General features: G+C 38.4%; 2 protein-coding genes across 2 annotated transcripts; both read left to right on the forward strand.

Annotated features, from left to right (window-relative positions):
* The first annotated feature begins 6880 nt into the window (after positions 1–6880).
* On the forward strand, positions 6881–118809 carry RAD54B (RAD54 homolog B). Its single transcript, XM_068983889.1, has 15 exons — positions 6881–6952; positions 22361–22511; positions 29923–30091; positions 71631–71825; positions 76161–76442; positions 80448–80610; positions 83308–83533; positions 83775–83982; positions 93193–93332; positions 95778–96068; positions 102694–102869; positions 109118–109379; positions 110861–110927; positions 111115–111312; positions 118571–118809. Exons 2-15 carry the CDS (start codon positions 22377–22379, stop codon positions 118786–118788), a joined length of 2730 nt encoding a protein of 909 aa, XP_068839990.1. The 5' UTR covers positions 6881–6952; positions 22361–22376; the 3' UTR covers positions 118789–118809.
* On the forward strand, positions 51279–56025 carry FSBP (fibrinogen silencer binding protein). Its single transcript, XM_068983890.1, has 2 exons — positions 51279–51652; positions 55500–56025. Exons 1-2 carry the CDS (start codon positions 51279–51281, stop codon positions 56023–56025), a joined length of 900 nt encoding a protein of 299 aa, XP_068839991.1.
* Positions 118810–144179: the final 25370 nt, after the last annotated feature.

Consider the following 144179-nt stretch of genomic DNA (forward strand, 5'->3'; position numbering starts at 1 on the left):
ATCAGGCCTGGGTGTTCTTTGGAAGGACTGATGTTAAAGCTGAAACTCCAATACTTTGGCCACTTAATGCAAAGAACTGACTCATTTGAAAAGTCCCTGATGCTGGGAAAGATTGAGGACAGGAGGAGAAGGGGACGACAGAGGATGAGATGGTTGGATGGCATCACTGACTCAATGGACACGAGGTTGCATAAACTCCGGGAGTTCGTGATGGACAGGGAGGCCTGGTGTGCTGCAGTCCATGGGGTCACAAACAGTCAGACATGACTGAGTGACTGAACTGAACTGAACTGAAATATGCAGCTGCCTGCTACTGCTGCCTAGGTATCCTCAAAAGAGTCAAAGAGGCAGACACTTCTGAGAGACTGAACTGAACTGAACTGAGGTATCCTCAAAGTGTTATTCTGTAATGACCCTATTCTGGCTAGTGTATTTGTCATATATTCTTGGTTTTTTTGTTTGTTTGTTTTTATTTATTTTTTGCCATGCCATGTGCAGGACCTTCATTCCTTGACCAAAGATTGAACCTGGGCTACAGCAGTGAAAGCTCCAAGTCCTAACCACTGGACAGCCAGGGAATTCCCTAAGGGTTTCAAATGGAATAGCATTTGGCAGTATTAATTTTGAAGAAGATAATGCTGAATTGCAAGGTTTTAATTTTAAAGCAAAGGGCGAGACTATAATAGCCACATGAAAATTCTTAAGACTTTTTCAAGTTAATAAATCTTAACAAATGATTTGTGTTGACAAACTATATTATTCCTCAGAGTGAAGGTCTCTTTGTTTGCTACAGAGAGGCTTTGGGAGTATTTTGGTAAATGTTTGAGGTAGAGCAGGCCCTAAGGGGCTCTTAAGTCTGTAGCTGCTTTAAGTTTAGGGATGAAGCTCTTTTTTCTGGTAGCCCTGGAATAGTACAGTTGCTATTTACTCTGACTAAACATTTCACCTGGCTCTGCTAGACTAATTTAGGGTCCTCTGGAATCATTGTTTACTTTAAATAAGAAATCAGAAGGAATTCACTTGTAAGCCAAAGTCATCTATAGCAAATATTATCCCCAAACTGCTCCATAAGTATGTGGAATTTTAAAAAGCTGCTTCTCTCCCAAACTCATTTTAATGAAAATACATAAAAAATTGGAAATGTAAAAGGGTAGGCACTAGTCCTGCCTTTCTTGTTCATTAACTTGCTATGTGATATGACCAAATCAAATCATCAGTGGGGCCTCTGTTTTCTCCTATACTCAAGTATAAAATGGGATTCATGTGATAAACCATAATGGAAAAGAATATGAAAAAGAATGTATATTTGTCATATAGGTGAGCCACTTTTATGTACAGCAGTAATTAACAGAACAGTATTGTAATTCAACCATACTTCAGTAAAAAAACACAAAAGTAAAGTACGATTCAGAATATGTATACTGGAGAGGATGAATCAGAAGAGGTGTTATTATAGATATTTATTGTACAACTGAAGTACAAAGTAGCAGTCCAAAATTGATGAAATGTAGTGACTAAGAGACAAGTAGAATAAATACAGCTGAAAACGGAAGGGTATGCCATGAAAAGGAGGTATTCAAATTCTTTCCCCCGCACCTCCATTCCCCCTTGTAGAAACGTTCAGCTGTGATGCTGGTGTTGGCTCGTCAATTAGCCAATATTATGAAAACTCAATAACTAAAGTTATTTAAAAATTAGAAGTTATTTTTTACTTTTACTTTCAGTAGTTCTAAGTTAACTGAACCTGAGGATACAGTATAATGTCCTTATAAAAAGTATTTAATTGTGGTAACATTTTAATATTTAATTAATGATTGAAGAAGGAAAGGAACTAAAATTTACCATTTTTATGCCCCAAGGATATCTGTATCCATAGAATTGCCTGGATGAAGATTTTTTATTTATTTTTATTTTTGGGGGGCCACACCTCACAGCTTGTGGTATCTTAGTTCCTTCACCAGGGATTGAACCCTGGTCATGGCAGTGAAAACACTGAGTCCTAGCCACTGGATTGCTAGGGAATTTTCCAGGATGACTTTTTTCAAAAACTGTCCACATTCAGAGTTATGGCCTCATTGTTTACTTGTTCTTTAAATTTTTTGTTCTTGGGGTCATGGGTTTAGATAGCACCATTACATGCTGATTCCTCTAAATTTCCAACCTAGACCTCTCCTATGTTGCCCCAGATTTGCACCTTGACATCTCCACCAGTGTCTAGTAAGCACTTCGAATCTGGACTACCCAAACTGAACTCATATTCCCTTAATGGTAACTCCTCCTCTACTAATTTCATTTTCTCAATAAATGGTGACTCCATCTTCTGTTTGTCAAGCCTAAAACTGTAGTCATTTTTATTTACTCCTTTTCTCATACCCTGTACCTCTGATTTGGCCTCTACCTTCACAACATATCTTGACTGTAACTGTTACCACCTCTGCTGCAGCCACCCAGGGCTAAGCCACCATTGTTTCTTGTCTCAATTATGTAAATAGTCTCCTTCTGTTTTTCTTGAAGTCACTCAGTCGTGTCTGACTCTTTGCAATCCCGTGGACTGTAGCCCACCAGGCTCCTCTGTCCATGGGATTCTCCAGGCAAGAATACTGGAGTGGGTTGCCATTTCTTTCTCCAGGGGATCTTCACGACCCAGGGATCGAACCCAGGTCTCCTGCATTGCAGGCAGAGGTTTTAACCTCTGAGCCACCAGGGAACCCTAAATAGTCTCCCAACTCAGCTCAAAATGCTTCCATTTCAGAATAAATGCCAGAGTGCTTATAGTGATCCACAAGTTTCTACGTGATTTCTCCTGACCTTGTTATCTCTTTGACTTCATGTACTACTCTCTGAACTCTGAACTCTGCTTCAGCCACCAAATCCTCAGTGCTCCTACTGCCCCTAAGTACATGATTACCAAGGGACCTTTGTTGAGGGAGGCTTTCCCTGGTTTCAACACCCTCCATCTCTGCTTTACTCTTCATACCACTTTTCATTATCTAACAGTATATATTAAATAATTTACTTACTTTTATATTATTAAAAATAATTTACTTATTTATCTATGCTCTTTATTGATTGTCCATTAGAAAGCAAAGTTCCATAAAGACAGGGATTTTTGTCTGTTTTACCCACTGCTATATCCCCTAGTGGGCTTCCCTTGTGGCTCAGATGGTAAAAAATCTGCCTGCAATGTAGGAGACCTGGGTTCAATCCCTGGGTCGTGAAGATCCCCTGGAGAAGGGAATGGCAACCCATTCGTGTATTCTTGCCTGGAGAATTCCTTGGACAGAAGAGCCCAGTGAGCTACAGTGCATGGGGTCACAAAGAGTTGGGCATGACTGAGTGACTAACACACATATCCCCCAGGACCTATAGTGACTGGCACAAAGTCAACCCCATTGGTGGACTTTGTGACTGAAATGCAGATAATTATAAATCATTTATGTAATAAATTATGTTAGTACTGAGAAATAGTTGTATTCTTTCTGACTAAAATGACAGGTATCTTTTTAGGCCATTTTAGTCTAATATAATAAAATAATAAGTGAAGCAAAATATTTTGTGATGATGATTTTTATTAGAAAGAATAAAAAGTAAGGTTGACTGCTTCCCCCTCACAGACAATACCTATAAAACATAAATAAGTTGAAATTTACTGTTTCAAATAAAAGTATTTTATTTGCTATGTTCTAACTAGGACTGTATTTGTTTTGGATTATACTCATCACTCATAGCTTTGCTTTTTGTCCTTATCTTTACCGTAGAAAATGAGACCAAGCTTTTAAACCATGAACACAGAAATTTATGCCATTATATAAGTAATAACATCTTTATTAAAAACACTGATTTTACCAAAATAAGGTCTAAAAATTGTAACAATATATTATATATTAAAAAAAGATAGCTACTCTACTACAGTTTGGTAAAATTTAATACTCTAATTCTTCATGTGTTTTTAGTTAATGGCTTTTGAAAATCAGGCTAAATGATAAAAACTATTCTATTTACACATCTTTAAGTGTTTTGTTCAAATTGGAATATTTTTCTACATACTACAGATGGTGTCCTAGTTTGGAGATAGTTTTACATTAAAGGGGCCAAGACCTATGTATTTCTAACTATTCACTGTATTAAAAAGTGTGTGTGCATGCTAAGGTGCTTCAGTCATGTGTCTTTAGGACTGCAACCCTATGGACTTGTAGCCTACCAGGCTCCTCTGTCCTTGGGATTCTCTGGGCAAGAATATTCGAGTGGGTTGCCATTCCCTTCTCCAGGGCATCTTCCCAACCCAGGGATGGAACCTGAGTTCCTTTAGTCTCCTGCATTGGCAGGTGAGTTCTTTACCACTAGCACCACCTGGGAAGCCCTTGACCACTTTTAAAACATCAATTCACTGATGTTTCCACTGTGTGCTTAGTCGCTCTGTTGTGTCTGATTCTTTGTGATTCCATGGACTACAGCCTGCCAGGCTCCTCTGTCCATGGGGCTTCTCCAGGCAAAATACTGGAGTGGGTTGTCATTTCCTCCTCCAGGGTATCTTTCCAACCCAGAGATCGAACTCAGGCCTCCCACATTGCAGGCAGATTCTTTACCTCCTGGGCCACCACTGGGTACCTAAAAAGAAGGGCTTCCCAGGTGTTGCAGTAGTAAAGAATCTGCCTGCAGGAGACTCAGGAGACCCAGTTAGATCCCTTTGTAGGGAAGACCCCAAGGAGTAGGAAATGCAATCCTACCTGGTGTGTTTGCCAGGAAAATTTCATGGACAGAGGAGCCTGGCAGGCTATAGTCCAGAGGGCTGGACAGGACTGGGCAACTGAGCACTCACACATCTAAAAGGAACCTATTAACAAAGTTGTTGAAAGTCAGTTCAGTTCAGTTGCTGAGTCATGTCTGACTCTTTGCGACCCCATGAACCACAGCATGCCAGGCCTCCCTGTCCATCAACCAACTCCCAGAGTTAACCCAAACCCATGTCCATCGAGTTAGTGATGCCATCCAACCATCTCATCCTCTGTCATCCCCTTCTCCTCCTACAATCAATCTTTCTCAGCATCAGAGTCTTTTCCAATGAGTCAACTCTTCACATCAGGTGGCCAAAGTATTGGAGTTTCAGCTTCAACATCAGTCTTTCCAGTGAACACCCAGGACTGATCTCCTTTAGGATGGACTGGTTGGATCTCCTTGCAGTCCAAGGGACTCTCAAGAGTCTTCTCCAACACCACAGTTCAAAAGCATCAATTCTTCAGTGCTTATCTTTCTTTATAGTCCAACTCTCACATCCATACATGACTACTGGAAAAACCATAGCCTTGACTAGATGGACCTTTGTTGGCAAAGTAATGTCTCTGCTTTTCAATATGCTATCTAGGTTGGTCATAATTTTCCTTCCAAGGAGTAAGTGTCTTTTAATTTCATGGCTGCAGTCACCATCTGCAGGATTTTGGAGCCCAAAAAAATAAAGTCAGTTTCCTCATCTGTTTCCTCATCTATTTCCCATGAAGTGATGGGACCAGATGCCATGATCTTAGTTTTCTGAATGTTGAGCTTTAAGCCAACTTTTCACTCTCCTCTTTCACTTTCATCAAGAATCTTTTTAGTCCCTCTTCACTTTCTGCCATAAGAGTGGTGTCATCTGTATATCTGAGGTTATTGATATTTCTCCAGGCAATCTTGATTCCAGCTTGTGCTTCTTCCAGCCCAGCGTTTCTCATGATGTACCCTGCATATAAGTTAAATAAGCAGGGTGACAATATACAGCCTTGACGTACTCCTTGTCCTATTTGGAACCAGTCTATTGTTCCATGTCCAGTCATAACTGTTGCTTCCTGACCTGCATACAGATTTATCAAGAGGCATGTCAGGTGGTCTAGTATTCCCATCTCTTTCAGAATTGTCCACAGTTGATTGTGATCCACACAGTCAAAGGCTTTGGTATAGTCAATAAAGCAGAAATAGATGTTTTTCTTGAACTCTCTTGCTTTTTTTGATGATCCAATGGATGTTGGCAATTTTGTCCCTGGTTCTTCTGTCTTTTCTAAAACCAGGTTGAACATCTGGAAGTCTACAGTTCAGTATTGCTGAAGCCTGGCTTGGAGAATTTTGGGCATTACTTATTAGCATGTGTGATGAGTGCAATTTTGCAGTAGTTTGAGCATTCTTTGGCATTGCCTTTCTTTGGGATTGGAATGAAAAGTGACATTTTCCAGTCCTGTGGCCACTGCTGAGTTTTCCAAATTTGCTGACATATTGAGTGCAGCCCTTCCACAGCATAATCTTTTAGGATTTGAAATAGCTGAACTGGGATTTCTTCACCTCCACTAGCTTTGTTCCTAGTGATTCTTCCCAAAGCCCACTTGACTTCATATTCCAGGATGCCTGGCTCTAGGTGAGTGATCACAGCATTGTGATTATCTTGGTCGTGAAGATCTTTTTTGTACCTCATTTCTAAAATAAGGGTAACAAGAGCTAAACAGTAAAGAAAAAAATAAATTATGTTTGTATACTATTTTTTGCAGCAAATACTGCTATTCAGACGACCATCAAACTGCACAAACATGTCCATGGAGACGTTCTCTTGATTTAAGAAATATGCCTTATGTGTCCTAGGATGTGGTCTCTAGCCTCAGCATCTACACCATATCTGAGTGTTGGCAGCAAACTTGCGAATTGAACCGCAATCCCGAGGCCAAGTTGGAAGTGAGCGCTCGAGGAGACACACAAAGGCGCTTGCGCAGTTATGCGAACACGTCGTCCAATTAGAGACGAGGCCGTCACCTCGTCCAATCAGAGGCGAGGCCGACCCGGAACTGCGGAGGAAGCTACTGCGCACGCGCCAGGGACTCGTCCGTGATTGGCTGCGCCGAGGCGGGCGCCTTCAGATGCTCTGGCGTTGGGGGTGTCGCTGTCTACTTCGCGTAGTCCTGGTACCCGGGCCGTCGCTCTCTTCGGATTCTCCCTGGTGCGTCCCTGAAGGGGAGAGGCTTGTGAGGCTGTGACAGGCCGTAGGCTTGTGTGGGACAGAAACGCGAGAGGCTCCAGAGCGAGCCTCCGAAGGAGGCGGGAGGGCAGGAAGGCAGCGGCGTAGCCGCGGCCGCTTCCTGGGGGTCTGGGAGTGCCGATGGGGTCTCAAGTCTGAGGGGCGCTTGGCTGCCGGCTTTGGGGCGCTGGTGCCGGAGGGCGGGCCGTGGGGGCGCGTCTGTGATGGGGAGGCCGCCAGGAGAGGCGACTCCGCGCTTTGGTGCCTTCGCTCCCGCCCACCTCCTGTGGCGCTTGGGTGTCTTCAGAATTCAGCTATACTCTCTTGCGCGGTATTAATTAGAATTAACTAAGTAATGGAAGATTTTTTTTTTGTTTACCGGGGCCACAAAAATAAAAGGGGCGACTTGAGTCACGAAGGGAAATAACGGTAACGCGTCTGCCTGCAATGGGGGAGACCCATGTTCGATCCCTGGGTTAGGAAGATCCTCTGGAGAAGGAAATGGCAACCCACTCCAGTATTCTTGCCTGGAGAATCCCACGGACAGAGGAGCCTGGTGGGCTACAGTCCATGGGGTCGCAAAGAAAGAGTCGGACACGACTGAGCAAGTTCACCTTCTTTCTTCTAATGGAGTTGGAAGGCGGAAAGCAGAAACAGCAGGGGAGGTGTGTTGTTGGTTCTTGCCTGTTTTATTTGCATTCTTGCATCCTGGAGGTTTGATGATTCTCCTCCCACGCCCGCCTCAAAGCCGAACAGAATCCCTAGATTCTGGTCAAAATCTCCTTTGTCCAAGTTCATCTTTTGCTAGACCCTCTCTCGGGACCTTCCTTAGCTCTAGTCTCATAGAAGGTTGTGTGCGAGGCGTCTAATAGTAATTATCATAGATAGTAACATTACAGATAACATTGCGTGTTTACTGTGTCAGACTTTATTCTAAGTACTTTAGGTATTTGATTTAACCCCCCCAACCGTCTTATGAATAATTATTATGTTGTCCTTGTATAGTTACTAAGTCCTGTCCAACACCATGGTCTGAAGCCTGTCAGGCTCTGTCCATGAGATTTTCCCCGGGGAAGAATAGTGGAGTGGGTTGACATTTCCTTCTCCAAGAGCTTTTTCCGGACCCAGGGATCGAACTCACATCTCCTGCATTGCAGGCGGATTCTTTACCACTGAGCCACCAGGGAAGCCCAAGGAAGTTATGTAAACCATTGAAGATCACATGATAGAAATGGTCCATACTTATATTTAGGCATTTGCCTCAAAAACTGTATTCTTAATTGTTGCACAGTGCAGTGGGTTAAATTGCCTGGTAATATAGGCCTTCTGATGTGTCATTAGCCTGGATTTGCCACTTTACTTGGGAGAACAGAAATAAGCAGGTGTTAGAATATAAAAGATGTTAGAGCATCACAGCAGAGCTGCCAAATGGGTGTTATTTTTAGGGCCTGGGAAAGGGCTCCGATAGCACTAATTTAAGAAGTAATAAGGATTCAGAAACGTTTAGGGGGAAGTATACCAAAGTCTTCGACTGTGTAGATCACAATAAACTGGAAAATTCTGGAAGAGATGGGAATACCAGACCACCTGACTTGCCTCTTGAGAAACCTATATGCAGGTCAGGAAGCAACAGTTAGTACTGGACATGGAACAACAGACTGGTTCCAAATAGGACAAGGAGTATGTCAAGGCTGCATATTGTCACCCTGCTTATTTAACTTCTATGCAGAGTACATCATGAGAAATGCTGGGCTGGAAGAAGTACAAGCTGGAATCAAGATTGCCTGGAGAAATATCAATAACCTCAGATATACAGATGACACCACCTTTATGGCAGAAAGTGAAGAGGGACTAAAAAGCCTCTTGTTGAAAGTGAAAGAGGAGAGTGAAAAAGTTGGCTTAAAGCTCAACATTCAGAAAACTAAGATCATGGCATCCAGTCCCATCACTTCATGGCAAAGAGATGTGGAAACAGTGTCAGACCTTATTTTTCTGGGCTCCAAAATCACTGCAGATGGTGATTGCAGCCATGAAATGAAAAGATGCTCACTCCTTGGAAGGAAAGTTATGACCAACCTAGATAGCATGTTCAAAAGCAGAGATGTTACTTTGCCAACAAAAATCTATCTAGTCAAGGCTATGGTTTTCTAATGATCATTTATGGATGTGAGAGTTGGACTGTAAAGAGAGCTGAGCGCCGAAGAATTGATCCTTTCCAACTGTGGTGTTGGAGAAGACTCTTGAGAGTCCCTTGGACTGCAAGGAGATCCAACCAGTCCATCCTAAAGGAGATCAGTCCTGGGTGTTCATTAGAAGGACTAATATTGAAGCTGAAACTCCAGTACTTTGGCCACCTGATGCGAAGAGTTGACTCATTGGAAAAGACCCTGATGCTGAACACATTGATGGTAGGAGGAAGAGAGCATGACAGAGGATGAAATGGCTGGATGGCATCACTGACTCAATGGACATGAGTTTGGGTAAACTCTGGGAGTTGGTGATGGACAGGGAGGCCTGGCGTGCTGTGATTCATGGGGTCGGAAAGAGTCAGACACGACTGAGCGACTGAACTGACTGAACTGATACTGGTGTCTAGCACTTCCTCAGTGGCATGGTGGTAAAGAATCCTCCTTTCAAGCAGGAGACTGAAAGCTGTGGATTCAGTCCTTGGATCAGGAAGCTCCTGTGAAGTACGAATGGCACCCCCTCCATATTTGTGCCTGGAAAAGTCCATGGACAGAGGAGCCCAGGTGGCTACAGTCCATGGGGTCGCAAAGAGTAGGACACGATTGAGCACACACACATCATGATATCTGCAGTTTGCTCTGAAATGCATCATCAGCAAGTTAGATGGATTGGTGGATGCCTAAGCGCATATATAAATGGCAGAGCTAGAAATCAAGCCATGGCAGGCTGGCTTCAGAGTGTTTTCTTAATCCCCACTTTGCTGGTTTTCCCATACCTGCATACTCAAATTCATTAATATTTTCTTTAGTATGGGATGAGAAGGGTTGAAAAATTAGACATGATAGGATTTAGGTGTTGAAAAGTTTAAGGTTTAAGATAGTGATTCTTAAATGTGAGATTTAGGAGCACCAGTGGCAATGCTTTTGGCTGAGATATTTGGACAGCCTTTAGCAATTGTCAACTGAGTCTTAATAAAGCCACTAGTGTGTTTGACTAAACTGGGGCATTGAGGGTGATCAGCGCAGTGAAAGGGGTGTAGAACTGGCCTGCCTTGTTGAAGTGCCTAGCGAGTAAAATGGGTTTCTCAAATATTTTGAAGTTTGAGGGGAGTTCTCTGGGTTGGGACAGTCTTTTCCAAATAGGCTCTAGCTGCAGAAGAGGTGGTAGATTGTTTGTAAGGGGGAAGGCTTCAGTCCAGCGTGAAAATTTACAGACCATGACAAAAACATGTTTTTATCCATAAGATGAAGGAAGTTGTGTGAAGTCCATTTGCCACACCTCAAATGGTCCACTAGTCAGTTTAGAATATCTGGAAGAAGTACTCTCAGGTTCCCTGGGTTGTATTTTATACAAGCGGGACAGGTAAGGTAGGCACTTTTTTGTGGCCTTGTTAATATTTCCTCATAAACATTGATTCATGAATGCTATCATTTTGTCAGTAGACCAAGTGGTATTATGTACAGTGCTTGCAGTAGCAGTTCAGTCGCTCAGTCGTGTCCCACTCTGTGACCCCATGGACTGCAGCATGCCAGGCCTCCCTGTCCATCACCAACTCCCAGAGTTTACTCAAACTCATGTCCACTGAGTCAGTGATGCCGTCCAGCCATCTCATCCTCTGTCATCCCCTTCTCCTCCCACCTTCAATCTTTCCGAGCATCAGGGTCTTTTCAAATGAGTCAGTTCTTCGCATCAGGTGGCCAAAGTATTGGAGTTTCAACTTCAGCATCAGTCCTTCCAATGAATATTCAGGACTGATTTTCTTTAGGATGGACTGGTTGGATCTCCTTGCAGTCCAAGGGACTCTCAAGAGTCTTCTCCAACACCACAGTTGAAAAGCATTGATTCAGAAGAATCGATGCTTTTGAACTGTGGTATATAGTGCTTAGGAGAGAGAATTTTAGAGTCTTTAGTAGACTGGGTAGTTATTTGGTCCAAACCAGAGCTTTCTTGATATTAAAATATCAAGCCATCAATTATTGAATTTCCAATCTTGTTTTTCATTTTCTGAAGCCACTTGTTGGGCTTTTCTAGCCAGTTTTCTAAGTTACCATTTAGAAGAATATCCACTGGGACCATGAAAGAGCTTTGGCTGCTGTTGATTCCTTTAAGGGCAGTATTTCTTGTGGAAATGTCAGCAGGGTGATTTCCCTTAGCTTTCAGAGAGTCAAGTTTAGCAGAATCTTAATAAAGGCTAACGTGGCAGGTAAAAGTAATGCATCCAATCACTCCTGAACATAGGGACCTTTTAAAATTTCATTTCTGCTGAAGTAAGGAAGCCACATTGCTTCTACAACATTCCAAAATCTTGAGCTGCTCTGAAAGCATATCTACTATCAGTGTAAATTTTGACAGTTTTGCCCTTGGCTAAAGTACAAGCCCATGTAAGAGTATATGATTCAGTTTGTTGAGTTGAAGTAGTAAAGGTGCTACCTCAACACCATCAAAAGGAGTTCCAATATTGTCACTCTCCCAGACATCAGTGGACCATAAGATGTCAGTGTTACCCAAAGGAATTTTCTGCAGATAATTCACAAGGAATCAGATGATCCCTCAGCGTTAAGCAGTCGTGAGGGACTTGGTTGATAGAGGGGAGAAGAGTAGCGGGAGGGTCAGCTTATTACACTGTAGAAGTGTTATGTAAGGAGTGTTTAACAAAAGGACTTCAAGGCAGCTGACTTGGAAATGTTGAATTTAGGAGGATTTCTGTGTCATGAGTGTTAAAATGAGGATCCCACAACTATTTTCTTGGTGGTCTTAACCAAAATGGCAGTGGCAGTAATGGTTGTAATACCCTACGGGTTGTTGGTGGTCCCCGTGTTTTTGGATGAGTATGCAAGGGCGTTTCCTTCCTTTTCATACACAAAAAGGAAATCTGATAATTAGAATGCCCAAGGGCAGGTGGGTTCATGAAACTTATTTAAGTCCTCAAAGACTATGTTTTCCGGTTCTTCCCATAAAATTGGTTCCTGTTGTTCTTTAGTAAAACATATGGAGGATTAGCCATAAGAGAAATTTAGAATGTTATCAAAATGATAACTGACTAGCCTAAGGAAGCCTCATAGTTGACAGTTGTTTTGGGTTTGGGCTTCCCTGGTGGCTCAGCTGGTAAAGAATCCACCGGCAATGAGGGAGACCTGGGTTAGATCCCTGGGTTGGGAAGACCCCCTGGAGAAGGGAATGGCTACCCACACCAGTATTCTGGCCTGGAGAAATCCATGGCATCACAAAGAGTTGGACACGACTGAGTGACTTTCACTTTCACTTTTGGTTTGGGGAAACTTAGTACACAGGGGCTTCCCTGGTGGCTCAGAGGTTAAAGCGTCTGCCTGCAATGCAGGAGACCTGGGTTCGATCCCTGGGTCGGGAAGATTCCCCTGGAGAAGGAAATGGCAACCCATTCCAGTACTCTTGCCTGGAGAATCCCATGGACGGAGGAGCCTGGTGGGCTACAGTCCACGGGGTCGCAAAGAGTCGGACACGACTGAGCGACTTCACTTTCACTTTAGTACACTATGAAGACTATCTGGATCTATACACAGCCCTTGTTCTGATACCAGATGCCCTAAATAGTGAACCTTGGTTTGGGCAAACTACAATTTTTCCTTGGTGGTTTTATGTCTTATAAGGCTAAAACCTTTAGCAAGTGGATACTATCTTCCAAGGAGGCAGCTTGAGAGGGAGAGCAAAATAGCAAGTCATTCACATATTACAACAGAGTAGAACCTGTGGGGAACTTTTTATCATACAGATCAGCCTCTAGGGTTTATGAGAAATAAGGAGGACTCTCAGTAAAACCTTGAGTTTTTACTGTCCAGGTGAGTTTTTTCTTCTCTAGGGCAAAAAGGCATTTTGTAGCTTCAATCAACTGGAATGCTAAAGAATACACTGATAAATCAGTTGCAGTAAATAATTTACTTCCAGTGAGAATGGATTTTAGTAGAGGGTTAGGAACAACAGCCAAGGTGTCAAGAGATAGCAGTGTTGTTTATTGCTTGGAGGTCCTAGGGCAATTCTACCTTTGGCCCGTCGGTTTTCTCACCAGTAAAATGGGAATGTTATAGGAGTATAACTAATAATAGAGACTGTAAAGTCTTGAGCCTTGTAATCTGTTATGGGTTTTATGCCTTGAAGGGCTTCTTTACTTGCAGAGTATTAATTAATTTGGGGGCAGGATTTGAAGGATCTATTAGAATCTTGATGGGAGTGCGTGTGTGCCTGCAAGCTTGCTAAGTTGCTTCAGTCATGTCTGACTCTTTGCGACTCTGTGGACTGCAGCCTGCCAGGCTCCTCTGTCCTGGGGATTCTCCAGGCAAGAATGCTAGAATGGGTTGGCATGCTCTCCTCCAGAGTATATTCCCGACCAGGGATCGAATTGGCAGGCAGGTTCTTTACCACTAGTGCCACTTGTAAATATCTCCCTTGATGGGAGATGCACTGTGAATTTTGCCAACTTCAGGTATAGATTTTCCCGATAAGAAGGGTGGTAGCTGATTCAGTAGGGACAGATGATCTATGTTTTCTGAATCAGCTCTAGTAACATGAGAGATGAGGCAAATACAGGTTGTCGAAGATAATTCCATTCACCTGGTTGGTTGCTTTACTGCTATGAAAACTCTAGAATTACCCTTTGGGAGAAAGAATTTCTGGCATAAGACTTTTCTGAAGAAGGATCAACCTAATAAGTGGGTTTGGGCAGAGAAACTAAGGGGAAAAGTGTGTGTATCTCTCAAGTGGCCTAAACAAAAGGGTATAGATTCAGAGACAGGAATCTGTTGAAGTTCATTAGAGTTCCCCACTATTTGAACTGTTGTAATACTCTGAGGCAGAGGCTCCTTTTTGTAGTGGTTTTGAACACTGAGAGTAAGGCTCTGATGTCCTTTAAGACTGGAAGAGACTCATCCTCAATCTGGCAAATGTTTCTGCAAACTTTTAAGAGGAAGAATTGGAAAGAACCCCTGTAGTTTCTTAGAATCCCTTTATTGACAATTGGGAGAATGTTGGTTAGAGGGCTAATGGCACCTGAAAGTGCTTAAATTTGTAACAGTCTCTTTCCAGTGTCCTGACTGTTTGAAATCGTAGCAAAACTAGGAGGGCTTTGGTTTCATTTAGGGTCTGGACTTGAATTTATTTCCTGGACTTCAATATTAAGAATTTTGGCAGGCTTTCTTTGAGGTGACTCATCTAGAGTGTGAAAGAGCTGGTTTGCTAGATTAGCTAAATCTGGAATAGGCATAGTTTTCCATCCTATCCTGGTCCATTTTATTAGAAGGAAAGGTCCTGGTTCAGCCCATTAATGAACTTAGAGTTAAAAGCTACCTAGGTGGAATCAACATCTGAAGGAAAAAAAGAGTTTTTTTTTAAAAAAAACAGTTTAAAGTTGGAATAGTTATGAACAGATTAATCAGATTTTTTTTTTGTGCAAGTCTGAGTTTTGTTCAAATTAACAGTCTTTGCAGAAGTCTGTGAAAATGCCTGATGAAGTCACCTGGAGATTGCTTGAGCCTGACCATATAACCTGGTGGACTGGTCTCGGGTTGTAACTCTAGAGACCTTTCAGTATTTTCCCAATTAGCATGTGTGCTTTTTTTTTTTTCCTGCCATGCTTGCATGGCTTGTGGAGTTTTAGTTTCCTGACCAGGGACTGAACCCCAGCCCTGACGGTGAGTGCATCCATTCCTAACCAGCACACTAGCAGGGAATTCCTCCAAGTCAGCAGTTTTCATACTGTGGGCCTGACTTCGCTGACACACATATGAACCAGCTGATACAAGTTGGAGAAACCAGGTTGATAAGTTAGAATGATTATACTAAACTCCAATACAAACCTGTGAGGATCTTTGTTTACTTTTGGAAAATCTTTGGCTATTGCTTGCAGTTTAGCTTTAGTTTAGGGTTTATAAGAAAGCAAGAGTTTATCCTCTGGGTCCTCAGAAAGCTTAATTTTAAAAGGCGGGTTCTGATATGTTCAGAGGAAAAGAGGATAGGAGACTTTTAGTGAAAAAGGGAAATTCCACTGGAGAGTTATTATGGGGGAACTGAGGGTGAAGAGGAGGTGTAGGTGGTGTGGAAGGGAAGAGAGATGGTGCAGAGGGCGGTCCTCAGCATGAGGGCTGAGGAAGAGGGGTAGAGGATTTTGAAGCTTTTTTACCTTTCTTTGTTTGCATCAGCTAAGATGTTATTTTGCAAAGAGACAATTTTAGACTCCTGAGAACATTTGGAAACCTCAGAATAGCAATCAAAATACTCATTTCCTTCAGTTTTGGGAATTTTAGAACTATGGTTGTCCAGTTTGGTTTTAAGAAAAGTTAAGTTTGGGAATTTCACAAGTTCCTCCTAATGGCCATTGATGTTCTAAATTGCTTTTGGGTAGGTTGGTCCATTTAGCTGGAAATGTGCATGCAGAAGGACTGTAGTTTTTAAACATAAAATCGGCCGGAGTCCCTGTAGTGGTAGAGTGCACGCTCAAAATAATTTAGGTAACTGGGATCCCATTTCTCAGAGTTTTTCCTCTGGAGTGAAAGAATAAGTTTCAAAAGCCTAAAAAGCTCAAATACCTTGTAGGTCTAATACCAGCCAGTTCTAAGGGAACAGCCCAGTCATACAAGAGCCAAGCTAAAAGCTGCTCAGCAAAACTCAAGTGAAACAGCCTAAATCTGTGGGAGCGAGCCCAAAGCTTTAATAGTGAAGTTCCACTAGAACAGCCTGTTTCAAAGGGAATCTGGCCAAAGGCTGAACTGGCACATTTCCGGTAAAACAGCCCCTGTTCTGAAAGGACTCAGGCTGGAGGCTAGTGCAGTTACAGTTGAAACAGCCTGTTTTTAGTGTCAGGCCAAAGTGCCAAATGAGTACTCACAGACAGAACTAGGCCTTAAACAGAAAGAATGAGTTCCTGAAACAGATCCTAAATAAAACCTGGAGAGCTTCAAAACCCAAAGAGGATGTAAGCTCAGATCCAGGAGAAAGACTCTCTTGAGCCCCAGGGTTTAAGAAGAAAAGCCTTGGGCACCAATGGACTTGGTGTGGGTCCTGCACCTGTTTGCTGACCAGTCTTGGAGTCATCATGGGTCTTCTCTGGATCCCGGTCTGGGCCACCAAACTGTTGACTTTAAGCAAATAGACTGCCAATTATTTCTCCGGGTAAAATGGGTTTACTTGGGATCAGCAAACAATTGCAGTTTGCGGTTTGCAATCGTGGTGAGCCATGTGCAAAACCTGCACATCCAGGAGAGGAGAACACTTTATGGGTAGGGGGAGGAACTGAGAAGGCTATTGTAGGACTTCCCTGGTAGTATAGTGGATATGAATTCGCCTGCCAGTCCAGGAAACATGGGTTTGATCCCTGGTCCAGGAAGATCGCACATGCTGGGATGCAGCTAAGCCCCTGTAGCAGGACTTCTGGAGCCCACACACTCTAGAGCCTGTGCTCCCCGTCAGTGGAAGCTGTGCCAGTGAGAAGTTCATGCACCACAGCAAAGAGTAGCCCCCGCTCGCTGCAACTAGAGAAAGCCTGTGCATAGCAGGGAGGCCCAGCCAAACCAAGAGTAAATATAAAAGGGCTACGGTAAACAAAGAGTCCATTGGAGTCCATTGGAGGACAGTTTGAAGTCTAGCGACTTTTCTTTCATTTTTTGGGGAGGGGGGCGGCCGACGCCATGTGGCATGTGGGGTTGTAGTTCCCTGACTAGAGTCCACCCTGACGCCTCCCCTCCACACCCCTCCACAGTGGATGCGCGGATTCTTAACCAGTGGATCACCAGGGAAGTCCCAGTAGTGACTTTTCATTGGCTGAGTTTTGACAGTTTTATTGGCTGAGTTTTTGCCAGGCAAGAAGAGGGTTCTTCTTGTAACTGTTGGTTGTTGCTATCATCATGTACTGGGAGAGCTTCTCCTTCTGGCCTCTGGTCTGGATGTTAGTTGAGATTTCTGTTAATTTTTATACCACTGCTGATCCCTCAAACTACATCCAGACTGGTTATTTATCAGATACTCATGTATTTCCTCTTTTTTACGTTGCTGAAAGTGGGAAATGTCTAACCAGCAGTGATGGCATGTCCCAGCTTAATTGGCTGTAGTTCTTTTTTCCTTTGTAGAAAATTGGAAATACACAGTAAAGAAGTCAGAAGAAAATAAAAATTACTGGTACTTCTGACATCTAGATATAATGTTCATGTTGTGCATGTGTTTTCCTAGTCTTTTTAAACTCTCTATAGATGTGTAATTTTCAGTTAATAATTCAATGTGTACACTTAGATGACTTTTAACAAACTTGTAACCACACTGCGATATGATGGAGCTTACCTTGATCACACCCGAAAGTTTCCCATGCCCCTTTGAATTCTAGTCTTTAGCACAAACTCACATACTATTTTTTTGTCTTTTTCTTTTATAACATTGCAATGTTGCTGAACATGTTTGGTAGCCATTTGTGAAATTAAAATTTACTGTTTTCAGAGCAGTTTCAGGTTTAGCAAAGTGGAGGGAGATGTTTTAGGTGTACAGCATTAGGTTTAGGTGGAGATTTCCCATGACCACTGCCTTCCCTTGTTATTAGCATCCCTCACCAGAATGCTACATTTGTTACTGTTGACACACGTAAGCACCCAGAGTCCGTAGTTTACATTAGGATTTATTCCTGGCCTTCTATATTTTGTGCATTTGGACAAACATGTAATGACATGTATCCATCATTAGGGCATTATAAACTACACTTTCTCTGCCTTAAAAAATTTTGTGGTCTGCCTTTTCATCTGGGCCCCTCCCCTAACCCTTGGCAGTGATCTTTTTACTCCATACTTTTGCCTCTGTAGTTTTCTAGGATGTCACATAGTTGGAATCATATAGTATGTAGCCTTTTCAGATTGGCTTCTTTCGTTTAGTAATACGCATTTACGGTTCCTCCATGTCTTTTCATGGCTTGGCAGCTCTTTTTCTTTTCTTTCTTTCTCTTTTTTCGTTAAGTGTTGAGTAACATTCCGTGGTCTGAATGCACCACAGTTTGTTTATTCATTCACCTGAGTGCTTGGTTGCTTTCAAGTTTTGGCAATAATGAGTAAAGGTGTGGTAAAACATTTTTATGCAGGTTTTTTTCAACTCTTTGTTGAAAGGAGTTTATCCTATGATAAAAATATGTTCAATTTTGTAAGAAAGTACCCAAATGTCTTCCAAAGTGGCTGTACCATTTTGCATCCCCACCAGGAATGAATGAAGATTCCTATTGCCCCACGTCCTCACCGGCATTTGGTATCATCTGTTTTGGATTGTCTTCATTTTTGATGACATATGACGTGGAGCATCTTTCCATGTGCTTATTTGCTATTTTATATCTTTTGTGATATATCTTTTAAGATCTTTGGCTCACTTTTTAACTGGATTGTTTTATTGTTGAGTTTTAAGATTTCTTTGTATATTTTGGATAATAGCCCTTTATCAGATGCACCTTTCGCTGGTATTTTCTCCTAGTGTGGCTTGTCTTTTCATTACTTTGACATTGTCTTTGCAAAGCACAAGTTTTAAATTTTAATGAAGTCTAGCTTATCAGTTATCTCTGTCATGGGGTTTTTCCTTGGTGTTGTAGCTAAAAAGTCATCACCATACCCAAGGTCATCTAGATTTTCTTCTGTATTATCTTCTAGGAGTATTTTCGCTTTGTGTTTTACATGTAAGCCTATGATTCATTTTAAGTTAATTATTCTGAAGAGTGTAAAGTCTTGTTTCTAGGTTCATTTTCTTTGCATGTGTGCGTGCATGCTAATTCACTTTAGTTGTGTCTGACTCTTTGCGACCCTATGGACTGTAGCCTGCCAGGCTCTTCTGTCCGTGGGATTCTCCAGGCAAGAATACTGGAGTGGATTGCCATGTCCTCCTCCAGAGGGTCTTCCCGATCCAGGGATTGAACCTGCGTCTCTTATGTTTCCTGCATTGGCAGGCAGGTTCTCTGCCACTAGCACCACCTTGTTGTTATTGAGTCGCTCAGTCGTGTCTGACTCTTTGCGATCCCATGGACTGCAGCACGCCAGGCCTCCCTGTCATTCACTATCTCCTGGAGTTTGTTTAAACTCATGTCCACTGAGTTGGTGATGTCATCCAACCGTCTCATCCTCTGTGTCTGACTCTTTGTGATCCGATGGACTGCAGCATGCCAGGCCTCCCTGTCATTCACCATCTCCCGGAGTTTGTTCAAACTCATGTCCACTGAGTCGGTGATGCCATCCAACCATCTCATCCTCTGTTGTCCCCTTCTCTTCCTGCCTTCAGTCTTTCCCAGCATCAGGGTCTTTTCCAGTGAGTCAGCTCTTCTCATCAGGTGGCCAGAGTATTGGAGCTTTAGCATCATTCCTTCCAATAAATATTTGGGGTTGATTTCCTTCAATATTAACTGGTTTGATCTTGCTGTCCATGGGACTCTCAGGAATATTCTCCAGCATCACAGTTCAAAAACATCAATTCAGGCAACATCAACATTTGCTGATTCATAGAGAAAGCAAGGGAATTCCAGAAAAACATCTACCTCTGTTTCATTGACTTCGCTAAAGCCTTTGACTGTGTGGATCATAAACTATGGAAAACTTTTAAACAGTTGGGAATACCAGACCATCTTACTTGTCGCCTGAGAAACCTGTATGCAGATCAAGAAGCAACAATTAGAACCTTATATAGAACAGTTGACTGGTTCAAAATTGAAAAAGTGGTATGACAAAGCTGTTTGTTGTCACACTGTTCATTTAACTTACACGCAGAGCACATCTTGTAAAATGCCGGGCTGGATGAGTTACAAGCTGGAATCAAGATTGCCAGGAGAAAATATCAACAGCCTCAGATATGCAAGTAATACCACTTTAATGACAAAGTGAAGAACTTAAGGGCCTCTTGATGAGGGTGAAAGAGGAGAGTGAAAAAGCTTAAAACTCAGTATTAAAAAAGACTTAAGATTGTGGCATCTGGTCCCATCAGTTCATGGCAAATAGAAGGGAAAAAGGGGGAATCAATGACAGATTTCCTCTTCTTGTACTCTAAAATAACTGCGGATGGTGATTGCAGCCATGAAATTAGAAGACGATTGCTTCTTGGCAGGAAAACTATGACAAATTTAGATAGTGTATTAAAAAGTAAAGGCAACACTTTACTGACGAAAGTCTGTATAGTCAAGGTCTTTCCAGTAGTTGTGTATGGATGTGAGAGCTGGACCATGAAGAAGGCAGAGTGCCGAAGAATTGATGCTTTTGAACTGTTATGGTGGAGAAGACTCTTGAGAGTCCCTCAGACAAGTAGATCAGATAGATTAATCTTGGAAATCAACCCTGAATATTCATTGGAAGGACTGATGCTGAAGCTTCAATACTTCCCACCTGATGGAAAGAGCCGATTCATTGAAAAAGACCCTGATGCTGGGAAAGATAGAAGGCAGAAGAGGAGGGGAACAGAGGATGAGATGGTTGGATGGCATCACCGACACAATGGACATGGGTTTGGGTGGACTCCGGGAGTTGGTGATGGACAGGGAGGCCTGGCGTGCTGCAGTTCATGGGGTTGCAAAGAGTCGGACACGACTGAGCGACTGAACTGAACTGAGCTTGTGGTGGCTTCTCTTGTTACAGAGCATTCACTGTGGGGCATGCAGGCTTCAGTAGTTGCAGCTTGTGGGCTCTAGAGCGTGGGCTCAGTAATAGTGGCACTCAGGCTTTTAGTTGCTTTCAGTGACATGTGGAATCTTCCCAGACCAGAGATTGAACCCGTGTTCCTTGCACTGGCATGTGATTCTTAACCACTGGACCACCAGGGACGTTCAATATCTCTTCATTTATTTAGTTCTTTGATTTTGCTCAGCAGAGTTTTTATAGTTTTTCCTTATATAGATCTTGTACATGCTTTGTTAGATTACCCTTAAATATTTCATTTTTGTGGGGTGCTAATGTAAATGGTATTGTGTTTTTAAATTCAAATTCTACTTATTGGTGATATGTTGGAAAATAATTGATTTTTGAGTTTTAATCTTGTATTTTTGCAACTTTGCTAAAATTGCTGTTTTTAGCCATTTTTCATTTGCTGTATAAAAGTTTCTCATATCATTAAGCATTCTTTTAAAATGTGATCCCCACCCCCCACACCCCCCCATTCATCGGCTCACAGTTAAGAGCCCTAAAGGATAAATTGAAGTTCATCAAGCAAAGAAAAATGGGTAAAGGCTGTATCGGAGACCCAACACTGTGTAGGGAGTTTGTTCAAAGACCTAGAGGAAAAGAGAGCATGGCTTGTTTGGAAAATTGCAGCACTACATTTTAGTCATGTAGGAAGAGAGTGTATTCTATTTTATCCAGTACCCTGTTGTAGATATTTAAATTTCCCTTCTTCTACTATAAGTAATATTGGCATGAAAACTGTATACATAATTCTTTGAGTATATATTTGCTAATTCTTAGGGTAAATTTCCAAAAGTGTAATTTCTGGGTTATGCAAATTATTTTGGTAGCCATGTACATCCTTGTTGATGCCTTATCTTGTGTACAGTTTTGTGAGATTGCTTTAAATTAGAGTGCTTTCTGCTGTCCATTGCAGAAGCATGATGTATACTTGTAATGTTCTTGTCTTGATGGAAATAACATCAAGCAAAAGTTTGGAAACGTGGTTCTTGTTTCTTGATTTATTTATTTAAAATACCTCACTGCTTTAAAAGGAAATAGGATAGTAAAAATTGAACTCTTAAATGTATTCTTTCAATTGCCAGGATTTTATTCACTCATTCAAAAGTATTTGTTAGTGATTATCATGTATCTGGCTTTGTGGTTGATGCTGCTTACAGAATGGTTAAGAAAACAATGATTGCTACTCGCATACAGTTTATGGATTGGTGGAATAGGAAAAAAGCAACATGCTTTGTATATGTATGTGAATAATTATGTTTTCTTTGATTTTGAAACTACTATCTAAATTATGTTTAAGGCTTTATTGTTGTTATCTAATCTATCATTTTATCAAAATTGGTACAATATATGTTCAAGTTTGTACCATATATTTTGAACCTTAATACATTTCAAAAGCCTTTTGTGATGGAAAATAAAATGTTACCAACTGTTGAATTTGTTTTCTAAGGCTTTTTACAGGCTTATTCCCTTATATTTTTAAAGATGTCATGATTATAGTGATGATATATATTTGAAGGTAATTCTAATCAGACTTCTGATGAATTGACTTTTGGGTATTTTTCAGGTTAATACTACTAAATATGAGACGATCAGCAGCACCAAGTCAGTTGCAAGGGAATCCCTTCAAAAAACCAAAGTTTATATCACCAGCAAGAAGTCATCCAAGTCCTAATGAAGAGGTTGCAAAACTGAATTCAGATATAAAGTTATTTGAGGTAAAAAAAAAAAAAAATAACAGTAACGGAAGCCTAATGTAGAGAAGCATGTATTTTAAAAAATTGCCATTTAAACAGTTAACAGTGTTCACTGCCTATAGGAATTTTCAGTATCTCTGATAAATTCTTCTAAAAACCTTAGACATAATGGCTAACTATATATATTTGAAGGAATGGTATAAAGTAAACTTGGGTTAGGTCTATAAATAAACTTTTGGTAACAGTGAAAAATACCTCCACAAGGGAAGGGGTGGAGATTCTTGTTCAAGAAAAAAAGTTATTCTGGATCAGTATTCTTTTTAAAGGTACCACATAAGTAAATGAAAACTTTGGATAAGGTAATTAAAGAGAAGGAAGTGAAAGTATGCTCAGTCGTGTCTGACTCTTTGCGACCCCATGGACTGTAGCCTACCAGGCTCCTCTGTCCATGGGATTTTCCAGGCAACAGTACTGGAGTGGTTTGCCATTTCCTTCTCCAGGGAACCTTCCCGACCCAGGGATCGAACCCAGGTCTCCTATATTGTAGACAGATGCTTTACCGCCTGAGCCACCAGGGAAGTCAATTAAAGAGAAAACATACATAAATAATGTTTTATATCACTGTTATGGAACCTTCCTTTCCTTTTTACTTATAAAAAGTAAGTGCTCAAAACAGTGTTAATATATATTCTTTGCTACTAAGATGAAGGATTATTTAAGTCTGGTGTAACAGAAGGTTTATAGAGATTATGCAGAGCATATGTAGAATGGACAGTCCACGCTTTGGCTACTCTACAGTTCTCTGATTTATGTTCTGGAGATTGAAGTCTACTAATATTTTTTTCTTTTTTTATTATGGCAAAATATATATATAGCATAAAATTTGCCATTTTACCATTTTTAAGTGTGCAGGTAAGTGGCATTAAGTACATTTTCTTTGTTGTTCAATAATCACCGTTTTCTGTGTTTGAAACTTTTCATTACACAGAAACGTTGTAACCATTAGCAGTAATTCCCTGTTTTCCCTTCCCTGGTCATCACTACTCTTTCTGTCTCCATGAATTTGATTACTCTAGGTACCTCATATTTCGGAGAAGGCAATGCCAACCCACTCCAGTACTCTTGCCTGGAGAATCCCATGGATGGAGGAGCCTGGTAGACTGTAGTCCATGGGGTCACTAAGAGTCGGATACGACTGAGCGTCTTCCCTTTCACTTTTCATTTTCATGCATTGGAGAAGGAAATGGCAACCCACTCCAGTGTTCTTGCCTGGAGAATCCCAGGGACGGGGGAGCCTGGTGGGCTGCCGTCTATGGGGTTGCAGAGTCGGACACGACCGAAGCGACTTAGCAGCAGCAGCAGCAGCAGGTACCTAATATTTAAGTGGAATCATAAATATTTGTCCTATTGTGTCTGGCTTATTTCACTTACTATTGTGTCTGGCTTATTTCACTTAGCCTATATTTTCTAGGATCATCCATGTTGTAGCAGGTGTGAACATCAATGCTTTATGTGATTAAGTAATATTCAGTTGTTTCAGTTCAGCTCAGTTGCTCAGTCGTGTCTGACTCTTTGCGACCCCAGGGACTGCAGCATGCCAGGCCTCCCTGTCCATCACTAACTCCTGGAGTTTACTCAAACTCATGTCCATTGAGTCGGTGATGCCATCCAACCATCTCATCCTCTGTCGTCCCCTTCTTCTCCTACCTTCAATCTTTCCGAGCAGCAGGGTCTTTTCAAATGAGTTGGCTCTTTGCATCAGGTGGCCAAAGTATTGGAGTTTCAGCTTCAACATCAGTCCTTCCAATAAAACCCAGGACTGGTTTCCTTTAGGATGTACTGGTTGGATCTCCTTGCAGTCCAAGGGACTCTCAAGAGTCTCCTCCAACACCACAGTTCAAAAGCATCAATTCCTTGGTGCTCAGCTTTCTTTATAGTCCAACTCTCACATCGATACATGACTACTGGAAAAATCGTAGCCTTGACTAGATGGACCTCTGTTGGCAAAGTAATGTATCTATTTTTTAATATGCTATCTAGGTTGGTCATGGCTTTTCTTCCAAGGAGCAAATGTCTTTTAATTTCATGGCTGCAGTCACCATCTGCAGTGATTTTGTAGCCCCCAAAAATAAAGTCAGCCACTGTTTCCACTGTTTCCCCATCTGTTTCCCATGAAGTGATGGGACCAGATGCCCATCACTTAGTTTTCTGAATGTTGATTCAATTGTATGTATATACATATATATATATGTATATATGTACATACATATGTGTCTATACACACACATATATACATACATGTATGTGTATACATACACCATATTTTGTTCATTCATTCATTGATAGATCCTTGGTTTGTTTCTACTTTTTTTCTGTTGTGAATAATGCTGATATGAACATTGGCATACACGGTTCTGTTTAGATACCTGCTTTTAGTTCTCTTGTATATATATACCCAACAGTGCAGTTGCTAGATGATACAGTAATTCTGTGTTTAGTTTTTAAGGTACTACCAAATTGCTTTCCGTAGGTACCGAACCATTTTACATTCCCACCATTGATGTGTGAGGGTTCCAATTTCTCCACATCCTTAGCAACACTGGTTATTTTGTTTTTGTTGCTGTTTTTTTTATTATGGTCATCCTTGTTGTTGTGAAGTGGTATTCCACTGTGGTCTTGATTTGCATTTTCCTAATGACTAGTACTTCTGAGCATTTTTTCATGTGCTTATTGACCATATGCTTATCTTCTATGGAGAAATGTCTTTTCACATTCTTAGAGGCTTTTAACTGTTTTGTCGTTGAAAATATCTACTTATTCTTGACTCTGTTTTTTGGTCTGCATCTGTTTGTTTTATCCAACACTCGTTTAGAATTCTGGCCACAGTGTAAGGAGAAAATTAATGTAAGCATATTTTTTCATTTTTTGGTTTCTTTTTGTAAAAGCAACTTTGTTTAAATTAAATGGACATACCTGTAATCTACCTACTACAATTCAGTTGTATTTCATATGGTCAGAATTGTGCAATGATCACCAAAATCAATTTCAGACCATTTTAATCATTCCAGAAAGAGAGAGACTTCACATACATCAACCCATCCAAATCCCTCAGCCCTTTGTAATCACTAATATATTTTCTGTTTTATGTATTTATCTATTATGAACATTTCATATAAATAGAGTTATACAACATGTGGCCTTTTATGACTCACTGTTTTCAGTTTCATAGTGTTTTTCAAGGCTCGTCCATATTGTGGCATGTATCAGTAATTTATTTCTTTTTATTGCTGAATGTATTAGTTTCCTATGGCTGCTGTAACAGATTACCAGAAATTTAGTGACTTAAAACAATGCAAATGTGTTATCTTATAGTTTTGTAAGTCAGAAGCTCAACGTGGGTCACATTGGGCTAAGATCAAGGTGTTGGCAGGGTCGCATTTATTTCTGGAGATTTTAAGAGTGTTTCCTTTGCCTTTTCTAGTTTCTACAGGCCAACTGCAATCCTGGTGGCCCCCTTCTTAATTCTTTGAAAATTGGTAGTGGCAGTTTGATTCCTTTTATTGACATCTTTTTGGTTCTCTGAAACTGGAACTCATTTGGTTAGATTGGGTTGCCCTGGATAACTCAGGACAGTCTCTCTATTTCAAGGTCCTTAACCTTAATTGCATCTACAAAGTCTCTTTCACCACAGAAGGTAAGATTTCCGCAGGTTCTGGGAATTAGGGTACAGACACCTTTGGGAGGCATTATTCTGCTTACCACACTGAGTAATATTTCATTGCATTAATATACCATATTTTTTTATTCCATCTGTCAGTTGATGGATGTTTGAATTGTTTCTGTTTTTAAAATTTAGGTATTATGAATAATGCTGATGAATATTCATGTGTAAATTGTTGTATAGACATATGTTTTCATTTCTCTTGGGTGCATTCTTAGGATGGAATTGCTGGGTCATATAATAATTCTGTGGTTAACCTTTTAATGCCATGGTGGCTGTACTGTTTCATTCCCGTTATTAATGTGTGAGGTTTCAGTCCTCCCCATGTTTATTGACACTTAACATTATCTATTTAATTATACCCATACTATGGATGAAGTGGTATCTGACTTGGGATTTTGATTTACTTTTCCTTGGTGGCTAATGTTGAGTGTTTTTGTATGTGCTTATTGGCCATTTGTATATCTTTTTAGGAGAATTGTTTATTCAGATCCTATTTTTTTCAGTTGGATTATTTGCTTTTTGTTACAGAGTTGTAAGAGTCTGTATAGGTTCTAAACATAGGTGCCTTATCAGATATATGATTTGCAAATATTTTCACCTTGTTATTAATTACCTTTCACTTTCTTGATGGTTTCGTCTGTAGCACGAATGTTTTAATTTTGATGAAGTCCGGTTTATCTGGGTTTTTCCTTTTTGGTGTTGGTAGTACTTGTGATTTTAGTGTTGTATCTGAGAAGGTCATGAAGATTTACTGTGTTTTCTTCTAAGAGTTTTATAGTTTTAATTCTTCCATTTTAGTCTATGACCCATTTTGAAATGGTTTTTATGTATGGTGTGAGGTAGGAATCCAATTGTATCATTTTACATGTGGATATCTAATTGGGTTCCAGGACCATTTTTTGAAAAGACTGTTTTTTCCTCCATTGAATCATTTTGACACCCTTGTCTTTAGGTTTATTTTCTGGTGGAGGTTCTAAGGACTAATTTGAAACCAAAACCACTGGTTTATTCTTTTCCTCTTATAATTATTATCAAGAAACTAAATAGTTTTCTTTAAATACTAATGAAGTAGGCATTTTTGAAACCGTACAGCTATGTTAAGTAAGGCAGCATGCAAAACCTAAAAATATTAGGCTTAGCAGTCAACTTTACTGTCTCCTTTGTCTATTCCATCCTTAAATTTTTTTCTTAGATTGAATTAATCCATACCAAGAATGTATTGGTTTGGTGACTTCAGGGGTCTTTTATTTGAGTGGTTTGATAAAAATATGGAACAAATCGAGCATCAAAATAAATATACTAATGGATAATAACCCACTGAATAATATAGGAGTCTGAAGCCGTAGTAATATAACTAAATAAGTAGTAAACTCTTTCTCAGAGTGAAATGTAAAATCACAAAAATAAAGGTAATGGTGGTGTCAGAAAATATTAATGGGTTCCAAAATCCATCAGATTAATGGGTGAATGTTTCATCAGGATATAGGATACTTGAATAGACTCAAGCATCTCCTTACAACATACTTTAAAGACAAGTAGAAAAATATTAACTTGGCGAGAATACCTGGTAGACACCACTTTAATCAAATGGCTGCCTCCATTAATGGACAGATTGATATTTTGTGCCCTTAGTATGGTGAAGTATGATATTCCTTCCAAAATATGTAATCTGAAGCTCATCATTAGGAAACATCAGACAGTCCAAATAGGGGAACATTCTATAAAATAGTTGGCCTGTATTCTTTGAAAGTGTCAGAGATCACAAAAGATGAATAAAGGTGAGGAACTGTTCTAGATTGAAACTAAAGAAACTGTTGACTAAATGTATTGTGTGATCTGGGATTGGATTCTTGCTCAGGGAAAAAAACTGTCAAAAGACATTGTTGGGGTAAGTGACCCCATTTGAATGTGGGCTGTGGATTAGATAATAATATTTTACTACCATTGTTAAATTTTTGATTTTGGTAGTTACTGTGATTATGTAAGAGAGTGTCTTTGCTCTTTGCAACACACTTTGTCATTTTTAGAGGTAAAGGAACACAGTGTCTCCAGCTTACTTTCAAATGTACACACACACACACACACACACAGGTGATACACATACAAGCACAGGAGAGATAGAGGGAAAGTAAATGGAGCAGAATGTAAACAAATGGTGAATTTGGGTAAAGAGTACATGGGACTTCCTTGTATTTCTGGAATGTTTCTATAAGCTTAAAATTATATCAAAATAAAATGTTGCAAAAAATAAAATTTGTGACTCATTAATTTATTTCCATGACTTACTTACCAGATAGGTTTTTGAATGTCTCTGAAATTTGTTAAAATGAATATTTATAGAGCTATGACAGCTGTGTCTGTTAATGTGAGCTGTTATTTAAAAAAAACTTCAAACATACTATTGTAGACAAAAAAATGATCTTCCAAAAACGTCCGTATCCTAATCCGTGGAAACCCGTGAATGTATTAACCTTACATGGCAAAAAGGACTCTTGACTAAGTGATTAATGTTTGAGGACCTTGAGATGGGAGGGAGGGTGGTCATTCTGGCTTATCAAGGTGGGCCCAATATAATCACAAAGGTCTTTAAAAGTAGAAGAGGGAGACAGATGAGAGTTAGAGAAAGAGATGTGATTAAGGAAGCAGGGCAGAGAGATGCAGAGGCACTGACTGTGAAGGGTAGCAATGCTGGTAGCTTTTAAAAGTTTGGAAAGCCAAGGAAATGTGTTCTGTCTTAGACCCTCTTGAAAGAAATGCAAATGACCTTGATGTCAGCCTGGTAAGAGCCAAGTCAGAGTTCAAACTTAGAGAATTATAAGACAATGCATTTGTGTTGTTTTAAGCCACTAAGTTTGTTGTAATTTGTTAGAGCAGCAACAGAAAATTGATACACATATAAAAATAGATAAAAGAGTATATGAAGAACCCCCATGTACACATCACCCAGCCTTGGCAGTTGTCAGTTTGTGACCCCTCTTGCTTTATTTTTACCTTCCAGCTCCCTCCCCCTTTTTCCCCAACTCATTATTTTGACACAGCTTCCGGGAATCTTCTCATTTGTAAATATTTTAGTATTTGACTAAAATATATGGTACTGTTAAAACAATACCACGGTAGTATATCATTAGCCACGTAAAAAATTAACAATATTTAAGTGTTGCTTTTAATATTGAGAAATTTAGCCAGAAAAATAAGCAGTTGACTGAGAAGGGCACATTGTGACTTGTTTAAAACCTCATTTGATCTGTTGCTTAAAATACACTAGGGTCTAAGACAGAACACATTGTAAGCATAGTTTTCATTCTGTGGTATCTTTCAGCTTGTGAAAGTGAAAGTGAAAGTCGCTCAGTCCCCTCCGACTCTTTGCAACCCCATGGACTGTATAGACTGTATAGTCCATGGAATTCTCCAGGCCAGAATACTGGAGTGGGTAGCCTTTCCCTTCTTCAGGGGATCTTCCCAACCCAGGGGTTGAACCCAGGTCTCCTGCATTGCAGGCGGATTCTTTACCAGCTTTCAGCTTTTATAACATAATAAAACTAGTTTTTAAAAAAAGTATAATTTTAGTTTATTTTAAAATATCTATTCCCTATTTAGATATGAGAAACTAGTAGCTCATATTCAGTATTTTAAATTGGGAATCTATTATGTAAAAATATGGGAAATTAGGTTTAATATCAGCATAAAATACATACTTTGTTTTTTTAGGTTGCTGCAAATAAGAATAATTTTCTCCAGCCACAAAATGATCCCAGAACATGCAATTTTAATTTGCCTACTAAAGAATGTGCTAAAGGAATTAATCATGGGGATAGTTACAGGGAAAAATATTGTTTGGAAGCATCTACAAAGACAACATTAGACCTCCATCATACAGGTAAGACTGAACAGGTTATACTTGATGAGTCTTATTACAGTATTATTTAAATTGATTATATACAGTAATGAACATGTTATATTTGAAAATAGTTGATACATTAATAGCTCTGCTAGATCATTGGCAATTCAGATTTTTTTGTGGTCATAATTTATCTTTAATGATTGAATTAGTAACCATGTCATCTAAATCTTGTATTTTGTAATAGGCATATGTCTAAGGTTATTCATCGTAAACTTATTGGTCAAATAATGGTCTTTACTTCTAGTACCAAAATGAATTGTGTTTAAAGGTTTGATTTTTTTTTTAAGATTTAATTAAAAAAAATGTCTTAAAATGCATTATCAGCATTAAAGTCAGAGAGGTGAACTTTAAATGAGTAAAATTGTTAATTCATTATAGTACATTGGAGTAACTTCAAATCAGTTAGATTTGAAAGTATATAATTGCAGGAAAAGCAAACATTTAACAAATTCCCCTGCTGCTGAATTGAACTAAAATAATGATTATGGTTTCTGTTGCATTGTAAGAGATTAATATTTTCCAAGTAGTTGAAAAAATTATCTGGAGTGTTCATGAGTGTTTATTTGGCCTTTTGAAAGGCACACCATTAAGATTACATTTTTCTAAATTACATTTTATTCAGTTTTTGGTTGAAAAGGGTTTCAGGGAGAGAGCCTCATATACTAGTCATATACAGAATGCAGCTTCTCTCCCTAAGATTCCAATGCAAATCAACACTGTGCCTTCAACTAAACCCTTTTGAAGGAACTTTTTGAGAATTGTGGTATTTAATACATTTTACACGTGAATGGGTTCATCTCTCGTTGGGGCAGTTTACACGTGAATGGGTTCATCTCTCGTTGGGGCAGAGGGTCTTCTGTGTTTTCCCAACTGGCCAGGATCCTTAGTACCATTTATGTGCTCCTCATAACTTCAGATTTGTAACAAGTTTGAGAATGAAGTTGAGAAGGACTTTTGGAGCTGGTATCAATTTAGTGAGATCCCTAGAGACAGCTCTGGGCACGGGCACGGGCATGGGCACGGGCACCGGCATAGCAGTTTAGCCTCTGCTCTGTTTCACTCATTTACTCTCCTTTTTTATTGCTTTCCTTCAGTTCAGTTCAGTTCAGTTCAGTCACTCAGTCATGTCCTTACCTCCCTCCTTTTCTCTTTTCTTCCTTTCATCTTTGTTAGGTGAATATCCTGTTTTCCCAGATTGTATTTCCTCTGCTGTCAGCCTGTGGCAGGTAATGATCCATCTGTACCTGTTTCTTTTCTATCACGGTAGCTAATCTCTTCTCCAGAGAATGATATTAGACTCTAGAATATAATATATTTAATGTTACTGATTTGGGGCTGTTTTTGTGTTCTACTGTAGTTTCTCATTCTTTTCCTTACTAAATATGAGAAGGGAATTAAGAGTTAAGATAAATTGAAGAGGGAGTTAATTTACTCAACCCTTAATCCCTTAATCCTTTCGCTGATTTAGTACATTGACTGGACTGGGGAACCTGTGCCAATCTCCTGATACTCTCCTGCCTCTCATTTAGAGAGAGAGGTTAACTGGGGAAAAAAATATTGTGAGAAACATCATGCTTCCTTTGGTGATTGCTGGAGAGGAATGTTGTATATAGAAAAGTATGGAGGTGAAAGACCTATATATTCATCTTTTGACATTCTTTTAATTCTAGGTCTAATTCACCTTGGAGTCAGTTCCAAGCCTGCATGTCCTAGTGAAAATAGACCCTCATTTCCTACTAGCTTTTTATTTTGAAAAATTTCCTACATACAGAGAAGTTGAAAGAATAATCAAATTATCATCAAAAATTCAATAGTTTCTAATATTTTGCCTCATTTGTCTGTATTCCCCACCCCCCTGTATATGCAATTTTTTTTTTTTTGGACTCTGAAAATATGTTGCAGCTTTCATGCCACTTTACTTCTAAATACTTCAGCATGTATGTCTTTAAATAAATGCTCTCTCCTATATAACCACATTATTATACCAAACAGAGTTAACAATAATTCATAGTATTTAATATCTAGTTCACCAAGAAAACCATTTTTACTTAAGCTAGTTTATATTTGGTTTCTCTACTAACTGAAAGAGTCCTAGTAAGTATATTTTCATTCTGTTGAACTTTACTGGACACTTCAAGTCTCTTCAAGTCTGTTGAGGTCATACTGGATTAGGGTGGACCCTGAATCCAGTGGCTGGTTATGAAGAGAGACAGAGAAATACAGAGAGGAAAAGACTTTCTGACAGTGGAGGCAGAGATCAGTAAGCTGCAAGCCTAGGAGCACCAAGGACTGGTGGCAATCACTAGACGCCAGAAAGAGGCACAGAAGGATTCTCTCCTAGATCTTTCTGAGAAAACATGGCCTGATCTCAGCGAGGCAGCAGTGAGCGGTGGCATGAAGCAATATCTTAATTACCTGCCCAGGAATTGAACCTGGGTAGCCTGGATGAAAACCAGGAATCCTGCGCACCAAAACAGCAAGGGCTAGAGGCTAGAAGCTGTTTTTCCCTGGATCTTTGCCCCTAGTGAGAAAGGCATTTATCACAAAGGCAAAACAGTGTGAATGCAGGTCCAGAGTTTGTTATTAGAGACACAGCACAACAGCAAGTGGGAGAGCACATAGAGAAACTGTTTAGTTAAGACAAGCAAGGCAGAGATGTACCCCTGGAGCGAGGGTATGGGTGTTCCCGCTAGTGAGGAGCACAGTAGAGAAGCGGTTTAGTCATTTATGTCTGTCTGTTCTTCTGGGTCTTTGTCTTCCTTCGGGCCAATTATCTGGCTTCTTTTTCCACACCTGACCTACCCTGGGACCTTCCCCACCTGGGGACCTTCCTCTGGGGTGGCTTGCACCTCTCAGCCAAGGTGGATCTCGAAGTGAAGGCTTCTGGGAGGAACAAGACTCATTAGAGCCTGGCGTCATCCCCTGACTTTAGACCCACAGGGAGCCTTTCTGGGCGTGTATCATCTATCCCTTGTTCCAAAAGAGGGGGAGCAGAGATCTTAATCCTTTATTCAAACAGAATTTTGCACTTCTTTGTCCTTGCCATGACTGTTACCTTAAGGTATTTACAAGAGACAAACACTGTCTGTTTATCCTGTTTCTGTTGTTACTTCCGTTTTGGAGGGCAAACAGGAAGCTGATTGTAAACACCTCAGCTGGAGCCCACCATCTCCTGTCTCAGGAAATGCAAACAGGAGGCTAGTTGTAAATGTCTAACCTGGGGCCTATCTATTTTTTTGTCAGGTCCTGCTGACACCTTGATTTTGAACTTCTGGTCTCCAAACAGTGAGACAATAAATTCTGTTGTTTAAGCATTTGTGGTATTAATACTTCGTTGCAGCAGTCCTTGGAAATTGATAAAGAGAGCCCTAGACCTCCTGATTCTCATGGCTATACTTACAGTCTTCAGAAAAACAACGAAATCTTTGATTCTTCCTGTTAATTACTTTACAATATTGTATTGGTTTTGCCATACATCAACATGAATCCGCCACAGGTATACACGTGTTCCTTTTCATTGTGATGAAGTATAAGATGAGACCATTAATTCTCTCTCAGGCTTTTCAACTATACTCATTATATTTTATCTATTAATATTTACCTGATTTTCCTTCACTAAACTGGCATAAAAAGGCAGTAACTTTGTCCTTTTTGAATTGTAAGTCAAACAGGATAAATTGAAAAACATTTTATGACTAAATGAAGGGATTTTGAAAAACTTGTAGTTGAGTCTTGGCTAAGCCCTTTGGCTCTCAAGTGCTTTAGAGAAGTCAAGAAGTAGCTGATGGAACATTACAGTTTGCAGGTTTTGGTAACACTTGAGAGTATAGTTTCTGAAAGTGTTTGGAACAAAAGCTGTATTGTAATGGATATGTGATAAGTGGAAACAGGCAAATAGAGGCAGTGTGTGAAATAAATAATGTATGTAAATCAATACAGAAATGTGGTTTCGGAGGGAAGGAGTGGTATCTTGAGGGATAGCAGGGCACCAGAGAGATTTTTTTGGTTGGTTTTTTTTAAAGGTAGTGTGTCGTAGGTTGAAAGGAAAGCGGTATTGAAGAGGGGAAGATAAAGGATATAAAAAGGAAATGATAAAAAAGGAAATGATCTCTGTTGGTGGGATAAGTGTTTTCCAGATAAGGTTTTAGGTCCTTAGAGATGTTTGGACATGTTTTCAGGGGTTTATAAATTCTCAGAGAAACTTAGAATTTGGTGTTTTCTTTTAAATGATATGAGTAAAAGTATGTATGCATATGTTGGATCTTTTGGATGGCCACCATAAAATTGAGTACTATTACAGGATTTCATGTCTGCAAATGAGAACAGAGGCAGACAAAATGGGGTATTCTACCAGAGGAAGGTTTTGTCTGTTCACATTAAGGATAGTCAAAGAATTGAGTCTTGGGTTTGCAAAGAGTCTGACACGACTGAGTGTGCCACACACACACAGATATGCACATGCTGTATTGGAGAAGAAGATGTTAGACATGAAAGAACTCGTGCCGTATCTTTTGGTACAATGTTTATATTGTGATTAGCAGTTTAATTTCAGTAAAATATCACTATCATGTTAATGTGATTTTCAGATTTTATTGGTTTATAATTATAAATGCTTATCTTTGAAATCTTTTTTAAGTACATTTAGAACTACCTCATCTTTTTTTTTTTTTTTGGCTGCTCTGTTTGTCTTGTGGGATCTCATCGTTCTGTGACCAAGGGTTGAACCTTAGCCAGAGCAGTGAGGGTCCAGAATCTTAACCACTGGGCCACCAGGGAACTCTGCTACCTCGTTCTTTTTAAAACATAATATTCCATTGTGTGAATTTGCCAGTTGTACTTAACCAGTTCTGTATTAATGGATATTTAGATTGTTTGGTATCTTATTACAAACAAAGCTACAGTGAATATCCACATATTATAATCATATGTGATGATGTATTCTTTTTTTAAAAATATAAACTTATCTATTTTAATTGGAGGTTAATTACTTTACAGTATTGTATTGGTTTTGACATACATCAGCATGAATCTACCACAGGTATACACGTATTCCCCATCCTGAACCCCACCTCCTTCCTCCCTCCCTGTACCATCCCTATGGGTCGTCTCAGTGCACCAGCCCCAAGCATCCAGTATCGTGCATTGAACCTGGACTGGAGATTCGTTTCATATATATTGTACATGTTTCAATGCCATTCTCCCAAATCATCTCACTGTCTCCCTCTCCCTCTCCCTCTCCCTCTCCCATAGAGTCCAAAAGACTCTTCTATACATCTGTGTCTCTTTTGTTGTCTCGCATACAGGGTTATCGTTACCATCTTTCTAAATTCCATATATATGCGTTAGTATACTGTATTGGTGTTTTTCTTTCTGGCTTACTTCACTCTGTATAGTAGGCTCCAGTTTCATCCACCTCATTAGAACTGATTCAAATATATTCTTTTTAATGGCTGAGTAATACTCCATTGTGTATATGTACCACAGCTTTCTTATCCATTCATCTGCTGTGATATATTCTTAGGATATATCTTGGAGTAGGGTCTCAAGGGTGTGTGCATTTATCATTTCGATGAATAATGTTGAGGAATGCCCTCTGCAGAGGCTAATACAAGTTTGTATTCTCACCATCAATGTATAAACAATGTATGTCATTTACTGTGATGCTAAATCTATATGTAAGTATATACTTGCAGTTTTTGATTTTGACTATCTAATCATTAAAATATTTTCTTGAGCTTTTAAAATTAAACTTCTTAATGTTATATTTTGAGGTTATTTCAAATTTACAGAAAAATTCAAAGAATAGTACAAAGAATTTCCACACGCTTTACCACATTTGTGTGTGTCAGTGTAATTTTTCTGAACCAGATGAGAATAAGCTGCTGACATGGTGCTTCATTACTCTAAAGTCTGCATTATGTAATATTTCCTGAATATAAGGATAAGCTTCTATAAAGTACAAAATTACAACCATCATAATTATGAAATTAACTTTGATATAATACTATCATCTGATCCACAGATCTCACTCAACTTGAGAGAATGAGTTGTCCCAGTGATACCCTTTATGGCAAAAATAAATTAAAATTAAAAAAAAATTGAAGTATAGTTGATTTACAGTGTTGTGTTAATTTCTGCTGTATAGCAGGGTGATTTGGTTTTATATATGTATGTGTGTGTGTGTATACACACACATGCTTTTTCAGATTCTTTTCCATTTTAGGTTATTATATAGAATATACCTTGTGCTAGACAGTAGGTCCTCTTTGGTTATCTATTTTATATATAGTATTAGAGTATATATTAATCCCAACCTTGTAATTTATCCCCTTCCTTCCTCTTCAGTAACCATAGTTTCTTTTCTACATCTGTGAATTTGTTTCTGTTTTGTATGTAAGTTCATTTGTGTCTTTTTTTTTTTGATTCCACGTGTGAGTGATACCATATAGTATTTTGTTTGGCTTAGTTCACTTAGCATGATAATCTGTAGGAACTTTAAGAAAATGAATATGTGAACATTTTTTCTGCTAGTCCAAGAATGTTGTATATAGTTGTCATGTCTCTTTAGTCTCCTTTAATCTTGAACAATTTCTTAGTCTTTGCTTGTCTTCTGTGCAGTATTTTAATATTCTTAAAATTATAGGCCAGTCATTTATGTAGTGTTCCTCAGTTTGCATTTGTTTGGTGTTTTCTCATGAGTAGATTTAGGCTATACATTTTTGGCAGAAATATCACAGAAATAATAATTACTGTATCATTAGGAGGGATATGTTATAAATTTATCCTATTATTAGTGACAATAAGTTTAATTATTTGAATATATTGAAGTCTACTGGGTTTCTTCACAGTAAAATTATTAATTTTGCCTTTATACTTAAAAAGTATCTATGTGGAGATATTTTGAGACTATGTAGATATCTTGTATTTAATCAAACTTTCACCCAGTAGTTTTAGCTTTGATTCTTGCCTAAATATGATCACTGATTGTTGCCAAATGGTGATTTTCTTATTGCATCTGTATTTATTAGTTAGCATTGTGAGGTTAAGCTAGAACTTTTCCTCCTCTCATTTACTTGTTAATTTTCACAGATTCTTAAATTTTTATTTAATGGGTTGTGATCTGTTATTTATTGTGATGCTCAGATTGCCTTAGATTTGACCAATGGAAACCTCTTTACAAGGGCTCCTGTGTCTTTTTGACAATCCCCATGAATTTTTGAGCACTGTCCGACACAGTAAGATCTTTGCCCCAGTTATTGAAATTAGCCAAGGGTCCTGATTCCTTTTTAATGGAAAATGCTATTTAAAAACCAAGATCTGGGCACTAAGTAAGCTCATTATTACTGCAGTGTTACTCCTTTTAACCCTGCTGTGATCAGGGTTAGGATATGTATTTATTAATACATCTGTATTTTTAATCTCTGTTAAAAATCATGGTTTCATACCAATACTCCGACTCCAATTCAGCACCACAGGATTCAGTCTAGTCCTTTCTTCCACAGCTGCAGCACCTTCTTTGATAGATAATTGGTCATCATTAACCTAAATATATTCATTTATTAATTCATTTCACTTGTATGGAGGCAGTCTACTAAAAAGGAACCATAATTAGTAGTAAATGTTATAGAAAAAGAGAGTTAGGGATATGAAAAAATGGTTATTTGAGCAAAATCAAATGAAAATTATGACATGTTAAGGCTTCTTTATATATGCTTTTATTGACAGCACCATCATAAAAAGGATCATTTTTGCAAAATATTTGTGGGTGTCTTAACTCTTCCCAAAGGCCTGACGTCCTTTGATATTCAAATCAATCTCTAAGTACCTATCATGTCAGCTTTTTATGGGTTCATTTTCATGGTATTGTTATGTGGTCTTCAAAGAGACTTTGATATTATAGTTAAGCCTTACAAGATACTTGAATGGGAACTATCATTTTTAAAAAAAATTTGTGACCAGTTAAGTGGTGAATATTTTTTTTTCTCTTTAGTGACTCTTTTTAATATAATTGAAAGGAATCAGGGGCACCATGTTCTTTTTTTCACCAAAGAAAAGTTTATTAAGAATTTAGGAGGCTATCTCTTGTCCTTTCAGGCTCTTTTATGAAGATTTGGGTCAAGGAATAAGTAGGTCTCTATGTTATTTCCCAGTCCAGATTATTCACCAATGTCAGGAGCCCAATCTGCTAAACAGGGAAAACATGACAGGTGTATCCCTACATCTTTTAAAAATACTAGTGAAAATAATTCTCCCCAAAATATTTGCCTGTAGTTCTCAGGATAAATAATGGCTTTTGAGGAAGCCTATATACTGGGACTATTCTTTTGAATTCCTGACTTGGAAATATGTTCAATTTTAACCTGAAATCAGACCAGTAAGAACAATCCTAGTTATTTGAATACTGACCGTCCTATATGCATCCCTCCAAATATCTTGAGCCTTGTTTGAAATTACTTAAGTATTATCCAGGAACTCTAGGAGACTGAATTACCAAATTCTCTCCTGAATATAGAGAATTGCTTGCTTTTTCCCCAAAGATGGGCACTCCTGGGAAAGGGCCATAAAGAAGGCGAGAGATGATATGGGGTGGGAGGTGGGAGGGGGGTTCATGTTTGGTAACTCATGTACACCCCTGGTGGATTCATGTCAATGTATGGCAAAACCAATACAGTATTGTAAAGTAAAATAAAGTAAAAAAAAAAAAATTAAAAAAAAAAAGTAAATTGGTGGATAATATGAAAAATAAATTTTCATAAAAAAGACAAAAAAAAAAAAAGACTGAGCGCTGAAGAACTGATGCTTTCAAATTGTGGTGCTGCAGATGACTCTTGAGAATCCCTTGGACTGCAAGGAGATCAAACCAGTCAATCTTAAAGGAAATCAACCTTGAATATTCATTGAAAGGACTGTTGCTAAACTGAAGCTCTAATACTCTGGCCCCCTGATGCGAAGAGCAGACTCATTGGAAAAGACCCTGATGTTGGAAAAGACTGAAGGCAGAAGGAGCGGGTGGCAGAGGATGAGATGGTTATTTAGCATCACTGACTCAATGGAGATGAATTTGAACGAACTCTGGGATATAGTGGAGGATAGAGGAGCCTGGTGTGCTGCAGTCCATGGGGTTGCAAAGAGTCGGACACAATGGAATAACAACAAAACAACAGATTAATCTGGCAATATGCTTATGCTTTGGGAAAGTTAGTATGGAATAATTGAAATCATAATGGTGTTCAGCCTCTACTTTTTAGAGAATGAACTGTGTTTACATCTTGCCTCTTACTCGAATCCTCATTTAAAAATAAAGTGTGGACAAGTGGTGATTTAAGCAATGTAAAATAGGCAAACAGGATACACACAATGGAAAGAAAGATTAAAAAATTTTTATATCAGTTAATATGCTTTAAAAAAATTTTTTTTAATTGAAGGATAATTGCTTTACAGAATTTTGTTGTTTTCAATTAAACCTTAGCCTGAATCAGACATAAGTATACATATATCCTCTCCCTTTGTTCAAGTATTGGTAAAAATATTGGACTGTGAATTTGAATTTTATTAATATTAGCATGTGTAACTGGAAAATACAGGCTTCAGGATTGACTGGTGTAGAGTTTAGAAGATGTCATTATGAGCCCAGTTTCTTTCTACTCTTTCTGTCCTCCACAAGATTGACTTCATTCTCAGACTGGCTCCCCTCATGTTAAATGATAGATACCGGCAACTCTTGGCACCACGCACTTCCTTTTTGTCATCAGTCTGATGACATATGTATTACCCCTACTCATACTCATTTAATAATGTGTCTTAACTTTGTGCTGATATTGAGTTACTTCCCTGTGTGCATTGGGTTTCCTCATCTTAGACCTAGGGTACCACAGTGAAGAAGAAGCCTTAGTAGCTTCTGAAAATTATCAGATTTCCACTCTCTGTCTCTTTCCAGGATGTGGGAGCTATCTCACCCACATTTCCTGGCAGCTACATCTTAGGGGAATATCCATATTAACTATACTGAAAGATGATTAAGTGAAAAAATGTCTAAAGACGAGTAGCTTTAGCAACATTTTTAGTATACCAAATTTAACAGACGGCTAGACTCCTCCCAACCGGCTTCTGGGGCAGTCTCCTTTAGCTCACAGTTTCTTACCCCAAAGACAAGACTTGGCCAATCTTCCTTAATAGATGGCTGGGAGCTTTTTAAAGAAAATGTGTATAAATTTAAATTGTGTAGAGTTTCACACAGTATGGCTGGAGTAATGGTTTGTAATTTGACTCTGTGAGATAGTAGAAAATATCTGTGCTGGTCTCTACCCCCCAGTTCCTGTCACAGAGTTCCTAAAACCCTTGTAATTTCCTCAGTGATAAGAGCAGTAGGAGCATCTTTTTTTCCCTAATGTTTGGCCTTTGACCTCAGTTCCTGACACAGAGTTCCTAAATCCCTTGGAATTTCCTGGTGATAGATAGAAATGTCTTTTATCACTTTTGAGGTGATTCTGGGTGGGCTCCTGGTTGAGAGCTGGTCACCAGAAAGGCTAAGCTGTGATTAGAAGCTTGGAATTTTCAGCCTGTTCCCATTGTCTAGAGAGAGGAGATGGACTGGAAGTGGAGCTGATGGCTGATCATGGCAATATGATGAAGCCGCTATAAAAATCCCGAGCATGGGGTACGGGACTTCCCAGGTGGGGCCAGTGGCTAAGAACCCACCTGCCATTGCAGGGGACATTAAAGATGTGGACTCAGTCCCTGGGTCGGGAAGATCCCCCGAAGGAGAGCATGGCCACCCACTGCAGTACTCTTGCCTGGACAATCCCATGAACAGAGGAGCCTGGCGGGCTACAGTCCATGGGGTCACAGAGAGTCGGACACGACTGAAGCAACTTCGCAGACGTGCATGGGGTATGGAGGGCTTTGGGGTTGGTGAACATATGGAGGTGCTGAGAGAGAGGCGGTGCCCAGAGAGGGCATGGACACTCTGAGCTTTTCCCCTATGCCTTGCCTACACATCTCTTCCCTCTGAATGTTCATCTTTTATCGTATGCTTTTATAATAAATTCATAAAAGTAAGCAAGCTGTTTTCCTGAGTCCTGTGAGCTGCTCTAGCAAACTAACCAAACCCTAGGAGGGCTCGTGGGAACCCCTGGTTTATAGCCGGTTGGTCAGAGCATGGTTGAAAACCTGGCCTGTGATGGGCATCTGAGGTGGGGTGGGAGCAGTCTTGTGGGGCTGAGCCCCTAAGCTGTCATACGTGATGCTGTCTCCAGGTAGATAGCATCAGAATTGAGCTGAATTGTAGAATATCCAATGGGTGTTGGAGGGGGTGTGAAAGTAAAGGAGAAGCTGAGGAGAACGCCGAGTTTTTCCTTCTTAGATTTGCTTCAGTTCTGTAAGGGTTTTCAAGGTCCCCGTTAACCTGGGTTTTGATTGTCTCTTTTTTTGCCGGGGGGCGGGGGCGGTGGCATGCCACCCAGCTTATGGCGTCTTAGTTCCCTGACCAGGGATTGAACCCTGGGCTGGAGGCAATGAAAGCTACCCACTGAACCGCCAGGGAATTCCCAGTTTTGATTGTCGTGCGGCTTAGCATTTCAGGGTGTCATCCCCAAAGCACAGCGGTGAAGTATGAGATGTAAATGCTATAACCGAGAATGAGTCTCAGGGCTTGGATTCACCCTGGCTTTTAACCCCGTGTAGAAGATTTTTTTAAAAGTCTCATCATCCTCACATCCTGTGGTGTGAAACATGCCTTCTCGGAGTCTCCGGACACCGTGTGCCTCCTGGACCGACGGTTCCCCTGCCCTGCCTCTGGAGGCCAGCCTGCTGCTTCACCGGGGCCAGCACCTCACAGTGGCCACTGCCTCGCTGGCCCGTGAACCACGCTCTGCGAGGGACTGACTCCTGCCGCTTCCGATCTTGGATGAAGCACAGCGCCACAGAGCTTGGGGGTGGCCCTCTGTGCCCCTGTGGAGGCTGGCTGACACAAGGTTACTCCTAGTGGTGTGAGCTTGGTCTGTGAGGAATGGGAGACAGGAGGGAACCTGCCAGATAAATTCCTCTTTTCCCTCCATGGACTGCTCCATTTCTTTTTATAGTGTGTCAGGAGGTGTTCCAAGGAGAGTACCAAGTGGATGCATTTGCCAAGTTGACTACTCTTTTTATAGCTTGTTATAAAGTGGTAGCCAGCACTGTAAAAAATAGTATGTATTTATTTTCCACGTGGCATGCAAGATTTTTGTTCCCTGACCAGGGATCGAACCCATGCCTCTTGCAGGGAAGTGTGGAGTCTTAACCACTGGACCTCCAGAGAAGCCCCTAAGCCAGGACTTTACATGGTTCCTTGCCTCAGTTTACTTTTTTTCCACTTTTGATGCCCTGTGTATGCAATACCCAAGGAAAGCCTTAGCATTCCAGTCATCGTTTCAGGCCCTGTTTGCCAGAGAACCTGGGCTAAGACAAAGATTAATAAAATAGAAAATCTATGCCTTTTTAAAGAAAAAATCTCCTAGAATGTGGAAATAATCTCAGTAGTCATGTACTCTTTTTATCTAACAAGTAGTTCATGGGAAAAAAACCACTACACCCTCCCACTCTGGGAGGGAGTGACTCCTGCCACGTCTGATGTCGGGTAAAACACGACACCTCAGAGCATGAGGGTGGCACTCTGTGCCCCTTGGAGGCTGGGTGGCACAGTCTGAAAATGCAATAAGGGTTATTCCTAGTGGGATGAGTTGTTCCTTATTTATTAAATTTAATAGATCTAATTATCTAAATTCTACTTTAGAAATATAGCTTTGTCCCAACTTCCCACATTTTTAATAGCTAAAGAGTTAAAATATATTAGCACCTGTATTTATTTTTAAGGGTAATTTTTTGAATGTATAATTTTGAAACATAAACATTGATAGTTTTACATTGACTACCCATACACCAACCACCTAGGTTCCACAATTAAAATTTTATTGTATTTGCTGTATTTCATATCTGTTCATCCATCAGTCTGTCTTACTTTAAAAAAATGAATTTTAAAGTTGTAGACATCAGTACATTTTCTTCAGAATACATCATACATTCATTGAGATTAATGTACCTAAACACATTCTCCCCATGCAACTATCTAAAATACAATACTTAAAGCTTTGTGTGCATGCTAAGTTGCTTCAGTCGTGTCTGACTCTTTGCAACCCCATGGACTATAGCCCTCTGTCCATGGAATTCTCCAGGCAAGAATACTGGAGTGGATTGCCATGCCCTCCTCCAGGGAATCTTCCCAACCCAGGGATGGAACCCTCATCTCTTACATCTCCTGCATTGGCAGTCTTTACTACCAGCATCAGCTCAGTTCAGTTTAGTCTCTCAGTCGTGTCCGACTCTTTGCGACCCCATGAATCACAACACGCCAGGCCTCCCTGTCCATCACCAACACCCGGAGTTCACTCAGACTCACGGCCATCGAGTCCGTGATGCCATCCAGCCATCTCATCCTCTGTCGTCCCCTTCTCCTCCTGCCCGCAATCCCTCCCAGCATCAGAGTCTTTTCCATGAGTCAACTCTTTGCATGAGGTGGCCAAAGTACTGGAGTTTCAGCTTTAGCATCATTCCTTCCAAAGAAATCCCAGGGTTGATCTCCTTCAGAATGGACTGGTTGGATCTCCTTGCAGTCCAAGGGACTCTCAAGAGTCTTCTCCAACACCACAGTTCAAAAGCATCAATTCTTCGGTTCTCAGCCTTCTTCACAGTCCAACTCTCACATCCATACGTGACTACTGGAAATACCATAGCCTTGACTAGAAGGACCTTAGTCGGCAAAGTAATGTCTGTGCTTTTGAATATGCTATCCAGGTTGGTCATAACTTTTCTTCCAAGGAGTAAGCGTCTTTTAATTTCATGGCTACAATTGCCATCTGCAGTGATTTTGGAGCCCCCCAAAATAAAGTCTGACACTGTTTCCACTGTTTCCCCATCTATTTCCCATGAAGTGATGGGACCAGATGCCATGATTTTAGTTTTCTGAATGTTGACCTTTAAGCCAACTTTTTCACTCTCCTCTTTCACTTTCATCAAGAGGCTTTTTAGTTCCTCTTCACTTTCTGCCATAAGGGTGGTGTCATCTGCATATCTGAGGTTATTGATATTTCTCCCGGCAATCTTGATTCCAGCTTGTGCTTCTTCCAGTCCAGCGTTTCTCATGATGTACTCTGCATATAAGTTAAATAAACAGAGTGACAATATATAGCCTTGATGTACTCCTTTTCCAGCATCAGCTAGGCTCTTATAAATTTTACCTGTAAAAAATTGGAATTATTGATGTGAATGGTGTATTTCAAATAAATGTCATACAGTATACATATATCTACCTACAACTTGAGTTTTTTCATTCACTAGTGTCAAAGATAAACAAAGCCAGACATTAGTTAAAAACAATTAAAACATTTTATCCAATAACTGTTGACAGTAGGGTCAAGAACTGAGCTCCATTCTGATTTGTGCAGAGGTGTCTGGGCTTTTGAAGGGAGAGTGAGGGAGGCAGAGTGCTCAAGTAGAGTCAGGGAAGTGAAAAATGGCAAAAAGCCGGCTGGTGTAAATGGGATTAGGCAGCTGTGTCTGCTAGCTGGCAGTTATCAAAGTCAGGATCCCACCTTCTCACCAAGACTGGAAGGCCTTGGCTCTATTCTTCCTGACAATTACATTTCAAAGGAATGACTTTCAAGTCCTTGGGAAGGACACTCCTGAGTTGTGGGAGATCCGAAGCATGTCAGAGAGACAGAGGAAGGATTCACAATTGTCAGCCTTTTTAGTAAATGTGCTACCAAACGGAGGTCAAGGGCCTATGGTTTAGGGTGTTGGCTAGAACAAACAGTAAATTCTTTTGGTAGCTCTGAGCTTTTGCAGAATGGAACTCGTGGGGAGGCTGGATTGTCCCAGGGACAGGGCCTTTAGGCTGCTAGAGGCCATCCTAGGCGTGGTCAGGTCTCTTAGGGCGGGGGTTTGGATGAAGATATCCCCTGCTGAAAGTACTTTGCAGTTCTCACAGTGTGCTTTGGAGATTTTTGTTTTCATTTTAGAATCCTTTTAGTTGCTGCAGGGTTTACATAGTGTAAATAGATCATGATTTATTTAGGATTTTATTAAAAACAATCCTACAGTGAACATCCTTGTGCATGTGGCCTTATGAATTTATGCAAATATTTCTCAGTTGTCAGATCATAATGTGTTTAAATTACATTTTAATATGGTTTGCTAATTGCTTTCTGAAATGTCTCTGCCATTTAATACAGTTAAATGAAAGGTTCTAACCTATTCCCCTCACTTTTGGTTTCCTCCCAGTAATAGTTGCTGTCATTAGTTTGGTGTCTGTCCTTCTTGACCAAAGCTGCTCAATAGAACTAGAATATAAATCATATATAAATATTTAAAAATTTTCTAGTAGCCATGTTAAAGAGCGTATAAAGAAACAGGTGAAGTTAATGTTGTTAATACATTTTAATTGACTCAATATGTATGTAACTTCAACATGTAATTAATATAAAAGTTATTAACTATTATTATTCATACTGAGTCTTTGACAGCAGATCTCAATTTAGATGCTGAAGTTTTATTTTGCATTCTTGATTAGACTTCATATTTATGAAATAAGTTCTAAACATAATGTAAAAGTTTACTAGCTGAGTTGAGTCTTTAAAAAATTCTGTTTATATTCACATCTGCATCAACAAAACTATCTCATCTTTTTCAGAAGAATTGAAATAAAAGCATGTAACTTTCAAAAACATGTCTGTCCAAGTTAAGCAGATTTACTAATTCTTGTGTCAATTCCATATTGTTAACACTGAATTCATAAGAACATTGTATAAATTTAAAAGCAGCTCTAAATTTCAAAGTCAACAAAGTATTTTTCAAATTTTTCTTGTAGTTTTTTCATGTAATTAAAAAAACAATTATAATTAAAATTTTCTGTCAGTTTGTGTTAGAGGGATATATAATGTCAGTTACTGATTTGTATTTTTATGAAAATTTTTATTTTAAACATAGATTATTTTACCTGTCTCACCAGGTCACAAATATGCCTTTCTTTTCTTTGGAGTTTCAAATTTGACTCACTCATATACAGTATGATATTTATGAGAAAACATAAATTACATTGCCATTTTTTGTTTTTGTCCTTGATTTTTGAATGTTTATGAAGTGTCCTTTTTTTTTTTTAAACTTTGGTTCAATTAAAAATCTTGGGTTGGTTGGATTATTGGAGTTATTATCTCCCATAATCACAGGCAATAAAAATTATAAATTTTATAGATAGTACAGTAATTTATAAAACTTTTCATGACCCAACCAACGAGCACTGGCAAAAAACCAGAAAAATTAATACATAAATTGTGTTCTTTTTTAAACCAGTTCCAAGAATGTATATTTCCATATGTATTCCAAGTGGTTTTTGAAATTGATTATTTACTATTACATTACTTTTCCCCTCACTGGGTCTTTGTTGTTGCGCATGGGCTTTCCCCATGTGCAGTGCTTGGGCTCATCGTGGTGGCTTTTGTAGCAGGGCGTGGGCTCAGTGGTGGTGTATGGGCATAGTTGCCCCCAGGCATGTGGAATCTTCCCAGACCAGGGATCAAACCCCTGTACCCTACATTAGCAGAAGGATTCTTAACCACTGGACCACAGGGAAGTCTTCCAGAAGTTTAACAAGATATTTGTGACACTCGTCATAGATTCTGCCCTAGAAAGTTGAGCAAAGTATTTTCATATGTATATGGAACAGTAATAAATGAAATACTAATTTCTTGTTTTAAAATTTCAATAAATCTGGGTTTTTAGACTTAACAGAGAAGCATCTGTTGGAGTAGAACTGTTTTTTGTTCCATGTCTAGCTGAAATTCTTTGACAGATATAGAACATTAAAACATAGCTGTGATATGAGTTCATGTATCTTTTCATGAATCGGTACAATTCTCTGCAACTTTAAAAATCTTTTGAGATAAAATGTGACTCATGTTAATAGGGCGGTATCTCTTTTATCGTAGAACTCACTTAAATCTAAAGGAAACAGTTAGCAATGTAAAAAATACTGAATTAGTTTATGTTCGATATGTTAGGTCTCATATTCTATAGGCATTTGTTGGTTGCTCAGTTGAAGGTCTTTAATTTTTAAAATATCTTTTAAAATCTTTTCTCCATAATTTCTGATAAAATTTCCACAACTGAAATAATATATATTTTTACCATCTCTTTGTCTAAAAATGGTTTTCTTTTTTTGTGAGTGTGAGAAACCATTTTATAGCTGACCAAAATTGCAAGATCAGACCTTGTTACATATTATTTAAAAATATTTCTGGATATTTAATTTTGATTTGAGATGACTAAACTTCCTCAGTTCTTGTTTGTTGAGAAGAAATTGCTTGTCAGGTTTATTATGTTTATGTTGACACTGTCTCTTAGTATTGTTTAGTTTACTTTAAGCTTTTAAAATGTATTGGGCAACTTATTCCTGTTCTGCTTGGTAAATTACATTTGGTATTCAATGTGAAATATGCAATATGCTTTAGTTCTGTCTTTTTTCTGTATTGTTTCAATAAAAGTTTATGCACCTGCATTTCATTCTACATCAGTAGTGCACTTTTTTACGTTAAAAATTTTGCTCAATATTTTTTAGCTAGAAAATTAATTCTAATTAAGACAGAATAAGTAATTCAGATTAATAATCAATTACAGTTTACACATCGTGTCAATGTAATTTGTGCTGTTTGCATAAAATATTCAGACAAATCAATTAAATGTTATATCAGTGCATAGAAAAAATTCATTCAAGCAGAATCTCTGATTCAAGATTGACTACACTGGTGATGTGATTATGTGTAGTGTCAAGAAAAATTGTACTGACAAGTTAAAACAGGCAAGAAGACTTTACTCAAGACTGTTCCAACAAGGGAGAGACACAACTCAGATGCTGCTACAGCAGGGGTTTGTAGCTAATGGGCAGGGTAAGGCAGTCAGGTAAAAAATTACTGAGAAAAACTTGGTTAGGTATAAAGGGTGGGAGTATCAACAGTTTGGTTAGGTTTCAAGGGTAGGGGGATTGCCTGTAAACTGGTTTAGTAGGATTCTTGTTAGTTGAGGAGAAGGCTTAGAGGAGCCTGATTAAAGTTTGGTCAAGGAGGGAGTTCTTGTCAGTAATACTAGAAACAATAAAATCATTTGTGACAGTTTAAGTAAAAATATAATCCTATCCAAATAATGAAGTTGTGTTTAGTGGAATAACATGCTGCTTCAGTTAAAAAATTGTGTTTTTTATCAATAAAAAACTAGGGCTTCTCTTGTAGTTGAGCTGGTAAAGAATTTGCCTGCAATGCAGGAGGTGCCGGTTGGATTCCTGGGTCAGGAAGATCCCCTGGAGAAGAGATAGGCCACCCACTCCAGTATTCTTGGGCTTCCCTGGAGGCTCAGATGGTGAAGAATCTGCCTGTAATGCGGGAGACCTTGGTTCGATCCCTGAGTTGGGAAGATCCCCTGGAGGAGTGCATGGCAACCCACTCCAGTATTCTTGGTTGGAGAATCCCCATGGACAGAGGAGCCTGGCAGGCTACAGTCCCTAGAGTCCCAAAGAGTTGGACACGACTGAGCGACTAGGCACAGCACGGCACAGTTAAAATTCAGTAAAATAAAAAAATTCAATCTCTTCATCCCATTAACCACATTTAAAATGCTCAATAGATGGACTTCCCTGGTGGTCCAGCGGTTAAGATTGTCCTTCGCTGCAGCAGTTCTGGGTTTGATCCTTAGTTGGGGAACCTAGCCCATGTGCCTCAGGGCCAAAAAAAAAAAAATTGCTCTATAGCTGGCTGTGGCTCAGGGCTCCTGTAATTAGACAGTGGTGTTCTAAACCTTTTTGGACTGTCATTACCTGTGTGTTGACCTGCATTCTGAACCTAAATATATATTTTCTGTACCCACAGAAATATTTAGGTTTGGGTGTTTTTGATAAGCATAAGGGAATTATATTGTATGTATTTTTGTTTCACTTGCTTTTTTTTTTTTTTACTTACCAATTATTTTGGAGCTTGTTTTGTGTCAATACATAGAAATCTGCCTCTTGCATTTTAATGCTGCCCAGGGTTGACCATAGTATGGATATACTTTAGTGACTTTAACTGTTCCCAACTGATTGCTCTTATATTGCTCCCAGTACTATGCATCTACTAAGAAGGCCTTGTGTGTTTGAGTATTTTTCCAGGTAGATTCTGAGAAGTAAAATTACTGCAATTTTAAAAGTTTTTGCACATGTAAACTATGATTAGATACTCTCAGATTGCCATCACAAAACCATTTTACACTCCCGTGAACATTTCCTGAATAGTACTCTTTGTCCTGCACCTTCATCCTCTCCTGACATTTTCAGTCATTAAGAATTTTGCGAGTCTTATGAATGAAAATCATTTTTGGTATACATTTCCTTGATAGTGAGATTGAATGATTTTTCATGTTTCCATTAGCATTTCATTTCTTAACACAATATTTGTATTTAAAGATAGTATATATCCTGTGTTCTTGCTTTTCTTCAAGTAACTGATCAGGTGGCTGGAGCAGGTTGGTTTTCAGTTTGCTTCTCTATGGACCAGAATCATTTACATGACTATTTTCTGCAGTCTTACTCAGCAATAAAACTGCTCAAAAACACTGAAAGGCTAGAGACCACTAAAGAATCAGATTACCCTCTAGAGTTTGCCAGAAAACACCTAGCATCCTATAATGCCCCCGGCAATCTTTCACTTTTTCTCCTGACAAATAACATATTTAAAGCTTCTAGCACATTGTCTGGCTCAGAGTGAGAACTTAATAAATTTAATTCTCTTCCATTGAAAGAATGAAAAACAAAGTAATTGAAAATTTATGGCATTTCTGTAGAGCTGCAGTTCTTTGGATAGGGTCTGTGTCTAGATTTCTAGATTTGGGCTTCCCTGACAGTTCAGTATTTACCTTTGTTTTCCTTGGGTCTTTCTCAGCGCTTGGGAACATTATTCTAGGTAGGTGTTCAGTAATTGTTTGATTGAATGTAACTGTGTTGAAGTATGTTCTAATTCATTCTCCTGTCTGGAAAAACATGTATATCAGGAGAAAATAGGCTTGTTTGTTTACTTTGTTATTTATCATGTTTTCAGACAGAGATTGGGAAATATATCCTAAACACACAAATGGATAGCCTTGCAAATGACAAGACTGACTGTTTGCTTTCATAGTCCAAATTGTGTGAATATAGCTAAACAGAAATCCTCTTCAGTACTAAGAGCCAATGTGATTTTGTTGTGTGCATTCTCAAGGCATTATTATGCAGTTCTGTGAATGGTGTTTTCTACACATGGTAAAGCAGGCTAGCTTATTCAAAGTACGTTACAGCTGGAATAATCCATTGCTTTAAAAATAATTTTTATCTGCTTTTTTAGATTTAGTGTTCAAATATTTTTTCGTAAGTAACTGGGGAAAAAAAAATACACGGTGGCTACTGTACACTGTAAAATGAAGGAGAAGCTTAGCTTTACTGTGGAGTCTGAGCTGGGTGTAACCTAACTAGCTAGAGGATATGCAATTCCTGATTGACAGCAAGACCAGCATTAGGCAGATTTTGTAAGAGAGAGCAGCAGCTCAGAAACCGTGATAAGGGCTCTGTTAGGAATCACTGCACTCACCACTCATATCTTTAGTTTTTTCATTTTTCTGCCTATTGGATTTGTAAACAAACAGCACAAAACAGTTCCTCTTTTGTTTTTATTAAAGTGATACTGCAATGCAGTTTCAGTCTATCAGCTAGGCAAACGTGTCGAAATTTGATATTCTCACTAAATTAGCCAGTTTTTAGCTGTGTTCTATGCTTATCTCTAGACCTTTGTGTATTAAATCCTATCTCGAGCTGTTCTCTTTATAAGCAAGTGTGTTTTGCTTGTGCCTTCCTGTCTTCTTCAGTGAGAAGCTTTATGTAGGTCAGGCTTGGCTTAAGCAGATTTCCTGAACCTGCGTCAGCTTAAGCTGGAGGAATTTTAATAAACCCTCCCCTGTAGGCGTGGGCCTAAATGAGGCTAGCCTAGTTAAGCCTGATCTTTCTCTGTTTGTGAAAAGAGCTGAGCAGAGCTGAAAGCTGCATGGTGGTTTCAGAAACTGCCTACTTAATTTGAAAAGAACAATGGTAGGAAAAGCTAGATCTTCCAATTTTACCTTATCTGAAAAGCTTGATTTGTTAAAGCTGGTGAAGCCATATGTTAAAATTCTGGAAGAACACACTAACAAACATTCAGTGATAGTGGAAAAGAATAGATGTTGGGATATCATAGCAGTTAACTATAATGCGATTGGAGTAGACCGCCCTCCTCGAACAGCGCAGGGCCTACGCACTCTTTACAAAAGGCTCAAAGAATATGCCAAACAGGAGCTATTGCAGCAAAAAGAGACCCAGTCAGATTTTAAAAGCAATATTTCTGAGCCAACCAAGAAAGTTATGGAGATGATTCCCCAGATTTCCAGTTTTTGCCTGGTAAGAGACAGAAACCACATACAAAGGTAAGCTTTATTTTATTTTGTTGTGGAAAATTATGGCGCCTCCTATCTATTGGGCTCTGGCTTAGTTGTGATAGAGAGATGCATAGTAAACATCCCCACTACGGGAGCAGTGAATAGATTCTTTGTTTTGCATTCTTCAACAAGAAAAGTGAGGCTATGAGGAATTTTTCTGCTGCATTTGATTTAAGCCACTGTTGATTGTCTTCCCTTCCCCCTTCCCTCCTTCTGTAGTTTCTAAAAAGTAAAGGTTAGGGAGGAATAAATAGGATGTAATTTGTGACATTACATTACCTCATAAACTTTTGAAGCTTTAATATTAATTTGTTTAATTAGCTTCTGAGAGGTACCTTTTTCTTATTTCACTTAAGATTACATTTCATTGGATTTTCAGTTTTGTATAAAGTTAGCAGTTTCAGGAGAAATGGGACCCTCGCTTTATTATGAATTTTCACTGTCTACAGTTACTGTTAGTTTCACTGTCTAAGTTTTTGTTGCTAAAAACCTAAAATGAACAATTAAGTAAACTTGTTAGTAGCACCATTGCATATGTATATGTTAAGACAGTTTAAATTATTTTTCTAATTTATACTCAAAAGAGACAAGGAAACACGGGAAAAGGTGTTAATGCGTAATTAATGATTCACATTACGTAATAAAAGTTTTTGTTGCTTTTATGTGTTAATGGTTTAGTTTCACTTTAAGCTCTCCCACAGTGTTTTGCAAGGGTATCAAAATATGAATTTTAATATGTCAATAAGAGCAACTGGATTAGAAACAGTTTTTCGGTTGAATTTTGTGCTCTACGTAACCACTTGCCCGGAAATCTTAAAAAACTATTATCTTACTGCTAATTCAGATTTTAACTCCCAGCAAAAGATAAAAATGGCAGCTTCATGCTTTTTTTGAATCATTTGGAATAATTTAAGCAAACCGTAAACTCCTTGCTAGTTGAGAAATGTTTCAAACTTAACTTTACAAAGTACTTTTCTGTTGGTGAAAGAGTCTTTATATAAGCAAAATGATTAATTACCTGTGAAATTCCTTTGAAGTTAGGGAAGAAATGGGAAAAACCTTCTTAGTCAAACATATTTGTTATTTTGGTAATTTACTAGGATAGTATTTTTGAGCCCAACTTCTTACAATATACTTCTTATTTCTAGTTAATAGCATAGTGAAAGATAACACCAGTGGGAATCTAAGACATGGATACACACTACATTAATTCATGGGGTCACTGCTTAAACTGTTCGCTGTGATGACAAATGATTAAATCCCAGTATGGTGAATGTCAAAAAAAAAAAAACCCTTCACAGTGAGACTGCTTTATACTCATTCAATTTTTTTGCCTCTTTGAGCCATAAAGAACATTGGCTTTGCATTATAGGTATTAAACTACCTTTTGGCTGTAGGCTTTTATAATTTGAAAACTAAAACTAAATGTAGTTTTATTAAGTTGTGTATTTTAAAAATACAGCAATGTAGAAGAGAAATAATATATATAAAAGATACAAGTATCCGTTTACGGATATATGGTATATGTACACATACATACATACAATATATATACCTACACAATCAGTCTTTTGGGACACCAACATTTCTCTGATAACATGAGTTAATTGATTTACACATTTCTATACCTACTGGATTTACACATTTCTGTGCCTACTGTTGGAACAGTTTTTTCAGTTTTTAAAGGTAAGAGTATCAGAAATATGCCACTTAAACACTCATGTCAGCATATCTGCACGGCCACTTTCTCTACACTATGATTTTCATTTAATTTATTTATATATTTAATATACTTATTTGACAGCATCTTGACTCTTAATTATCTCAGAAGTTTATAATTACAGTATCTTAATTATGCTTCTGTATAAATATGCCTGTTAATCTCATCAAACCCTCTATACTTAATAAGGAAAATGCTACTACATATTTTAAGGTATTTAAAGATATGCAACTATTTCATAAGGCTGTTTCTGCAATTCACATTGATTTATGTCTTTATTTTTGCCTCTCTTTAATATCAGATTATATTTTGTGTTTTTATAACCAATTTGATCCTCAGAATTCATATTCATAAATTTTAAAAGTCCTTTTCTGTTTGATCATTTTTAGTGACTTTCTCTAAGTCATTTTTAGACTTTGTTATGCCTTGTTTGTGATGTTTTAAACTAAAATAGCATGGAATATAACAGATATAAGGCATATTTTAAATTTACATGGGAGTATATTATCTATGTTTAATTGTGAGTCTTAGAGTCTATTATACATACTAATTTGGAAAAGTAATTATGTAGGTTTTTAAATTTTCATTTGTAGCTGTTTCAACTTTTTCCCACTCTAGGATTTAGAGATGTTAGTAAAAGTAAATCTTACTAATTTGAATTACATTTGTATTCCTTTTTTTGCTTTCAAAAATCATAAAGTCACAAAGGCAAGATTATAATTTATATAATCTTTTATACAAATAGATTTTTCATAACATATTAAATATCTTATTTCATTTGTACCTCTTAGACAAATATCTGATATTTCTAGCAATTTAATGCTATTGGTGACATACGGAGAGTTTAAATTCTTTTCCTTATGTTCTACTTGAAACTTGTTCCAGCATTTTAACCACCCACGTGGAATGCATTCTTACTTGTATTACTTATTTATGATTTATAAAATGTTCTTTCAATTAAGTGTAGCATTTCCATTAATGTTCCAATAATCTCTTTCACCTCTATAACTTTTATTTTTAAGTTAGGCAGAGACATATTTTTAAAAAAACCTAAGAAACATTGTATTCTTAATTCACAACTTAATGTTACACATGAAATTATTTAAAAACCAACAGAATTTCAAGGAACATTGTGTTTTGTCATAACAAATATTGGTATATCAAAATTTAAATTATGCTAAAACTGTAGTTGCTTCTAATAGGAGTGCATATTTTATGGAAATTTCATGTAAATTTAATAAAATATCAATATATAGAGGCCATTAAAAATTGCATTAAAAACACCATTTCATTTATTCAGTCTTTCAACCTATGACGAGTACCTACTAGATTCCAAGTACAGTATGATGCTGGTTACTGATGATTCAGTGGTGGACGTAAACCCTTGCTCTTGTACACTTCACCTGGCCACTGGTTAAAAGGCTTAAAGAACACCTGAATCATGTGGTTCTGGATAGATAAGGGGGAAACACCACTGTATTTGAAATTGGACAGTTAGGAGAACCCCCTGCTAGTGGAGCATAACCCAAATCATACATAGTCTTTATTTTTTGTGTGTGTGACAAATACAGAGATCAGTACCTCTCAGAGACTGCCTTGTGCTGTCCACTGGCCTTCCACTGTCTTCCTTCCAAAGTCGTGGACCTCAGTGATTTTTAGATTAATCAGTTCAGGAGAGCAGAAATAGGAGGTCTAGGACTACCATATGGGGATAGTGAGGCCCAGAATGAATTAAATGACTCTTTACAGCATTTAAGAACCTTAGGCTTACAGGGACAATTGATAGCTCCTTGAGAGTGTTAAAAATGCCACTTCTTTTTTATTTAGCTCCATAGCCTTGTTTAGTATTTGTAATTTACTGTTCTTTCAAGAGCCCAATTTTAAAGTTAAGGATAGGGGAGAGCCATATATATATATAAAATGAATATATATATATAAAATAATTAAAATCCCAGCCTTAGTCACTTTATTATTCCAAGGATTAAAAAATATTTTTTGTTTCATAATTTGCTCTTTAGCTTGGTAATTTAATGTATATTAAATATGAAATTATGTTTTAAAATGTTCTTGTGTTCATTTGATTTACATTTTATAATGGTTTTTTGTGTGCTGTAGTGCAAACTTGGATGAGGAAGCACAGGCTGGTACCAGTTCACTACAGGTAATGTTGGACCGCCATCCAGTTGCTATTACAGTGGAGGTGAAGCAAGAAGAAGACATTAAGCCCCCTCCTCCACTGGTTTTAAATTCTCAACAGAGTGATACTTTAGAGCAAAGAGAAGAACAGGAATTAGTGCCTGTAATGGAAAGATCTTTGTCACCATCACTTTCCTCTGTTGATATGAGAATGACATCGTCTCCATCTTCTATCCCAAGGAGAGATGATTTTTATCGGCATGAGAGTGGAGAAAATTTTAGGTCACAATTAGGGTATGATCCTCAGATTCTACAAATGCTGAAAGAGGAGCATCAGGTAATTTTAGAAAATCAAAAAAGTTTTGGATTATATGTTCAGGAGAAGAGGGATGGATTGAAAAGAAGGCAGCAGCTAGAGGAAGAGCTGCTAAGAGCAAAAATTGAAGTTGAGAAGCTGAAAGCAATTCGACTACGGCATGATCTACCTGAATATAATAGTCTCTAAGATTTTTTTCAATCTTGCAATTTGATTATTTTAGTTTTGGCCTGATTAGTTTCATTTGGGAATATCCTGAAGCAGAGTACATATTCTTAAAACATATTGTTAATCTCTGTTATGAAAAAGGCTTTTTTGACATGATTTTCTGATTATTTAATTTTCCTTTGAGATATAGTAAAACTGATGGCATGCTTATAAATTTTTTGTCTTCCTGGGCCTTACAAAAGATGTTTTATTTTGATTATTAACATATATAAATGCATATGTATATACATAAATATTCTTTCAAAGTTCTGAATCTTCAACATTTTTAATTGACACTTTGAAAGCTGTATGTAGTTCAAGCTGTTTATTAATGTTAGGTTAATTTAGAAGCAATACTAGCTTAATAGAAGCTTGTCTATATGACACTGATTTTTATGCTTTCATTCTTTGAAGGAATAAATTCTAGAATTTTAGGGACTAAAATATTAGGGAGTAGAATTTTAGGGACTAAAATGGAAGGTATTTGGAGAACACTTTTCCCACCTCAATTTAAGGGTAATAAAACTGAGGGCAAGGGAAAACTCAGTGATTTACTTGGTTTACCAAAGCTCTTTATAGCATAGCAAGGACCAGCACTCAGTTTTTTTTTCTCTCTAATTTTTCCCCCCTGTGGTTCCATAGAAGAAAAAAATCCGCTAAAGTATCCTCCATGGTAAAAAAAAAAATTAGAAACATTTATTTCATTAAAATTGTCTTTAAAAATTGGTGGATTGTGAAATCAGGGGGATTGTGTCAGTTACTCCCATCTTCCTTTTTTTTTTTTTTTTGGTCCTGCAAAATAAGATATACTGTTGGAGCTGTTATATATTGAGGTGGCCAAAAAAGTTTGTTTGGTTAGTGAATACGTTGTTCAGTAAATGTGTCTTTTTTTACTTAAAACCAAACTAAATTTTTGGCCAATCCAATATGTTGACTCTGAGATTTAATATGTTGATTCATTTTGAATGTCTTAGTCTGAAAAAGATTTCTTTCATGGTAAAATCACAGTAAACTTTAATGAACAAAATTAAAATTTTACTTATAATAAAAATAGCAAAACATTATATGTGTATAACTTATGATATCTGTAGTCTTATGTTTCTGTAAATATTACTATTTTAGTATTTGTGGAAATAAATAAAACCTTGATTCTTAAAGTGTACATACACATTTTGTTAAATCTTTAATATGTGTACTACTTAAGGATTTCTATTTTGGCTAGGGGTTTGCTGAGGAAGGCTATTTTAAGCCAAGCTTTAGAATGGGGTAGGTTGGATTTCAACACTTTTGGGGGAAAAGGCTGTTTATGTCAGAGTGAGCAGCATGAAGAAAGGCATAGAAGAGAAAAAGTGGGTCAGAGTGTATAAGCCCAAATACAGTGCTAAGCCAGGTGATTTTTAAGTGATTTTAAGTGAACACAGCCAGTTAGGGCTGTGATAGTCTGGATGAGGACATATACCTTGACTAATTGGGGTTAGCTACTCTTCAGCTCTAGCAGAATTTTTACATGCAGAAATAAGCAAGAAATCTGCATTTCTATGAGAAATTTTTATTTTTTAAACATTTACAAATAATTTAAAATGTTTAAAATAATAAATACATAAAACAATGGGCCTCATTCAACCATTGGGCTTCTGGCTCATGGCCTTTGGTATAGATAGATCAGTGGTTCACCCAAGAGTGCATCTTGACCAGCAGCTTCAGTATCACTTAAAGAACTTGAGAGAAATGTAAATCCATTCCTTTTGGATCAGCGACTCAAAGGGGAGAGTCCAGCAGTTTGTTTTAATAAGCTCTCTAGAGATTTCTGATGCAAGCTATAAAGCCACTCAAAGAACCACTGAAACAGTATTTTGAAACCTAACGTGGTGCATAAATCATTAGCATTTCAAAAATTTTTGTTGAAGAGTGGGTGAAGGTAAACTGAGGGATATCATTTTGGAAGTTGGAAACTGGTGCTAGATTATGGATTACATTAAAAGCTGTTTTAAGGAATCAGATGTGAATGTATAATGGGAACCCTTGTAAGGCTTTTGACTAGGGGCATATGCCTTAAGCTCTGTCTTAATGTCATAATAGCACCATTTCAGAGTGGGCATTGTAGTGAGGAGATGAAATCCAAAATTTAGGTTATGGCTACAGGAATAGAAAGAAAGTAAATAAAATAGACCCTTACGGTACCGTTTGAGCCTGTTGACTGCTTAATTTCATTGGTGTTTTATATCTGCTATTAGAGTTAAATATTATAAAAATGTCTTGAATGTATAATGTATCCTTTTGACAATTTCATCTTCTTTAATCTGCTCTCTGACTTTTCTTTCAGTCTAAAGACTTTAAAATTCTTATTTGAGGTAATGTTTTTACAGTATAATTCTCGTAAGTCTTTACAGCAGTAAGGTTTAACTTTTTGAAATTATTGAAAGCAAGTTACCATACAAAATGTAATAATTCATATTATAATCTTAGCATGGTACTACTCAGAATTGTTAATGAATGTTCAATTGGAATGCTAACTTTGTACAGCTAAATCAGAGTTTTCCAAATTGTTCTGTGGAATAGTCATTCTATGAAATGTCTTTATTAGCAAAGTAACATGTTCAAAAAAAGTGCAATATACATTTTTTTGGTGATTAGATTCTAAAATGAGTGTGGAAGGTAAAAACATAGACTATACAAAATTGTCCTTAAACATTTTTTTTGCTGCCGAGAAAACGTAGTCTGCTTCAGTAAGATTTTTCACCAGCCGTGTTCAAGATTGTTGTTTCGTTGCTGATACCATGTGACAAATGTGTTAGTGTTTAGGGCTGAATAGAATAGAAAACCTTAGTTTTACATATTTTTAAACACCAGTATTCCACTCATTGCAGTGGAGTTCACTGCAGCAGTTTTTCTGAGTCACTGTTGTTTAATTTTAATCTGCAAAAATTAAAGTGAATGTGATTCTGATTCATTTTTATTGCTCCCCCTCCTCACCCCAGCAACTATAGTTAGCATAGGATAGTTTGTTTTTGAGAAATTCTGTGTGAAAAAGACTTGTTTAACTACTGAACTTGTTTTGGAGGCTGTTTTTTATTATCTTGCAGAGTATCTTAGGGAAATTCTGAGCTAAAGCCTTTTCCTTTTCCTTTCTATATTGACAATGTTTTGAGTTTTTGGCTACTTACCAACTTACATTCACAGTTTTTGCTGAGGACAAGTTTCACTAAGGGGCATATGTAAGGGCAAATTCTATTAGTGCAAATAGAATAGAACTGAAGCCCCCTGACATCTTACATACTACAGAGAACTGTTTGGGGCCATGAGCTTTACTTATGAAATGTAATGCTGGGAAAACATAGAAAGAGTGATTTTATTTTTTAAATGTAGACTTGGTTCTGTATAAATACATTAAATTTGAAAAATATACTAAGTCATAAGACTATTTCATCCAATATATTCGTAATTTAGATAGTGTGTACGTTATTCTTGTCATCTTGTCTTTTCTTACTCATTTGAACTTAAATGGGTATGTTGGTTTTTTTTTTAACAACTTATGACTTTATAAAACTAGATATGATTTGTAATAGCACCCTGAAAAAGTTTATGAAGTTCTTTCATTTCTAACAAATGCCAGATTTCTTAAAATACTGAAATATATTTCTGTTTTGTGTAATGAGACATCAACTTGGTGTAATTTAATTTTGAAAGATTCGTTCTACCTTGTTGCATCATTACTTTCATGAAAATGTTTAAAATATGAATTATTTTTCATGTGCCTTCTTTTAGAATAATGGCAAGTTTTAACTGAGTGTGGTAAATTGTAATTAAAATATACTATAGATGATAGTGGTTAAATGGTTTGTTAATACATGTTCTTTTAAATACATGGTAATATATTGTATTGACTTGTGTACTCTTGTGTGTGCCCTAAGTCAAAGAATTCAGTACTACACAGGTAAAATTTTTTGATGAGACATAATTGAAATAATGACATTTCTTTAGGTGATTGTGCCAGTGGTTGGTGGTGGTTTAGTTGCTAAGTCATGTCTGACTCCTGTGACCCCATGGAGAGAGGAGCCTGGCAGGCTACAGTCAACGGGATTCTCCAGGCAAGAACATTGGAGTGGGTTGCCATTTCCTTCTCCAGGGAATCTTCCCAACCCAGGGATTGAACCTGGGTCTCCTGAATTGTTGGTACAATCTTTACCAACTGAGCTACAAGGGAATCTCTTGTGCCAGTATAGTTGCCAAATATACCATGTCTAAATTTCATAATATGTTTATTTTTTTCAATTGTTAAGATTCACAGACTTTAAAAACCAATTGAACATTTGATAGTGACTTTGATTGTAAATGGTAAAAGTAATTAGATGAAATATGGTTGTAATACTTAACAAAGAGAAAAGAGCAAATTCTTAAAATATATAACTTATTAAACATTAATAGTCATGCCAGATCTTTGTATATGATTTTGAGAAATTGGCCCCATATTTTTTATATATCTTGTATAAGTTGTTTTCACTAAAAATAGCAGCTATGATGTGAATTTATATTATTTATCTTTAGTTTTCAGTTCCTTTGTAAATAGTGGAAAGAAAGTTAATAAATAAATAAATAAATAAATAAAAATATCACCCAAGTTAGCTCACACTTAACTAACATGGATATATCGTTAGACTTATACTTATCACATAGTTATCCATCTATATCCATCCATAAATTCTTTTTTTTTCTTTTAAGGAAAACTTATTTTAAAACAAGTTGCAGAATTAAAATACTTTACCCATAAACACTTCAGCATGAGTATTATGAACTGGAGTTCAATATTTATTTGTGTGTGTATGATTTTTTAAGTAAGATTTGCAGACAGTGAAATCTTAAATACACCATTTGATGAGTTTTGACAAATTACTACACCTGTGTAGCTTATCACTCTATCACTTCTTGGCCATGATCAAGTGTAAAAAGTTATCACCCTAGAATGTGCTCTCCTGCCCCTTCCTAACCGATCCCCTGGCCCCTCAGGCCAGTTATTCTAATTTTTAAAAAAACATATATAAATTTTTCTTGTTCTAGAACTTAATATTATTGAGGTCAGACAGTATGCACTCTTTGTTTCTGTTCTCTTTCATCCATCTTAATGTTTTTAATATTCATCCATCCTCTTATCAGTAGTTCATTGCTTTTTATGTTGCTGAGTAGTATTCCATTTTATAAATACACCACAGTTTGTTTATCCTTTTATCTTTTTTAAAAAAATTACTTTTCTTTATCTAATGAATTTGTTTGGCTGTACCAGGTCTTAGTTAAGGCATATGGGATCTTAGTTCCCTGACCAGGGATCGACCGCAGGCCCCCTGCATTGGGAGCATGGAGTCTTAGCCACTGGATCACCAGGAGAGTCCCCATCCATTATCTTTTGATGGACTTCTGGACTTTTTCCAGATTTTGGTTGTTCTGTATATTCTCGTGTGTGTATCATGAACTTAATGCTGGCTTAGGGAAGATATATGTTTAACTTTTTAAGAAACTGCCAGACCTTTTCTCAAAGTGATTGTACCATTTTACACTTCTATCAACAGTGTATGGATTATTTTTTAAAATAAACTTTTTATGTTTATTGATTGGAATGTCAGAATTGAAATTGATGAATAAAATTTTTATATTTAATTGAATTAAAAATGCTGGGCAGATAGTTTAGATATCTGGGAATATTGTAGTTTCTTGATTTTTTTTTTTCTGTTTTAGCACTAATTGCATATATGCTTTGGCATGAAGAATTGAGAAATATGATGAAATGTATAGTTCCTGCCATCCTCAAAGTATCGTTCTGAAAATGATCTTTAATGCAAAGAAATATTTTCTAGGTTTATTTTATACATAATGATACTTGCAGTTAGTTGACATTCAGTCTGTTTTGTTAGGTAAAGAAAACTATGGATGTTTACCAGTTTGAAGAATTTGTATATTCATGTTTGCATATTTTTTAGTGTAATAAAAACCATATCTTTCAAATCTCACAGTTATATTGCAGTTATATGTTAATGCATATTAAAAGTTCTGATAGCTTTTGATAATTTTGAAACTCAAAAAATATGGTTTGTGAGAATATTTACATTTTTTGTTGAATTTGATGATATGAGACATTTTAAATTCCATTTACTCCATTAAAAACAATGTATATGTTTGGAATTGTTAAAAGAAAAGAATATTAAAGGTTTGGGTTTATGGAATGTATAATTAAGCCACGCAATCTTAGAGTTACTATGCTTAGGACTCATCCATTAAGATGATAATATCCACTATTAATATTTAAATGACCATGTCTCTGCCTTCCTCTTTTGTCCAAGCATGGTTTTAAGCATTCTTACCCTGTGAATTACCTTGTGAATCTTGCTGTACACATTTGAGCCTCTGGTTTATGAAGACTATTTTTGGCATTGATTTGGAAAGCACGTTACAGGGTCAGGGGAGAAGTAGGTCAGAACCAAGTTTAGAAATAAAAACGAATAGCATGCGTGCTCAGTTGCTTCAGTCGTGTCTGACTCTTCCCAGTCCTATGGGCTGTGGCCATTCAGACTCCTCTGTCCACGAGATTCTCCAGGAAAGGATATTGGACTGTGTTGCCATGCCTTCCTCCAGAAGATCTTCCCGACCTGGGAATCAAACCCATGTCTCCTTCATCTCCTGCATTGCAGGCGAATTCTTTACCCACTGAGCCACCTGGGAAGCTTGGGAAAAATTATAGGTTAGAGTGGAATTGTTAGTGGTGGTTAGTCTGGAATGTAGCAAATTAGTCATTATTTTATATGTTACAAGTAGTCTAGACAAAGGAAGTTATGCTCCTAATAGGTTTAATTCCGAATACCTTCATTCTGCTTTTTTGCAGTCATTCTCCTTTGCCTGCCCTATGTGTTAGTCCTTTTCAGTTGCATCCGACTCTTTGCAGCCCCATGGGCTATAGCCCACCAGGCTCCTCTGTCCATGGGATTTTCCAGGCAAGAATACTGGAGCAGGTAGCCAGTCCTTTCTCCTGCCCTGTGCCGCCATTTAAAATTGGACTAAATGGGAAAGGGACAAGTACAAGACGATGATGATGGTCGTCAACATTTGGAGAGCGCTTACTGCATGGCAAAGACTGTTCTAAGCATTTTACATGTATTAGCTAGTCTAATGTAACAACTCTGTGATGTAGGTATTAGTATTGCATTCGTTTGACAATTTATAAGCTGGCACAGGGGTAAGGAACTTGGCCAGGGTCATATTGCTAGTCAGAGCAGACTCAAGCTTCAAGCGCAACCAGTCTGGCTCCAGAGTTCATGCTTTTATTCCTTCTCCTTTCTTTCCTGCAAAAGAAAGGATATATCTAAATCTGGGACTCTTATGCTATTTCAGTTAGTATAAGGAATTCTGAATTCTTAGGATTTAACTACTGTCTTTTGTTCTAGTCAGTTTTTTGTTTTTTGTTTGTTTGTTCTTTTTGCAGGGGCAGGTTTGGACATAACAGGCAGCTCTTCTGGGAATACAACAGGATATTTGACTCTAAGATATCTTTCCCAGCCATTTTTGTTGAAGACAGGCTTTTTGTCCCTTCTTTAATAGCAATCCTGAGAAATTGCATTTTTCTCTTAACCAAGTGAAAATCAAGAACAAATTTGAAAAATACAGAAAGCTTGTCAGTCTTTCATTCAGTGCAGAGTGACTGATACTAGTAGAAATAGTGTATAAAGAAACTAAAATTGTCTAAACTTGCACACCACAACATTTTTTAGAATTCAAAAACTGATCAAAGCATCCCATCTTTTTCATTAATGCTAAAACCCTCAAAACTTTATCTGGAAAAATTAAAACAACAAAAATAACACATGACAACTAACTCATCTAAAAACTGGAATCTTTTTGACTAAAAACTAATGGAGTAATACAGTCTTCATAATACTTAAGCAAAATTTGATTTAGCAAAACTATTTGGTAGAAATTATGGTTATGAAAGAATTTATGTTGGCAAAAATTAAAATGCATAAAGAAGTGATAAATCTTTGTTATAACATTTACTTGGAAAATAATCCTGAATGTACAGTGTGTACAACTATGCAGCTGAGTTCAAAGTTAATTTCTAAGGCTACTTTCTCGTGAAAATTTGTGTTGAGGTAATTCTATTTTAATATCTTTATAAACATGAAGTAAAAATGTGCCTAGAATAAAAATGGCAGTTTTGGAAACTACCTGTTGTTACAGGAATATGGTGATGGCCAAGGTCCAAAGAGACGCTCCTCTCAACACTCTACAGTTTTGTGGGAAAGGCTGGCATTAAATAATTTGTCACATAATTGCTGAGTTAATGCTGAGATAACACAACTTGATGTAGTTTTGCAGTCAGGGAAATATAAACTGTATGGAAGGGTGACTTAGAAATTAATTTAGATAAGCATGTTGAAGGAAGAGAAGTAGAAGGAGCTTTGGCTGGAAGTAATGTTTTCTTCAAGACCTTGAACACAAGTAGATGATTAGATTTACATTTAAAAACTCATGTGTGTAAGCTCAGTCGCTCAATCTTGTGAGACTCCTCAGTCCATGAAATTTTCCAGGCAAGAATCTTGGAGTTGCCATTTCCCTCTCCAGGGGATCTTCTCAACCCAGGGATTGAACTTGTGTCTCCTGCATTGGCAGGCAGATTCTTTACTACCGCACTACCTTGGAAGCCTACATTTAAAAATCAGTAAATATGGAAAATGGCTTTGGGTGTAGGGGTGGCAAGAGAAGACTGTTGATAGAACTGTTGAGAAGACCCTGCAATATTTCCATAGTCCAGAGATGATTATTTGGAAAGAGTAAGAACAATGCAGAAGGCGAATAGTATACAGCTTTGAGGACCATGAAGAGGGTAGAATCAGGTGGATTGTGTGGTTGATTGACTCAGGAATTGAGAAAATGAATGTCCTGGATGATTGGCAGTTTTTTGGCTTCTTTCACTGAAAAATGGAGAAACTGAAAAAGGAGCAGTTTTTGAAGAGAAGATAAGTGGACCTGGTGAGTTTGTGACATTCATGAGACATTCATGTAGACCCAACTATATATATGTGCTGGTATATATACAAATTAGAGTTATGATCTGGGCTAGAGAAAAAAATACAACTTAGTATAGTAATGGTATTGAAGCCATGGGAGCTAATTTAAGGAGATTTGGTACATAGTGAGGGGAGGCAAGCTTAGAACTCAGGGCTGAAGAGCTCCAATAAACAAAGGTTAGACAGGAAGTAAGAACTGGCAGAGATGATTAAGAAATAGCAATCAAGGAAGAGAAAAATTTGAAGTGTGTTAGAAGCTATAAAAATAGAGTTCAGTATTTCAGGAAGAAATGGTCAGCATTATCCAATACTTTGAGGAACTTTGGTCAGGACTAAAAAGTAAAGAGCTCCCTTTTTTTGTGTGTGTGTGGTTTCTTATTTCTTTTTTTTTTAATATAAATTTATTTATTTTAATTGGAGGCTAATTACTTTATAATATTGTAGTGGTTTTGCCGTGCATTGACGTGTACATGTGTTCCCCATCCTGAACCCCCCTCCCACCTCCCTTCCCATCCCATCCCTCTGGGTCATCCCAGTGCACCAGCCCCAAGCACCCTGCCTCATGCATCAAACCTGGACTTAGTGGCCTTTAACACAGCAACTTTGGGGCAGGCCTGACTGGAAGCCAAGTTGGTGAAGTTAAGTTGTGAATTTGAAGAAACCGAGGGAGTAAGTGGTTATTCAGATGATTATAGTGAAAACAGTGGGGACAGGTAACTTTTAGGCAATATAAGTTCCCTTTTTATGGGTGTGTTCTAGTTTATCCTTGAGCATAACACATCACAGAACTTCATTTTTCCATGCTATGGCCTTTTCCTGTGATTTACTGTGGGGAAAGGATTTTAGTAGGGGGAAGTCAAGTGATCTTTTTAAGAGCTCTTTCTTACCCCTAAAATAATGCACTGGTTCTCCCTCCAATCCCATAGTTTCTCATTAAAAATAGAATCAGCCTTTTGACCTGTTACTACAACATAATCATTTATTGAGTTACAGTATAATGTTTAATCGTTTTTAGTGAGTGGGCTTACGTCGACCTGGTACATTTTAATCTGTTAAATTTTATGTGTTGCCAAAACAAATGGTTTTCTTTTTTTTTTTTTAGGAGGGAGGGATAGAGAGGAGTGTTCGAATAACCTGAGCCTATTTAAAATTTCGCAAATTATTTGAAATTTTATTATAATAAAAGGTGTAATGAATTCCTTATAATAAAGAGGATATAAATGGATTTTTGATTCTTCTAGCACATTCAACACTTACTAAGTATTCACCTTTTACATATTAAAATATAGTATTATATTTTATTTTAATTTTTAAATTTTTAGTTTTTTTATTCATGTAATTTTGGTTGTACTGGGTCTGCATTGCTGTGCACAGGCTTTCTCTAGTTGTGGCGAGCAGGGGCTACTCTGTTGCCCTGTGCCGGCTTCTCATTGCGGTGGCTTCTTTTGTTGCAAGTCCAGGCTGTGGGCATGTGAACCTCAGTAGTTGCAGCACGCTGGCTATAGAGCTTGAGCTCAGTAGTTGTGGCACAGGGGCTTGGTTGCTTCACGGCATGTGGAATCTTCCTGGACCAGGAATCAAACCCTTGTCCCTTTGGCAGGTGGATTCTTATCCACTGCATCACCAGGAAAGTCCTTTACTTTAACTTTGACATAATTTCTTACTAATTCAAGTTCTCTTTATTGCCCGTTTTCTACTTATAGATTTCACTGAAATTTTGCAGTAAGAGTTCTAGTTTAGACTGCATTTTGGGCAGTCTGTAAGTTGTTGGATGAATGAATGTTGAGGGTTTTCAGATTAGATTGAAAATTCAATTTAAAAAGTTGAGAAAATTTAGGTACAGCCTTTATAATATGAAATTAGAGAAGTTAAGCAAAGAGGAAATATATATATAAAAAAGGTCTCACCACTAATAATAAAATCCAAATTACCATGTTAAATGCCATTTCTATCAAATTGGTAAAGATGATTGTTCACACAAAAATCTGTACATAAATGTTCATAGTAGCTTTATTTGTGATAGTGAAGAGCTATTAATGGAAACACCAATAAATAATAAGGAACAAAATAATAAAGAACAAAGTTGATATATAGGCATCAACTTGGGGTAAATCTCAAAGACATAATACTGAGTGGGTAAAACCAGCTTGTAAGGTGGTGTACTGTATGATTTCGGTTTATTCGAAACATTCTTGAAAAGACAAAACTATATTGGTAGAAAAACAGGTCAGTAACTGAATAGGGTAAGGGTGTGACCAAAAAGAATAGCATGAGAAAGTCTTTTTTAAAAAAATGACTTTATTTAATTTTTGGCTCTGCTGGGGCTTCATTCCTGCGCAGGCTTTCCTCTAGTGGAGAGCGGGGCTCCTCTTGCTGCCGTGAGCCAGCTTCTCTTGCAGGTCTTCTCTGGCTGTGGAGGATAGGCTCTCGGGCACGAGGACTCAGTAGTCACAGCTCCTAGGCTCTAGAGCACAGTCTGAATAATTGTGCACAGGCTTAGGTGCTCTGAGGCATGGGGAATCTTCGCAGATGAGGGATCAAACCCGTCTCTTGCACTGGCAGGCAGATTCTTTACCACTGAGCCGGCAGGGAAGTCCCATGAGGGAGTCCTTTGGAGTGATGGAACTCATCCTGACTGTGGTAGTGGGTAAATCAATTTATACCTCTGTTAACATTCATAAAACTGTACACCGAGAGAAAGTGTCAATTTTACTGCATGATAATTGTAACAATACAAAATAAATACAGTTAAAAATTGGTAAGATGATATTAAATATAGTAGTGAAGTAGATCCTGTCTTTGCAGGAATATCATTGGTAATACATTATGCAGATATGAAGCATCATTTTACTGTTTAATGATATGAGAAATGTATTCAAAGTAATATATGAAAAGAGGAGAATAAAAAACTACACCATATTTTCTATATTAGAAGTGTATTTTCCCTCAAAGAAGTGTATAAAATTACTCTCTGTTCAAACACCCTCATTTGTGATAGGAAGGCCAGGAAAGTGGAGTCACCGCCCTTCAGTTCTTTCTGTTCTTGACTGTTGTGTTTGGGATTACAGCAGCTAGAATCCTTTCAAGGGATTAAGTTGTTGGGCCAGGCATTCTGGACACAACTTCTTAGCTGCCCATCAATCAGTTGTTTTCTTAGAAAAAAACCTTGCTGGTTTCAGATAGTCAAAATTCACTTTCTCAATCCATGAATGCCAATGATGCATGAATGAATTGTCTGAATTCTAATAGAGTGGTTTTTCAGACTTTTAGGAGACTGATGTAAGTGGCTTGAAGTTGTACACATTTTTTTGTTTGTTTGTTTGGTTTTTGGACATGTGTTTTCTTCTCTCTTTAGTAAATATTTTCCAGTGGAATGGCTGGTTGTAGTAGGTGTATATTTAACTTTTTAGGAGTCTGTCTTACTGTTTTCCAAAGTTATTGTACTATTTTACATTCCTTCCAGTAGTGTGTGATATTTCTAGGTGCTCTATTTTTTTTTTTTTTTTCAGTTATAATTGACTTTACATTTTGCTAGCACTTAAGATAGTCAGTTTTAAAAATTTTAGTCAGATTAGTGTGTGGTGTTACCTCATGTTTTTAAACAACTTCATTGAGTTATAATTCACATTCCACGTAATTCAGTCATTATATGATGGTGAGGCCTGGAGTGGCAGTTCATGGGGTCGACTGCATGAACTGACACAACTGAGTGACTGAACAACAGCAACGTAATTCACTCATATAAAGTACATAATTCATGATTTTTTAGTAGTATATTTACAGTTATGTGCAGCTATCACCACACTTTTAAGATGTTTTCAGTACTTCAAAAATTAATCCTGTGCTCTTGAACTTTCAACCCCCATACCTCCCGCCCCTAGTCTCACCCTCACCTTCCAGCCCTAAGCAACCATTAAACTGCTTTCTATCTCTATAGACTTTCCTGTTCTGGACACTTCATATAAATGGAATCATGTAATGTGTAGTCTTGTGATTGCTTCTCTCACTTAACATAATGTTATTAAGGTTTATATGTGTTGTAGCCTGTATCAGTAGCATTCCTTTAATGGCTGAATAATATCACGAATAATATCACTAATAATAATGTGATGTACCACAATTTGTTTACTCATTTGTTCGTTGAATGGACATTTGTTTCTACCTTTGGGCTATTGCGAATAATACTGCTATAAACATTCATGTGCAAGTTTTTTTGTGGGGACACGCTTTTCTCTGTCTTGAGCATGTACCTAGGAGTGGAATTGCTGGATCATATGGTAACTGTAACTTTTTGAAGAATCGTGAAATTGTTTTTTAAAGTGGCTGGACTATTTTACATTCCCACTAATAGTGAGTGAAGATTCCAGTTTCTTTGCATCTGCACCATACTTGCTTTTATCCATTTGAGACTAATCATCTTAGTAGATGTGAAGTATATCTTGTGTTTTTTATTTGCATTTCCCAAATGGTTAATGATGTTAAACATCTTTTTATGTACTTACTGACTTTTTGTATATATTCTTTCCTGAATTATCTGTTCATGCTTTTTTGCCCATTTTTTATTGATTTGTTTGACTTTGTTTTCTTAATGGCATCCTTTAAAATTTTTGATAAAATTAAACATATATTTTATTTTTAATGTTTTATACATTTGTATTCTAAGAAACCTTTGCCTACTTCAAGATTACAAATATCTTCTACTACATTTTCTTGTAAAAGTTTGTAGTAAAATTTTACATTTAAGTCTATGATTCATTTTTTGTTAAATTTTGTATACAGGGTGACTTAATGGTTGATGTTCATCTTTTTTCTGTGTTAACTCAGTTAACTCAGCATTTGTTTGAAAATGCTCATACCATTGGATTTGTTTTGCCAACTTTGTTGAAAATCAATTTGTTTTATCAACTTTGTTGAAAAATAGTGGCCATACACAGTGGCCACTATTTTGTTGCGTTGATCATTGTGTCTTTCTTTTAAATATCAAAATATCTTCATTTTTGTTACATGATAGTTAACTTTGAAATGAGATGGAATAAGTCATTAATTCTCAGTCCTTTGTTTTTAGTTTCCCTGTGGATTTCTATGTAGACAGTTTTATCATCTGCACATAGGTACAGTTTTACTTCTTTTCCTTTCTGATCTTTATACTTTTTGTTTTTATTGCCTTATTGCATTGGCTAAGACTTTGCAGGACAACATTGATTAGAAGTGGTGAAAATGGGGATTCTTTTTTTATTCCTAGTCTCAGGGCTTTTTCTTTTCCTATTAAAGTAGATGGGTGTATTTTAAAAGATAAAGTAATAATTTGGCTTTTGTTTTGTAAATTCTGTTGTTTTGATAGCTTTGGAGGTCAAGTGTGTATTTGGTAAAAGATACAGTGAATAGCTCTTCAATAATAGGGGAATGAGATTTTCCTCTGTTTAACTGGAGTAAACTTACCTAGTCATTGAAAAATATAGTATACAAGTTAGGTGAGAAGCAAGAGCTACTGCTCAATATGAGGATGCTCTGTATTTCTCACGGAAGTGCTCATGGTTAACTGCCAGGGGGAAAAGAAAGAATAAGACCGAGTAATAAGGGGAGATTTTGTCTTTAGTGTCAAGTGTGCTTTGAGTTAATAGATAACTTAAGAGTGTTTCTGCTTCAAAGCACTAAAAGATTCCATCATATAGAATATTATATACATACCGCTCAACCTATTCTGCTGTTATCCTTTGTCTTATTGTGTTTTGTCTTTTTCAAGGTCTGTACTTTACATCCAATAAAATTTATAGCTCGAAATGATCTGCAATGATTTCTGTTAAATGTATTCACCTATGCAGCTATGGCCCAGAACAAGTTGTTCTTTCCTGCCCCTTTCCAGTCAATTTCCCAACTCCAGAGCCAGCAGCCACTTTCTGGTTTTTGTCATCATAAGTCAGTTTCCCCATTGCTGAAAGTTTCTCTGTTAGACCCTTCGGATATGTTTTTGTAAGGTGATACTAGGAATGTTTTTAAGAAAAGTATAGACTTTCATAAGGAACTTTAAATTTCCTGATCATATACTACTGAATTCTCAGAATCAGTGACCCAGCCTGACAGCTAGGTCCCTAAGCTAGGAGACCAGAATATATTGATGACATTTTAGTCTGATTGCTGCTTTAATGTTTTACCTCTGTTCTTATTGAAAAAACTACAGGTTTTTCTTTTAGAGAACTCTGTGATCTTGTATTACTTTTCCTTGATATATCTTGTCACATGATTTTAGGTACTTTTCCATGGATGCTGAAATTTTATCTTTTGTTACTAGAGTTTTGAAATCTTACCAGTGATTATTATGTTTTTCTGCTTCTACTAAGTTTGTATGATGATAAGAAATTTACATTCTGTTCTCGTGATAATGCTAGAAGCTGATATTTGAATTTCCCAGTTTATAACATATATATGAAAAAATACTTAATACAATCCAATTTACTTGTGCTTTTATTTTGCGGAGTGATTTTATTATTTAAATATTAATGTCATCTATAATAATTCATTTTTATTTTGTTTATATTCTAGTTCATTCAGCCCCTAAAGAAATAACAGTGTCTAAGGGACAAGAAGAGAAACCTGATAGCCTAGTTAAATATTTCAGTGTTGTTTGGTGTAAAGCGTCAAAGAAAAAACACAAAAAGTGGGAAGGTGATGCTGTTCTTATTGTAAAAGGAAAGTCATTTACCTTAAAAGATTTGGAAGGCAAAGACATTGGAAGAGGTATTGTGATATTACCTGATGTTTATGATTTGGTCTAAAGTTAATATATGTATCTGACTACAAAATTGAAATGTAATTGTGTTTTATGAAGGTGTTCTTTCTTGACTTTCATGTATAAATTATCTGATAAACATAAATTTATCTTGTAATAGCAAGTCTGACAGTCTTATGTATACTCAGTGAGATGAATCTCAACCCATGGTATCATTTTCTTTGAAAATAAAATGATTAGCTAAATATATACAGTTATATTGGCATTTTTCTGAGATTAAGCAGTTTTTCTTTGTGTGTTTTCATCTTTTTTCTTTTTTTCCAGAATGCTGAGTGATTAAAATTGAAAAAGATGTGGGTATTAGGAATAGAATGATATCTAACTTTAGTCAGTCAGTCAGTTCAGTTGCTCATTCGTGTCTGACTCTTTGCGACCCCATGAATCGCAGCACGCCAGGCCTCTCTGCCCATCACCCACTCCCAGAATTCACTCAAACTCACGTCCATCGAGTTGGTGATGCCATCCAGTCATCTCATCCTCTGTCGTCCCCTTCTCCTCCTGCCCTCAATCCCTCCCAGCATCAGTCTTTTCCAATGAGTAAACTCTTCGCGTGAGGTGGCCAAAGTATTGGAGTTTCAGCTTTAGCATCATTCTTTCCAAAGAACAGCCAGGACTGATCTCCTTCAGAATGGACTGGTTGGATCTCCTTGCAGTCCAAGGGACTCTCAAGAGTCTTCTCCAAAACCACAGTTCAAAAGCATCAATTCTTCAGCGCTCAGCTTTCTTCACAGTCCAACTCTCACATCCATACATGACCACTGGAAAAACCATAGCCTTGACTAGACAGACATTTGTTGGCAAAGTAATGTCTCTGCTTTTCAATATGCTATCTAGGTTGGTCATAACTTTTCTTCTAAGGAGTAAGCGTCTTTTAATTTCATGGCTGCAATCACCATCTGCAGTGATTTTGGAGCCCCCCAAAATAAAGTCTGACACTGTTTCCACTGTTTCCCCATCTATTTCCCATGAAGTGATGGGACCGGATGCCATGATCTTCGTTTTCTGAGTGTTGAGCTTTAAGCCAACTTTTTCACTCTCCACTTTCACTTTCATCAAGAGGCTTTTTAGTTCTCTTCACTTTCTGCCATAAGGGTGGTGTCATCTGCATATCTGAGGTTATTGATATTTCTCCTGGCAATCTTGATCCAGCTTGTGCTTCTTCCAGCCCAGCGTTTCTCATGATGTACTCTGCATATAAGTTAAATAAGCAGGGTGACAATATATACAGCCTTGACGTACTCCTTTTCCTATTTGGAACCAGTCTGTTGTTCCATGTCCAGTTCTAACTGTTGCTTCCTGACCTGCATATAGATTTCTCAAGAGGCAGGGCAGGTGGTCTGTTATTCCCCTCTCTTTCAGAATTTCAATATCTAACTTCAGTGATACCTAATAAAAATTGGAAAATAGCAAGGAGATAATAGATAGAGATAACTTAGATTAATTCATCTAAATTGGAGGTAACTTAGTTCCATTATAAAACATTGCCAACATGATTCATTAGCATAAGTTAGCCCACAAAATCAGAGTATGTAAAGTTATCATGGTCTTTTTACATTGTCTCTTAAATTATTCTTTAATTCTGAGTATGGCCCATAATTATAAAGTCTGTTCTACATGTTGAAAATAACATAGTTTGTAGTTTCAATAACTATGCTAGGAGTAAGCATTCAAAGAGGGTTATAGTTTGTAGTTTAGTAGGGACAGGGCAATGTAATTGATAATTAGGAAGCACTAAGATAATTGTTTCAATGAGAATGTTTGCTAAGTACAATAGGAGCATATATAGAAGGACCATGTAAATCAGCCTACGAGGCTAAGGGAAAGCTTCAAAGGAGTTATTGTTTAAGGTAATATGTGAGGGATGATGAATTTTGTAGGGAATGAGAAAGGGGCATAGCATATGTACAGGTGTAGGCAAGAGTGAATTAAAACTACTTCAGTGTTTCAGGAATGTGGTATGCGAAGGGCAGTGACAGGGGGCCAAGAGTTGAGGCTGAATGGAATTATCTGCAATAGAATTTTTTATTATGAAAATATTGAACAAATACCATATATCCAATATTATGCTTAGTGTTTAGAGAAATTAAAAAGAATATTAGCAATACACATTCCATGTTAGTTAAATATTAGTAGCTCAGTTGTCTGACTCTTTGCAGCCCCATGAACTATAGCCCACCAGGCTTCTCTGTCCATGGAATTCTCCAGGCAAGAATACTAGAATGGGTTGCCATTCTCTCTTTTAGGGGATCTTCCTGACCCCGGGATTGAACTCAGGTCTCTTTCACTGCAGGCAGATTCCTTACCCTCTGAGCCACCAAGGATTGAGATTAAATTTTTTTGAGAACTTGTTTATACTTAAATTAGTGAAATTATATTCTAAAGCCCCCTAGCTAGGAAAAAATTACCAAAATTACCCTGGAATATCTGTTACCCATAACTATAGTATATATGGTTTTGAGTATGTGTAGTTTGGATTAATAATAAAATGATCTCCCAGTTGCAAGTAGTGGAAAAAAGTAGAATCACCTCTATACAAGTAGAATCACCTCTGGTGCTTTTAAAAAATGCCAGTGCTTAGGCCTTGATCTCTGAGGCTGTGATTATTTGGTCTGGATGATGGGGAGAGGGACTGAACATCCATATATTTTAGGTTTCTGGATGACTCTCATATCCAGTAGGAGTTGAAAATCACTGGTTTAAAAAATTAGTTTATTGGCTTTCAAAGTGAAAGCATCCAAATATAAGCCTTGGTTGCTTAATTATAACATTAGTAAATATATCAACCTGGAGTTAATCTTGCAAGTTATCACCTATAATACAAGCAGTTTTTCTTTTAAATAATTTGGATATTCAGCAATTAAATATTATTACTATAAGAATAAACACTCATAAGAAACCTGAAGGCTGAAATGCTGAAATTGCTAGTAGCTTGTGATAATATAGTCAGATTCAGTTGGTTTTTATTCCACATACCCAGCAAAGAACAAGTGTGGGCAACAGAGTTCAAGAGTTTAAAGAAAGTCTTCTGGAGATGCAGAGATGTTTGAGACGGTCATCACTAGGGAGTAAAGTGAAACGAAAGATTTTGCAGTTGCAGAGCCTCTTCAAGATGCCTCAAAGTTAAATTTATTCCTGTCTCCCATTTTCATGTAACTAATGGTAATTGGATTAATAGGGTTGGATTCAGTATGAAGATAAAACAGTTATCTTCATTAATATGGAGAGGTCAGGACTGCTGTTGAATTGAAACAGCTTGGGAAATGGAGGGCTGGTTCTTTTAGCATTTAGGAACACCAGCCAAATAACTATTTGGCTTCATCTTAGAGCTTTATCATTAGTAATTGAAAAATGTATGTTATGTAGTTCCCAGTTGTCAGAGATTGTGATTATTAGCCCAGTGTTAATAGGGAATTGTAGCAATTTTCCAGCTAATTTAAAAGGGTCATGTAATGTTGTCTAAAATATGATGATCTTTTATTTTTTGTTTTTAGAAACTTTAAAGTTTTTGGTATACACAGTTTTGCCCCTCACAGTGGCACAAAAAGCATGCATTTAATGTTCTAAGCAGAGGAGTATAAGAATCCCTCACTCTATCTGATTAATGAGTTCATTTTAAGCAGACCATGATAACTTACTCATATTTATATTGCATCAACACCTTACACATGGCAGCACCTAATAAATATCTGTTGAATTAATAATAATTCAAACAAGCGTGGTATTATAAAATATCCTGCTTTTTATTCAAGAGCGAGAACTTGGACTATCAGCAGCATCTGTGACAAATGTAGTTTTACTATTCTATCGCGGGTAGACAAGTACAGTACTAGTTGAGTTAGAAATTGCTTCTATTGCTAGTTCTTCACATTTCCACTTGTTTCTAAGTGGGAATAGAGCTGCTGTGGCATTTGTCTAGATTGTTCACAAGAAAGGAGGGTCCATACATAGCATACCAAAACCCTTCTTCGCTTGATTTTCTATAGACAGCAGATGGCAAAACTATGCATACAGTAGACTGTATTTTAAGTAATTAAAGTCTTGGCTCTCTAAACCTTACCTAATTTTTATAACTATATAATTATTTATTCCTTTTGATTTTTGCATGTGTGTATTTTTACTAAAAGGATAAATCATATTTTTGTTCTGGCTAGTGGGTTATTATGCGAGGCTATTTGCATTCAAAGTAATTTTCACTCTGTACAGTTATAAGAAGAGACTCTGGTTTTACTAATTAAGTCATCTTAGAGTGTCAATAAATTAATTTTTTCCTTCTCAATTTAAAGGCACTGTATATAAATTGAAAGAGCTTGAAAAGATTGAAGAGGGTCAAACAATGATGATTGGTGGAAAAGAAATAGAAGTCATGGGTATCATCTCTCCAGATGATTTCAACAGTGGAAGATGTTTTCAGTTTGGAGGAGGATGTTCTGCTGTCTTAAGTTCTTCTCAAGCTGCCAAGAGGTGTTTGTCTAACCCTTTCAAAAGTGTCTGTAAACTCAGTTCAAAGGAAAATAAACAGAACAGTTTCCAAAATTGCAAACCACGCCATGACCCATATGCGCCAAGTAAGGTTTAAAAACTTAATTTGAGTTTTCTGTTTTTACTGTCTAAAGATATTTTGGTATGTGAATTTAAAGTTAAATTTTGTTTTGACACTTTCAGGTAAAAGTATGTATCATTTTTCAGATATATAGTCTGACATAAGGGATAATGTTGAAGTTGAATAATAATATATTTTGAGAATTATTTCATAAGTAAATGTTCAATTGCCAGAGTATAGTAACCAAAATACATGTGTTGAAGGAAAATTGTGCAAATTATAGATGTATACACACATACATGGGTATGATTTCAACAAAACCTGATATCTTTTGTAGGGAGAAAAATTAGTAAATTTATAGATTAGAAATATTTTTGAATTTCCATTTTGAAGACTGTATGCTTTGATCACAACTATTAGTAATTAGTGACTTAATTGAGTATTAAAATATTGAAAGGTGAAAAAAATATTGGAAGGTGAGATTTCATGTAAAGAATTCAGATTTTATTCATGAGAATTCAATCCAGTCAAGTTAATTTTCACATTAATGAATTTAATTTAAAAATTGCATCAAAAATGAAACCTAGTCTGTTTATGACTTTTTAAGATTTGATTGCTCAGTGAACAAGTATTTCTTGTGTTCCTTTTATACATTGGGCCCAGAGGTAAAACTGTCATTACAGAGCTTCTCATTTGGTGACATGACAGACATAGAATTTGAGTTATATTAAGTCTGTGATTCATTTTGCCTAAAATTTTGTGTACAGGGTGAGTTAATGATTGATGTTCATCTTTTTCCATGTGGCAGTAAGTAAGGCAGTGGATGTGCTCAGCTGTGTCTGTCTCTTTGTAAGCCCATGGACTGCAGCCTGCCAGGCTCCGCTGTCCATGAAATTGTCAAGGCAAGAATACTGGAGCAGGTTGCCAGTTCCTTCTCCAAGGGATCTTCCCAACCTAGCGTTTGAATTGTCCTCTCTTGCATCTGCTGCATTGGCAGGTGGATTCTTTACCACTGTGCCATCTGGGAAGTTCTTTCCATATGGATATCCAGTTAATTCAGCATTTGTTTGAAAAGACTTATTCCTATTGAATTTGTTTTGTTAATGTAGAAGTTGGAGAACAGAGGAAGCTTTTCTCATAATGGTAATAGAAATATTGAAATAATTATAAAAATAACTCTTAGAATAGCTATAAATAGAAGTATTAAGGGCTTCCCAAGTGGCGCTGGTGGTAAAGAATCTACCTGCCAATACAGGAGACATAAGAGACGCAGGTTCAGCCCCTGGGTTGGGAAGATCCCCTGGAGGAGGGCATGGCGACCTACTCCAGTATTCTTGCCCAGAGAATCCTGTGGACAGAGGAACCTGGTGGGCAACAGTCCTTAGGGTCACAAAGAGTCAAATATAACGGAAGGGACTTAGAATGCACACATGCTTGCAAAAAGTATTAAAATAACTATTTTCCCCTCTTGCCATTTTGGAAACAGAATTTTTGAAATAAAAGGACTTTTTAGATAATTTAGACCAATCCCTTCACTTTGCGTTTGAGGAAACTGAGTACCAGAAGGATGAACTGACTTGCTTAAAGTAGGTATTGGCATAATTTGGATTAAAACCCCCAAATTAAAAATTCCTTGCTTTATTCTAGCTCATTTGAGACTTAATTGAAATTTAGAGAGTGGGAGTTTCTGCTTCTGATTTTTCTCTTTGTGTGAATATTTTGTCTGTCACACTGGCTCATAAGCTTCCTTCTGCCCTTTATGCTTCTTTCTCTTCACCTTCCTGTTACGTAGTAGAGAGCTGTGGTGAACTGAAAAGAACACTGTGCTTAGTCAAGGACCTGAGTTAGAGTCCTGCTTTTGCTACTAAACTACTGATTCTTCGACCAGTTGAGGTAGTCACTTACTTCGCTATGTTTTGCCTCATGTAAAATGTGGGTTTTAATAACTACCATAGAGACTTAGAGTGCCTGGTATATACTGTGTACAATAAATACTTGATAACTGAGTGAATGAAAAATTTTATTATGATAATTTGTATATATGTGTACATGAGTATGTATATGTGTGTGTGTGTGTGTAAGCAAGCCCTTTTTGTAAGTGGTAAATACTTGATTATCCTCTCTCTTTTTCAATCTTGTTAAAGGTAGTACTAAGTTGTAGACTTAAAACTAAAGCAAGAGAGATTTTGTTAGCATTAAATGATGCTTTGTGATCATGAAGGGCATCTAAAGATTTAAACTGATGTCCTGTTGCTGTGGTGCTTTAGGTTTTATTTTTCTTGAAGCTTCATGCTTTGTTAGATGACTTGTGATTCTATGGTCCTTGCTTGAGCTGTGAATCATCTTTACCTCTATTTTCTTTTAAATTCCCTTTGTCTTTTTTAACAATTTTTAAAATATCTTTATTTATTTATTCATAGCTTCACTGAGCCTTAGTTGGTGCGTGTGGGTTTTCTCTAGTTGCAGTGAGCAGGGGTTACTCGAGTTGCTGTGCAGGCTTCTCATTGCAGTGGCTTCTCTTGTTCGTTACACTTGGGCCCTAAAATGCACGGGCTTCAGTAGTTGCAGAGTGTTTGCTCAGTTGCTCTGAGGCATGTGAGATCTTCCTGGACCAGGGGCCATACCTGTGTCCCCTGCATTGGCAGGTGGATTCTTAACTGCTGGACCACCAGGGAGATCCTCTTTTTGTTGTTTTTTTTATTTTAAAGAAAAAAAAAAAAAGGGACCATTTCTTGGCTGGAAATCCACAAGACATACACTCTTCTTTACTACTGGGATATGGAGGAAACTCAGGGGCTGAGTTTTCCGTTTTCACTCCCTAGTCCCCTACCTGCCAGGAATTCACCTCGAAAATGAAAGTTTCTTTTGGTTGCTCAGAAACCTGGGAAGATCCACAGAAAATCTTCCTCCAGGTAATTACTACCAGTAAACATGACCAGACTCTCATTTCTGTGACTATATATTTCCACACTGAGGGTTATTTATTAAATCCCCTGTGTTTTTTTTTTGGTTGCCCCACACAGCTCGTGAGATGTTAGTTCCTGGACCAGGGTTTGAATCCGTGTCCTTAGCAGTGAAAGCACTGAGCCTTAACCACTGGACCACCAGGGGATTTCCCATATTTAGTCTCCTGGAACCTGTTGTTTTTTAATCTACTTTTCTCATCTTTGTTCTCTTTTTTCATATTTTAAAAAATCTATTTTACTTTTTTTTAACCATGATACAGATGTACAAATATATAAAAAAAATATTTTGAAGAATTTATTATCTGATTTCAGATTTATCAATTGATACCAGCTTTCTAGTTACATTTGGTTTTGTTTTTTGAGTGATTTTAAATAAATCTTTTAAATTGTATTACAATATTTCTAAAGAATTACATTGTTATTTGATGGTTACTCCATGCTGCTTTGTCAAGATTCATGAATTTTACATTTCATGAATGAAGTAATTAATTTTAAGCAAATAATGGTGGTGAAGTCAATGGAAAATTTGTCATTCTTTCTCAGTTCTTCTGATTAATAGTAATAGACATTGTTAGTAGGCATAGAAATGAAAATAAAGGAAGCCTTTATATTAAATTTGGAAAGCCTTTCCAGAATAAGAAGCTATGAGTATTAGTAAAGGCCATCTTGGCAAAATTCCAGTTTGTGCTTTCAGTTGGAAATAGTTCTTTTTGCTTTGAACAATGAACTAGTAAGTGTGGTGGCTTAATGAATTATTTATGAAACAATAGTGAATTTTAGTGGTTTCAAAGCACTTTTGCGCATGAAATTTGGAAAGCTCTTTGCCATTCTTTGCATGAATCTTACATCAATAAGGCATGAGATTTTATTTTTAAAATTTTGTACCTTTGCTTAGCATTGATGTTACTGAATTTCAAAATTATTGTGTTTTAATTTTTTTTTCTTTTTGAATTTCAAAGTTTTTGACTGCAAACAGTTTTATCTTTTGAGTAATTAGAGCAAGATAATGTAATTACTGACAGAGTAGAATCCATTTATAATTATACTTTTCCCTTTTTCTTAAGATTCCCTTGTTATGCTCCGACCAGATAAGAATCACCAGTGGCTGTTCAATAAGAACTGTTTTCCTGTTGTGGATGTCGTGATAGATCCTCACCTTGTATATTACCTTCGACCACATCAGAAAGAAGGGATCATATTCCTTTATGAATGTGTGATGGGAATGAGGTAGGAAAATAATTTGTTTGATCTAATCAAAGCCTTGATTTACCTGTAACATAATGGTTTTCTAGGATGAGCCTAATATATAATGAGTCCCAATGAGTGCAGCATATATTTTAGTTGATAGGAATGGCAAATGGTAATGTGTATGTTTTATTCCACAGGTGGGTTCTTTTTAAAAAAAATCATTTTATTAAAAAAAAAATTTGGCTATGCCTGGTCATAGTTGAGGCAGGTAGGATTTTTAATCTTCGTTTCAGCATGCGGGATTTTTTTTTTTTTTTAATGCAGCATGCGGACTAGTTGCAGCATGTGGGATCTAGTTCCCTGACCAGGGATTGAACCCAGGCCCCTTCCATTGGGAGCCCAGAGTCTTAGCCACAGTGGACCACCAGGGAGATCTCCACAGGTAGTTCTTGAAGGATACTGTGGTGATAAACATCTTGGTTGGAACTGGACACACAACTTATGAGGATTTTGCAAAAAAGTTTTCTTCTTAGAATGTCACCTCTGTTTACACACATACACATATACACATGAGTTCCTCTTCCTCTTTTAAAATTGAGTTTTCTTAACCAATTATAGTCAAAATACAGTTGAAGTAGAAGATACACACATAAATTCAAACCAAAGAGGTTAAAAGAATCAAAGGTCTCTGTTAACATATTAGTACATTTCCTTCCAGTCCTTTTTTGTTGTTTTTAACGCATAGGACCTCGATTTTTACATTGGTCATTGCCACTCAGTATGCCTCAGTTACTAGGAAGCGGGGAATGTAAATTCCTCCAAGCTCTAAAGAACCCCTTGAATGATGACAAGGGGAAAATTATCTCCTGGAAACTTTCTAGATTGTTCTCTCAAATATGCTCTTCTTTTTCGGAGATCTTACCTCAGTTGGCTTGAGAATCATCTTTTATTCTCTCTCACCTTCTCCAGCTAACCACACCTAAACTTTTGAATATTTTGACTTGCCAAATACCATTTTGAACCTAATTGTTTCTGGCACCTCACTATAGCAGTTCTAGTAACTGGTGTCATAGAATTTTATTTTTATCTGGACTATTGCAACAGCTTCTAACTTGTGTATCTGTTTCTGATGCTCCTCAGATTCTTTCTACTTACTGCTGCCAGTTTGATGTTTCTGGAAACAGTTCTGAACATGGCATTTCTTTGCTTAAAAGGACTGCAGTTCTCAGAACTTAGAACAATGTTTCCTAATCTGTGGTATGCACTCCACTTGGGTGGTGTATAGAATTATTTTAGGTGTACACGGACAAACTTTATTTTTTACTTTTAATCATAGCATATTTAGTTAGTGAATAACTGGAAAGAAATAGCACATCAAACTTCTGGTTTCACAAGTAGATTATGCTTAGAAAGAATTTATTTTCTTTTCAAATAAATCTAAGTTAAAAAGTGAGTTGATTTAGAGAAAAATAATGAATAGTAACACATATAATATCACGTATATGGCAAAGCAGTGTAGTCATTCATGGAAGACTGATGTTGGGGAGACACTGACTTACAAGATACAGCCTGAGCTTTCAAGGGCAAGTATCCTTATCTTCTGTCTTCTACCAATCTTGCCAGCTTCCTAACCTTGTATTTCTTTGCTTGGAATTCAGTTCAAGCCCCAGCTGTGCTGATGTGTTAATACTGATTAAGGTAGTGAATTCCTGTTTTCCTTTAAAACACTGCTCAAGGTTCATCTTCTTCAAGGGAAGCCTTCATGCTCTCTTCACTATACTTGGGTGCTGGATCAGTTTTCTCTCTGCCACTCAAACTATATCTCTTTTAGCTGGCATCTTGCAATGGCAAAATCTAAAATAATCTAAAGTAATAATAAGGGCTCTAATAATTAAAATAATAATACTGGCTAAAATTCATGTTTGTAATTTTTTCTCTACATTTCAAAGTGGAAAACAAATAAAATTGGTTTTGGTTGTTATTTCTACTTCTAAGAAACAGAATGGATTAACAAACTATACTTATATTTCCTTGATTCCTTTGGATTTTGTAACTTTTAAAGTGTTTATCTAATACCTGTCAAAGAGCTTTTAAAACTATGAAGTGGTATAAATGCCAGTTACTGATAGTATTCCTTATAATGTATAATTTTAAATTATATGAACCAAGTAGGCATGTAGGTTTTTTTTACCAAATTTTGTGTATTACGTGTATTAGATCAAATAGTGTTTAATTTTTCTTACAGGTCAAGGAGCTATTTTGGTTGAGGACTTCATTTATTGTAAGAAAATCATAAATACAAATCACTAGGTCTTTCTGGTTTATGTTTCATTACATTTTAAAGTGTTTTGATATCTAATACTGAAACTGATAAAAACTGCTCAGCTGTTAGTGATGAGAAGCACAGTTATAGTTAAATTATTTAACTGTAGATATGAAATTGGCATTTATTTCTAGTTTCTAAATATGGAATCATAGTAACAGATTTAGATTCAACTATAATTTCAATTTGTTTTAGTAATTTAGTTGACAGTAAATATATAATGAATATAATTGGCAGAGATGCAAAATGTCATAAATCAGCTGAATAAAGAGCTAGAAAATATGTTTAGTGGAGGCTAGAATTCATCCTAATTACAAAATATCAGCTTCTGGTTTTTGACTAATAGGTGATGATGTTAGGGGCATAAAATATTTTCCTTTTGTAGTTGAAGGCAATATAATTATTTCTAACAGGGTGAATGGCAGATGTGGAGCTATTCTTGCCGATGAAATGGGTTTAGGGAAAACACTGCAATGTATTTCGCTTATCTGGACCCTACAGTGTCAGGGACCCTATGGAGGCAAGCCAGTAGTAAAGAAGACACTTATTGTCACACCCGGAAGCTTGGTGAATAATTGGAGGAAAGAATTCCAAAAATGGCTAGGAATCGAAAGGATCAAGATATTTACTGTTGATCAGGTAAGAGACTTTTGAACATTTAGATTTGGTCATTTACTAAATCTCCAGCTTTTCAAATCAGTGCTGCAGTGTATGTAGTTCTCTTTTTTCTGATAGATGGAATCTTGCCTTACAATTTCGTTATGAGTTAATATATTCTAATACCTAGATAATGGTTTTCAGGAGTATGCTGCTTTTATTTAATTTCACATAGTCTTTGCCCATGATTTGTTAAAGGTTACCCTTTTTTTTTTTTTTTTAGGACCACAAAATAGAAGAATTCACCAAATCTCCATTTTATTCTGTTCTTATCATCAGTTATGAAATGTTACTTCGTTCCCTGGATCAAATTAAGAGTGTAAAATTTGATCTTCTAATTTGTGATGAAGGGCATCGTTTGAAGAACAGTACCATTAAGACAACTACAGCCCTCATTAGCCTCTCCTGTGAGAAAAGGATAATTTTAACTGGTCTGTATTTACTTTGGGTGAGATATGATGGAATTTTGCCTAATGAATATGCAGAACTTGTAGTATGATATTTGACATCCAAAGAATTGATGATACTGAGTGGAATTCATACTAATCAACCTGGGTTAGTTGAGTCTCGGTAGGATTCTGAATTATCAAATTCCTGTGTAATGTTTCCCAGATTTTGGATTCTTTGAGGAATAAACATGATGGTATTATGGTAGAGAACGTAGAATATGGGGCTAGACTGCTTGAGCTTGTTTTCCAAGTCTGACAGCTGTGCAACTTTGGGCAAGTTATACTTCTCCGTACCTCAATTTTCTTATGTGTGAAATAGACTCCTTATGTTTTGAGGGTCAAATGAGTTAATTCATGTGTAGTTCTTGGAAGACTGCCCTTACATGATAAGTGTTTAATACGAATATCCTTTATTTTTCCATGTTTGTGCTGTATGCATATGGTTTTTTGCTGGCCAAAGCTTCTAGCCCAGGTTGTCTGGAAAAGTGGGATAGACTGTACATAAATGTAACAATACTTTTCTGCCTTATCCTTTTTAGCTTAAGGCCTAGACTAAAATTAGGCCTGAATAACTCAAAGGAATTATTTTCCCATACCTCATTTTGGTCTTGTGTGGTGCTTTGAACTTACCATTTTGGTAGCAGGAGAAAAAAGTTGTCTTTACTAATGTTTGCATCCCTTCTGTTTTCTGCTCAAGACTCTTTTTGCTGATCATCTTTTATCCTTTTAGAAAGGATGGGCAGGGCATGGTTATTTTTATTGCATTATATCCCACGTCTTTGTGTCCTCCATGTGTCCTTTATGCATGTCAGAGCTCTCCTGTGATGTTAAAATGAGGGAGAAGGGGTGTGACCAACAGCTTATTCCTCCAATATACATCTTCAGGGTAGAAGTGTGCCGTGGAGCAACAGAGAAACCGCCCTCCTGCTGTGCTCTCACTGAGTTGGGCTATAGAGGGTTCCCACTTTTAAATAATTTATGGCTATTTGACTTCCAATTTGTGTAGAAGGATTGTATTACCATTACCAAATGTGATTTTTGAGACTATATATGCTTTTTAGAAATGATTTGGGGAACTGTTAAATGACCTTTACATTCTTCATATTTAGTCAAAGTGGATTCTTTATACTTCTTGACTAGCCTTGATTTTTGAAATCCTTGGGGCCAGAAAAGCAATAGAAAAAAGAGCAAAGCAGAGATTATTTCTTTTTACTGCTCAATGTGGCATCAATATTGCTTATCTAAATAGTAGTAATAGCTATAGTGTTAAAAAGATTGGCATTCAAGGGGGAAAACAAAAATAAAGAGTGAGAAATTCAGATTACTTTTGGGTAATAATAATAGAAGAATAAAAAAAAAAGAGGACTTCCCCTGGTGGCGCAGTGGATAAGAATTCACCTGCCAATGCAGGGGACACGGGTTTGGTCTCTGGTCTGGGAAGGTTCCACATGCTGTGCAGCAACTAAGCCCGAGCAGCACACCTACTGAGCCCAGGCTCTAGAGCCCAAGAGCCACAACTACCGAAGCCTGGCTAGAGCCTGTGCTCCGCAACGAGAGAAGCTCCCACAGTGAGAAGCTTGCACAGCATGATGAAGGAGTGGCCCATTTACCACAGCTAGAGAAAGCCCACACGTGGCAACCAGACCCAGACCCAGTGCAAAAAAATGGATTCTCTTCTATTTGACAATCAGATAATGTCCTTTAGCAAAAGTGAACAGTTTTACTACTATTCTCAATTATAAGAAAATACCAATTTAATTAGCATTACAAATTAAATTTTATTTTGTTGTTGTTGTTCAGTCACCCAGTCTTGTCCAACTCTTTGTGAGTCGGACAGTTTGATTCAGTGACTCCCATGCTAGTAAGATCACGCTTAAAATCTTGCATGCTAGGTTTCAGCATTAGGAGAACCAAGAAATTCCAAATGTCCAAGCTGGGTTTAGAAAAGGAAGTGGAACCAGAGATCAAATTGCCAACATTCGCTGGATCATAGAGAAAACTAGGGAATTCCAGAAGACATCTACCTCTGTTTCATCCACTACACTAAAGCCTTTGATTGTGTGGATCACAACAAACTGGAAAACTCTTAAAGAGATGGGAATACCAGACCATCTTACCTCTCTCCTGAGAAAGCTGTATGTGGGTCAAGAAGCAACAGTTAGAAACCTGTTTGGAATAACTGATTGGTTCAGGATCGAGAAAGGAGTACCGCAGGGCTGTCTGCTATCACCCTGTTTGTTTAACCTATATGCTGAGCACATCATGAGAAATGCCAGGCTGGATGAGTTACAAGCTGGAATCAAGAAAGGTGGGATAAACATCAACAACCTCAGATATGCAGATGATACCACCCTTATGGCAGAAAGTGAAGAGAACTAAAAAGCCTCTTGATGAAAGTGAAAGAGGAGAGTGAAAAAGTTGGCTTAAAGCTCAACATTCAGAAAATGAAGATCATGGCATCTGGTCCCATCACTTCATGGGAAATAGATGGGGAAACAGTGGAAACAGTGTCAGACTTTATTTTGGGGGGCTCCAAAATCACTGCAGATGGTGATTGCAGCCATGAAATTAAAAGACGCTTATTCCTTGGAAGAAAAGTTATGACCAACCTAGACAGCATATTAAAAAGCAGAGGCATTACTTTGCCAGCAAGGTCTGTCTAGTCAAGGCTGTGGTTTTTCCATTGGTCATGTATGGATGTGAGAGTTGGACTGTGAAGAAAGCTGAGTGCCGAAGAATTGATGCTTTTGAACTGTGGTGTTGGAGAAAACTCGAGAATCCCTTGGACTGCAAGGAGATCCAGCCAGTCCATTCTAAAGGAAATCAGTCCTGAATGTTCATTGGAAGGACTGATGTTGAAGCTGAAACTCCAATACTTTGGCCACCGCATGTGAAGAACTGACTCGTTTGAAAAGACCCTGATGCTGGGAAAGATTGAGGGCAGGAGGAGAAGGGGACAACAGAGGATAAGATGGTTGGATGGCATCACTGACTCGATGGACATGAGTTTGAGTGAACTCTTGGAGTTGGTGATGGTCAGGGAGGTCTGGCGTGCTGCAGTCCATGGGGTCGCAAAGAGTCAGACACGACTGAGCAACTTCACTTTCACTTTTCACTTTCATGCATTGGAGAAGGAAATGGCAACCCACTCCAGTGTTCTTGCCTGGAGAATCCCAGGAACGGGGGAGCCTTGTGGGCTGCTGTCTATGGGCTCGCACAGAGTCAGACATGGTTGATGTGACTTAGCAGTAGTGTATATATATCCATGCTACTTGCTCCACTCGTCCTGCTCTCTCCTTACCCCACCGTGACCGCACGTCCATTCTCTGTATCTGTTTCTATTCTTTCCCTGAAAATAGGTTCATCAATACCACTTTTCTAGATTTCATATATATGCATTAATATACAATATTTGTTTTTCTCTTTCTGACTTACTTCACTCTCTATAACAGGCTCTACATCCATTCACTTCACTAGAACTGATTCAAATGTGTTCCTTTTTATGGCTGAGTAATATTCCATTGTATCTGTGTACCACATTTTTATTCATTCATCTGTCGATGGGCATCTAGGTTGCTTCCATGTCCTAACTATTGTAAATAGTGCTGCAGTGAACATTGGGGTACATGTGTCTTTTAGAATTGTGGTTTTCTCAGGGTATATTCCTAGCAGTGGGATTGTTGGGTCATATGGTAGATTTATTCCTAGTTTCTTTTTTTTTTTAGGAATCTTCATATTGTTCCCCATAATTATTGTATCAGTTTACATTCCCACCAACAGTGCAGGAGGGTTCCCTTTTCTCCACATCCTCTTCAGCTTTTTTGTTTGTAGAGTTTTTGATGATGCCCATTCTGATCATTGTATTAAAACCTAGACAGTGTATTATAAAGCAGAGACATCACTTTGCTGACAAAGGTCCGTATAGTCAAAGAGAGTTGGACCATAAAGAAGGCTGAACACCAAAGAATTGATGCTTTTGATCTGTGATGCTGGAGAAGGCTTTTGAGAGCCCCTTGGACACCAAGGAGATCAAACCAGCCAATCCTAAAGGAAATCAACCCTGAATATTCACTGGAGGAACTGATGCTGAAGCTGAAACTCCAATACATTGGGCCACCTGATGTGAAGGGCCAACTCACTGGAAAAGACCCTGATGCTGGGCAAGACTGAGGGCAGGAGGAGAAGAGGGTGACAGAGGATGAGATGGTTGGATGGGCTCACTGACTCAATAGACATGAGTTTGAGCAAACTCTGGGGGGTACTGAAGGACAGGGAAGCCTGCTGTGCTGCAGTCCATGGGATTGCAAGAGTCCACACATGACTGAGTGACTGAACAGCAACAATTCTGACCAGTGTGAGGTGATACCTCATTGTAGTTTTGATTTGATTTCTCTAATAGTGATGTTGAGCATCTTTTCATGAGTTTATTAGCCATCTGTATGTCCTCCTTGGAGAAATATCTGTTTAGGTTTTCTGCCCAATTTTTGATTGGGTTTTTTGTTTTTCTGATATTGGGCTATATGAGCTGCTTATATATTTTGGAGATTAATAAATTTAATATTTTCAGTAGAAAATGATTCTGGGACTCCATTCAGAAGGACTATGCCAGTGATGACCAATAAGGTCATTTCCTTTGAGGAATTAGCATTTCTCCCTTTATTTGTGCTTTGTCTTCTTTACCTTGTTTCTGCTGTCTTTCTTTTAAAAAAATATATTCATTTATTTGGCTGCATTGGGTCTTAGTTGCAGATCTTTGCTGCATCTTGTGGGACCTTTTTTGCTGTTGTTGTTGTGTTGTTGTGGCAAGCAGGCTCTCTGGTTGTTCCGTGGCACGTGGGGTCTTAGTTCCCCAACCAGGGAACGAACTCGGTCCCCTGCCTTGCAAGGTGGATTCTTAACCACTGGACCACCAGAGAGGTCCCTGTTTCTGCTTTCCTGTCCTGGTCGCTGCTGCTCTTGAGCTGCGAATTTAGGTGAAAACTAGCACTAGGTAACCGCTCATATTTAGAAATGCTTATAGTTGGTTTTTATCTGCTCAGAATTGCCTAAATAAATTCTTTTTAATAGTGGCAGGGTATCTTACTCCCAAGGGATTTGTGTTTTCTTATGGAATTAACACTTGGTTATGAGTATGTGCAGTGCTGCACACATAACAGGTGCTCAGAAGCTGTCTGAAGAATCCAGTGAAAGGGATTTTGATATTGTTTCCTGCTCTTATCTGGCCCAGTGCTGTGAAGAATATTCAGTTAATATTTCCTGGAAAGTTTCAATATTAAAATTAAAATAAAATTTAATAGAGGTATAGTAGACTTCTAGGGCTGCCATAACAAAATAGCACGGAGTGGGTGGTACATTTCTTCAGTGACAACAGAAATGTGTTTTCCTACAGTTCTGGAGCCTGGAAGTCCAGTCTCAGGCTGTCAGCAGGCTTGATTTCTTCTGAAGCCTCTCTCCTCGCCTTGAAGATGACCGTCTGCTCGCTGGGCCCTCTCATGGCCTGTCCCCTGAGTGTGTGTATCCCTGTGTCTCTCTTTTCTTGAAAGAATACAAGTCACGTTGGATTAGGGCCTCACCCTTATTAGTTTCTTTAACTTTACCTCCTTAAAAGGCCTGTTGTCAAATATAGCCACATTGGGACTTAGGACTTCAAGATATGAATTTTGAGGGGACACAGGTCAATTCGTAACATCTCATTATGTCAAATATTACATATCCTTTATTTATAGAATAAAAAAGAAAAATATGAGATTTGAAGCAAAATTCTTATTGAAGAGTAAAAGTTAAAAATATATGCAGACATACAGATACATGTATGTACTGCTGTATTATGGGATGCTTAGAAACTAGGAAGGGAAGACATCCTTGAGTCTCAGTTTCATAATGAGCTGTTAGTGTTTTGTCATGTTTCATTATTCACACACCCACATACCACACACACACACAACATACATGCCTATTTCTTTATTTTTTGTATATATAGGGTTGGCCAAAAAGTTCGGGTTTTCCCATAAGATCATATGGAAAAACCCCAAATGAACTTTTTGGCCAATCCAGTACATACAAAATCCATCTTTACTCATTGCCACACATAATGCACATCAAAATACACTTAATGTAAACATTTTTCTATTACAGTGCCTAATTTTGAAATGTGATGAATATCTGCAGGCACTTACTTTTTTCTATGTAGACTGCTAAAAGTGGAATTATTGGACCTAAAGGAAAAATACACAGAGGAGTATGTATAAAGAGCTCTTACGCCTTTTTATGGAGATCAGAGACACGGATATAGCTGTAGGTTATTGGTAGTGTTCCTGTACTTGGGTTGGGTGGTAGATCTATGTCTCCTTAAAAGTAAACAATGAAATAAAAAGCTTTTATTGCTGGGATAGAGGTAGGGGAAGAGAAAGTTCTCTTACTTTCACTTCCATAGCTCTGAAAATAATTTTAGTAAATACAGAAACTTGAAAAATCTTTAGTGTTTCCTTTTTTTCTTGTCATTGGACATTGCTGCTGAACTTTTATTAACGTTATATTATTTGGCGGCTTCTACATGTTCCACGTAGTCTAGAATTAGAAAGGAATACTAAAAGCAGCGAGCTGGGAACTAAAGTATTTCTAGACATTTGTGACAGCTTCTCGGAATGATACTCTCCTAGTGTATTGCCTAGCTTATAGCCCCTTCTTTTCTTTTTTAAAGAGTTTATTACTTTTTTGCTGCCCAGGGTCTTTGTGGCTGTGAGTGGGCTTTCTCTAGTTGTGGAGAGCAGAGGTCACTCTTCTTTTCCATCCTCAGGCTTCTCATTACGGGGGCTTCTCTAGCTGTGGTAGTTGTGGGACCCAGGCTTAATTGCTCCCCGGTGTGTGGGATCTTCCGGGACCAGGGATCAAACCTGTGTCCTCTGTATTGGTGGGCGGATTCCTACCCACTGTACCACCAGGGAAATCCATCTTTTCTTTTCCCACTTTACTCCACTTCCTTATTATTTTTTGCCCTAAATCCTTTCCCTACCCCCTTGTGTTCCACCTTTCTTTTTTCCAGTTTTGCTTTTGCCTCTTTTCCTTGTGTCTCAGGGTGATTTCAGCTGCAAGTAACAGATACGTGAATTAAATGTGCCTGTTCTCCCACACAACTGCAAATCTAGAGTGAAGACAGGTTCCAGGGGTGACCCAGCAGCTCAACAGTGTTGTCAAGGATCCTGGTTCTTTTTGTTCTTTGCTGTGCCGTGTTTGGTGTTGACTTCATCCCCATGCTTGTAACAAGTGGCCAGAGCAGTTCCAGACATCACAGCTAGATGTGGTGATGTTTAAAGGACAACAGGGGCTGGCTCTGCCTTTTTCTCCTGACTTCCTCTTATGTCTCACTGGACAAGATGGATTGCATACTGTTGGTGGACACTGTCGGTGCCCTCCCTAGCTCCCTTTTTCTGAGCTGTCAGACCCACCCCTTAGCTGCTGGGGCTGTTGGTTAAAGAACTCTCCTGCCTTATCTGGAGAATTATTGGTTGAATGAGAGCTTCTCTCCCTTGCAGCTCGGTCAATGATGGACTTATATAGAGCAGCAAGTGGAAAATGCCAGCTCCTTCACCTTAGGATAATTTCAGGAGCAACTTTATATGGTGCAGTTTTTGCTCTAAGGCTCCCTGTAATTTAACTCAAGCTACATTGTTGGTTTCTTCCCCTGCGTTTTCTGATTCCCTTTCTCCTGAGTCATTTCTCCATAAATCATGTGTAGCTAATTTGTATCTCAGGCTCTACTTCTGAGAACCTAGTCTGAGACAAACTCTTTCTTAACATTATTCGTTGGCAAAGGGGACAGAACTACCAGGATTAGCTTGGATTAATCATTTGGATGACTGACTGGAAGCCAATCACAATGAACTGTGTACCTCTTGTTCCCTTCTTGCTTTTCCTGTTCCCCCACTTTTTTATTAATCATTGTCATGGATTCTTTTAAAGGCTTAACAAAATGCATATCAATATGAATGTATTTTCTTAACTGTGATGTGTCTAAAAATTTTTTAAACTAACTAGATGTATTAAAAAAATCAGTAAGTATTGGTCCAACCTCGGTCTACTCATTTAATTTCAAAGAAAGTGATTGTGAAACTCTCTAACATTGTAAAAGTTCGTGTTGTCTGTTACTGAAATAAGTGCATTTTAATGTACATCTTACATTATTTATATCTCTGGACAACTTTTTGTAGTCTCTTGTCTGAAACTCATCTGAAATTATGCTGTTTTACTGTGCTGATTTATATATTCATTTGACATTATTATAATTATTGAAACCTGCTAATTTTCTCTTTGAAAATTAGTTAGCCAAAAGTTATTGAGCATGTAGTATGTGCAGGGTGTATCAATCCATTAGAGTCTCTGTCACTCTTCAGGATTAGTGAAGATCCCCATTTTATCTGATTACTTTGTAATGTATTAATATTAGATACCTTTCATTGTATTTACTAAACATTAGGTACTTCACATCCTTTGTCTTTACTTTTCTTTGTAATATCACTGGGAAATTATTATCTTTCTACTTTTTTAAGTGAAAAAACAATCCCCAGTTTAACTTCAAAGAACTTAAGCAACTTTGTCCAGAGTCACATAGTTCTAATAGTAACAGATAACAGCTATGGAACATTATTGTGCTCCAGGCACTGTTCTTAGTGCATGAATTAATTCATTTAATCCTCACAACCCTAGTACTGCCATTATTATTCCTATTTTACAGCAAATAAAATTGGTATAAGTAACTTTTCAGGGTTACTCAGAGAGTAAGTGATACAGGTGGGATTTGAACCCAAATAGTCAGACTCTCCCTGGAGGAGGGCATGGCAACCCGCTCCAGTATTCTTGCCTGGAGAATCCCCATGGACAGAGAAACCTGGTGGGCTACAGTCCATGGGGTCACAAAGAGTCAAACACAACTGAGTGACTAAGCACACAGCACAGTCAGACTCTAGAGCCTGTACTTTGCCAAGATGCTGTACTAAATAAGACTTCAGTTCACAGTTACAACCGGAGTTAAAAATTTATATGATTATTAATTTTCAAAAACTTCGTTTAGCTGCCCTTTCTTAACTTGAGACTTTGCTTATATGTAGTCCTCTTAGGGAAGAGAGTACAAATTTCTTTAAACAACTGATACTGTAAAATACAAACTTGACCTTCTGATCACTTTTATCTCTTTAGGTACTCCAGTTCAGAATGATCTCCAAGAATTTTTTACATTAATTGATTTTGTAAATCCAGGAATATTAGGCTCTTTGTCAGCTTATCGAAAAATATATGAAGAACCCATTATTATATCAAGACAACCTTCTGCTTCTGAGGTATAGTTTACTTTAATAAGTAGGTTAAAAATGACCAGTTTATCTAGGAAAATCATCTGTAACTTGGGTATTATTTTAATTTAGGAAAAAATAAATTAGTAGAGTGAACTTTTTATTTTCTGCACAATCTTTCAACTTCTCTTGCATTTCTTTGTAAAATGACATTATTATCACTTTAAAAACATTCATTGGTAGGTACTTGACAAAGACTTATAAATGATAGTAAACATATAAAAATGTTTACTGATTTTGAAAAATGTAAATAACTGTGAAGTGATTTTTGTACTTTTCTATTGATGTTTTAGTTGGTTCGATTTGCATTGTAATAGGAAATGTACTTAAGAATACTGTCCTCTACTGGTTGAAATAAAAATTGGTATGATTGGAAGATAGTTTGCCAATATGTATAAAAAGCTTTAAATTTGAATGTATCTTGTGGCCTATAAGTACCAGCTTTAGGAATTTATTATAAAGAAATAGACATAGATTTTTATTAAATGCTTAAAGGTTTAGCTTTAAGGGTAAAAAAAAATTAGATAAAACTAAGGAAAACAAACTAGTTGGAAATAAACATTTCTGAAGATAGGAAAATCTAAGTTAGATGCTACATGTTGTATATTTCATTGCATCTAGGATACTGTTAATTCTAGGATGCACCATTATTTTTTGTACCAGTAGCAAAACATACTATCAGTTTTAATTGTAAGAAGTCATCAATTGTAAAAGCATCCTATTTCAGAGAAGTTAAAGTGAGAAAAAAAGTAAATCTCAGAATTAATACAATACTGTGATTAGTTAACAGATAGTTACTGAGCATTTTCCATGAACCAGGAACCATATAAAAATAATTATTTCATATATTTCATAGAAAGGAAAATGTTTATGATACATTATTTATTTATTTATTATTTTTTTAATTTTTATTTTTACTTTATTTTGCTTTACAATACTGTATTGGTTTTGCCATACATTGACGTGAATCCACCACGGGTGTACATGCGTTCCCAAACATGAACCCCCCCTCCCATCTCCCTCCCCATAACATCTCTCTGGGTCATCACTGTGCACCAGCCCCAAGCATGCTGTATCCTGCGTCGGACATAGACTGGCGATTCAATTCTTACATGATAGTATACATGTTACAATGCCATTCTCCCAAATCATCCCACCCTCTCCCTCTCCCTCTGAGTCCAAAAGTCCGTTATACACATCTGTGTCTTTTTTGCTGTCTTGCATACAGGGTTGTCATTGCCATCTTTCTAAATTCCATATATATGTGTTAGTATACTGTATTGGTGTTTTTCTTTCTGGGTTACTTCACTCTGTATAATCGGCTCCAGTTTCATCCATCTCATCAGAACTGATTCAAATGTATTCTTTTTAATGGCTGAATAATATTCCATTGTGTATGTGTACCACGCTTTCTTATCCATTCATCTGCTGATGGACATATGATACATTATTTAAAAATAAGATCACATTCATTTATTTTCCCAGTATTTACATATAAAATCCCTGAAGTGGGCCAAATACTAAGCTCCAGACATGGGGGACTATGATGATAAACCAAACTGGTTTCTAGTTTCCATGATGCTTTATTGTTTGAGATCATGTTTTTTGTAACAAACAAAAATAAAACATCTATTTGCATATTTATGTAAACAAAATGATTTTGAAGATATTTGTAAAAAGTTTTGACAACATTTGCTATTTCTGGTTAATGAAAGTTGGCTTTAATTTTCTTATTTTTGCATCACTGTATCTTCTGACCTGTGACCCAGTTTTTATGGAAGAAAAATCGAAAATAGTTTTAAAATATAAGGGAAATATCCCACGATCTATATAAAAACAAATATTTACTTATACTGTGAAGATTCTAATGTAGAAGATTAGAAGATTCTATGAAGAGAATTTAAACATATATTTCACTCATACTGTATTTTGACTTTAAAGATGTACAATTATATAATGAACAATGTGTAATGATTTTGAAAGAGTCAGCAGTGCCTTGTGCCAGTAATTTCTTAAAGGCTTAGTTTTAGGATCAGTAACTTGTCAAAATATTTTCTTCCAAGAATTTGCTCTTTTAGTGCTTTGATAATGATTTTAAGACTATTGTACCATCGTATCTTCACATAAAAGCTTACTTTCAGATAATTCAGTTTGTAGATTATTGATTTCCAGTGGTTCTCAGTGGTGGCAATAGCCAAACAAGCAATGATTCGAAGACTGTGGCTTCACTTAATTAAATGATTATACTAAACATTTAAAGAGATGATTGTTGGTTTTTCTGTTCTAAACTGTATTTCAAATAATTTTTGTTTAAAAAAAATCTGAAGGGAAGCAATTAGTAAATATTTGATCATGATAAAATGTTTAATATTTTTTTTAACTACATGTATTATTTTTGTCTAAAACACTTTTAAGTCTACTCTTTTTCCGTAGGAAGAAAGGGAGTTAGGAGAGCAAAGAGCAGCTGAACTTACTTGCCTCACTGGACTCTTCATCCTTAGACGAACCCAAGAAGTCATAAATCAATATCTCCCTCCTAAAATAGAGAATGTAGTCTTTTGCCGACCAGGAGCCCTACAGATTGCACTTTATAGAAAACTGTTAAATTCTCAGGCCGTCAGATTCTGTCTTCAAGGATTGTTGGAAAATACTTCTCATCTAATATGTATCGGAGCTCTTAAAAAACTGTGCAATCACCCCTGCCTTTTGTTCTGCTCAATAAAGGTAAGTAGTGTGTGAGACTGTGTCAGGAATATGAGCTGAGGGTTCTATGTCATATGAACCCGAGAGGGCAGATGAGACTGATCTCTGAGGTTACATTTGTGTGTTTTCCCAAAGCTGTGCAGCCTCTCCAGTGTGATTCTTCTCTGGAGCTCCTCCATGCTTCTGCTTGTTCTTCAGAGCATGTCCTTATTCATGGAGCTGAACGAGGGGTGAACTGGGCTTCAGGGTCTTCCTTCTGGATTTTGTGTCCCATGCCCCCTACTGCCTCACCTAATGCTTGGTCCTGGTTTCCCTTCCTATTTTATGTTAATAAAGCCAGTCACTTTGTTTGGTTTGACACATACAAAATCCACCATTAAGAAATAATTTACTTTTTCCTCATTGTAGAAGTAATACATGATTATTGTCTAAAATTTATGAAAATCACAAAGAAGAAAATAAAAATCATCTACTGGTTAGAATGTAAATTGGTTCAACTGGGAGACAGTTTAGTAATGTGTATCAAAGACCTTAAACTTTTATGTAACTTGTGGCCTGGCAATACCACTTTGAGAAATTTGTTATAAAGAGGTAAAGCTCTTCAGTTAGAGAAAATCACATTTGGTATTAATAATAATAATCTTAGTTGATGCTTATTAAACATTTACATTACATTTACACTAAGTACTTTTCAAATACTGTTTTACTTATTCTTCATAGAATTTTATGGAATAAGTATTATTACCATCCCCATTTTTTGGTGAGAAAATAGGAGCTTAAAGATACACATGTGTAGTGTTTTTCTAGAGAAACAATTGTAATGATGCTATGCTTATTATTTAAAAATCTGTTTTTTAAACTAAATAAATTATAGTCATTTCCCCACATTAGATGCCTTCTACAAATATGGTTTTTAATAGCCACATAGTTGAGCTGTCCATTTGGATTTGAACATAAGGCAGTTTGGGCTACAGTGAGAACTTTCTGTTTGGGAGTTGAAACTAAGTACAGTCCCTACTCTGATGTTGTTCAGTTCAGTTCAGTTCAGTTCAGTCGCTCAGTCCTGTCCGACTGTTTGCGACCCCATGAATTGTAGCACGCCAGGCCTCCCGTCCATCACCATCTCCCAGAGTTCATTCAAACTCAGCGTCCATCGAGTTGGTGATGCCATCCAGCCGTCTCATCCTCTGTTGTCCCCTTTTCCTCCTGCTCCCAATCCCTCCCAGCATCAGAGTCTTTTCCAATGAGTCAACTCTTCGCATGAGGTGGCCAAAGTACTGGAGTTTCAGCTTTAGCATCATTCCTTCCAAAGAACACTCAGACTGATCTCCTTCAGAATGGACTGGTTGGATCTCCTTGCAGTCCAAGGGACTCTCAAGAGTCTTCTCCAACACCACAGTTTAAAAGCATCAATTCTTTGGCACTCCACTTTCTTCACAGTGCAACTCTCACATCCATACACGACCACTGGAAAAACCATAGCCTGGACTAGACGGACCTTTGTTGGCAAAGTAATGTCTCTGCTTTTGAATATGCTACCTAGGTTGGTCATAACTTTTCTTCCAAGGAGTAAGCGTTTTTTAATTTCATGGCTGCAATCACCATCTGCAGTGATTTTGGAGCCCCCCAAAAATAAAGTCTGACACTGTTTCCACTGTTTCTCCATCTATTTCCCATGAAGTGATGGAGCCAGATGCCATGATCTTCATTTTCTGAATGTTGAGCTTTAAGCCAACTTTTTCACTCTCCTCTTTCGATGTTGTTACTTAGTCGCTAAGTCATGTCCAACTCTTTGCAACCGCATTGACTGCAGCATGCCAGGCTTCCCTGTCCTTCACTATTTCCTGAAGTTTGCTCAAATTCATGTCCATTGAGTCAGTGATGCTATCTAACCATCTCATCCTCTTTTGCCCCCATCTCCTCCTGCCCTCAGTCTTTCCCAGCATCAGGGTCTTTTCCATTGAGTCAGCTCTTCACATCAGATGGCCAAAGTATTGGAGCTTCAGCTTCAGCATCAGTCCTTCCAGTGAATATTCAGGGTTGGTTTTCTTCAGGATTAACTAGTTTGATGTCCTTGCAGTCCAAGGGACTCTGAAGAGTCTTCTCCAGCACCACAATTCAAAAGCATCAATTCTTTGATGCTCAGTCTTCTTTATGGTCCAACTCTCACATCCTTACATGACAGCTGGAAAAACCATAGCTTAAACTATATGAACCTTTGTTGGCAAAGTGATGTCTCTGCTTTTTAATACATTCTTTAGGTTTGTCATAGCTATTTTTCCAAGGAGCAAGCGTCTTCTAATTTTCTGGCTGCAGTCACTGTCCGCTATGATTTTGGAGCCCAAGAAAAGAAAATCATCACTGTTTCCACTTTTCCCCCTTCTATTTGTCATAAAGTGATGGGACCGGATGCCATGATCTTAGTTTTTTAAATAGTCTTAGCTTTTTCACCCTCCTCTTTCACCCTCAACAAGAGGCTCTTTAATTCCTCTTTGCTTTCTTCCATGAGAGTGGTATCATCTGCATATCTGAGGTTGTTGGTATTTCTCCTGGCAGTCTTAATTCCAGCTTGTGATTCATCCAGCCCTGCATTTTGCATGATGTACTCTGCATATCATGCAAAGTACATTGGAAGGACTGATGCTGAAGCTGAAACTCCAATACTTTGGTCATCTGATGTGAACAGCTGACTCATTGGAAAAGTCCCTGATGCTGGAAAAGATTGAGTGCAAAGGAGAAGAGGGCGTCAGAGGATGAGACTGCTGGATGCCATCACCAATGCAGTGGACATGAACTTGGGCAAATTTTGGGAAATGGTGAGGGATAGAGAGGCCTGGAGTGCTGCAGTCATGGGGTCACAAAGAGTCAGACACGACTGGGCAACTGAACAACAGCAACAGCTCTGCGTGTAAGTTAAATAAGCAGCGTGACAGTATACAGCCTTGACATACTCCTTTCCCAATTTTGAACCAGTCCATTCTTCATGTCTGGTTCTAACTGTTTCTTCTTGACCCTGCATACAGGTTTCGCAGGAGACAGGTAAGGTAGTCTAGTATTCCTGTCTGTTTAAGAATTTTCCAGTTTGTTGTGATCCATGCAGTTAAAGGCTTTAGCACAGTCAATGGAGCAGAAGTAGATGTTTTCTCTATGATCCAACAAATGTTGACAGTTTGAGTTCTGGTCTCTCTGCCTTTTCTAAACCCAGCTTGGACTCTGAAAGTTCTTGGTTCACCTATGGTTGAATCCTAACTTGAAGGATTTTGAGCGTGACTTTGTTAGTATGTGAAATGAGCACAATTGTAGGATAGTTTGAACATTCTTTGGCATTGCCTTTCTTTGGGATTGGAATGAAAGCTGACCTTTTCCAGTCTTGTGATCACTTGTGGTCAGCAAATATTGACATACTGATGGCAGCACTTTAGCATCATCTTTTAGGATTTGAAATAGCTCATCTGGAATTTCATCACCATCACTAGCTTTGTTTGTAGTGATGCTTCCTAAGGCCCACTTGACTCCAGGATATCTGGCTCTAGGTGAGGGATCACACCATTGTGATTTTCTGGGTCATATAAGACTTTTTTTGTATAGTTCTTCTGTATGTTTTTACCACTTCTTTTTAATCTCTTCTGCTTCTGTTAAGTCCTTACCATTCCTGTCCTTTATGTGCCCATCTTTGCATGAAATGGTCCCTTGCTATCTCCAGTTTTTTTGAAGAGATCTCTAGTCTTTCCCATTCTATTGTTTTCCACTATTTGTTCTCATCGTTCACTTAAGAAGGCTTTGTTATCTCTCCTTGCTATTCTCTAGAATTCTGCATTCAGTTTGGTATGTCTTTCCCTTTCTCCCTTGCCTTTTGCTTCTCTTCTTTCTCAGATATTTGTAAAGTCTCCTTAGACAACCACTTTGCCTTGGATTTCTTTCTCTGGACTACCTATTTAACTAAAAGCAAGTTTAACCATGGCCAAGTTATGTCTGTGAGCCTTAGTTTGTCTTAAGTGGAAGACAGAGATAATAATAACCTCCTGATAATGTTATTAGGGCAATTTGACGAAAGAATATAGAAAGAACCTAGCAGAATGCCTGGTGGTGGAAGTTGTACAGTAACTGTTAATACCCTATTATCCCCAACTCACCCTTAATTTTTCTTCTTTTATTTTTCTTTAAACAGTAAAATAATTTGCAAACAAATGAAAAGAAAACCTGTGGGTGCTATGTTATGCGGAGGTCGTTAATTATGTATTTAGGAGATGTCGTGTTCTGTCACATTTCTCTATGTTTATTCCTACAGTGGATTATATTTACATAGTTTATCATAGAAGAAGTCATCTTTCTATAACTCTGCAGTCAACAGGATTATAACAATTTATTAAGCAACTTTTAAAGGAACAGATTCTGTACACATTGATAAAAATTAAACTCTTTGGGCATGATGCCCAGCAAAAAAAGAAGCCAGAATTCTTCCTTAAAAGAAAAAACCTATGATGGCCCAGAATGTACCGCTTACCTAATAACAGGCAGAGTATACTACAAACTTCAACTAGAGTACATAATTTACTGTCCCTCTAACATCATAGCAAGTAAGGATCAATAAAAAAATGACTGAAATGAGCCTTTCACACATATAAGTAATCTTTAAGCAATGGCTTTATAAATGTTTTCCATCTGAAACTAGATTGTTTTCCCAAGTTCAGTCAAAATGATGGGTTTCTCTTCAGGAAATGTGCATGGATATAACCAATAAAAATATTATAAGTCACAACTTGTAAGAGTTGTGTATTTCTGTGTATCTTCTTATATATGATGTATGTGTATCTTCTTATAAGGAGAGTATTGGGTTGCACAGAGTCAGAGAAGAGATTGCCCTGTCTAGTTGATTTGGGAAGTCTAACTGGTAAATCTCTGTGATGCACCTCCGTGAATCAGGCTGTCTCAGCATAAAAGTGTTACCTGTTAATTGATTCTTAATTAGGAGTATACATTACAGTCTTCAGGGAAGCTCTTAAGAGTACATTTGTCCACTCCAGACACTTGTGAGCCAGTTCAGATTCTCTGAGAGTAGGACCCAGTGGTGAAGATTTTGAAAAAGCTTCCCCAAGTGATTCTGATTATGTGCTCCTGGCTAAGAACTCCTGTACCTTAGCATCATTCATCTCCCTTGTATTTTGGTTTAATGTTCACCAGACAACTTAGTGCTAATAACTTGGCTTCCCCATGGACCGTTTATAGGACAGAATACATAGACCAATCGATTTAAACAGGCAGGTCTCATTTATAGGTCAATAAATTTATATAACTTATAGTCTGATTTAGTCTCTTAATTTGGTTAGTATGGCTCATTTCCCTAGAGCTTAAGCATATGCAAGTTTCTGAACATGAAAAGCTGTAGATTAGACCCAGGGTCTGTCATCCTTTGATAACCCTGCCAAGGTGTAGGCATTGGAGTAGGAAACCTAACCCAAAGCAGCCAGCAACCATCTCTCCTCTCATATATATCCAAGTTACGTAACTATCTTAGGGTTCCAAGTATTTTTAATCAAGTGATGTTACATAAATATTGCTATGTTTTGGGAATAAGCCAAGTTAAAATTAGTACTTTGTGCCAAGCATTTTATGCTACAGGATTCACTGCCCTTAGGATGTTTCTAGTATTATTAATGAAAGATTACAACACACATTAAAGCATTAGGGAATTATAAAAAAAATTAATTGTACAACTAAATAAATTCAAAGTTGAAATGTACTGTGTAACCATAAAGTTTTAAGACTCAATGTCCCCAAAAAGGTGTCTGTGAGTAATCAGGTGGAATTTGCATTGGGTCCTCAAGTGTTGATAGGAGTGGGATAATTGGGCAAAATAAAAAAGTGATGGAACATTTCCAGGCAGGGGGCATAGGCAGAACAAAGTTTCAAGAACAGTGATAAATCCGGTAAATGTGGGAGAGAGTGAGGAGACTGCCAATCCCAGAAATTTAATCTAAAAAAGTGATGCAGTCATTGACAAATGTAATCTCCAGTCTTGTGTTCACATGTTAGTTTTGGCAGGGGAATTTCGGAGGTGGTGATAATCTTTTTGGAATAATATACAAAAACTTTTTGTAAAAAAGCCAAAATACTGTAACTAACAGTAAATTTCTCTGTTAACATGTTGGCAGAATTATTCCTTCTTGTAGAAGAAGTGGATAAGATTGAGGCAACTGTTGTGTTTGAGTTTGAGTATCACCTGGGAGGTGCTGTGTGAGCCTGCAAATCAGGAGAGAAAAGGAACAGCAGGGAGTGAAGGAGAGAAGAAGAGAGAAAACGAGGCAGCAGTGACGAGGATCCTCAGGGTTTCAGAGAACATAGATTTCCTAGCACTGTCTGCCCTCTGTTTTCCTCCCATTTATTTCTCGCTGCCCACCTCCCCCTGGATCAGACATAGGCAGTGATACTGCACTTGTGGGGTTCAGGGAGCAGGCATTTTGGAGACATCATTAGAACTGCTCTGTAATCAAACATGGCCAAATTGTGACTTTAAAGATTTACATAACAATTAGAGTGGGCTTTTCAGGTAGCTATTAAGCTTCAGGTTTTTTACCCATAATTTTAGCAATTTTTCCTCCCTGTCGAAAAAACGTGAACCAGGGTTGACAATCATCCTTTTGAACAGGAAAAAGAAAGCAACTCAACTTGGGATGAGAGTGAAGAAAGAAATCTCTATGAAGGCTTGATCAATGTGTTCCCTGCTGATTACAACCCGACCATGTTTACAGAGGAAGAGTCCGGAAAACTGCAGGTGCTGTCAAAGCTCTTAGCCGTTATCCGCGAACTTCGTCCTGCTGAAAAGTAAGAGGGCAGTTTAATAAACCGCTTCTATGTGTTTATGTAATTTCAGCTTAGACCATGTCCTTACTCCCTCTTCTCACTGCCTCTTTTTGAAAAAAGGAAAACATTAAAAATAAGTTGTTTTCTTCATTGGGGGCATGGTCAGCTCCTAGTCTTTTGTAAACTTATTATTACCAATGTGCCTGTAAATTTTTATCTAAGAAAAACTAAATTTAAATACCTATATATAAAAAACCCTAGAGATATCTTTTGGAGAAGGCAATGGCAACCCACTCCAGTACTCTTGCCTGGACAATCCCATGGACAGAGGAGCCTGGTGGGCTGCAGTCCATGGGGTCGAGAACAGTTGGACATGACTAAGCGACTTCACTTTCACTTTCCACTTTCATGCATTGGAGGATGAAATGGCAACCCACTCCAGTGTTCTTGCCTGGAGAATCCCAGGGACGGGGGAGCCTGGTGGGCTGCTGTCTGTGTGGTCGCACAGAGTCAGACACGACTGAAGCGACTTAGCAGCAGCAGCAGCAGCAGAGGTATCTTTTGATATGTATTACCTAACTTGTTTCTTTTTATTTTTTTTTTAATTTTCTGTTTTTAAATTTGTTGATTTTTGATTGTGCTGGGTCTTCATTGCTGCACGGGCTTTCTCTAGGTGCATCAAGCACAGGCTCCTCTCTCGTTGTGGTGCACAGGCGTCTCATTTGCGGTGTTTTCTCTTGTGGAACATGGGCCCTAGGCCGTGCGGGCTTCAGTAGCTGTGCACTTGGGCTCAGTGGTTGCAGCTTCTAGGCTCTGGAGCGAAGGCTCAATAGTTGTGGTGCCCTGGCTTAGTTACTCCACAGGATGTGAGATCTTTCTGCATCAGGGATCGAACCCGTGTCTCCTACCTTGGCAGGTGAACTCTTTACCACTGAGCGACCAGGGAAGCCCCTAAGTCATTTTTTTATCTCTTTAAGAATCATTCTTTTTCTGTCCTTTAATGTTGATACTCCTGAGGACATTCTGTTCAGCCTCCTTCTCGCTCTAAACATCCTTCCTGCCTTAATTCTGTTCCCCTAGTTTCAGCTATCAGCCATATAGTGTTGATTCCAAATTGTATCTCTAGTTCAAGCCTCTATTTAATGGTATCTAAATCTGTCTGGATCTCAGCCTTCTCATGTACCAGACGAGCTTCATCATTTTGCCATTGCAAGCCTAAATCTTTTTTCATGGTTCCTTGGCTTGATGAATGGTACCATACGCAAAGAAAAAGCTTTCATCATTCTAGACTCACTTATCTCCTGCACTTTCCCAATGTCATCAGTCACTACATTCTGTTGGTTTTATTTCTTAATCTCAGGAATCCATTTGCTTTCTGGTACCAAGTTTTTTTTAGCACCTGTTTTGAGTTTTATTTTAAATTTTTTTAAAAATTTATTTTTGAGGTCTGGTTGGATTACACTGTTGTGTTAATTACTGCTGTTCAGCACCAAGATTTTTGTTTTGATTCTTGTTATTACAATTGGGTTGTGGCATGCTGCGATTCATGGGGTCGCAAAGAGTTGGACACGACTGAGCAACTGAACTGAACTGAACTGAGTCTCGTATAAACTGTGTTCCTCTGACTTTCAATCCCATTGCATATCAGTATGCCCTAAATTGTATATTTTTTAAAATACAAATGTGAACACATCCCTCCTTTTCTTAAAAATCATTCAAAGCTTCCCAGTCGCCTTCCAGAAATTTCTCAACTCTATAGCACATTGGTCAAGACTCTTCATGACATGGGTGATACCTCCTTGTCCAGCCTTATCCCTCTTGACTCCTTCACACTTTCCTGTTGTCCAGTTATACCAGAATCTATTTGCAGAACCTATAATTTGCTCTGCTTCTAAACCTCTGTTCTTATGCAGGTTCCTGTGCCTGAAGTACCTCCATTTCTCATGCTTCAGGCCAACTTTCTCTTCATTAAGACTCAGCTCAGATGCTTTCTCCTCTTGGAAGCCCCTGGCCTCATATTGAGTTAGCAGCCCCTCTTCTGTACTCCCCTGGCCTCATGTACTTGCCTCTGATGGAACTCTTCTCATGTTATACTGTAATCAGTAGTTCTCTTCTATATCAGCACCTATAGTGGAGGGACTGTGTCTTAATTATCCTTGTAGGAGATACTCAAACTTTTTGAATGCAAAAACACAGAGGAAAGTTTGCAAAATAGTAATTATATTTAATTGTCAAGGAGTCTGCTTCACCTCTTTGGAGCATTAATAGTATCATTTGCTTTTGTCACAATAATGAAGTGACTAAAATAAGGAAGCTTTCTATGAACTCTTTAATACAGTTGAATTAAAGTGTTTTATTGGATAATACTTTATATACACTACCGTGTTCAGTTCAGTTCAGTTTCTCAGTCATGTCCGACTCTTTGTGACCCCATGAATCGCAGCACACCAGGCCTCCTGTCCAACTCCGACTCCCGGAGTTCACTCAGACTCGCGTCCATCGAGTCAGTGATGCCATCCAGCCATCTCATCCTCTGTCGTCCCCTTCTCCTCCTGCCCCCAATCCCTCCCAGCATCAGAGTCTTTTCCAATGAGTCAACTCTTCGCATGAGGTGGCCGAAGTACTGGAGTTTCAGCTTTAGCATCATTCCTTCCAAAGAACAGGACTGATCTCCTTCAGAATGGACTGGTTGGATCTCCTTGCAGTCCAAGGGACTCTCAAGAGTCTTCAACACCACAGTTCAAAAGCATCAATTCTTCGGCACTCTGCTTTCTTCACAGTGCAACTCTCACATCCATACATGACCACTGGAAAAACCATAGCCTTGACTAGACGGACCTTTGTTGGCAAAGTAATGTCTCTGCTTTTGAATATGCTGTCTAGGTTGGTCATAATTTTCCTTCCAAGGAGTAAGCGTCTTTTAATTTCATGTTGCTGCTGCTGCTAAGTCACTTCAGTCGTGTCCGACTCTGTGCAACCACATAGACGGCAGCCACCAGGCTCCCCCGTCCCTGGGATTCTCCAGGCAAGAACACTGGAGTGGGTTGCCATTTCCTTCTCCAATACATGAAAGTGAAAAGTGAAAGTGAATTCACTCAGTCGAGTCTGACTCTTTGCGACCCCATGGACTGCAGCCTACCAGGCTCCTCTGTCCATGGGATTTCCCAGATAAGAGTACTGGAGTGGGGTACCATGACCACCCGTCTAATTTCTGTCTCCAGGAATCTGATTATTGTAGGTACCTTGTATAAGTGAAATCATATGATGTTTTGTCTTTTTATGACTAGCTTATTCTACTTAGCATAATGTCCTCGAAGTTCATCCATGTTCTAACATGTGTCAGAATTTCTTTCCTTTTTAAGGCTGAATAAGTGTCCACTGTATATGTATGATATTTTGTTTACCCATTCATCTACTGATGGACAGTTGGGCTGCTTCCACCTTTTGGCTGTTATCAATAATGTTGCTGTGGACATGAGTGTATCAGTGTCTTTCTGAGACCCTCTTTTCGATTCCTTTGGATACATATCCAGAAATAGAATTGTTGGATCATAGGATAATTCTCTTTTTAATTTTTTAAGGAACCTCCATACTCTTTTTTTGCAGTGACCACACCATTTTACATTCTCATCAAGAGTGCACAAAGGTTCTAGTTTCTCAACAGCCTCACCAGTATTGCTATTTTCTGTTTTGTTTTTGATGTCCTAATGGGTGTAAGATGATATCTCATTGTGGTTTTGATTTGCATTTCCTTAGTAATTAATGGAGGCTTTCCAAATGGCACAGTGGTAAAGAATCTGCCTTCCAGTGCAAGAGATGTAAGAGATGTATGTTTGATCCCTGGGTCAGAAAGATCTCTTGGAGTAGGAAATGGCAACCCACTCCAGTATTCTTACCTGGAAAGTTCCATGTACAGAGGAGCCTGGCAGGCTACAGTCAATGGGGTCGTAAAGAGTTGGACACAACTGAGTGACTGAGCGCACACATGCACCCAGACACACCCAATAATTAGTGATGTTGGACATCTTTTAATGTACTTGTTGACTATTTGTATATTTTCTTTGGAAGATGTCTATTCAAATCCTTTGCCCATTTTTTAATTGGGTTGCTTGTTGTTGTTGTTGTTCTTGAGTTGTAGCCCTTTATGCTTTTTCTCATATGGCCAGTTGGGTATAGAGGTCAGGTTTTCCACAGCTGAACTGCCTCTGCACAAACATCTCCCAAACCTTTAAAATATGTAGCTGTAAGTTGCTCACAGTGTTTGACTTCAGGGACAGTATTGCTGTCACTTGACCTACTGTACTGTCATTAACTGCAGCCAGGTAGTGTGTTTCAGGCCCACAGGCTGAACTCTTCAACAGTGCTTTTGTGCATGTTAAGATGAATTAGAGCTCCTGACTTGTCTGGATGGTGGCCCTTATATGGCATTTCTAAAAAAGATACTTCAAAATTTAAAAAGTTCTCTTCCCTCTTGGTTGTTGCATTCATGCATGGCTTGAAACCTAGTGAGCAGAGTTCATGCTGAATTCCAGCCCCCATACATCTTGGTTGGACACTCTTGTGCTGGGTACACCTTGCACTCTACCTCACATGGCAGCCGTGCCTGCAGATTTCAGCTGCTATTAGGGGCAGTAAAGTCATCATAAAAATACTGTCCTTGTTTGAAAGTGGTATGTATGTGGCGGGGAAGGGGGAGCTCTTGACCTCTGAAAGGGGATTGTCCAAGACTCCTTACCAAGATAATCACTGCTCCCATTAGTCTACAACTAGTCGTGTAAGAACTTGTTTGGGAAAAATATTCTTAACGAGACTTCCTCCAGTCCAGTAAAGTTGTATCAGAAAAACTATGTTTGGATAATGTTATTCATCCACACAATAGTATTGAAAAGGAAGGGGAAAAAGTGACTGAAATATTAGTGCTGGAGTGTTCTTCCTATACTACTAATAGTAGTAGTAATGTTGTTCCCCTATTAGTATGGGCAGATTCTTGTTATAGGAATGTTGGTAGATTGCAACCAGTGGTCTCAAGTTCTCCCTCCCTCTATCCTTGTTCCTTTGTTGTGTAACTTTGGGTGATATCCCATTCTGACTCTGAGCTCAGCCACCTGACTTGCATTGGCCCATGAGATGCTGGCAAACATTGCAAAACAGGGGGCTTGAAAGGATCTTGTGCAGGGGGGCTTGCCCTCCCTTGGGGTTCCTGGAACCTTTTTGTCTCCATGTGAATACGCCTGGGCTAGCCTGCTAGAGGATGAGAGATGTGAGAAACTCAGACTTAGGTTTTGGCTTGTTGCTATATCTCTGCCTTCTAGAGTCCCCTGGTCTAAGTTTCTGTGATTTACTTTCCACAGAGAATAAGTATTCTTGTTGAGAAAGAGAAGTCAACTAGTTTCATGGGAGTAGGGCCTGGGTTCTACTTACCTTTGTTCTTGTAATAGCTGCAGTCTAAACCCCTTCCTTCTGTGCTGCTGCTAAGTCGTTTCAGTCGTGTCCGATTCTGTGCGACCCCACAGATGGCAGCCCGTTGGGCTCCGCCATCCCTGGGATTCTCCAGGCAAGAACACTGGAGTGGGTTGCCATTTCCTTCTCCAATGCATGAAAGTGAAAAGTGAAAGTGAAGTCGCTCAGTCGTGTCCGACTCTTAGCCACCCCATGGACTGCAGCCTACCAGGCTCCTCTGTCCATGGGAGTTTGCAGGCAAGAGTACTGGAGTGGGATGCCATTGCCTTCTCCTGCCTTTATAAAATGTGACTGTGTGAATGAACTTGTATATCCCTCTTTGGGCACTTAGGTTTCACTCCTAAACACGTCACCATTCCACTAGTCTCTGTTTTCATATATAAATCTCTCCTTGTTTCATCAAAGATAGACTTTGTGTTTCTGTTTCTTATTCTCCTGCTGTTCTTAGGGTGACTTAAGAAAGGTAACGAAAGCAGAAAGGTGTTTACTCCATTATCTTTATACTGAAAGTCTCTTAGATTTCTTTTTTTTTTTTTTTGCCACACCATGTGCCTTGTGGGATCGCAGCTCCCCAACCAGGGATTGAACCCATGCCTTTGTCGGTAAAAGCACAGATTCCTAACCACTGAACTTCCAGGGATAGATATTGACTTTAAAATGGAATTTGAAAGAGAATCTACATTTTAATTATACAAATTCTGTTGGACATTCTATAAATATCAGTGATAATATTACTATTTTTCTCTAATTAAAAAAATCTAATACTGCTTCCCAGTTGTATATGAAGATTCTTTCTTTTTGATTGACAGAGTCGTGTTGGTATCCAACTATACACGAACCCTGGATATTTTACAAGAAGTCTGCAAGCGTCATGGATATGCTTATACAAGACTTGATGGACAGACCCCAATCTCTCAAAGGCAGAAAATTGTTGATGGCTTTAATAGTAAATACTCTTCTGATTTTATTTTTTTGTTAAGTTCAAAAGCTGGTGGTGTGGGGCTTAACCTTATTGGAGGATCTCACTTAATCCTCTATGACATTGATTGGAATCCAGCTACTGATATCCAGGTAGGACTGTTTCTATATTAAACAAACAGTATAAAATGCCAAAGGGGGATACGGTGCCTGCGGGGATTGAGGGTGATGATGAAGTATAAGAACTGCTGCATATTCAGCCCTTATTTTGTATCAGGCATTCCACTAAATGCTTTACATCTGTTCAGTCCTCACAGTAGTCCTACAAGTGTGCGTGTTGTAAGCTCCGTTTTGCAGATGAAGGTATGGAAGCTTGTTCCAGGTCACATAGCTTATAAGAGGCAGAGTCAGGATTCATACCCAAGCCTGTATGTCTCCAGGCCCTACTTGACTGTAGTTAGCTGGGCCTTCAGGATGCCCATGGCCATCAGGGGAGGACAGCAGGGTATTGTAGGCACCATGATTGGTGTTCGTGCAGGGTGTAGTGAAGATGCAAAATTAGCTTCCTTAGGAAAATATCTCAGAAGCAGCCTTTGGTTTTCTTCAGAGTACAGTCCATCTTCACAGATTTTGAGGTTTCTACCTATAGATGTGCACCTCACCTGGTAGCTGTGTTAGGGGACTGGGAGACAACCCTCAGGTTCAGTGATTCACTAGAAGGACTCACAAAATCAAGAAAAACAGTTTTACTCAAGTTAGGGTTTATTACAGTGAAAGGATACACAGTAAAATCAGCACAGGTAAAAGGTACTTAGGGCGGAGTCCAGGAGACAGCAGGTACAAGCTTCCAGTTTTCCTTTCCCTATGGAATTGTATGGACAACACTTAATTTTCCTAGCATCAGTGAATGACAACACCCATGGAATTTTGTCAACCAGAGAAGTTCACCCGAGCCTTGATGTTTAGACTTTTGTTGGAGGTTGGTCAGGTAGGCACGGATTGGCCTCTGCAAAGGTCAGACTGGCCCAAGTCCCCACCTAAATCACATCGTTAGCATAAACAGCTTTATGGCCCAAGACCCCAAGTAACCTAAGATGCTTTTATCAGGTACAGTATTCCAGGGGCTTCCAGAAGCTGGTTGAGGGCCATAATTTTCTTTGGAATGTTCAGGGTTTGAACATCAACTTTTTACTAAATAGTATCACTGATAAATCTTAAAACCTCAGGGATCTGCCTAGAGCCTGAGCTGATTGCAGGTATCCTAGGGTTCCTTAGAAGTGAATCATTAGCCTGTTGGACCGAGAATAAACCCTCCATGCCCATGCTATCCTTGGTTCTTTGCATTCTTACTTCCCAAACTTGCTTATCCCAGTTTTTTTTTGATGCAGATAGACCCTCTCACTGTTGCATGGCATCCTGTAGTTATTTTACAGTACCATAGTGAGAGTTCATTCATCCCTTTCTTTAACCCGGAAAAAAAAAATTGAAGTGGAGAAGGCTTAGTTATGCCTGGGCTTTGTTTTTTGAAGCTATAAGTGAAATCTAGAATTCCTAGTCTTAAATTTATGAACACAAGTTGCTTATGTGGAGAAGGTTTCTATTGTACTTTCAGAATTCTCATTTATTTTCTACAGGCAATGTCTAGAGTGTGGAGAGATGGTCAGAAGCACCCTGTACATATTTACAGACTCCTAACCACAGGTAGTACCCCTCCAGTATGAAAAAAGGTATATTCTCTTTGAGTAAATAAAGGTATTTTGTGTGTTAAACTGTGCTTCAGTACCAGGAATATTATTTTGTTAGCTAGTATAATAATAAACATATTTTACCCTACCAAAATGACAGTTGTAAAGATCTGAAGGAAATCTAATGAATGTTTTCTCTTCAGGTACAATAGAGGAAAAGATCTATCAAAGACAGATCAGTAAGCAGGGTCTTTCTGGGGCAGTTGTAGACCTATCCAAGACATCTGATCATATTCAGTTTTCAGTGGAAGAACTTAAAAATTTGTTCACATTGCATGAAAGTTCACATTGTGTTACTCATGACCTGCTTGACTGTGAATGTACAGGAGAAAATCATACAGGTTAGTTGTATTTTAATTCTGTTATGATGATGAAGTTAATTGGTCTCTTTAGCAGTTGAAAATATTTAAAAACAGAATGACTAAAATATTGACCACTTGCATATGTTAGTTTTCTTTTATCTTCAGGTCTTAGGGCAGCGGCAACATGGATATTTGAGAAAAGAAATTTTTTTGCTCCCCCCCCCCCCCGCCCCGCTGCCACCTTTTGTTTTTAATTGGAGGAAAATTGCTTTACAGTGTTGTGTCGGTTTCTCCTGTGTGACAACATGACTCAGATATAAGTGCACATGTATCCCCTGCCTCCTGAGTCTCCCTGTCACCCAGCCGAGATGCACATGTTGCACAGCTGCTTCCCGCGCAGCTGTCTCACACGTGGTGCTGTTGATCCATCAGTGCTGCTCGCACAGTCCATGCACGCCCCCTCCTCCCCAGCTGGTCCACAGTCTGTTCTCTTCGTCTGTGTCTCTGCTCCTGTCCTGCACATAGGTTCGTCAGTACCGTTTTTCTAGATTCCATATGTATGTATTAATATACGACATTTTCCTCTTTTTAACTTAACTTCACCCGGTATAACAAGCTTCAGTTCCATCCACCTCACTTCAGCTGTCTCACATTTCTTCCTCTTTATGGCTGAGTAACATTACATTGTATATATTTGCCACAGCTTCTTTTAGGTCAGTGGACATCTAGGTGGCTTCCGTGTCCTAGCTTCTGTAAATAGTGCTGCAGTGAACATTGGGGCACATGTGTCTTTTTGAATTACGATTTTCTCAAGGTTTATGCCCAGTAGTGGGATTGCTGGGTCATATGGTAGTTTTATTCCTAGTTTTTTAAAGGAATAGTGGCTTTATCAATTTGCTTTCCCACCCGCAGTGCAAGAGGACTCCTTTCTCCATATCCTCTCCAGTGATTATTGTCTGTAGGTTTTTTGATGATAGTCATTCTGGCCAGTGTGAGGTGATATCTCATCGTAGTTTTGATTTGCCTTTCTTTAATAATCAGTGATGTTGAGTATCTTTTCATGTGTTTGTTGGCTATCTGTATGTCTTCTTTGGAGAAATGTGCGTTTAGGTCTTCCACCCATATTTTTGATTGGATTGTTTGTTTTCTGATACTGAGCTGCTTGTATATTTTGGAGATTAATCCTTTGTCAGTTGCTTCATTTGCAATTATTTTCTAACATTCTGAGGGTTGTCTTTTCATCTTGTTTATAGTTTCCTTTTGCTTTTAATTAGGTCCCATTTGTTTATTTTTGTTTTTATTTCCATTACTCTAGGAGAGAAAATTTTAATTAGAACCCTATTAGTTCTCTCAATTTAGCGTATTTCAGCATCAGTTGTGAGAAAATTTGACTTGTTTAGTAAAAATCTTTCAATTCCTGATGATAATGATTTAAGAATGAGAGAAATGTTTTTAATCCTTATTTCTATTTCACACATACACACACACACAAACACTTGACAGGCTAATCCTACTGTTTATTTTGTGCACAACTTATTCCTAATGAGGTCATACTTTGTGGACAGTACGCATGGGCCACCATGCTTCTTAGTACTTCACACACTGGTTGTGCTGCTTAAATGAGACTAAAAGTGTCAGCCCTCCAGAATGAACACCTTCAGGTAGGAACTCGATTTGGAGTAGTACTTGAGCAAGCAGTGTCCGGAAGTTGGACGTCACTTGATAATTGTGTTGAGATGAGTTTAAGAAGTGAAACTGTATAGGACTAGCATGAAATAACCTATACGCTGTATAGTCAACATTAACCTCCTCTATTGTATGTTTGTTCCATTTTAGTGATTTCTGCTCGATTTCTTTTCTTTTGCCCTGTATTTATCTACTTTTTCCCCTTATTTTCTAAAGTTTAATCCTTAGGTTAATGACTTTCACTCTTTTCTAAAATGGGTATTAAGGCTGTAAATTCTCTACTAAGCTGAATCTCATAATTTTGATAGGCCGTCTTAATTATTTTTCAGTTCTAAGTATTTTTTATTTTCCATTATGATTTCTTCTTTGGCTCATGAGGTATTTAAAAGTCATGTTTAGAATGTACTTTAGTCTTTGTTATTGAATCTGGCTACTGCTCTGTAGTCCCAGTATGGTCTGCCTGATAGAGATTCTTTGGCGACTATAGAGACCTGGTGCGTGGCCTGGTGTGTCCAGTTAGCAAATGTTTCTCTTGTGCATGAAAATCATTTGTATTCCCTTAATTACTTAGTTTAGAGTTCTACCATATGAGTCAAAGTTTCTGTTACCAAATTAGTTTTTTCTTATTTTAAAGATTTAAAAATTTACTAATTTAACTGGAAAATTGGTAATGTTTACATACGAAAGCTATTTGGAAGTATAAAATGTATATGGTGGAAACACTTCCTCCTGTAATGCCCTCATCTGTCTAGTTTGTAGTCCTGCTACCCTATAAAAAACCACTGTTACATCTGAATAAATGTATAAGCATTTTTATACTCTGAATAAATATTATTGCCCGGTTCCCCTCAGCCCCCCATAAGGGATAGTGTAGTATGTGTATGATTCTGTACCTTCTATACCTTTGTCTCCAAGAAAAAGAAACGCAAAAAAGCAAAATGGCTGTCTGAGGAGCCCTTACAAATAGCTGTGAAGAGAAGGGAAGTGAAAAGCAAAGGAGAAAAGGAAAGATATACCCATTTGAATGCAGAGTTCCAAAGAATAGAAAGGAGAGATAAGAAAGCTTTCCTCAACGATCAATGCAAAGAAGTAGAGGAAAACAACAGAATGGGAAAGACTAGAGATCTCTTCAAGAAAATTAGAGATACCAAGGGAACATTTTATGCAAAGGTGGGCTCAGTAAAGGACAGAAATGGTATGGACCTAACAGAAGCAGAAGATGTTAAGAAGAGGTGGCAAGAATACACAGAAGAACTGTACAAAAAAAGATCTTCATGACTCAGATAATCACGATGGTGTGATCACTCACCTAGAGCCAGACATCCTGGAATGCAAAGTCAAGTGGGCCTTAGGAAACATCACTATGAACAAAGCTAGTGGAGGTGATGGAATTCCAGTTGAGCTATTTCAAATCCTGAAAGATGATGCTGTGAAAGTGCTGCATTCAATATGCCAGCAAATTTGGAAAACTCAGCAGTGGCCACAGGACTGGGAAAGGTCAGTTTTAATTCCAATCCCAAAGAAAGGCAATGCCAAAGAATGCTCAAAGTACCGCACAGTTGCACTCATCTCACATGCTAGTAAAGTTATCCTTAAAATTCTCCAAGCCAGGCTTTAGCAATATGGGAACCGTGAACTTCCTGATGTTCAAGCTGGTTTTAGAAAAGGCAGAGGAACCAGAGATCAAATTGCCAACATCCGCTGGATCATGGGAAAAGCAAGAGAGTTCCAGAAAAACATCTATTTCTGCTTTATTGACTATACCAAAGCCTTTGACTGTGTGGATCACAAGAAACTGTGGAAAATTCTGAAAGAGATGGGAATACCAGACCACCTGACCTGCCTCTTGAGAAACCTATATGCAGGTCAGGAAGCAACAGTTAGAACTGGACATGGAACAACAGACTGGTTCCAAATAAGAAAAGGAGTATGTCAAGGCTGTATATTGTCACCCTGCTGATTTAACTTTAACTTATATGCAGAGTACATCATGAGAAATGCTGGGCTGGAAGAAGCACAAACTGGAATCAAGATTGACAGGAGAAATATCAATAACCTCAGATACGCAGATGACACCACCCTTGTGGCAGAAAGTGAAGAAGAACTAAAGAGCCTCTTGATGAAAGTGAAAGAGGAGAGTGAAAAAATTGGGTTAAAGTTCAACATTCAGAAAACTAAGATCAAGGCATCCAGTCCCATCACTTCATGGGAAATAGATGGGGAAACAGTGGAAACAGTGGCTGGCTTTATTTTTCTGGGCTCCAGAACACTGCAGATGGTGATTGCAGCCATGAAATTAAAAGGCACTTATTCCTTGGAAGAAACGTTATGACCAACCTAGACAGCATATTGAAAAGCAGAGACATTACTTTGCCAACAAAGGTCCATATAGTCAAGGCTATGGTTTTTCCAGTGGTCATGCATGGATGTGAGAGTTGGGCTATAAAGAAAGCTGAGCACTGAAGAATTGATGCTTTTGAACTGTGATGTTGGAGAAGACTCTTGAGAGCCCCTTGGACTGCAAGGAGATCCAACCAGTCCATCCTAAAGGAGATCAGTCCTGGCTGTTCATTGGAAGGATTGATGTTGAAGCTGAAACATTTGGCCACCTGAGGTGAAGAGCTGACTCATTAGAAAAGACCCTGATGCTGGGAAAGATTGAGGGCAGGAGAAGGGGATGACAGAGGATGAGATGGTTGGATGGTATCACCGACTCAATGGACATGGGTTTCGGTGCACCCTGGGAGCTGGTGATGGACAGAGAGGCCTGGCGTGCTGCGGCTTATGGGGTCGCAAAGAGTCAGACATGACTGAGCGACTGAACTGAACTAAACTCTACCTTTTTCATTTAATAGTATATCTCAAGATCTTTCTGTATCATTACAGAAAGAGTTTCCTCATTCTTATTTTCCCCTCAGTTATATAATCCTCCATTGAATGAATAGACGATAATTTATTCATCTAACCTCACAGCTGTGAAATTAGGTTCTTTTCAGTCAGTATGCATCTTCATTCATACATCTTTTTCCACATGTTCAAATATCTCTGTAAGGTTAATTATCAGTGTTGCTCTGTCAGAGAATATGAGCATTTGTAATTTGGTAGGTCCTGCTAAGGTGCCCTCCACTGGAGTGGAGGATGTATCATTTATACCCCACCAACAGTATATTATTTCCCCCCAGCTTTCCCAATTTAGGATTATCAGATGTTTGGGTTTTTGCCAGTCTGAGAGTAAAAATGGCTTATTTGTCTAGTTTTAATTTAATTTTCTTTCATTATGAGTGAAGTTGAGAATGCTTTTCTATGGTTAGGAGCTGTATTTTCTTCATGTGAACCACCTGTTCATAACATTTGCCCATTTTTCTGTTAATAACCTAATTCTTTGTTAGATGTGTTGTTGAGAAATACATTAAAATCTTACAGTATGACAGTGAAGTTTTCTCTTTCTCATTGTTCTGTCAATTTTTGCTTTATATATTTTATATGTTGTTTGTGAAATGTTTTCATTATTATTTATTTTATTATTAGTTATATTTTCATTATGTATGGATTGCTTTATCCCTAACATCTTTTGCTTTCATTTTGTCCTATGTTAATATATTACACTGACTTTCTCATTGTTAGTATTTATCTGATACATCTTTTCCCATTCTTTTACATTAAATCTTTCTGTATTTTAGGTAGCTCTCATTTAAATAGCATGAGCCTGAATTTTCTTTTTTTATCTGGTCTGATGTTTTCTTTCAACTAGAGTATTCAGTCTATTTACATTAATTATAATTACTGATATATTTTGATTCGTTTCTACTGTCTGTCTTTTCATTTTTTGTTTTTTCCCCCAACAAGGGTCTATTAGTGTTTAAGTCTCTCAGTATTTTATTTTTCAGTGTTTTTTCTCTTTCTTAAATTCTGTCTTTGCTGGGTGTACAGTTCTAGTTGATAGGGTTTTTTTTAATGTTTTGGGTTTTTTTTTTGGTCAGTACTTTCGAGGTATTTTTCTGCTGTCTCCTAGATTCTCCAGGCAGCCTCAGCTTTTGTATCTTCTGCTCTGTTTGGTTCTTCTGTTTTCTAGTGCTTGTTAAACTTCTCACCATTCCTCTCCTGAGTTTGTTGCACATCTTTATGTTTATTATCTTGAACTCTTTATTGGGTTGATTGCTTATCTCTACTTCTTTTAGTACGTCTTCTGAGGTTTTATCTTATTTCTTTGCTTGGAACATATTCTTCTGTCTCCTCATTTTGCCTCTGTGTTTATTTTTGTGTATTAAATAGGTTGGGTTTTCCTGATCTTGGAGAAGTGGCCTCTATTTCCTGTAGTCCTCTGGCTTTCCCACATGCAATTCCCTCTGGTCTTCAAAGCCAGATGTTTTGGGGGCTCATCTTCCCTGTGCGGGACCCCCAGGCTGGAGAGCTTGACATGGGCCACAGGCCCCTTAGTCCTTGGGGAGAACCTCGGCAGCTGTGATTATACTCCAGTTTGTGGGTCACCTACGCAGGGGGTTGGTTCCTGACTGCATCTCTGCCTCTCCTACCCATCTCCTTGTAGTTCCTTCTGTCTTTAATTGTGGAAAATCTCTTCTGTTGGTCTTCAGGTCCCTCTCATAGAAAGTTGCAGTGTGTAACAATTACATAGTAGTACTTTTGGTGTGCCCATGGGAGAAGGCGAGCTCAGGGTCTTCCTACTTTGCCATTGTGGCCACTCTGTCATCCTTCAGATCTGAGTAGCACAGGTCAGCTTCTCTTGTTATACATGCTCATAGCCCTGTCTGTCTGAGCTTCATACCCTTAGCTCTATTCGTAATGTGGCTCCATAGTTCCTTATTTCCAGTTTTGAAATCTAGAAAGCTTGAAAGACGAAAAGTTGTCCCCTGCCCTGTCCCGCATCTTCTTCCCTTGTGGCTCAGCTGGTAAAGAATCTGTCTGCAATGCAGGAGACCTGGGTTTGATCCCTGGGTTGGGAAGATACCCTGGAGAAGGGAAAGGCTACCCACTCCAGTATTCTGGCCTGGAGAATTCCATGGACTGTATAGTCCATGGGGGCGCAAAGAGTCGGACACGACTGAAGGACTTTCGCTCACTTCACTTTCATAAATTTGCAACAGTCTTATTTGGTGGCAGAAACCTTAGCTAAATTTATGTGAATTTATCGATGGTCTTTAATCTCTTTTGTACAACTGTTCTTGCCATAGCTGATTAATGAATTTGATTATGGAGTGTTATCCTATGTTTTTACAATTATATTCTAAATTTGGAAACCTATCTGGCCCCACAGGCTGTTAGATAAGAAATTGTGGCCCTATAATACATTTATCTCTCTGGATGATTATTTGCTTAATGTGTAGTTCTCTTGTTAGATCATAAGGTATTTGAAGTCAGAGGCCATGTCTATTTTTGTTGACCACTTTGGCCCTCTTTGCTCAAGTTAGCACATAATAAACAATTTATAAATATTTGTAGAAGGAATGAATTAATTGAATTTGCTCATCTTAACACAAACTATGGTAATCAAATGTAATAAATCACACAAGCTCATTATATAATAAAAAAAAGTATTGTATATAATAGAGTGTTAATTGGCCGAAGGATTTTCTTATTGTTTTACTTATTTCAGGTGATTCATTGGAAAAACTCCCTGTGTCTAGAAATTGTCAGCTTGGTCCACATCAACAGAAGTCTGATTCCCTGAAACCTCTCTCTATGTCACAACTGAAGCAATGGAAACATTTTCCTGGAGATCATTTAAATCTTACAGATCCTTTTCTTGAAAGAATAAGAGAAAATGTATCATTCTTTTTTCAAAATATAACCAATCAAACTATTGCTATATAATGAAATATTACTTTATGACGTTACTTTGCTTCCCCCTTTAAAAAGTTAATCTAGTAAGTAAATGTACTTTTGGAAAACAAATAGAATTATCTTAATTATAATAATGTATTTTGTTGCACACTGTATTATAGTTTTGATATGGTAGTCAAAACTGACTTGATTAATGTTTTGTATATGTTCCTAAATATTGAAACATTAAAGACATACTTCTGTCATCCTGTAATTGCTTATCAATAATTCCATAATTTGTGCACTTTATTAAGTGCTTTCTAAAGAATTTTTATAAGGAATACTAAAAGGTAAAATGCCCAGTTTCTTGTCTTTGGGAAAGCTAAATAGATTAGTAATAGTAGCCATAGATGTGGGAGACAATTGAAAACTTTGATAAGTTTAAACTGTAGCTCAAAGGAGAAAGAGAATGAGAGATTAGGATTACAGATGCTGAAGATGTGACGCAGGGCAGTTTGGGTGAGAATGGTGTGTAGGTTGTGGCAGGATGGGGAGGAACATTGGACACTTCAAAGCACTGGTTTCTAATCTGGGACCTCTGACTCCTAGGGGACTGACACGCGGTCTGTAAAGCCATGTCCACCAAGCATTGTGTATACACTGGACCATGGGTCAGCTACCATCATGTTGAAGGTTTCTGAGGAAATTGTTGACATTAATGTACAAACCAAGCTTTACAAGACTGAAGTTGCAAAGAGAAAGGAATTACTCATTTAATCTCCAGTTAGGGCTCCTGTAATCAGCTTTTGATTCCTTTTAGGGAAATTTCTTTTAGACTGAATATGGTCTTAAGATTTTGAGTAAAGACTCAATTATCATCAAATCTGATTTCTTTAGATCTGTAGTGCCACGCCTGGGTGTTTGTGGGCTTCCTTAGAAGCTCAGATGGTAAAGAATCCGCTTGCAATGCAGGAGACCCCAGTTCGGTTCCTGGGTCGGGAAGATCCCCTGGAGAAGGGATAGGCTACCTATTCCAGTATTCTTGGGCTTCCCTGGCGGCTCAGATGGTAAAGAATCCACCTGCAGTGTGGGAGACCTGGGTTCGATCAGTGGGTTGGGATGATCCCCTGGAGAAGGGAAAGGCTACCCACTCCAGTATTCTTGCCTGGAGAATCCCCAGGGAAGAGAAGCCTGGCGGGCTACAGTCCATGGGATCGCAGAGTCGGACACAACTGAGCGAATAAACACGCATGTGTGCACATGCACGCCTGGGCATTTGTACATCTATGATTCGTGAACTGGCATTTTGGGGACCAAGTTTGTCAGAAAGGAAGTAATCAACTAATAAAAAGCAAAAATGGTATTTCTGGACTCTGTATAGGCTTCTTATATGAGGCCTAACGTATAAAACTCTGCAAATGTATCTTGTATCACATTATTCTCAGGTATAAAATCTTTTTAAAAAGGTAAGAGACTAGCTGCATTATTGTCTTATTTTAATTGTAGTGGACACTAGGGTATACTGCCCAGGTTGCCCCCTTTAGAATCTAGCTGCTCATTTATCCAGCTGTTGGGAGTGTCACCGACGACCACTCATAGCCAAGTCTCTCTCCAACAAGACCCGCAGCCGAAAGGAGCTGCCTTATGCAAAGTTCCCTCCCTCCCCTAGGTGACTGGTGCCCACTGATCTGATGATGTAGGGTAGAAGGGCCCAGCCCCTTGCCTCAGTCTGGGACAAGCCCTCAGGGCCCCTCCAGCGCCTGGCCCTCCGTTGCGGCCTGTGTTGTCGCTTCACGGCCGTTCAGCTTGTCTCTGTGTCCAGACCCGCTTCCTTGAGTGCCTTACAGATGTCGCTCCTAACAAACGCCCTGCTGCAGATCTGCTCGGTCTGTTGTCCAGGTGACCTGACGTAAGACATTACCCACAGAGGCATCACCGAGGAAAAGCACTTGAATAATTAGGATTGATGGCATCCAATTGTCATTAGTTGTTGGCAGAATAATCCTTGACTGGAATGAGCTGATACATGAAAACATTTTTAAAAGGATAATAAATTTTGCTTCATACCATATTTGAAAAACAGACCACGTCAAAATGAATCACCACCTGTACATTCACAGTGTTGTACGGCCACCACCACCGTCCGTTTTCAGAGGAGTTCGCAGTGTCTCTGTGCCCAGTACTGGAGGCCTCTATCCAGTCATTCCCCAGCTGACACGTGCAGTGAACTCTTCTCAGGCTTCATCTTGACTTCTGCTCACATTAGGTATGGGTGAACCGCTTGAAATCTCTGCCTTTCTTAATTTTGATTAAATTCATTTGTCATTCCACAATTATTTATTGAATACCTAGTACATGTTGGACATTGTCTTAGGAATTACACGTACAGCAAAAAATAGACGGTCTCTGCCCTCACTGTGCTTTCATCCTAGCATCATGAGAATGATATGCATATGTAAGGGAGGTGTCAGGTGGACGTGCCAGGTGGGGCCACTCAGAGGGACCCCCGGCTCTGGGGAGGCGACCCTGGGAGCCCAGGCCTACAGCTCTAGGCCCGGAGACCTTGAACTTGGGCCTGCTTGGTCAGGATGCATGTCCGCTCCCAGGAGCCCCCCGTCCGGCAGTGTTCTCGGGTCTGCCCGTGAGCCGGTCAGGCTGGTCCCCCAGGGAGCAAGAATTGTGCACTTGCACACGTGTGGCCTTGGAGCCGTGTGCTGAGCTGGCGTGCCTGGGTGTGTGTCTATTTCTGCAGCCCAGAGTGTCCTCAGTAGGAGCCTGCTTTTGTAGATAGTTCTGTGGTTTCAGAGGGCTTCCCAGGTGATGCTAGCAGTAAAGAGCCTGCCTGCCAATGCAGGAGACAAGAGACGCGAATTTGATCCCTGGGTCAGTAAGATGCTCTGGAGGAGGAAATGGCAACCCTCTCCAGTATTGCCTGGAGCATCCCATGGACAGAGGAACCTGGCAAGCTGTAGTCCATAGGGTCGCAAAGAGTCGGACACAACTGAAGTGACTTAACAACATATTGCACATGGTGATAAGTGCTATGAAGAAAAGAATACGGGAGATATTAAAGTGAAGATGGAGATTGCTATTTATATGCAGTGGATTTATGCAGAAGCCTGAAAAAAGTCAGGGATTGAGACCCATGGCATTTTCTGGGAAAAAGTGTTCCAGATAAAAGGAACCACAAGTGCAAAGGTCCTGAGACAGGTGAAGGAGTATTGATGCATTTGAGAAACAGCTCGAGGCTGCTGTGAGAGAGTCAGAAGTGTAGTAAGAGATGAGGTGAAGGAATCACAGTGGAGGAGGTCAGATGTTACAGGGCATCGAAGACCATCTTGAAGGCTTCAGCTTTACTTGGAGGGAGATGGAAAACGACTGGGAATTGGGCCAAGGAAAGTCACAAGATGAGTCGCTGCGTGATGAGAACAAACTGGTGGAACATGGGGTGGAAACAATGAGATGAGTTAGGAGGCTCTTGCCATAACCTTGTCAAGAGGTGTTGGTGATTGGACCAAGGGGGAGCAGGGCAATGTTGGATTGTGGATATTTTTGAACACAGAGCTGGAAAGATATCTGAATGGATTTAATTTAAGGTATAAGAAAAAAAGAAAAAGTGATTTTGGAATCATTTGGAATGATGCAAGGTTTCTGGCCCGAGCCGAAGGAGCAATGGAGTTGCCAGTTACTGAGATAAGGCTGTGAGAGGAGGTTTGTGGGGGAAATGCACAAGTTCAGACTTGATTACATCAAGTTTGATAAGCCTGTTAGGTAGCCAGTGGAGGTGTCAAATAAGCAGTTTGGTATGAGCTGAGTTCAGAAACATTGGTCAAGGCTAGAGAGAAATTCAGGATTTTTCAGCAGGTAGATGGTATTTAATAAAGGCATGAGACTGGAAGATATTACCTCAGTAGTAAATGTTGCTACAGAAGAGGTAAAATGAATGTTATACTAATTTCTAACATTAAGTTTTTATTACTGTGTTCTAAATGCTAAGTGCTTTGCATACATTAGCAACCTATGACACAGCGTTAGTGTTGTCTTCAATGAACTGAGTTTTACTGTCCAGTGATATGTCCGAGGGTAGTTGTGAAACTTACATGAAATATATAGCCAGCCAGATAGAGAAATATTATCTTCTTTTTGAAGTATAGTTGGTTTATAATGTGTTAGTTTCAGGTATGGGTATACAGCAAAGTGATTCATTTGTATATATATTCTTTTTCAGATTCTTTACCCTTACAGACTATTACAAGATATTGAGTATAGTTCCGTGTGCTCTACAGTGGGTCCTCGCTCTTAACTGTTTTATATATAGTTGGGTGTATCTGTTGAGTCCAAACTCCTAATGTATCCGTCCCGCTCCTTTTCCTCTTTGGTAACCAGATGTTTGCTTTCTGTGTCTGTGGAGAAATATTATCTTGACTACATCAGAATTCCTCTTAGTTTTTACTTGGAAAAACACCCAGTTCAAACTTGGTGAGCCTTCAACAACGTGGGTGTTGGTGGCTATCAAAGTGGAATAGAGGAAGGAAAACTTGGAACTTTGGAGACAATCTGAGCGGGAAGGATGGAGGGGAGAAAAGTGAGAATGTGGAGGGAGGCTGGGACTGGGTCAGATAAGGGACGCGCCCTGTGATGGGAACCCAGGAGGATGTTTGAATTACAGTTGTTCTTCACTTGACTGTTTGCTGAGTAGTGTGGAAAGTAACCCTCCTCGATCTCTGCCCTACCCCGAAATCTTGCCAGAATTTCAGAAGAGAGGCTGAGTTTGCCAAGAGCCTCCGTGTGACCTGGGACCAAGGCCGCTTGCAGGACATAGGAGCCTGGAGGCTGAGAAGACAGCGCTCGGCCATTGGGGATGGAAGAAGGCTTTCAGGCCAGCAGGCCTGGGATTCGCGGGGGATCAGACTCAGTGAACCCAGGGTTTAGGAGTGTCCAGTTCACATCTGGGTACATACACAGCGCCTTTCCTGTGGTTGATACTCAATTTATAAGAATTCTTTTGTCTGTTATCTGCTCCGAGATAACACAGCTTGTAACTGTTATTGTGTAATACCTGGCTCCCTCTTACGCTAGGCTGAATTCTCTGAGAATGGGGATTTTATCATATTCATCCTAGTACTGAGGTACCTTGTATGGTCCCTGGCACAAGACAGCTACTTGCAAGTGAGAAATGAATGAGATACTTCATCCGCCCTCGTCCCCCACCCCTGCCACACACACACTTTAACCGCCACGATTGGGTTCCTTGCTCAGAGATCTCACTTTCAGGGTATTTTTTAAAGCCAATTGCTGAATGTGGGGCTGTGCTTGGCACTGAAGAAGGCAGAAAGAAAGTGAAAGTCACACAGTTGTGTCCGATTCTTTGCCATCCCATGGACTGTAACCTGTCCAGCTCCTCTGTTCATGGAATTTTCCAGACAAGGGAGTCCTGGAGTGGGTTGCCATTTCCTTCTCCAGAAAGCAGAGCCAGTGGTTTTTCTTCCCTTCTGGTAGCACAGAGACTTCCCTTCTTTCCATGATTTCTGGAATCATGCCTGCAGAATGAGCTGATAAAAACTGTCCATGCAAAGGGTACTATTTGAGTCACGTATGTGATTCATTTCTAATTGCACAAATGCACCTTTGACATATCTTCATGGGAATATCTTGCTCTAAATGACAGCGTAAATACATTTGAATCACGTTCTCATTAGGACTGAATCACTGATGGATTAAAGTGTGAGCAGCTTGGATCGGTAGAATTCAGCTTCCCAAGAGCTCATCCATTTAGCAGCGTGTATGATAAAGGAAGAAGTCAGATACACCTGCTGTCACTTTGTTCCTGCACATTGCCTTCAAGGCCTGCTTCACATTGTCTGGCAGCTTACAAGATTGAAATCCTGTGATTTGCAGCAAATAACATGTATAATCAATAGATGGCACTATTTCTCTGAGTTGCTTCCAAGTTAGTATGTTGGGCCTTAGAGGGGTTTTAGACATGCTATTTTTGTTGTTGAAGAAAGGACTCAACAAAGGGATATAATTTTCTCTTACCTTGGGTGACAGAGGGCTTTTTTGGTTTAGAATAGTTTTCCTGAAGCCTCTTCTACAACAACTGACCTGTGTTCTCTGCTTCAGGCCATTAAGGACTAACATCCCTAAGAGCCGTATGTTGTCCACAACATCTGTACCAGTTCAGCATGCAGCTTTTATGATAAAAACAACTGTGGGGAAAAATCCTTATTTACACAGAGTTTGTTACCCTTACTTGAAAACCTAAAGTGTTAAATGTAGGTTCAGTTCAGTTCAGTCGCTCACTCGTGTCCGACTCTTTGCGACCCCATGAATCGCAGCACGCCAGGCCTCCCTGTCCATCACCATCTCCCGGAGTTCACTCAGACTCACGTCCATCGAGTCCGTGATGCCATCCAGCCATCTCATCCTCGGTTGTCCCCTTCTCCTCCTGCCCCCAATCCCTCCCAGTCAGTCTTTTCCAATGAGTCAACTCTTCGCATGAGGTGGCCAGAGTACTGGAGCTTCAGCTTTAGCATCATTCTTTCCAAGGAAATCCCACGGTTGATCTCCTTCAGAATGGACTGGTTGGATCTCCTTGCAGTCCAAGGAACTCTCAAGAGTCTTCTCCAACACCACCGTTCAAAAGCATCAATTCTTCAACGCTCAGCTTTCTTCACAGTCCAACTCTCACATCCATACATGACCACAGGAAAAACCATATCTTTATAATATTTTTAATTTATAAAAAATGATAAATCTCTGAGTAAGAGATGAAAATCCAATCAGACAAAAACAATTCCTTTATTGCTATTTTTTGAAGAAATGTCAGAAAATACTAAAGACTTTTTAAGTAGTTTTATATCCGTATAATGTCAGAGGTAGGGACGTAGCAAGGGGATGGGAGAGCAGCTCGTTGCCACAGTTTCTCCCTCATCTTCGCTGTGGTCTTTATCCTTAACTTGATGGGACTGTCTGGTCCACATCGATGTTTCTGCTGTCACAGGACAGTGTGGAAATAATGCTTTACCACCAGTGCAGTTGATCTCATTGCACCTCCTGTTCTGCTCAGGTTGCTCAGACTGACAAACACAAGACACGACAGGCTGCTTTGAGGCTTCCTTATACACAGGGTGAGGGCTTCCCAGGTGGCTCAGCGGTAAAGGATCTGCCTGCCAAGCAGGCGATGCAGGTTTGATCCCTGGGTCAGGAAGATCCCCTGGAGAGTAAAAGAGCAACCCGCTCCAGTATTCTTGTGTGGGAAATCCCATGGACAGAGGAGCCTGGCGGACTATGGTCCATGGGGTTGCAGAGTCGGACACGACTTAGCAACTGTACAACAACAATGTACAGGACAGGGAACAAGAAAGCATGTCCTGTAAAAATGGAGCAGAAGCTTCCTGACTCCAGGCAAGGCCTCCAGGTGCCCCAATCAGTCTGCACTTGGGGAGCATGTGGTCATCGGACGTATGACTGAGGGCATGTGGACAACCTCAGTTACCGGGGGGTCCTTCAGCCGAAATACCTTTCAAGGTTGAGAAATAAAGAGTAAATATGGAGGCTAAGGTACCACTTTTATGATCGACAACAGCTTACTTGGTGGACTTAGCTTGAGGTCTGTTACTCAAGTGAACATAATACTGACCTCTATCTTGCCTGCAAGGAAATGCTTCCCTGGGAAAGCTGTGATGCGGAGGCAGGGGAAAGAACCCTGCTTTCTGTAACAGGCTCAAAGCTCCCGTCCCAGAGGAAGGAGGTGGAAATATTTTTGAGGAAAAATTCACATAACATAAAATTCACTATTGAAAATAATTTATTGAAGTAAGGTTCACATCATAAAAACCAATCATTTTAAAGTGACTGACTCAGTGCCATTTATTCAGCTCAGTTCAGTTCAGTCGCTTAGTCGTGTCCGACTCTTTGCGACCCATGGACCGCAGTGCGCCAGGCCTACCTGTCCATCACGAATTCCCGGAGTTTACTCAGACTCATGTCCATTGAGTCATTGATGCCATCCAACCATCTCATCCTCTGTTGTTCCCTTCTCTTCCCAACCTCAATCTTTCCCAGCATCAGGGTCTTTTCAAATGAGTCAGTTCTTCACATCAGGTGGCCAAAGTATTGGAGTTTCAGCTTCAACATCAGTCCTTCCAATGAAAACCCAGGACTGATTTCCTTTAGAATGGACTGGTTGGATCTCCTTGCAGTCCAAGGGACTCTCAAGAGTCTTCTCCAACACCACAGTTCAAAAGCATCAATTCTTCGGCACTTAGCTTTCTTCACAGTCCAACTCTCACATCCGTACATGACCACTGGAAAAACCATAGCGTTGACTAGACGGATCTTTGCTGGCAAAGTAATGTCTCTGCTTTTGAATATGCTATCTAGGTTGGTCATAACTTTCCTTCCAAGGAGTAAGCGTCTTTTAATTTCATGGCTGCAATCACCATCTGCAGTGATTTTGGAGCCCCCCAAAAATAAAGTCAGCCACTGTTTCCACTGTTTCCCCATCTACTTGCCATGAAGTGATGGGACTGGATGCCATGATCTTCGTTTTCTGAATGCTGAGCTTTAAGCCAACTTTTTCACTCTCCTCTCTCACTGTCATCAAGAGGCTTTTTAGTTCCTCTTCACTTTCTGCCATAAGGGTGGTGTCATCTGCATATCTGAGGTTATTGATATTTCTCCCAGCAATCTTGATTCCAGCTTGTGCTTCCTCCAGCCCAGTGTTTCTCATGATGTACTCTGCATATAAGTTAAATAAGCAGGGTGACAATATACAGCCTTGATGTACTCCTTTTCCTATTTGGAACCAGTCTGTTGTTCCATGTCCAGTTCTAACTGTTGCTTCCTGACTGCATACAGGTTTCTCAAGAGGCAGGTCAGGTGGTCTGGTATTCCCATCTCTTTCAGAATTTTCCACTTATTAATATTGTGTTAAAAAATGTTGCTTAGTGATCACCATTCTCTTACCCTAGAACATTTTTGTCACCCTCTAAAAGATATCTTGTGCCTGTAAGGATTTACTTCCAGAGCTGGGGTAGACTGTTACTATTATGGTCCTTCTGATCTTCTCTAAATCTGGCAAGGGAAGGAGGGTGCCTGAATATTTGGGGTCCCAGAGGGGTTGTTCTTCAGGGTGGCTTTGGGAGGAAAGGAGGATTGGAGGTGATGGTGTGCTGAGCAAGGCTTCCATCTGACTGTTCAGGTCTGTTAACTCCCCTCCCAGCTGTCAACAAACAAATTCCAACGCCTTCTAGTGCAGGTTTCTTTCTCTGTTTGCTGCCTTGGGTCTCAGCTGCATCATGTGAAATCTTTGGTTGTGATGGGTGCACTCGCTAGTGGTGTTGCGAGGGCTATTTGCTCTGCAGTAGGTGGGAGCCCAGTTCCCCGATCAGGGATCGAATCCGCGTCCCTGCATTGTATGGCAGATTCTTAACCACTGGACCACCAACTTTCCATTTGTATTACTGTTCTCTAGAGAAACAAAATGAGAGCAGTCTGTCTGGCTGTCTATCTGTCTCTCTGTCTGAGTTGACTCGTGATTGTGGGGGGCTGGTGGGACAAGCCAAAATCTAGGGCAAGCCAGCAGCTGGAAAAAGCTGGCAGAATCTCCATGTTGCAGTTTTGAGGCAGAATTCCTTCTTCTTTGGCAACTTTAGGTTTTGCTCTTAATGCCATCTGTTCTCCCACATTAGGGAGGATAATCTATTTTTTTTGTTGGTGTTCAGTAGCTTAGTCGTGTCTGACTCTTTGCAAGCCCATGGACTGCAACATGCTAGGCTTCCCTGTCCTTCACCATCTCCTGAAGATTGCCCAAGTTCATGTCCATTGGCTTGGTGATGACATCCAACCATCTCATCCTCTGTCTCCCCCTTCTCCTCCTTTCTTCAATCTTTCCCAGCATCAGGGTCTTTTCCAGTGAGTCAGTTCTTTGCATCAGGTGGCCCAAGTACTGGAGTTTCAGCTTCAGTGCCAGTCCTTCCAATGAATATTCAGGACCAATTTCCTTTAGGATTGACTGGTTGGATCTCCATGCAGTCCAAGGGATTCTCAAGAGTCTTCTCCAGGACCACAATTCAAAAGCATCAATACTTTGGTAGTCAGCACTCTTTCTGGTCCAACTCTCACATCCATACATGACTACTGGAAAAACCATAGCTTTGTCTGGATGGGCCTTTGTTGGCAAAGTGATGTCTCTGGTTTTTAATATGCTGTCTATGTTGGTCATAGCTTTCCTTCCAAGGAGCCAGCATCTTTTAATATCATGGCTGCAGTCACCGTCTGCAGTGATTTTGGAGACCAAGAAACCAAATTCTGTTACTGCTTCCACTTTTTCCCCTTCTATTTGCCATAAAGTGATGGGACTGGATGCCATGATCTTAATTTTTTGAATGTTGAGTTTCAAGCCAGCTTTTTCATTCTCCTGTCTCACCCTCATCAAGAGACTCTCTAGTTAGTTCCTCTTTGTTTTCTACCATTAGAGTGGTTTTATCTGCATATCTGAGGTTATTGATATTGTCCCTGGCAATCTTGATTCCAGTTTGTGATTCATCCAGCCTGGCATTTCTCATGATGTACTCTGCTTAGAAGTTAAATAAGCAGGGTGACAGTATACAGCTTTTCCCCACTTTGAACCAGTCCGTTGTTGTGTATCTGGTACTTGCTTCTCGACCTACATTCAGGCTTCTCAGGAGACAGATAAGGTGCTCTGGTATTTCCATCTGATTTACAATCAACTGATGGTAAATCTTAATCGTTGCTAAAATGTACCTTCACCACAAACTCTAGACTAGTGATTTACTAAACAACTGGGATTTGAGCAGGGGCTTTGACCCCACACCAGTCACCTCCCTAGCTAACTTGACACAAAATTAACCATCACCCCATTCATCCTTCTTAATTTTTAGTTAGTAGCACCTCTATATTATTTACTGTGTGCTAGAGACTTTCCTAAGTGCTTTATTAATGAAGATCCATTACACATGTACATGAGTGTAAATCTTCGTATCTGAATATATTTCATGGCTTGCTAGGTGGTTCCTCGAATATGTGTGCTGCCCGCCACCCCATTCATCTACTTTTTGTTCACCTTCATCACTTTCTGCTCTGTTTGTCCTTATTCACTGAGTCCTCTTCCTGGGCTGCATCTCCGCTTGCCCCTGCATTCCTAGACTCTGCTGTCGTTCTGTGGCTCCGATTATCAGAAAATCCAAAATTACGGGGTGGAAATGAGGCCGCAGTTGATTTCTTAAGTAAAAGTCTGGGGTCTGGGTTGGCAGCCCAGGCCTGTGTGACCTCAGTCACCCTGGCTCCCAGCTTGGTGCTGCTGCTCTGTTCTCACCATGCAGCTTCCACCTCGTGGTCCAGACGGGCTCTAGCAGCCATCTCCTTCAGGGGTTATGGCGAATAAAGGAGCAAAGGGAGGCAGGAGCTATATTCGCTGAGCCTTCTTTACGGGAGTACTGGGGCAGAAGCACATTCCTCTAATAATGCTCAATCCACACAATCTTTTTTTTTTTTTTTTTTTGGATTTATGTATATATATTATTGAAGTGTAGTTGACTTACAATGTTTCAGGTGCACAGCAAGGTGATTTAGTTATGCAAGTACACATATTATTTTTGAAATTTATTTTCCATCTTCTCCATCCTCCACAAGACTTTCGAGCTATGCTGGTTGGGAATTCACATTGTCCAGTCTTGTGCCAAATGGAAGCTCCTCAGCGAGACATCCAAGGAATCAGTCTCAACCAGTGTCAAGCAAGGAGACTTTGTGGCTTTGGTTACTGTCTTGGCCTAGACGAGAAATCATTTCCACTAATTGTACTGGGGAACAGCCCTATTGGTTACACTCCACTTTGAATATATTTAATGGTGGCAGAAACAAATAATGGATAACTTTTATTGCTCTCAAACTCATCAAAAGAAGGAAATTTCAAAGCTTAGAGAGAAATCACATGTGCTTACATCTTATGAGAAGTATCATGGAAATACCACTTCTGTCATCTCTTGGGAAGAAGTCTGTTATCAGGTGTTAGTGGGACAACCAGGGGACCTAATTTGTTTATATTGGGTTGGCCAAAAAGTGACTTCAGTTTTTAAAATAAAAATAAAAGACGCAGTTTTCATTTTCACCAAGAACTTTATTGAACAGCGTATTCGCTGTTTCATTCCACTGCCTTCGGCTATTCTTCAGGCAACTTCCTAATTCCATCTTCCCAAGGTTTTTTTTATCTTTTTGAGCAAAGAATTGTTCCAGGTTCCTTCTACAGTCTTCCAGAGAATTGAAATTTTTTCCATTAAGAGAAATTTTGTAAAGACCAGAATAAATGGACATTTGAAGGTGCAATGTATGGTGAGTAGAGCAGATGAATCAGAACTTACCAACCAGGTTGTAACAGTTTTTGCCTGGTCATCAAAGAGACACGCATTCTTGCATTATCCTCATGGGCAGACTCTTTACCCTAGTGGTAGAAGCTGGGTATAATCCCAGAGTGACATGGCTTTGGAATGCACTTGTATTCTCCAGCCTGTAAGATAAATGAAAATTTAAGGAATGTCTTGTAGCAGTCAGATCACACGTTCTCCAGGTACATTTACCAGAAAAATTACCTCTAAAAAGCAAGAGTTTGGGAGCTTATGAAGAAAAATGGAAGTAAGAATGGAAGAGAAGCAAAAAAAACACTAGACCTATTTCTAAAACAAAAAATCATATATAGTAGATATTTTAAAAATCGTTACTGAAGCTCCATATGAAAGAGATTTGTTATTCAGTTCAGTTCAGTCGCTCAGTCGTGTCCAACTCTTTGTTACCCCATGAATCGCAGCACGCCAGGCCTCCCTGTCCATCACCATCTCCCGGAGTTCACTCAGACTCACGTCCATCAAGTCCGTGATGCCATCCAGCCATCTCATCCTCTGTCATCCCCTTCTCCTCCTGCCCCCAATCCCCCCCAGCATCAGAGTCTTTTCCAATGAGTCAACTCTTCACATGAGGTGGCCGGAGTACTGGAGTTTCAGCTTTAGCATCATTTCTTCCAAAGAAATCCCAGGGCTGATCTCCTTCAGAATGGACTGGTTGGATCTTCTTGCAGTCCAAGGGACTCTCAAGAGTCTTCTCCAACACCACAGTTAAAAAGCATCAATTCTTTGGCACTCTGCCTTCTTCACAGTCCAACTCTCACATCCATACATGACCACAGGAAAAACCATAGCCTTGACTAGACGGACCTTAGTCGGCAAAGTAATGTCTCTGCTTTTGAATAGGTAATAATTATTCGCAGTGGTAAAGAATCCATCTGCCAATGCAGGAGACGCAAGGTTCAATCCCTGGGTTGGGAAGATCCCTGGGGAAGAAAATGGCAACTCACTCCAGTTTTCTTGCTGGAGAATCCCATGGACAGAGGAAGCTGGTGGGTAACAGTGAATGGGGTTGCAAAGAGCTGGACACGACTAAACGATGGAGCACTTACATAATAATTATTTATCCTGATTAAGGAATCTTGTGTTCAAGAAATATCTGTAGAGGAGTTGGAAACAAAGCTGAGAGCCAAGGGGGAAATATCATTTTGTGAGAATGGCCTGCTGGTGGCAGCAGCAGATCACAGTTTTCTCTCATCCCATTGGGCATTCCAAGCACAGCTTCAAACACGACATTCCTGTTTTTGTAAGATTTCAAATCACAGGCTGCTGTTATGATAGCCATAAAAATTGGAAAATCATTCTAGCTATCAATATGACCGACAGGATCATTTTCCAGAACACTTTCTATTCCAGAATTTACATTCATTTCCTCCCCTGTTGGTTGAGGGGATGGGAGGGGGTGGGTATTACTAATTAAGTGAAAATTGTGCAAACGTTTTAAAAACTGAGGGACCAGGCCACTGAAATTGGTAACACCTTAGTTATTAACCTCTGATTTTGTTGTAAGGTGAATAAAGATTTAATAAACTGAGTTTTGCATAGAATGAAATATTTATTGCTTTGTTGAGACTGTTTTGGGAGAGCTCCAGTAATGATTTTTTAGTTCTCTTTCATACAAATGATTAAGGAATGCTTTGACTGTCAGATGGCTTTGAAAACATGGAAATAGTGATGTTAATTCTATAAACAGTAGAAGATAAATGAGTGTTTTGGATGTTCTATCTATGTCGAAGAAAGTGCTCATAAAGAGAAATTGAAAATGTCTACAATTTCTGAGTTTTGAAGAAGGCCAGTCTCATGTCTCACTCCCATCGTTATCCTTGGAAGCCCAGGTGTATAAGGTTCTTAAGGTCAGACAGTAATCCTTTGACTTGGACATTGCTTTTTCTCTGAGTAGCTTAGTCCCATAGGCCTTGCTACCTCTGAGCTGGGTTTCTGATTCTAGAGTACTGCTGAGGAGGAGATAGAAAAGTCAGGCTTCTCATAATGAGTAAAGTGTCAGCAGACCACATCCAGGCTCCTCGAATGGAAGGAACAAATGCTTGGTCTTAAAGGATGCTGAGTGCCTTGTAGATAAGAGATCTAACCCAATGTTGCATCTGGATGGAGCCCTTTAACAGGAGAAATATGATAGACCTAGAAGGACATGTTAAGCTTTCAATAATTCCTATACCCTGAGATATTGATGGCACCAAGCAAGTGGGCAATTTATGTGAGTTAAGTGAAGAAACAAATAAGACAAATAACAGAATGCAAGATAACCCCTTTCATTTCTTCCATAAGGAGCTCTAGGTCTGTCTCATTCATCTATTTATTCTTCTGCCATATGTTATTTGAGCATGCAGATATTTATGCTAAAATAGTAGATTTTATTAATACCTAGATTCAAAGATGGGGCATCCCAGGTGGCGCTAAGTGGTAAAGAATTCGTCTGCCAATGCAGGAGAGATAAGAGACGCCAGTTTAATAATCCCTGGGTTTGGAAGATCCCCTGGAGGAGTGCATGGTAACCCACTCCTGTATTCTTGTCTGGAGAATCCCATGGACAGAGGAGTCTGGCGGGTTATAATCATGGGGTCGCAAAGAGTCGGATGTGACTGAAGCTATTGAGCATGCACATGCAGATTAAAAAATGCTTATTTTCATTTCTGCAGGTTCTTTCATCTATAATTTGGGTGGGAAGCATCCGAATTATAAGCATGAATCAGGAATCTAAATTTTAGAAAAAAACAGAAATTTTTTTAAGTTGGCCAATTATAACTACACTTAAATAATTAATTTTCTGCCAATTGATGTGATATGCCATTTATATATTATAGGTTTATTTCTGGACTTTTTGTGTTTTGAATTGATTTGTCTGCTCTTGAACTTAGACAAAGTATTTTAATTGCTATGGATTTACAAGATTTATTAATATTTAGTAGATCAGACCTCCCTATAGTACCTCTTTTTTTTAATGTTTCTTTTGTTACTTATATTCTGTCAATTACTTTTCTGGATGAGTCTTAAAATTATTTTGCCAGTTTGGGGAATGGACATGAGTTTGAGCAAGCTCTGGGAGATGGTGATGGACAGGGAAGCCTGGCATGCTGCAGTCTATGGGGTTGCAAAGAGTCGGACATGACTGAGCGACTAAACTGACTGAAGGGTCCTCCTGTCAATGGTCATTCAACAGCTAGTTACGATTTTGGTGCTCTGTGGGATGCTCGTCCTTCTATTCTGCCATCTTGAACCGGAAGCCTTCCATATTCTTAACTGGACATTTGTATTTCCTCTTCTGTGCATTTCCTTTTCATTACAGTGTCCATTTCCATATTGTTTTTCTTTTACTGATATTTAAGGTTGAAAATACTCAGGTTGATGTAATTACTTAATATTAACTATTTATATTTAATATTAATTTAATATTTTGGTTGGTCACTAATCCTTTGTCAGTTGTTTGCATTACAAGTGTAACTTCTTCGCAATCTTTTTTTCTTTATGTATATAATTCTTAAGTTTTAAAGTAGCCAAATTTGTATTTTCTTTCAGAGTTCGTGATTTTGTTTGCTTATTTGTTCCTTTATTGAAGAAATTCTTTCTTGTCCTGAAGTCATCAAGAGATTCTATACTTTCTGCTGAAGTTTTTATTTGTTTATTTGACTGTGTCAGGTCCCAGTTGCATCACGTGGGATCCCCGATCTTTGTTGTGGCGTGTGGCTTCTTCAGTTGTGGCAGGAGAACTCTTAGTTGCTGCATGTGAGATCTGGTTCTCTGATTGAACCTGGGGCCCCTGCCTTGGGAGTGTGGAGTCTTGGCCACTGGACACCAGGGAAGTCCTCACCTGAAGTTTTAAGTTTTATGATTTCCATGTAGGTCTTTAATTCACCTATAATATATTTTTGTAAGGGATGTAAGATAGGAATCTATGTGTTTTTTCCTGATTGCATAATTAATTGTCCTAATAATATTTGTTGAACAGATTTATCCCTTTGAAACTAGAATGCAAGGGCTTCCCAGGTGGCTCAGTGTTAAAGAATTCACCTGCCAATGAAGGAGACTCAGGAGACTCAGGTTCGATCTCTGGGTTGGAAGATCCCTTAGAGGAAGAAATGGCAACCCACTCCAGTGTTCTTGCTTGGAGAACCCTATGGACAGGGAAGCCTGGAGGGCTACCCTCCGTAGAGTCGCAAAGAAGTTGGACACAACTGAGCGACTGAGCGTGCACTCAGAATGTAATTGTCACCTAGGTCACAGTTGAAGTTTCCACCGTGCATGGAGAAGTTCTGCATTCTGTATTCTTTTTTGTTGGTTTGTTAGCTTAATCCTGAATAAATACTATGTTTGTTCAATTTATATAACTTTGTAATAAATCTTGACATATGAATGGAAAGCTCACCCATTTTTCTTAAAATTTGTACTGACTTGTTTTTGGTGTTCTGCTCTTTTCCATTAATTTTAGTTTTTGCTTATAAAGCTACATATAGCCATTGACATTGTTTTTTAGTTATTCATTCTCTATTTAGTCCATTTTAATGGTAATACAAATGTCTTAAGGAAAAATGGAAAAGATTTTATCACTCTGGAAAATCACTATAATTTTTTAATATTGGTAGGTAGCCTGGTTATATCTTCTTGGCTGGGACAGTTTCTTCTCTCTGTCTCCCTCCCTCTGAATGCTTGTCCCAGACCCTGTTTTCTTCTTTTTGCATCAATCTTTGAACATTTTCTAATAACTCAGACTCTTTATTAATTACATTAAGAAACCCCAATTTGCAGCTACTTAAATACAGTCTTTCTGAAAAATGGCCCACATCTGTTTTTATTCCCAAATCCTTGTTGAATGTTTTGTTCTTTTGAGCTGACACCTTAGGCTTAGTTTTGTGCCTAAGTTTTTCCAAATCTTAAGTAAAATAATGTCAGTGGTTCTGAGATTTCTTACTTCTTGGAGGAACGTTTACTTGTTTTCTCTGGAGAGTAAAATAAGTTTCTTCTTATCTGAGATGCTATGATTCCGTTGTTTCTTGGACTGTAAGTAGGGGGGCCTGGCGTGCTGCAATTCATGGGGTCGCAAATAGTCGGACACGACTGAGAGACTGAACTGAACTGAACTGATCTGAGAACTGCTAGCTGGACACAAAATTGCCATAAAACAGCACAGGATTTTCTACTTTGCTTAAAGTGCCGATGGGATCATTTCGTGTTCTAGGTTTTCAGGATGGGACAGCATTATTTTCTATCTTCAGTAAATTAAAAAAAAAAATAATGCAACTGTAACTGATGTTTGGAGTACACTATTATAATGTAGATAAAATCCATGGAAACTTGGAAACATAAACATATCCTGGCAAGATGCTTTTAGACAATACCAAACTTGAATTGTGGGGATAGAGTGGAGAGGAGGGTGTTCTCTGAAGGAGATAAGCCCTTCTCCTGGGATTCAGAGCTTCATCTGCTTCTGCTCAGAACACAAAGTGCTCTGATGATTAGATTGGATCAGGTTCTTTCTGTCTCAGAGATGATTCCGGGTGTCTCCCTTGGAACGAATCCCCAGCAGCCAGAACAGAATCCAGTTTCCTCCTTGCAGCACTGCCACGGTGTATTTCTTCACCGCTGACTCAGAGATTTCAGAGTGCTTTGCCATCAACTGCAGTTTGCCATGCCCCATGGCCGTGAGCAGAAATCTTGATCAACAGAAATCTCTTTACTTGAGCCGGCAGAGCTGATTAACTTATACCTGTGTAAATAACTCTGATGGTTCCCAGACTGGGGAAACCTCTCCTATGAGTAAAATAATGGGACTTAAATTTATTGTTGACAAATCGGCTGCTTGCTCCTTTTTCCATACTAGACCCTGTGAAAGACGTGCTATTTGATGTGATGTCTGACAGTCTTCTCTGTTCAACCCATCCTGTTCCTTTCACCCAGCCTGCCTAGTTACATGAGTGCATTCACGTGTCTTCATTCTGTAATGACTGATCACCTGGGTCTTTTTCCTCAACATTACTTCTGCCCCGGCACCTGTTTATACCACCTTTTTGTTTTTAAAATTATGAAATACTTTAAACATACAAAAAAGGTATATAGTACAATATAGTAGTAGCTGCCTCTACATATCACACAGCTTTCACCATCATAACATTTTGCTGGGTCTCTTTAGATGTTTTTTCATTAAGAAATAAAATCTACATTAAAAAAATAGAAATGAATTTTTTAAAAGAGAAACAAAATCCAACAAATACAGTGAACCCTGCTCTGACCTCATTCCTCTTCTCAGAAATGATTGATATCCAGAATTTTTCCATAAAGTTTTTAAAGTATTGTTTTGTGGGCTGTAATACTTTAAGTGTTATAGCACTGTGAGTATTCTTTCAACCTATTCCTTCTACTCTACATATTTAAAAAAAATTATCCATGCTGATACAAGGTGCTCTGGTTTCTCACTGTAATTGATGAGTGATATTCATAGAGTGAATATATCACTATTCATTGTTTATCCTATGATGAACAGGTAGGTTGTTTCTATTTGTTTCCTTCTATAAACAAGCTCCCAAACTAATTTTTGCTCATGTTTCTATGAGCAAGACTTTGTCTAAGAGATGGAATTGCTCAGCTATAAGCTATTCCATCATTATGGAAAAATTACTCTCCAAGTGGTTTTTGCCAGTCTCTGTGGAACTGAAATTGTATCTTAGTGAAATTGTATTTAACTACAGGTGGATTTGAATATATGGTCATATTTTAATTAACTATTTCCGCTGATAATTGTCCACTTTAAACACTGAACTTTCTGTTTTACTTGTTTTTATGAATCTTTAACATATTCTGAACACTAATCTTGTGCAGTAGCATGTCAAATTATCTTCTTTGAAGTAGTTTGTATTGTCATTTTGTTACTAGAATGCTTTGATGTGAGCTTTCCGAGTGGCTCAGTGGTAAAGAATGCATCTGCTCTGCAGGAGACACAGGAGATGTGGGTTCAGTCCCTGGCTCAGGAAGGTTTCTTGGAGGAGAGCATGGCAACCCACTCCAGTATTCTTACCTGGAGAATCCCGTGGACAGAGGAGCCTGGTGGGCTACAGTCCATAGGGTTGCAAAGAGTCAGACACGACTGAAGTGACTTAGCACATGCTTTGATGTACAGAGGTTTTTGGTTTCTTTTTTTTTTTTTTAAACTTTGTATCGTTTAGCTCAATAAATATACATTTTTTAATTTTTAAATTTATTGGAATATAGTTAAATCACAATGTTGTGTTAGTTTTAGATGTTTCAGCAAAGTGACTCGGTTGTACAGAGGTTTTTAAATTCAATCTTTCCTTATGACTTCTTGTATTTTGGTTAAAAAATCCTTCTTTACCCGAAAGTCATGAATATATTCTTCCATATTTTAGCGTAAAAGCTTTAACGTTTTCCTTTTCACATTTAAGCGTTTAATCTACCTGGAATTTGTTTTTGTATATGCTGTTTAATCAGGATCTAGGCTTTTTTCCCCTCTTAAGGATCACTGCTTATTCCAATACTATTTACATGCTAGTTGATAATTTCCCCATGATTTTTAGTGCTGTCTTTGAAAATATCAAGTTTTTATATTATGATTCTGTTTCTGGACTTTCTGTGATAGCTCCTGGATATACTTGGCTGTCCTTGTCCTAAGCGCTATTAATCACTACAGCTTAATACTCAGATGTGTTCTTCAGAATGCTGTGGCTGCTTCTGGCCCTTTGCTTTTCCTATAAATTTCAGAATTAGCTGTCAAGATGCAGAGCACAGTATTGGTATTTTGATTGGGTTTGCACTAACTTTCCTAGATTCATTTTGGAAGACTTGCTCTCTTGAAGATATGGGGGCTCCCCGCCTATGAATATCATCAATCTGTTTCCATTTATTTAATCCTTCAATTGTGTTTTGTATCATTTGGTATTGTTTTATAGCCTTTTCCACAGAAATATTGCACACAAATGATAGATTTAGTCCTTGGTATGCGTGCATGCTCAGTTGCTCATTTGTGTCTGACTCTGTGTGACCCCTTGGACTGTAATCCACCAGGCTCCTCTGTCCGTGGGATTTCCCAGGCAAGAATACTGGAGTGGGGTGCCATTTCCTACTTCAGAGGATCTTCCTGACCCAGGGATTGAACTTGCGTCTCTTGCATTGGCAGGCGGATTCTCTAATGCTGTGCCACCTGGGAAGCCCAGTTCCTGTTATAGGTGGTATTTATTTTTTTTGCGGAAAACATGCTATTAAAAATTGCTCTGGCTGCTTGTTTGTTACTGGTGCATGGAAAGGTCATTGCTTCAGGCCTGTTGATCTTGCTGAACTCTAACGGTCTATAAGTTCTGTTGGCTTGTCTGTTGACATATCATCTGATAGTGACAGTTTCCTTATTCATTTGTAGCCTTTATATTACTTTTTCTTGTTTTACAATGTCTTCCAGTACAATGTAGGATAGAATCAGTAATAATAGACATTCTTTATATTTTCTACTTTAAAGAGAATAGACCTAACATTTACCATCAAGTAGGATGTTTGATATAAGAATTTGGTTGATCCCTATTCTAAGATTAAGGATATTTCTATTCTTATTTTTCTATGATTTAAAAAACTTATGAATGGGTTTTCATTTATATCAATGCATATTCTGCAACTATTGGAAGACTCATAACAGTTTTTGCTTTGTTAATTAGGTAGAGCACATTAATAAAATTTTAATATTAAGCCATATTTGTATCCCTAGAATAAACATAGTTCAGCCAAGAGGAATTTTTAATATACTAATGTATTAAGAAGCATTTTATTTAGGACTTTTGCATTTATATTCATAAATGGTATTAGCCCACAATTTCCCTTTTTCATGCTCTCCTTAATTTGTTTTAGTATAATGGTCATATTAGGTTTGTTAAATGAACTGTAGAATTTGTCTTTTCTATGCTCTGAAATATAAGACTGAGATTGTCTATTCTTTGAGGATTTGCTAGAACTTGCTGGTGAAACTCTTCAGGTATGGTGTTTGTGGGGTGTGTGTGTGTGTGTGTGTGTGTGTGTGTGTGTGTGTGTGTGTTTAAGAGGGGTAGATTTTTCAAACCCTGAAATGCTTTCTTAAAGGGTTGTTAAGTTTATTTAGGGTCAGAAAAAATGCTCCTTATGTCAGTTTTAGTAAATAAAAATTTTCTAAAAGTGTAATTTTCAAATATATTGGCATAAAGTTGTATATTTTATGATTTTTAGATATCTACTTTCTTTATAGTTCTATCATCTTTTTCATTCCTGGTATATTTTTTACTTTTTTTCTTTTTCCTGATGAATCTTACCAGATTCTGTTAATCACTCATTTTGTCTAGGTATATTGTTGAATTCATTGTTTTAACTGTTGCTGAGTTAATTATTGAGGTATAGTCCATATTTAGTAAACTGCATAGGTGTAAAGTGTATAATTTGATGAGTTTGACACATGTATATAACCATGAAACCATTACCACCATCAAAATGATCCCTTCCAAGTTTTCCTCATGTCATTTAGGGGTTCTCCCTCCATCCCTTCCCCTCTTCCAATGCCTCATCTTCAGGTGACCACTGATCTACCTTCTATCACTCAAAACTGGTTTGTGTTTTCCAAGAATTTTATATAAATGAAAGGATGGAGCATTTATGCTTTTACGCCTGGATTCTTTCTCGCAGCACAGTTATCTTAAGGCTCATCCATGTTGTTGCATGTGAGAGTATTCAGTCCTTTTTAAAACTGAGTAGTACTCCATTGCATATATATACCACAATTTGTTTATCCATTCACCTATTACTAAACATTTGGATTGTTTCCAGTTTTCGGTTCTTACAGATAAAACTGCTGTGAACTTTTATGTAAAAGTCTTTGTGTGGGCTTTCACTTTTACTCCTCTTTGGCAAATATCTAGGAGTGGAATAATTGGATCCTTTGGTGGGTGTGTGCCAAAAAGTATATTACCTTGTTGTTCTTCAGAGGACAGTTGAATTACCCAAGGTACTAGCACAGAAATAGAAGTTCCCTGTGTTTTTCCCTTGTACTTTTGTGGTTTCTTTTCTTTTTCTTTTTTTTTCTATTTAAGTGTCTGGTTCCACTGGAATTATTTTGGTATAAGAAGTGAGTTATCTAATTAGTTTTTCTCCAGATGGTAAGTTAATTATCCCAACACATACATTGGACAGCCATGTAAATAGATTGAAGCTAGAATCATACTCTTAAATCTCATCACAATACTGGCTAAAGATTTGGAAATCTTGTTAATCCAAACAAACAGAAACAGGGGCTTGTGGGTTGCTTGGAAAGTCAATAGGCAAGTGAACCATTCCCAAATGAAACATTAATTATGGTTATTTTGAGGATATTTTTTGCTGTATTTAATAGAACAACAGAAAACAAAAGACATTTTAACCTCAAATATGTACCTCAGACAATAACTTCATGCAGCCTATAATTTTTCTTCAGTAACAATTATGTAGTTAAAGAAAACAAGGTCATTATTTTGAATTTTTATCATGTTAGTTAAACGTGAAATGAGGATAAAAAATGAAATAGTCAAGTTGACCAAAGTAAAAAGATAGAAAACACAGAGTTTCTGCAATTTTCTCATATGATTCATAGTCTAGAAATGAACATTTCTCCTTATTTTGATGTTCTGATGATTTCTTAAGATAAATCATCCATGTAGGGGCAAAACTGATATTTCTCCACTGAAAAAAGAAGCTACGATTGTTAGTTCTTTTAGATACCCATTCTTTCCCAAAATACATGTGGTGTAACTTTTTGATTACCATATTAATAAAGATAATGCTCAAATATTTTAGATCTCAAACTTATTGTAATTACTATAGAGGAGAGATAATAAATCTTGCTCAAAAACTGGATTGCACCTGGAATTTGAATTATTGAATATTTTGATAGAAAATGACTTTAATATAATGCATGATTTGTGCAAAATATAAATTTGTTTTTAAGATTACCTGAACTTGTTTCAAAAACTACAAACTATTACATTCCTTTTCCTTTTTCTTTTGTTTCTGTTACAAACATCTCTAAACTTTGTGTTATTTTAATCCAAAAGTATTTTGATTTGTTTATTCAATTAATATGTTTCTCATTTATTCGACAGTTGTTTGCTGACACTATGTAGGCACTATCTTGGGTGTTGAGATACAGTGTGGAAGAAAGATGGACAAGGTTCCTGATCTTAAGAAGTTTATGTTTCAGCAGGACAAACAGACAATAGACACATGAAGACACAAATAAGAAGAAAAGCGAAAGTGAAAGTCTCTCAGTTGTGTCCAACTCTTTGTAACCCTATGGACTATATATACAGTCCATGGAATTCTCCAGGCCAGAATACTGGAGTGGATAGCCTTTCTCTTCTCCAGGGGACCTTCCCAACCTAGGGATCGAACTCAGGTCTCCCGCATTAATTGCAGGCAATAATGTTGCAGAAGCTGAAGCTCCAATACTTTGGCCATGTGATGCGAAGAATCTACTCATTGGAAAAGACCATGATGATGGGAAATTTTAAGGACAGGAGGAGAAGGAGTTAAGAGAATATGAGATGGTTGAATGGCATCATTGACTCAGTGGACATGAGTTTGAGCAAACTCTGGTAGATTAGTGAAGGACAGGGAAGGAACTTCATCTGCAGTCCATGGGGTTGCAAAGAGTTGGGCATGACTTAGGACTGAACAACAAGGCAATAATAGATACTGGGAAGAAAATTACCTGTGTGACATGAGGGAGAATGATGGAAGTGGGCAGCATATAATGGTGTGGCCCCTAATATGTACTGAGCATCACACCAGGCCCTCTGGACTTTGTGAATCCAAAATCGTGCCTGAGATCTGGGCTTTGGAGAAGAGCAGACAGAATTATGTCCCCATAATTCATAATTATTTTCCACCCAGAGGCAGATTTATGAGTCACGAGCTAATGCTGGTTCAACCTTGGAGCGCCTCGCTATTACAGCCCCTGTGAGTGAAGAGAGTTGCAGAATGTTCTAGATGGTGAGGGGAAGCCAGGTAGCAACCAGGAAGCATTTTCTGTGAAAACATTTCAGGGAAGCTGTCCAAAGCCATCTCAGGAGACTTCCATACCTAGAATTCAACAACTAATTGTGATTTCTCTTTTCAATTTGAATGTTCACTTTCATACCTAATTCTGTATTTGTATATTTGAATTCTTTTTCTATGAGAGACCCTCCCTATTCCAACTTGTATACGCTTCAAGCCTTGCAAAACTTGGCTTTGTTCCTGTCTTGGCCTTTGTCTATCTGTATGACTCTGAGTAAGCTATTTAAATTCACAGTTCCCTCATTTCTAAAATGGGCATAATACCTCAATCATCAGGTTGTGTGAAGATTAAATGAAATTAAATAGTATTTCAAATGTTATGCACAGCACCTGGCACATAGTAGGTACTGAATATGTTATAGCTATTATTATTATCATTAACCCTGAAAGGACTTATAATTCTGGTAGAGAAAATCAACAAATGTAGATCCATAGGACACTTGGATATAGAACAGTATAGAGGTTGACAATGTAGGATCTGGAGACAGATAAACCTATTCAAATTCTAGTTTTGTAACTTATTTGCTATGTGACCTTAAGCCAGTTACTTAATTTCTCTGAGCCTCACATTCCTCATTTGTAAAGCAGGGTAATATTGGCTACTTAAAAGCTTTATAACAGTAATACAGTGCTCAGTACATGGAAAATCTTAAATAACACTTAGATATTTAAACTAGAGAAATTCTCAAATATAAACACAAGGAGAGCTACCTAAGAATGCCCGTTATTTCTTTGTTTGCAATAGAGAAAAACTGAGAACAACTCAGTTTTTAAAAGAAGTTGTAAAAAATAAATAAATAAAACAAGTTGTTTTGCTCATAAAATGGAATGTATAATAATTAAAATGAACTAGATCTATGGATTTAACATTAATAAATCTAAAAGCATAACACTGACCTAAAAAAGCAAATTTCAGAATATTATGTACACTGATGCATGCATGCTCAGTTGTGTCCGACTTTT

This window comes from Capricornis sumatraensis, chromosome 11 (genome assembly GCF_032405125.1).
Source record: "Capricornis sumatraensis isolate serow.1 chromosome 11, serow.2, whole genome shotgun sequence".
NCBI lineage: Eukaryota > Metazoa > Chordata > Mammalia > Artiodactyla > Bovidae > Capricornis > Capricornis sumatraensis.

What these genes read in the sequence shown, in the direction of transcription:
- RAD54B (XM_068983889.1), top strand. Translation starts at nt 22,377, where the DNA reads ATGAGACGATCAGCAGCACCAAGTCAGTTGCAAGGGAATCCCTTCAAA. An exon ending in GAATGTGTGATGGGAATGAG is followed by an intron (nt 80,611 to 83,307) that starts GTAGGAAAATAA and finishes TATTTCTAACAG; the next exon opens with GGTGAATGGCAGATGTGGAG. An exon ending in TTACAGACTCCTAACCACAG is followed by an intron (nt 110,928 to 111,114) that starts GTAGTACCCCTC and finishes TTTTCTCTTCAG; the next exon opens with GTACAATAGAGGAAAAGATC.
- FSBP (XM_068983890.1), top strand. Translation starts at nt 51,279, where the DNA reads ATGGTAGGAAAAGCTAGATCTTCCAATTTTACCTTATCTGAAAAGCTT. An exon ending in GACAGAAACCACATACAAAG is followed by an intron (nt 51,653 to 55,499) that starts GTAAGCTTTATT and finishes TGTGTGCTGTAG; the next exon opens with TGCAAACTTGGATGAGGAAG.